Here is a 144179-nt window from a genome sequence, read left to right on the forward strand (position 1 = left end):
TAAACCAAGATTAGCATTTTTCATAAAGGGCCTCAACTGATAAAAAAAACTCCAACTATACTAAACCAGCCAATAAAATAAAGTTACAAACAACTTTAACAAAATCAAACAGAAAAATGATATCAGAAATATAAAAGGCACACTAATTTAAATGACTAAATACCTTACAAATGACAACAAACATCGCAAGACGAGGAAGCTCTGCCGGATACTCTCAACAAACCACTAAAGAAGAAATATGTACATCTCAACAACTACATAACCAAGTAAGTAAGATTTATTTAAACTAAAACATAACTGTTAGGAAACTTAAAAATGTAAAATAGGAAATAAATATTAACACACTCTCCAACTTTTATATGTTTTTACAGACTTTCTAAACGAAATAATCTACAACTTGAAAACCAATAAACTGCCAGAAAATAACAACTATCACAAACCAGAAAAAGGATATAAGAAAGTAAGCATACATAAATAAATAACAAATTATAAACTCTCCCAAATAGAGAATAAAAATAAACCTAACAACCTCAAACTCTACAAATGATCAACAAAGTACCATTTAGAAACTAAGGGGCTGATTACGATGTCAGTTGTGGGCACCTCCGCGGTGCCGGCGGAAAACATCGATTTAGTTACTCCGGAAGCGGTCATCGCGACCGCCATATAATAATGGGCAAAGATAGCCCATTTTCCGTCCGTCGCAGTGTTTCATTACGCAATGGTGCCGGAGGGAGCGAATGGAGAATGTCAGCCGTGCTGAAGGATATTACGACCGCCAACCAGATCACGATGTGTCAATCAGGCCAGGGGAACGCGGCGGTAAAACCAGTTCATCGGAGATGGGGGAAGCACAACTACAGAGTGAGAAGCTCGAGTCAGAGACACCTTTCCACATTCATGCATGTTATGGATCCTGCTCTACAATCCCTACCACTGCTCTACTTGATCCACTACCAGCAAATACGTCACAGTCGCGGACAACAGGAGAGGTAAGTCCAAAACAGCTCCCCGCATGCAACCCCTTGAAAACAACAACACACAGCAATGGCTCAACATCGGACACTCTGATGGACACAGGAGCATATACCACAGTTAAAGTACCCACTCCACACACAAAGGTACATTCTCACCTCGGCATCGGTGAAACCCACCTTGATAAAGATGATACCACCTACCATGGCCATGGCGGACACGTTACACCAGTGGTGAAGCGGCGGGCAAACTTGACCATATGGATGTAAAAGTTCAGCACATGGTCGCAGGCTACCAAGATCCTTACATCATCCTCCTGCCCACACCTAATCAAAATGAGCCTCCAATTAGCACAACATAGATGCTGCAAGGAGTGATGTGCAGGCACAATGTCTATAGTGACATCTCAGTAAGCACATTATAAAATGGATAGCAACAGGAGTGATGGATGAGGCAGGAGTCACCTGAAAGAGACAATGGTGATCATTGCAGTCAAATCAGGGTTAGACCAAATCCAAGGATGACTAGAGAAGGCAAGCGCAAACAGGATGTGTTTGGGGAGATCACAGTAGTACAATAAGGTGTTGGATGAGTCAGAGAGCAAAGGCTGATGACACATTAAGAGAGCTACCACTGCCACATAATAACAGTTCAGCCCACACCCTAAGCAGACATTGCCAGGCTCATCACATACAATGGCACACCATACCACGTAATGGCAGGACATACCATGCATCACTGTTTAACTTTTCTGACTTAAATTGTAAACTTTAAGTAAACACCAGTGTGCATTTGTTTCATTTGTGTACTGCTGCACTAAATTACCCCATGTGAGAATGTCCTATCCATCAATAACACTGAGTACCCTGCCACTCCACATCTTATGAAAACCATCACTCCACCACTCCAAATGTAGCACCAACTACAACATATTGAATGAATGCCAAAGTGTCATGAAGAGGCCATCTTGATATCAGTAAACCCTAACCTAAGACCCATGACAAACATCCTCTTCCTCACACCTGCCATCCACTCATGTGAATAAATGTGAGTAATTGAATAAATAAAGAGTCATTGTGCAGATTAGAAACCTTGGAACTGGTCAGTCTGCATGTCAACTCCTTGATTCAGCTCACAAACTTTGCCTCCGCCACAAACTATAAGTCAGCAACACTGTCTGAGAGCAAGTAAATGTTTCAAAAGTGGAGGGACCAGTGCAGGTAATGTATGGAGAGATGAGTGGTAACATATGTTCATGGAATGTAAGAGGTCCAACATGTGACACTACACTTAGGACATCAATTAATCCATGTGTGGCACAGAGCTTCTAATTGCATGAAAGATATCATCAGTGCACTGTCACTGTGATCCAGCAATGCAAGTAAGGGATTGGATCAGAGTAAGCTGACCTGTCATTAGGCATACAGTGACCAGCACTTCATTTATCTTAATTAATATGTTATGTGTATGCCACTGGCACAACACTCATGCCTCACGATAACCTTCCCTGACAGTCAAACTTAATAATACCCTTCACACTTATCACTCACCTCCCCATCTAGCACCTTCCCTTCTCTACTCCTGGGACAATCTCTGATAAAGGTGAAAATGTACTCCTATGAGTTCCCTGCTACACAATGCTACACCCCGGTGTGTACCTCCAAATCTCTGAACTCAGGTCAAGGATGTCTGATGTAATACAGAACTCAACACAATTGCTAAATACATGTATCACAGACCACACCAAAAGAAGTCCAACAAGCATGGCCATGAGTAGCAAACGAGTGGCTAGCCTAACATGCTCCCAGTCCTCCCTGGAACAGATATAATTACTCCTGTGGCCAACTGCACAGACTACATTATCCATCAAAAGCAAATTCTCCATAAACAAATGACACATATAACCACAAAGTGTGTGCATCAGACACATCTGCCAACACTGCCATAAACTCTCCACCGGTTACAAAGGGACCATGGTGTCAGTGTGCGGCCCAAGCACTGCCAGCCACAATCCTGACAAGTGACTGCTCAAAGATAGAGGGCCATAGCACAATTGGGCACACAAAACCAGCAAATAAACCAGACTCCACATTTCCTCATGTGACATGCACACTAGAAATGCACAGTAGCAAATACACACACATCTGAATTCATTTAAATACACACACTCCTCACACACAATGTCCAGCAAAAGCAACATAACACACAGATGCACTTGTCTGTAGAAAGAGCCAATACAGGCAAAAGACTTCATTCCTCCACAACAACTTCATAACATATGCACAACCTAATACATTCCACAGCAATCTAAGCTGGACATCAGGGGGCCTCACACTTGTCAAGCACAATGTGTCAGCCACTGACTGCAGTGCATACACACTAAGCAGTGTGTGAACACCACTACAACCAGGGACAGACATATCTGAATTCACCACCATGAACAAGAACATCACAAATCCTCACAGCACACAGATCACTTCCCACACAGGATGGGTGGTAGTGCCTCAGCAAACACCTACACACTTTTGCTATCACCTACTGCTCCACAACTCAGGCACACACATATGCATGGGACCAGACTAGAGGACTTTTCCATAAACTCATCTGTACAATACAGGATTACCTATGACTGCAATTAAGTAGACTCAAATAGCACATATCAAATTTTGAAACAGTGCTGAGGGGCACAATGGTTTTGGACACAAATCATTCTCCCACACTATAGTGTCACACTATGGAGTGGCGGGGAGGGTCAAACACTAGCATGGCATGGAGTGGAATATTGTTGAGTGAAGTGGTGTATACTGGAGTATTGTACAGGTGAGGAGTGTACAGAGCAAAAAGACAGAGTGGAGTATCTCACATTGTGTAGGCCTCAGATCTTCCTCTTGTGACTGAAGTGTCATGCAGTGGTCACAGGTACACTGTAACAGCACACAGTGGAGTTCCCGAGATTGGATTTGTGTACAGGACTGACGTGTATTGGAATACCACATAGTGAAGTAGATTGAGTGTAATGTGACATCAATGTATGCCAAAAGTCACATATTATGTATGTTTGCCATAGTCAGTCAGCACAGTGAGAACAAAGGTAAGCAAGAGCTATGTCTGATCCCAAAACTCCAACCTTAGACATTGGAGTGACACACTCTGCATACTCATAAATGATCTGGCCTACAAGTGTGTGTACCCTAGGACTGCGAGGTCACACTGACACAGTGCACAAGGTTCCGGCAACAACTTCAACATGTGTACACAACCTCCTGTTTGTGTCTGAGCATGTAAACAAACAGGCACTTATAAACTGGATCTTACATGTGTAAAAGGCTCATGGTTAAGGCCATATATATACACAATAATACATCAGCTTCTGACATGAAAATAACACTGCATGAGTAGTCAAGTTCATACATGTAAATGTACCCATGTGACTATGAAGCCATACCTATCCACGATAACGTCACACTGGTGAGTACGCATCAAGGTAGAACCCTCACATACGATGCACCCTGTCCACCCCTCAAGTCATAATGTAAATCTAAATAGCTGTTGATGTAGAGAATCCAAATAGGAGATGTGTACAAAAGTTGAGCCCTGACAAATTAGTGTAGAGGACAAGAGTAGACGATCACAGAGTAGCATCATGGCCCCATTAACCCTCTGACTCAATAAGCACATTAGTCGCTGCAACCTCTGGGAAAACCAAATCAAGACCATGCTACTGTGAATGTTGCATTCAGAGCATGGAACAGATGATCATATACACATACATTGTTCTGCATCAGTAGCAAGGACAGCAACAGAGCTCTGAACAAAAATATATCTTTAATACATAAACTCAGTATCTGGATGAAAAGTGCCAAACATAAAGGCCCATGGCAAGTCCAAAATGAAGTCCGCACTTGTGTGCATGAAAACTTGCACTACAAAACTGCAAAAAAGTCCACTGCCATGGAAATGAAAATCTCCCCAGAATGAAGGCATCAAATGGGCAGTTCAGGCACTGCTCAGGGAGGATTGGGGTGGGAAGGGGGAGTCTGTTTCAACATTGTGGAGGACTGGAACTGGGAGGGAGATGACTGTGTGGGGTAGTGGGAGGACTGGACCTGGGAGGGGGAGAACTGGCTGACGCAGTAGGATCACTGGATGTGGGACGCTGAGGGCTTGCTGGACCAGGTGAAGTCGTGGCATGGGGAGGTGGAGAAATGTTAGGGGGAGGCTCAGTGGGTAATTTTCATGTGGAGGGCTGGGTTTCACTTGTTTGGGTATCCGATATCCACTAAGCGTCTTGGGCCAAGGGAGAAGTGAGGTGGCCACAACAGCCTCCTTCTTCCCAGAAAATGATGCAGGTGGTGGTGCTTCTTTCCAGGGAGATTTCCCAGATCTGGTGGAACGCTCTGGTGTGGGTGGCCTTTTCCCCTGCCTCTCCTGTTGTGGATGTACTTTCGCCTCTTTGGTCTTGTGGCCATGCTTCTCAGGGGTGGGGGAGTGGAAGCTTTGGCAAACCCAGCCCACTTAATTTGGGGGGCAGTAGTGGCAGTCACCAGGTCCAGGGCAGCCAGGGTAAGTGTTTGGGAGGCTTTGGGATGAGGTATGGGGACAGGAGGGTTCTTGGATGGTGAGGAATCTGAGGTATGCAATGTGGATGCCTGGTTTTTTGCCTTTATGGCTCTGAGTGTCCTGTGATGGTCTTGTCGTTGTGCCGTCATGTGTGCTTTTTGTGTGCTTTGGGCATGGTGTGTAGCGTCTGTGTCGCTTTGAGTGGTGTTGTTCTGTGCAGCGTGTGGATGACTTGGTGCCTGAGTGCTCTGGTGGGCGTGTGTGCTCTGGTCAGGTGGTGCCACTGGGAGGGTGGTGGTGGAAGGGTCAGGAGCTGGACTGGGAGGTTGGTACTGCTCAAAGGCTGCCATCACTGTGGAAGTCAAAGACTGGATAGTTCTGTGCAGGCCACCCACGCCCGAATGCATGCCCTCCAGGAATGCCACAACCTGGGACAACTTGTTGCCATGATCCTAGAGGGCATTCAGGAGTGCAGTCTGACCCACTGACAGCTGCCGCAAGATGTCTATGGCCTCCACACTGAGGGCAGCAGGGAAGGCAGGGGCAGCAGTGCCAGGGGGGGAAGGAAATTCGTCCCTTCTTAGGGTTGCAGGCCCGGATACCAGTTGTGGGAACAGCAGGGAGGTGGACACTGGATGGGGTGTGGCGGACAAAGAAGCAGATGTTGAACTTCCTGTGTCGGCCAACTTTGTGGAGTCACTGCTGGAGTGCAAAGATGTAGAGTTAGGTGTTTCTGGCCCGGAATCCTCCGGGGCACTACTGTCCCCCTTCTAGGCGCTAGTCCCTTCAGTGTCACTGTACTCCCGAGGACCACTAATGCCAGCTGCTTCCCCAACGGTTTCAGGCTCCTCTCCTTCCCTGCCCTCGTTAGATGCTGTAAAAGACAGAGACAGACGTTCAGTAAAATGGCCTCCTCACAAAGATGATATGAAATACAAACAGAATTCATTTGACTTAAAAATTCACTTGTACGGGTACTATCTGCATAAGCCCAATCTTTTGCCTGATCACATAATGTATTGGCACATGTTTTTTGGACGTTCATGCTCCATAATGGCCCCCCACAAAGCTAAGGATGCCTGGCCTCCACCTTGGGGGTGCCCAGGAGTGGACACCTCACAGGGAAAGCCAGGATGGGTTCCACAGCGGTATTCGTGCAAGCGCCTTGAAACTCTTGCGGGTGAGTAGTGCGCTATACAAGTATCAATTTACATTTACATTTACATGACACTGCCAAATTGCTCTGCATGTGTCAACATTTCAGCATCACATCCTATTGTGCGTAGACACACTTACATGCCTTTCGTTAAGAGGGCTACACATCCAAATCTTTTGTGTTTCTCCCACTTGAAGTATGAGGTCACAAAACACTACAAATACTAACTGAAACATGACAATTGTTAAGTGACCTTCCGTCCTTCCATCCAAATATGTTGGTACTGCAGCATAACTACTGATGTACATTGTTAACTGATTTGTAGATGCATCAATGACATGGAAGTGCGCACCACAAATATCTCAATTCACCCTAACATGATGCTCACTGCTGTTCACTGCCAGGTGATGTATTTGAGACTTGCACCTCTGCGTATTTTACATGGACACATTTTTAGGCATAAACTGTTATGAAGCACCATGTATTAATGTGAACAAAAAGATAAGGAGCATGAGCATGACTAGAGTAATGTGACACAAGGGCCTTGCATGTTGTGACATGTCAACAATATTTCAATCTCAGGGCAAGCCGTCAATGATCCAAGGCATGAGAGTGCCTTTTGTAGCTGAGGCTTTGAGTGACCTCCATAAGGACGGGCACTGTGTGCCAAAAGGTAGTGTCTGGCATCTGACATCCCTACGTTGTGCTGACTGCTGACACACAGTACACATCAATGTCACAAGTGATTACTCACTGATGTAAACCAGTGGCTACAACCTGACCATGCACTGATGCATATGTACACCCCTCCTCAATGCACATATAGTAAGTTCTGCCACTTATAATTACATTGGCTTTTTGCATCTGAAGTTACAACACAACACTTCAAATACATCACAATTTGACATACACACTGATCAAATACAACATGTTAAGCCCTAGTGCAAACACAATCTCCCAATAGCCACGTTTAGCTCCATAGCTTCAACCTTCCACTGTCTAACTATCCCAAAGACATGTTGCCATGTGCACAATAAGCAAATACAGATCCTCCAATGCATCACTGCAATCATCACCATCTACACCCTCAGCGCCTGTGTGCAGTTGCTGTCATTGTGGCAGTGAATGACAATATGTGATGCCATGCTGCTGATATTTGTCTAAATGTGTCACTGTGGTGCTGTCATCTGTAACAATTTGCTGTACAGCACCCATGGGACAGGTGTAACCTCTGCTAACTCACTGCACCCTGACCACATTAGTCCATGGCTCAATCCAATTGCACATCATCACATGAGCCATAATAATACGGGAGCCACCCAGCACACACAAGGCTGACAAGTGTACTGTGCTAAACACTTCCTACAACTTCTTCTCCTGTGTAGGAATGGTTCACTTCAGACACCATTTTCCAGATAGGACATGCAAACATGTCAAGATGGTTTGCACTGACACAGTTTATGTAGTCCCTATATGAGAATCCAACTGTTGTACACATGTAGAACCTCATGCCATTGCCACTGAGGCAACTTTGAACCGATTGCATCACACTAGAGACATCTCAGAGGTTCCTAGGCTGCTCATGGCTGGGATTAAGGCAGTCAGTCATGCACTAAGTTACACTTAACCCAATACTCACCTCAACTTGCTGCTGTTGGGCCCTCAAGCATCCATCCAGCTCGGGCTGTGTCACTGCCAGGATGCAGGCCAATTGTGGGGTCATGGTCCAGCGGGCCAATCTTCCACTTCGAGGGACCAGCCCCAGCATCATTTCTGCAATGTTTTTGATGAGGCGGCAGATGTCATCCCACCTCTTGTGGCAGTGAGTATGACGCCGGTTGGAGACCCCCAGGGCCCGCACCTTGTGGGCGAATGCCCTCCATATTGCCTTACGATGATGGAACTTGAGCTGTAGGCATGTGAGACAAGATAAAAACTTTGTAAACAGTATGTTGTGAACCACTGTGTGTCAGTCCAGAAGCATTTATACAATACCCCACACATAGATCAATGGACCTCAGAGTCTATAGAACATGTCACATACTACACTCTGACCAAGCTTGATGAGTACAATGTTAACATCTATGATGATGGACGGACTACCTGGGCATCTCATACATATGCAGAGGGTGAGCACTTAAATCAAGGTGAAACAGGGCCTCATCTGTGATGAATGATGTATGTGAGCCTGACAGACTAAACACTTTGGTAATACTCACTGTGTCTAACACTACACACCTCTTAGTGTCCAGAACTCTTGCATAGCTACTTGTGTTATGGGTGTCACAATAAGGTACCTGACACTACATTCTCTAACCCATGTGACAAGGTGAAGGCCATTCTTGTGTACTCTTTATACCTCTATTTGCTGTTCCATAAATAGGAGGGAGCACTACTCGTAAGTATTGCCAACTCCTTTGTGTGATGTGACCTTGATACATTGTGCATTCACAGGATAGGCTTTAGGTGTTTTAACAGACACAAAATGTGGTCCATCACAAGATTCACATGCATGTAGAATGAGAATGATGACACAGTATCTACACATGTGAGTCTCTACACATAATGGCACAAAAACAAGGATGCCATGTCCACTGTACACGTAACAGATGTGTGAGAGGTGAGTTACCACTAATCTAGAGAGATACAGGCCCTGAAATCTTGTGCAGACTGGACTCCTCTCCATAGTGTCACTGTCAAATCATTTCACCCACTAATCTGTACCCTCTCCCCAATCGACAGGTACCATCTCCCTAATGATGAGAAGTAAACTTAGTGAAGTTTTTTTTGACATTTCACAGGGAATATGTGTACAAAGTGACAATTCCTCCACTCTTCAGTGTAACTGTACTACTGCTAAACTTTGTTATGTACAATTCATCATTGCAAACAGTCAGGGATCAGGGGGAATAAGGCTCTACACACCATTACCATGAAGTCATTCTGCTAGCCAGAGTCTGACATATTTAGTTTACCTATTCAGAGACCAATATGTATGATGTAAGTGTCCAAGAGAGCTGCACCAGTAAAAATGCTGCCATCATCCCCACATACTCCAGTGCAATAACTTGTACGTCATGTATGGAACATGTAGACGTCAAAATCTATTGGCATTACCATTGCCATTACCATTGGCTTGCACTCTGAGGCACATACTAGTGTCCAGTTACATAGGATGAGCATACTAATTTCTGAAAAGAAGTTACACATTTACTCACATGTACCTCTGGAGCACCATATAGCCACCCGTACTGGCCAAGGACCTCGTCCTCCCAGGACCGCCAGATTCTCTGTAGTGAAGGGACAGGCCCTGATGTTCTCAGTATGAGCCATGACTGGTTCCAAAAGATCAAGCACAGCATCAGTTGATGGGGAGGAATGGCAGGCAGCAGTGTCTGTAGGCAAGTGACAAGTATGGCCATTTCACACACATATATAGCTCCCTGGGGTTGTTTCAAGATTATTCAGCTAATGCAATTGGTCCGCCTCGGTTGCATTATTCAATCGTGGCCAATGCCTCTGCCTGCACTGGTGGAGCACGCCTACCGCGACGTTCAAAAAGTGGAAGGCACCACCGCGAAGGCAGTTCCCATTGGCTGCCATGTTATTCGCATAGGTAGTGTCACACCGCAGGGGTCAGAATGTCACTATCACTACTCTGCAATATTCAATTGGGGCCAAGGCCTATGCCCGCACTGGCGGAGCAAGCCTACCGCGACGTTCGAAAACTCAAAGGCACTACCGCGAAGGCAGATCCAATTGGCTGCCATGTTATTCGCATAGGCGATATCACACCGGGGGGTCAGAATGTCACTACTGCTACCCTGCATTATTCAATTGGAGTCAATGCCTGTGCCTGCTAAGGCTGACAGCTACTGTGTGTGAAAACACATTGTGTATTTGCGTTATTGAATTTAAAAGTGCATCACTGATCCCAACGCAATTTAAGAAAATGAAATGCACCTTGTAAAGGGATTGAAGAGTGTGACATTTTATTTTAGTCTTCCCACACATGTAATGGAAGTACACATTGGTTAAATGCTTTCGTCTGTCCATCATCACAGGTCATTTTAATCCATGTGGGCATCTATACACATTTCCTGTGGATTTGTGTTTCATTGTTAGGAATATGGAAATGTGTGTAATGGAAACTTCTCCCACAGTCAAGATGGTCTGCCCACGTAATGTGCATAATATTTCTGTACACAGTGCAGTATATTAATGAAGTCTTGTCCATCTTACACTCACTGCCAGCATTTTTGTATGATGTTGTGTTTTGTGGTACTCAAGGTGGATTTTGTGCAGCTACATACAAGTCTGCATTTATACTGTTTGCCACATGTGCTATGTCTTCTACCCACAGGGCTGGGTACACATGATTTAGCACGGTACCATATGCCTGACACATAAGCTATTTTTTATTTGACAGTTGTTAGTATGTACACCTTGGCTTCCTAATTTACTTCAGAGGATCAAGGTGTCTATACATGTCACTTGTGCAGTAAACGGATTCAACAATGATGCCAATGTTGTGGTTGTGTGAGTCATTCTGTACGCTGTTACCCACGTCTCATCTTTGACTCTTTTCACACATGTGTCCCCTGCCAGATTACGAAGGAGAAGACCACCTGTGTATCGGCCTATGCCAGACCTGTTGAAAATGGAGGATACAGACATCATAAAGAAATTCTGTCTCAATCGCCTTAACCTTCAAGAGCTATGTGCTCAGTTGGAGCCCCATTTGAGGCCTCACAGAACCTATCCAACAGCTTTGACAACAACAGTGAAGGGGATGGCAGCCCTGCCTTACTTTGCCACAGGTTTGTTTCAGTACACGGTGGCCATCGCAGTTGGGATGTCTCAACCCATGTTCAGCATGGTGTTGCGTGATGTCCTGTCTGCATTGTTAACATACAAGGACAGCTACATCCACTTTCCAAGAAGACATGAATTGGCAAATGTGAAGGGGGAATGTTATGACCTTGATCAGATCCCAAATGTTGTTGAGCCATTGACGGCACACATTGGCCTTGTTCGAACACAGGCACGGGAGCACATCTACCGTAACAGGAATCATTAACATTCAATAAATGTGCAAGTGGTATGCCTAGCTGATCTGATAATATCTCACTTGTGTGCCAAATTTCCAGGGTCTGCACATGACTCCTACATAATGCGGAACAGCATCATCCCACAATTGATGGCAAATCTTCTTCCATAGAGGGCCTGGCTTGTTGGTGAGTGAGCTGTGTCAATAATTGTGGTGTATGTGTAACATTCTGGCCTCCTTCTCCTCAAATAGTTCCATTACATTGTTGAGCTGTGTTTATCACAACTAGTTGACTCAGCATATCCCAACCGGCCTTGGTTGCTGAGTCCACTGAGGTATGCAAGGACACCAGGGGAGTCTGCTTCAATGATGCCCAATGGAGGACAGGCCATGTAGTGGAGCGAGCTTTTGGACTTCTGAAGGCAAGATTTAGGTGTCTGGACAAGAGTGGTTGTGCACTACTCTACTCTCCCCAGAAGGTATGTCAGAACATAGTCGCCTGCTGCGTGCTTCACAACCTGGCCTTGTGCAAAGAGATCCCCCTAATTTAGGATGATGATGAGCAGAAGGAGCCCCCACTGCAAATACAAGCATGCCCAATGACGATGATAGTGGCGAGGAGGAAGGTCTTGACCTGCGTCAACAGCTCATCAACAACTACTTCCCTTGAGTGTAAGTTTGCATTGATCAACTATGACTAGGTCAGTTTGCCTTGCTGTTAGGGCAGAAGCATTAATGATGTGTTGCGATGCCGGATGTTGTTGACACACTGCTGTGGGGGTACTTTGTGCATCACTGTGTTTGTATTTCCACTTACCTTATGTCTATGTTGTTGGTGTTGGTCAGTGTTATCAGATATGCATCTTGTACAGTGTTGACCAGTAGTGTATTCTTGCTGTTCTGCCATCATATGACAAATCAATGTTATCTTCTTGTTGTGTCGGTCAAGGTCCCTCCGCCATTTAAACCGTACATTTAAATTTGGGTTTACATTGTACTTACTCTGACAAACATACAACTGACACAAATGCATATGTGTTCATTGTTTTTATTTTCATGCATATGGTGTTTCTTTTAAAGTGAGTGAGATGTTAATTGTGCATACAGAGTGTTTCAGTTGTCAGTGATGATAACAGAGACAAATAGAGTAGTCACCACAATGGTGGAATTCGACAGTCCAGCAAACTCATGCCATAAACATGGCAATGTGGAACAGGATGGTTAACAAAGTCAATGTCCTGTGCAACAATGGTGACATCATGGCTGGCTCAGCGACCTGGCTTGGCTTGGTGCTTGGCCACGTGATCCTCCCGTGGCGTTTTGCGGATGTCCCCACCTGCGTTTGGTTGGGGGGGCTCTACTGCATGCCCAGAGGTGTCTGAGGAGTCATCGGCTTGCAATTCATCCCTCCCTGTGGCTGCAGCTGAGATGGTGGGAGTATCAGCAGGCTGGCCACTGGAGAGGGGGTGGCGTTACTTGAGCTGCATGTATGTCCCTCAGAACACGCACAAGCTGACCCATGAGATCTACCAGTTGTCCCATATGAGTGTCCATTGACTTCTGCAGCAGGAGGAGCTTAGCAGTTATTCTACAATCTGGCCCATCTGTCCCTGGTTCTGCTGGTACACCCCAAGGACTCTTGCAACAGTGGCCAGGGCTTCAGTCTCAGTGTCCTCCTGTGATTGGCCCCCAGTTGCCCTCCCACCTGCCCTGCACACACTGACCTGTGGCCTTGGCTGGGCACACACCCACACACTGTTTCCAGCTTCCTCAGTGTGGGTGGTGGGCTTGGTAACCTCTGAGACAGGGACATTGTTGCATGCAGTGGTGGTGATGGAGGTGGTTGCCACACAGGTAGTTGGTGCAGGGGTCACCATTGTTGTTGTTGCTGTTGTGTTGGGAGTTGTGGTGGTGGTGGGGCCAATGAGGCCCTGAGACTGAGTATGCCCTGGGAGGCCTGAAGGGCCAGCTTGGTACTTCTCATCCGAGAATTTGAGAGAATCAGCTTCTGAGAGTTCATGCTCTGGGGGGGAGACTGGTTCTGCTGGGTGGTGGTGGTCTTGCCAGCTGTTGATTGTGATTCACCTGTGGAAAAGAGGTTACATTGTCAGCATGTTAGGTACACTCCCCAACATTGGTGACACTGTTTCTGATGTTTTGGTGGAGAAGACCAAACTTTTAACATTGAAAATACTATTCATTTATAACAATTTATCTGCAGTATGACATGATGTTGAGGTGCATCCATTACTTGTTAGCGCGGTGACATGGCAATACCAAACATTTAACATGTTCAGTAAGTGTGTCATGTCATCATCTACCAACTTGATGCTCATCCACTTTAGCTTAGGCAGGGATATTGTATACTATGTAAATAATATGTTTCACCTATGCAGACATTTCCTATTTCCCGTAGGTCATTTTGCATTCACATCATGTGGCTTGTGCCCTTTGAATGAGTGTCCATGCAGGTATTGTTTGCATATGAGCCTTCGTGCTTTGCTAAACTGGTACTTACACATTGCATTTTGCGCATATCGTGATTGGGCTCTGCTTTTCTTAACATGGGACTTTGTGATTGAAAGTGTGATTTATGTGACATATGTGTGAGCTTAGCTGTGTGTTGAGTGGATGTGACATATTGAGCTTTGAAGAGTTGGATAGCTGGTGAGGGATGTGGTGGTGAAATTGCTCTATGCTGTTGAGGGTTGAAGGAAGAGAGCATGAACTGGCTACCCACCTGTATGGAGGTACTGTGGAGGGAGATAGCTGACACATGGCTCTGGGTTGGGGAGGGGGTTCCATACTGTTTGGGAGTGAGGCCAGAGAGCATGAGCTGGCTACCTACCTGTATGGTGAAGCAGAGGAGGGAGATGGCTGCCACATGGCTCTGGGGTGGGGAGGGTGCACCATGCTGTTTGGGAGTGAGTACAGAGGGCCTTGTGGAAGTTGTATTGTTGTTTTCAGGTCCCAACAACCCCCTACCTAGTGAGTTGACTACCTACCTGTACGGAGGTACAGTGGAGGGAGATGGCTGCCACATGGCTCTGGGGTGGGGAGGGTGCTCCATGCTGTTTGGAAGTAAGGCCAGAGAGAATGGGCTGGCTACCTACCTGCAAGGTGAAGCAGAGGAAGGAGATGGCTGCCAGATGGCTCTGGGGTGGGGAGGGTGCTCCATGCTGTTTGGGAGTGAGGCCCGAGGGCATGAGCTGGCTACCTACCTGGAAGGTGAAGCAGAGGAGGGAGATGGCTGCCACATGGCTCTGGGGTGGGGAGGGTATTCCATGCTGTTTGGGCGTTAGGCCAGAGAGCATGAGCTGGCTACCTACCTGTAAGGTGAAGCAGAGGAAGGAAATGCCAGCCATGTGAGACATGTTTTGGAAAGAGTGCGTTGTACATAAGTTAATTTTTGACTGGCAATTGTAGCTCAATGGTTGTTCACAACAGTACATGACAATGTGATTTGATAAATTTGTTGGTACCTACCAGTCTCTAATCCGCCAGCTATTCCTCTGAGACTCTTCTGGATGCAGGATGGCAAGCACCTTCTCCTCCCATTCAGTGAATGTTAGTGGTGGAATGGGAGGGCCTCCACCAGTTCTCTGAGCTGCCTCATGATTCCTGTTGGCACGGTATTTCACCCTGATCATGAGATCATGACACCTCTTCTTGATGTCATGCAGTGTGCGCAGGGTTGTACCTACTGCATTGACTTTGTTGACAATCCTTTTCCACATTTGATTTTTTTCTAATAAGTGGGGTCTGTTGGACCATGCCTCTATACAAATGTGTTTCTACTCTAATATTCTTATCTACCATCACTGACAACTCAATATCTGTGAATTTGGGCATTTTTATTCTGTGACATGGTGTATACTGTATAAATATTAGACAAGAACAGAGAGGAAGGTGGTGGTGGAGGTGTGTAAGGTGTGTCAGGTGTGTGGGTGAGAAGTCTTGGTGTGTGGAGATAGGTGGGTGTGATGGTGTGCTGTGTGATAAATGGCCTCTCATTAGAGCTGTGGTGTCTGGCCCTCCAATGCTGTAATTTTGCAAAGGATGATAGTCAGGGAAGGTGTTGGTTTTATACTCTGCTATGTCGGTGTGTCCACCTGATGAATGACCATCAGGTGTGTTTTTCCGTTATGACCGCAGTGGTTGTAATGCAATGCTTGTTACAACAGCACCGCCAAATCATCATAAGTAGCTGTGCGGTCATACAGCTGGTGAACCAGCCTTTTTGATTCAGGAAACAGCTTGTCCATCCACCGCGGTCAGATTTTCTGGATTCCCAACCGTGCCGGACGGTGTTTTGTCAAATCCCACCACTGCGGTCGGATTTTACTACCATTGCATCGTATTGTGACAGCAGGAATTGCCGTGGAACATGCGGGTGTTTTTTTCTGGATGCACGGCGGTCGGAGGGCTTTTCCATCCGCCATCGTAATGACCCCCTAAGTTATGTTTTTTGTTTCATTCAACAGAAAATAAACCATCTGCTCCACATTAGAACAACCCCAATGGAAAAGCTGCAAAACTGTGCGAAACATTTCAACAGAGCATTCAAGTCAGTATATAAAACAGAAGTGATTGCATTTTTTAACATGTTAATAACAAACGTGCAAAGGTTAAAATATAAGATATATATATCTATATATATATATATATATCTATATATATATATATATATATATATATATATATATATATATATATATATATATATATATATATATATATATATATATATATATAGATATATATAGATATATATATATATATATATATATATATATAGTATATGGAGACACCTCCAAAAATCTGCATTACAAGTTTGGAGGTCCAACTGCCCAACATTGCGGCCGCCAGGAGACCGCAGCATCAATGGTCTATAGACCGCCATATTATGAGTTTACCGCGGTGCCCACAGTGTGGCTGCAGACATTTTGCAGTGGTGGTGATTATTTTTCCATATGTATCGATGCCTGTGTGAGCATTTCGACTGCAAATGTGTTGAATGCACACATATGCATGATACATTTGTAAAAATACCATTTCCCATTGCCGGAGTTTGGCCCATATGTGGCCAGTCCAGGCACTGGGTGTATGGTACAAAAAGGACTCACCTGTAGAATGCCACAAATAGGGTGGTTATCCTCAGGGTGAACAAGCTGCTCTGAAGGGGGGACCTGAAAAAAGGGATCTATGTCGAACTCTGACCGGAAGAACGAGAAAGGGGTGAGTACGCACCCCAAATCCTTTGTTTCTGCAGACAGGTGGCTGGCGTTCTCACCGCCGTGGTCAGCTCATGGAAAAGATAACTCTTAATACGAATGGCAGTGAAACTCTCCTGTACTGCACTATGTCAGCTGGTTTTCCCCCACTGCGACCCTGGCGGTCTGCAGTGTGCTAGCAGTGTCGGCAGTTCAGCCGTAGTCTTCCCAAATGCAATCTATACAACTCGTAATATGGCAGTCAGACCCCCAAGCTCGTAATAAGGCCCTGAGTGTAGAATATTCTGCAAACAGCCAATTTGCCTTTGAAATATAATAAAATGATAGCAGTAGCCTATGTCCCTGTCAAAGAGGTAGGCAACCACTCCAATTTACTAATAGAAAGCTGTGGTAGTCTGCCTTGCATGGACCTTCTGGTTGACATGTTGATTGCTCAAGGGTTTATGCGTTGAAGGTTCTGTAGATTGTTGAGGTTTAAAGCCAGCATGGCAGTTTGGGTCCTGCTGCAGAGCGGAACTGTGAACTCCTGTCTGTGGAGTGATTACAAGAAATTAAACACAAAATAAACTTAACTGAGAAACCTCTTCCCTCAATTTCCCGGAACATTACACAAAAAATGTGGTGACAAAATATGGCGATTACAAAAGCACTTTCTACCAAAAAAATGAAGACAAACTTAGTCTCCCCTAATGGACTATTCCGAAGACACTTGGGTTAGCAGACTACATCGCTCGAGACACAGACGTCAACCCAAATTCCAAATACTACATTGGGCTGTCTATCGCAAAGGAGTTCAAAACAAAAAACGCAGTGAAAGGATGGCACAATGTATAGCAATCCACACTAGGCAGAGCTCAAACGACTCCGTACAAATCCAAACGATTTCACATAACAAGCACAGAAATTTGACATAAACAAAATACTATTATATTTCCCACCCAAAATAAATGAAACAAATAAAATGTACTGTTCTGTAGCTGCAGATCTTTCTCTGTCTCCATGTCTCCATGAAATAATTAATTAGTCATCCACCAAAAATTAAATAGAACAAAAGTGCAAAAATATAACGAACCCAATCGAAAATCCCTCAAAGCAATCCAAAGTATCTAGGTTCCACAAAAAACCTCAAAAAGTGTTTTAAAAAAAGAACCGCTCCAGGAAACCCGAAAAAAAGTAAATCGAAGTAAAAACCATTGGTTTAATATAAACCAAAACTGGTTTCCTCTAATAAAAAACCCCGTAAACTCCAAATGCCCATAGAAAACATTTGTAGACAAAAACAGTAAAGTAAATTAAAAACCCACCCACAAAACACATTACATTCTCAAATATACATATACACAACAGTTAATCATCAAAATACAACTACCATCACACAGTTTAACATAGCATAGTGATATATTACTAAAACAGAGTACAAAAACGCAAAGCAACAAACTATTGAATAACACTAACAGCAATATACCTAAATATGCAAACAAAAAAACAGAAACAATACTATAAATAACTTTTGAACGTCCCTCCTAAATTCCAGTCACCCTCAAAACACTTAAAAAAGGACTTTTCTGTTGGGACGAACAGCACCTTACTACAAACCTGATTCTGGGTAACTAGACTAAAAGTAACACAAATACATTACAAATTAAAAGGTAGCAGTAAAAATACAAAATGGTCACTAAATGAAACTAAAATTAAAAAAAGACTATCTCCCCATAAAAATTAATAGGAAATATTGTAAAAATGTTGCATAAATGTACATATCAAACAATTTTATAACAAATTATGAAAAAATTGTAGCATAAATCAAATGATAGTATAAAATATGTGCAATTATTTATTACACAGTAATAAAACATATGTTAAAATAATATTGAAAATATACATGTAAAAAAGTTAGGAAATGTTCAAAAGTTGTTAACAATGAAAAGTTGAAAATCTACAACAAACAAATGTATATGCATATAATTTGCCTGATTTTGTATTAATAAAAAATGATGAAAATTTTTTAATTACATAACTTTGTATATATGGTTTTTACTTGAAGTATATATCAATCAAAATGTAATTTTATAGAACAATTAAAAATTGGAAAATAGAAAATGTGTGACATGTCTTTATTATACAAAATTTAGGGAAGGTGTTGGACACTGCATGGGTGGCATTTACTATTCCCACTCCAATTTAACCATATTGGAGGAAGGAGTTGGACAGTAAAGAGTTGAAATGTAATATATCCATTTAAAAATAAAACATTTTACATAATATATTACAAGATAAAAATATTAATTACATAATCAATACTCCATATTCTCACATATTTTTTATGTAAAATTAAAAAAATGTATCTGACCACATATTCAATAACATTTACACATGACATTACATACATTTTCTATATCAATTATTTTTAAACAATATTAAAAAACAACACTAAAAGCAATATTTTTACCTTCAATATTCCTGTCCACGATATTTTTTGTCCTGATATTCGTGATACAATATTGTTGTATCACGGTATAATTTTGTATATTGAACTGAGAGCGACCCCTCATATAATAAAGGGAAAGGGGTACCAATCATAGATGTCCAGAGACAATCCCTATACTACTACACAATGGTACAATACTATTCCACAATACCACACAAATATGATTGAATTCCAACGTTTGTCACATTTATTAAAAATTTTTTTTACATGTATCACAGTTAAAATCAATTATCCATTGTTACAAAACATATTAAAACCACATCATTTAAACATTTATCAATTGTAATACAAATTACAGCCTGTTATGAGCCCGCATAACAGAAAACATGAACAGACAGTGGACTTTGTCATAGGTAACACATCCTGTATGACCATCAATTTGTATCCGTAGTTTGTGATATGTCAGACCCAATTATATCTCCAATTCACTACGTCGGTCCCTTGGATTGTGTGTATAACTTGCGTCGACGCGTTTCGATGGTTTTATATTATAGAGCCATCTTTATCAAGACAATTCATAGGCTTTATTCTTATCGGCTCGATTTGAACCTTTGTTCGTCTCTACTTGGGCTTTAACCAAGCTCCGTATGTTTCTCATTCGTTTTGATTCTTAAGGGCTCAATGTTTCATTTGAGTTGACTGGAGTTCAAAACGCTCGTTGCGTTCGCTTTGACACGCTCGTATAGCTGTAGCCGAAATACGCGTGTCACTCAATTAATATTGTCACCGGCAGCGGGGGTCCTTTAACATCACCCTTGTATGACGCCACCTTACGGCTCGTTGTTTGTTACGCCGGTCTTTGGGTGCTCCTGCTTCGTCTATCACGGTATAATTTTGCCAATATTTTGTCTAAACACCAAATACACTACCTGACACTATCTGACCTACACTACCTATCACTAAAACTACCCTAAAATAACTTATTTAACACTTACCGTGTCTTAACAATAATTACTATAAAACAAGATAAATATTAACCCCCACCCCAATACACATAATTCTATATAGTACAAACAGGAACAATATCCTAAAAATATATTAGCTACACATTTAAACCTACTCAAATATATATATTTTTTAAATATTTTTCCCCAAACATTTTTTGCACAAAACATTCACCCCACCCACTATAACATTTCAAACTTAATACTCTAAAATATACCTTTACATTTCCTACAAATCTATTTCTAAAATACACTATCCCTAAAACTACACTATACCCCAAATAACTATTAACACACCTAAAATACATTAAAACAATTACATGTGGATATGGATGGTTGAAGGAAGAGTACAGGTCCAGATTTGGTGGAATATGCTAATTAAAGACTCCTGGCACTGAAGCAATATCTTTATGTGTTTGTTTTGCACTTTTGAGAGTTTAACTAGTCGCTTAGCCATTCACTGCCTATATTTAAGTATTTCCTGTATGAGGCGGTACAGTGAGAGTCCTTTGTTTTTGCTGTTTTGTTGCCTAACACTCTGTCCAGAGGATGGTCCTGTGGTGGTGTTTGTGATCATCAGGCCAAGAAAGTCCCATGAGTGTCCCATGAGGGGTAGTTGTCGCAGTTTTAGTGGCGTTTTGCTGGAACACATTATTGACAGCTCATGTACCTGCTTCCTTTTCGCAATCATAAATCCTCTTCATTTTGCAAAGTTTATGGTCAATATCCTTGCTTCTGGAATACCTTTCCCTTCTGCCTGCAAAGGGCTTGGTTACATCAGCAGACATGTGACCTGGAGAGGAAAATATACATCATAATAGCCATATTTTTGTATGGACATCTCTTATTTACCTTATTTCCACACATTGTTACAAATCAAACATGCCAGTCCATACATAATCTTTTGATACATACATAGCCAATGTTCCTTCATAACAATTTGATTAGCAATTGCAATATATAAATCTTATAAGATGAAGGTCAGAGTAGGGTGACATACATCTTGTAATTCACAATCTCATACCCACACTTTTAACCCATAACAGCGATCCACACTCATACAGATATATGAATGTATACAAACACACAGTTTGTATATGCATGTTCAGCATCAAGAAAAAAATAACATATATGTGAAAATGTATGTGTCAGGAACCAAATATCCATGTTTCACTGCTGGACATTACTCATACACATCCATGTATTATCTTCATACAATAAAAATACATACATGATTACAGATTTATATCATATATCTAACCTTTACTGTAATATGTGCTACGCATCTTTTTACCAGTCACCTTTGTGACAACATGGTATTGCTCATACTTGGGATTAAGCATGCCATTTGGATATATGAAGTTGATAATCAATGAAAATATTGTTCACATGCCCTATGTTGCCTAACTATATCCTCCTATTATCTCTATGTACTGGTGTACTAGTGTAGTTTGATGAAGGCTACAGGCTTACGTAATTCTCTATATTGATTTTTGTAGCCATTTTCATAACTATAAGTGTACTACTGATATATTACGCACATATATATATTTACATATACATGTTAATTATACATATATATATATTCACTGAAAAAACCATAGGTTTCACACATGTTATAGTTAGCGGAAATTTTACTTTACTTTTACTTTACGCAGCTAGTGCCGTGCACGCACAGTGGGCACAAGGTGCGCTACGCGCACCGCGTGCCCACGTTACGCTAGATGGGCCATGTACGCACGATGCGCTTCGCACACCGTGCGCACATGGAGGACATATGATGCACTTCGTTTTGAAAGGTCATATTTTAATTTTTCATATATTTTATAAGGCATGCACAAATGGTGCCCTTCGGGCACCATTTGCACACGGGGTGGAGAGAATGTGGATAATTTTTTTTTTTATTATTTTTTTTAAAAATATTTTAGTTTATCTCAACTCTAATAAGCCATGCACAATTGGTGCCCTACGGGCACCAATTGCACAAGGGGTGGAGAAGGTGTGGATATTTTTTTTTTTTTTTTAATTTTTTACCGTACGCGTACGGTAAGCCTAATCGGCGAAATTACCGAAAAAATAAAAATTCCGTTTTTGGCCTTGGGGGATCTTTGGGGACTCCCTCAACATGGCTATGTGTGTGGGAGCTGTCTAAACAGCCCCTTTACATGTTTTTGGGCTTTATATTTTAGAAATCACTTTCAGTGCGAGAGAGAAAATGGCGGCCGCCGCTTCCTGGTTTTGGCCGATTCGAATGTTTACTAAGATCTAAGAGCCAATCAGAATCGCGCTCGCGCACGCCACCGTACGCGTACGGTAAGCGTACCGTAAGCGCACCGTAAGCTGGCTCAGATATATATATTGATTTAAAGGCTATTTTCTCAGAATCTACTGAACAGATTTACACCAAACCTACAAAAGGCACTTCCTTGACCTGAGGACTACCTCTCTGCCAAATTTCTAGTAATTCTGTTCAGCCGTTCGGGCTGTAGCCCTGTCTAAAGGTCCTATGGAAAAATGCATGGGAAAAACGCGTTTTGGGACCCCCTTTTATCTCAGCCCCCGCTTGACGAATCCCCCCGAGACTTTCAGGGTAGGAGCGGAGCGTAGCGCCCCACCTATTTTGAAAAATTCGCGAGGATTCGTCGACCAGCGCCAAAGTTATTCAAAATAGAATGTTGCGGATTTCCTATGGAAACGTGGTCCTAACTATAACTACCTACTGGCGACCGCCAGTAGGTAATATGTATGTACATAGATAGATAGATAGATAGATATTCACTGAAAAAGCAAAGGTTACAGGGATGTTATAATTCGGCTCAGATTTCACTCATGCAAAACCAGTGAAATTCAGCAGTTATACTTACCTGAGTAACTATAACTTACGCCCGAGCAATGCACTGCTTATGACCACCCATATTACACCATTCATAACATGGCCAGTGACATCACTGATGACATCAATGATGATATCACTGATGGCTTCACTGATGACATCACCCAGTGATTGTGAATGTTTTCTAAATGTTTATGAGTGTTAATCATATATACTAAGGTACTAGGAAAGTAAAAAAAAAAGTATACTTTGTGTACTACTAATCAGTGATACTATTGCTAACATATATTATCTGAGTGGCTGTGTGACTGGGTGAGTGAGTGGGTGTATGAGTAGTGGTATGGTGAATGAGTGGCTCAGTGAGAGATTGTGTGAGTGAGTGGGTGTTTTAGTGGCTGTATAGTGAGTGAGTGGCTGCTTGAGTGGTTGTATTAGTGAGTGAGTATGTGAGGCTACAGTTGTATGGGTGAGTGACAGGGTGTGTGAGTGACTGTTTGGGTGAGTGAGTGGTGTTTGAGTGGCTGTACAGGTGAGTGAATAGACATTCAAGAGGGTGTATGGATGTGTGAATGGATGAATGGGTATGTAAGTAGTTATGTAGATATGAGTGTGTTTCATTAGCGTTTCTGAGACTTAAAGATATATACTAAGCTACTGCAAAGTTAAATTACTATTCTTTCAGTATTAAATGATACTATTTGTAATATATGTAATCTGAGTGGTTTTGGGACTGTTTATATCTGTGTGTGAGTGGGTGTGTGAGTGGTTGTATGGGTGTGTGGGTGGGTGTGTGAGAGGCTGTATGGTTGAATAAGTTGGTGTGTGAGTAGTTGTATGGGTGAATAAGTGGGTGTGAGTAGCTGTGTGGTTGAGTGGCTGTGGCTGTATTGGTGGGTGAGTGGGTGTGTGAGTGGCTCTAAGGGGTGAGTGAGTAGCTCTGTGAGTGGCTACATAGGTGAGTGATGAGGTGTGTAAGTACCTGTATGGGTCAGTGAGTGGTTGTTTGAGTGGATGTTTGGTTAACAGAGTGGGGGTGAGAATAACTGTTTTGGAGAGTGAGTGTCTGTGTGAGTGGTTTTATGGGTAAGTTAGTGTTTGTGTGAGTGTTTCTATGGATTTGTGAATGGGTATATAAGGGGTTGTGTGGGTGTGTGAGTGGGTACATGAGTGGTTGTATGGGTGAGTGGACGTGTTAGTAGCTGTATGGGTGCGTGAGTAACTGTGTGAGTAGTTCTATTAGTGAGTAAGTGGATGCATGAGTGGCTGTATGGGTTAGTAGGTTTATAAATAAGATGAGTGGCTGTGTGAGTGGTGGTATCTGTGAGTGAGAAGGTATGTGAATGACTGTATGGGTGAGTGAGTGGTTGTTAGGGAGTGTGAATGGGTATATGAGAGATTGTGTGGGTGTGTTACTAGATGTGTGAGTGTTTCTGTGAATGATGTCATCAGTGATATCATTTGAGATGTCATCAGTAATGCCATCAGTGATGTCACTGAGTGATGTAATGTGTGAGGTCATAAGCAGGTCATTGCGAGGGTGTAAGTTATAGTTCGCGCAGGTAACTATAACTGCTGAATTTTTACTGGTTTTGTACAAGTGAAATCGGAGCCGAACTATAACCTCCCTATAACATTTCTTTTTTAAGTGAATTTCAAAGGTTTTTTAAATTTATTTCCCAACAGTAACCTGAAACCTTTGAGAGTGGGTGCATGAGTGGCTGTATAGGTCAGTGAGTGGGTATGTGAGTGGCTGAATGGGTCTGTAAGTGGGTGTGTGAGTGGCTGTATGGGTCAGTGACTGGGTGTATGATTGCTGTAGGGATCTGTGGGTGGGTGTGTGAGTGTCTGTATGGGTGTATGAGTGGATGTGTGAGTAGTTTAGAGTGTGTGAGTAGATTTGTGAGTCGGTGAGTAGCTGCATGGGTCTGTGAAAGGGTTTGTGATTAGCTGTGTGGGTGCATGAGTAGGTTTGTGAGCGGCTGTATGGGTCTGTGACTGGGTCCGTGAGTGGTTTTGTGGGTGTGTGAGTGGCTGTATGGGTCTGTGAGTTACATACTACTATGGTGGACTGGGCAGGGCCAAACAGGCAATGCCTCTAGGGGATTTTGCACAGTTGAATACTCGTAGTCATTTAAAGGGAGAACCATGGACTCTGCTCTCACCAGGAGAGACCAAGAAAGAACTTATTTGTTCCATTCACTACAATGCGTTCACCTTCACAAAGGATTTCAGATCATTTTTCAATGTGGAACTGCCAAAAAAAGCACTTGTTTTACCTCTGTAAAGCCTACAAAGATCATTTGTAGAGCTTCAACTCGGGCTCCTGCAATTTTTATGTTTGTTAGTGCTTCCCATTGAGGTTTAATTTCTGTGAAATGAGTATCAGGGCCAGAACGGAAGCTCACCTGCCCGTTTATCCAACAAGAGTCTGCAGTTTTGAACAGAATGTCTACCAAAGTGGAGCGGGGGCCTTTTGGTAAGCTGTCCAGCATCCTGGTAAAAGGCAGGAAGACCATTGCATACTACTGAGGAGGATTGGGCGGGGCCAAATGGACTAGGCTTCCAGGTGATTTTGTACATCTGCATACTCATAGTAATTTGAAGAGAGAACCATGGACTCTGCTCTCAGCTGCTATTGTAATGACTACAACTGATGATGGGTTTCCCAAGGCTGCTGTAGAGGTAGACTGTCCTGCTGCGCCTGCTTTCTCTTGCATCACCCGAATATAGACCCTTTCATGAATTGTTTTTAGGTGCTTCCACCTAGAACTTGTCCCATGTGAATTGTTCTTTCCAGTACCTCTGGATAACTGTGTGCTGCAATTATTGCACTGCACATATTTTGCTGTTAACTTCTTTTCCCCAGAAGGTATAGTAAAGTGCTTCCACACTTTCTTTTTTCTGATGTGGTTTGGCTTCCTCCTCATCCTCAACAAGTTGTGAATGCTCATCTTGAAAGGTTGATGCAGTTTCAGCCTTTGGTTAAAAGCAGAGCACCACTGGTTCTCAATTCTTTTTCTAGAGACTTCACTGGAGAAGTAACTGCTATGGGGTGTGGTTTTCCATGTGCATGGGTGGGGTCTTAATATATCCAATAAGAAGGGCAAGGTTTGGGTGTGGCTGCGGATTCGCGAAACTTGTAAAATGGGTAACTTTGTTGAAAAACAGATTTACGGTGGTTTATGTACTTTTTCAAATATGTTCACACTGATGTCATTAATGTCAATAGAGGGGTGTAAATATTTGAAATAATTTTTTGTAGTACTTTTCCAACCGCGGCGAGATCCGGGGTTCCCTTGCAGATTTACATGAGGGTCGCGCTGGGCCCCGCGACAGGTCAGCGGATCTTGTGCATGGTGAAAAAAAAGATTTCTGGCATTTTACTGCCCATTAGACATGCTTTCCCTCATTTATAACAACCACAAGAGGTCAGGAACGCTCTCACCTGACCCCTTCATTCAGTATACAAGCAACTTTTCAGCCCGGGGACCATTTCCCGATATATAAAATGGCAGCCGCAACTTTTTTATGAAGGTGTGGCCAGTCAATAAGGACCTTAATTTGGCACACGGATTCGCGGTGTCCCAGCAGGTGGGTCCATCGAGAGTCTATGTCACTAGATATACAAATTTGGTTTGCGGTTAATATCTCTAAAACTACTGAATGGACTTACACCAAATCATAAAAGACACGCTTTCTGGATCAGGAGCTAGTTTTCTGCCATATTTGGTGTAATTCCGTCCAATGGTTCTGACTGTCATCGTGTTCAAAATCCCTATCGAAAATAACCCTGGGAAAACGCATTTTGGGACTTCTGTTTTTCTTGGGCCCACTTCACAGATCACTCCAGAACTTTTCACACAGCAGCTGAAGTGACTAGTTTTTAAAATTTCATAAAGATTCATCAAACAGTACCAAAGTTATTGGCAAAACAAAAAACGCTTTTCCCATGGAAACTAGTTCCTGACTATAATGACCTGTCAGTAGAATATATATATATATATATATATATATATATATATATATATATATATATATATATATATATATATATATATATATATATATATATATATATATATATATATTATTTATTTATATATATATATTTTTATTTTTTATTTTTTTTTTTACAACAAATGACACTCGCACTCAGGAACCTTGCAAGTGTTTTATTCTTCACAGAGTACCCTTCTGTTACACCGACGCGTTTCAGCCATGTCGGCCTTGTTCACGGTAGGTGACACCATATCCTGTTGCAATTTAAAGCATTTCCTATGCAACGTAATACGCCCCATAGACTTCTGGGAGCTGTAGTTTACACATTTTATAAGTTTTTTTAAGTTTTTCTAACATGAATAAAGTTTTATGATGAACACCTTGTAACAGTAAAAATCAATCAATTCAATTTCCCAAATCAACAATAAAGCATTTGGACATTAGTTAATTTCTACAATAGTTGTTTGAAAAAGAGTAGATTGCCCAATGTCAATTGAAGTAAACGATACAACTTAAGGAATGGTATTTACAATGTATACTATCTGGATGTTCCTGTTCTATAGTAGCCAAATTCTAGAACATGTAAAAATGGCAACAGTTTAACAATTTAGCCACCGAAATTACAAATGAACCGGCATTAGTGGCCAGTTACCATTCCCTGAGTGTGACTGAGACTTTTAAGTTATTCAGAAATCTACTCATGTGTGGATATTTTCACAAAAATTGAGGAAGGGAATTAGCAAAGATTGGTACGTAAGCAGTAAACCAAAGTGGTTAGAGGTGTACATAAAGTTCCTCGTCCAAGTTCATCCCTCTCGGGTGTTTAGTCCGGAGTCGAATAATGTATTTTGATTCGAGTTGTCTCAATTTTTTCTGACGGTCGCCCAATCTCTCATTTGTTACAATGGAATCAATTGCAACAAGCATTTGCAATGCAATAGGTCTCGCATTTGAAAAAGTGTAAGCTATTGGCATTGTTCATGACAATGCCTTTATCTATTTTATAAAACAAACACATAAATAAATGCCATTATCATTTACAATGCCAATAGCTAGTGTTGCATTATTATTAGCAATACCAACTGCTCACACTTTGTTATAATGCGAGACCTATTGCATTGCAAATGCTTGTTTTTATTTGCACTTTTTTTAGTCTAGCCTCCAGTCTCGTGGTTTCTTTGCCCTGGGTGTTGAGAGAGATCAAAGATGCCAAACTTGCCTGCCAGCACTCTTGCTCTGAATTAAAGGATAATAAAGGAAAAGTCCAGATCCCCATAAATGAGTGGCGTTTTCCATCAGTAGCAACGATGGCACAAAATAAGCTTTACTGAAAGTTAGAAAGCATATTTGCACAGCCATATATGTGTCCTCTCCTACCAGCGCAACCCAGTAATCAAACAGGCTTTGATTCCTGAGAGTGGCATTTATGGGTGCAGTGTTACTTTAAATCATAGTGACCTCTTCTTGTCTGGTGTGATTGGAATTTCCCATGTATTTGGATCGCCACTAATCTATCTGCTTCCGTTTTGTTTTGAGACACTTATCACTCTGCCGATATCAGCAGGATGCAAGGGGAGTGATTTGGGAACTGCCTGTGATTTGATGACGTCACCGTTCCGTTGGCAACTCCCATAACTTGGAATTTAGATCTCCTGAGCCAGGAGCCTAAAACTCTTTTGCATTACAAGGTTGGCGACTTTTTCAAGGCATCATTATATTGCATCCTTTTTACGTCCCAAATGGCCTAGTGGCACAACTATTACTCTTTTGTATTAGCAGAACATCACTTGTGTAAACTGGACCATGACATGCCACCGAACAAGTTTGCCTTGTGCTGTAGATACATGGATACGTTTTGTTTCAAGTTCTGTCAGATCTGCAACTTTCCATCAAACTAAATTGCACATCAATCAAAATTTAGGAGGAAAGAAATTATATATTGATTTTTAACTAAATGAACTATGACTCAAATATCACAGGAATATGTTTTTCTAAGTAGGGTGTCCTCCTAGCATCACACTGCGGTATAAGTATTTATTACCATTGGGACAAGTACATACACTCATCCACACATTCATAAGTTCTTATGTCCCCCTCCAGTGAAATGGGGAAGGTTAGGTGATGTGTGTGCTGTTCATTTGGCCTGGGTTCCTAAGGTGCATATGCAGAGCGGTGGCATAGGCAGATAATGCTTCGGCACCGCTGCATTATTGGGCCATTGGCTTTATGTCCAGGACGGAGCTGCTCCCTTCCAGCCTATTAACACATCTGGCTGGATGTAGGTGGGATAATGGAGCCATTTTGCTTCGTGCTCTTCAGCACCTCCGTAGGAGACCGATTCACTGCGGCGTGTGATCCTCTTGCTGGGAGCTTATTGAGTTGGGGACTTTTGGCTGAAGCTCCTTCGACTCCCTGCACAGCACTCTCGGCAAACGGAAGTACAAGTTCTCTTCTGATTGAGCTGCGCAGAGCAGACCCCCCCCCTGCCTTCTCCCACCTGCCACAGTGCCACTGCAGCTTCTGGTATTAAAAGGCAGAGCTCAGTGGGACCCGGGGAGTCGGAAAGGTTGTCTGAGTTCTAGCAGTAAAGGAGAGCGGCGATAAAGACCCCGATTATGGCTTCTTGTTCTATTTATGAAATGCGGATTCACAAAGCGTTTTCCAGGCGTAAAGTATCCTGATATCTGTATAAACAAGCATTGGCCGCGCGGCCGTAACAGAAACACCGCGCGGCCGCGAAATGAAACAAATAAAAAACAAGCATTGACCGCGCGAGCGGTCGCGAGATGTGATGGGGGGGGCGCGGGGGGAGGGGGGGGGGAAGCGGGAGTTCTGTGCAACTGCGACAGCGAGACAGCGATGGGAAGGGGGGCGGGGGGGGGGAAGCGGGAGTTCTGTGCAACTAATGTGAAATATCAGCAGGGAAGGGGGCGGAGAGGAGGCTATGAGGGAGAGCTACGTAAAGCCATATGGCTGCTTTGTGCGCGTGCATGCCTCGTGCACTGTAGCTCTATGCCAGCGGTAGCACTTTGAAAAATCCATTATAAAATGTCTCTCCGAGCCAGCGCAAGCGCTGGGCCCAGCGAGACCTAAAAAATGACATATTCCTCCAGTTACCCTGCTGGCATGCTAGCATGTGTTTTGCGGTAGCATAAGAAAGGTCTTTGTTTTTGACCGCTCTGACATGTTCCAAGATGCGTTTTTTGAGCATGCATATAGTGCTCCCTATGTAGAGAATACCACAATCGCATTGAATTGCATAGATGACAAATTTGGTAGTGCAAGTTATCTTGTGTTTGATGTAAATTATTTTGCCTTCTGGGTCTGTCAGTGTCTTCATATTTTTCCCAATTTTGCAGGCTTTGCAACTGTTACATTTTCTAAACCCTACTTGTTGCTGCGTGAGCCAGTTGGATTGCATGGGTTTGATATCTAGAAAATGACTCTTGGTAGTAAGGTCTCGAATCGATTGGACCTTTTTGTATGCAATTGAAGGTTGTGTTCCAATGATTGGCATCAAATCTTGATCCTGTTGTAAGACCGACCAGTACTTTTGAATAATTTGTCGAATTTTGTATGATTCTTTACTGTATGTGAGAATCAACCGAGGAGCAGATTGATGTTCAGTGATTGGTTGATCCGATACTGGTTGTTTCTTGACCAGAATGTCTGTTCTACTTTTGGTTTGAACTCGTTTCATACATTGATCCAAGTCTCTTCTCCTGTAACCACGCTTTAAAAGTCTATTGGTGCATTCAAGAATTTTATCCTTCGCGTCTGCAACTTTTGAACAATTTCTTTTCATGCGGATAAACTCACCATACAGAATGCTTCTGAGTAAAGCTTTAGGATGAAAGCTGTCCGCATGTAGAATACTGTTAGTGGCAGTTTTCTTCCTGAATAAAGTTGTCTCAATTTGATCATTTTCAATGTAAACAGATATATCAAGGAAATCTATTCTATGGCGGCTGGTATTGCACGTGAAGGAGAGACCAATGTTGTTGTTGTTAAGACTATTGAAATATGTCATGAAGTCTTTTTTATCTCCGTTCCAAATTAAAAACAGATCGTCAATATATCTTGTCCATAAAATAATCTTTTCAAGTGCTGTGTTGTTTAGTGGGCCCCATGCGATTTCCTTCTCCCACCATCCCATTGTGAGGTTAGCGTAATTGGGCGAGAAGGAATTGCCCATAGCACAGCCACATAGTTGGTGGTACAATTGATGATTAAACAAGAATATATTGTTTTTCAGACATATTTCAATCATGGATAATAGCATGGCTGAATGTTCTAGTTCATGTATGCTTTTTTGGCGTAAAAAGTAGGCACAGGCATTCAGGCCAATCGAATGCTCTATAGAAGTGTACAGTGATACCACGTCTATTGTCACCAAAAGATAGTTGGGGTTCCATGAAGTATTGGCCAAAATCCGTAAAAAATCACTGGTGTCTTGGATGTATGAAGACAAATTTGTTACTAGGGGTGCAAGATATCGATCACTGTACATAGAAATGTTCTCATATATTGAATCACAAGAGGATACGATTGGTCTCCCTGGTGGTTTGATAAGTGTCTTGTGAATTTTCGGCAGAAAATATATCGTTGGAATCGTTGGATTTGCTTTAAAAAGGAATTTCTTTTCCTCAAGATTAAGTAAGTTCTGTTCATGCCACTCATTTAAGTTCTTCTCGATTTCCTGGAGCATTTTGAACATAGGATTGTTAGTGAGTTTGGCGTATTTTTCAGAGTCGTTTAGTTGGCGATAGGCCTCTTCTACGTAATCCACTGTGTTGAGTATTACGATGTTGCCGCCTTTATCAGCCGGTTTGATAATTATGTTCGAATTGTTTGCCAGGTTTTGAATGGCTTGACTTTCTTTTTTTGATATATTTTCCCTGATTTTATTGTTCCTTGTTTTTTTGAGTTTATCAATTTCACCCATGATTATTTCGGAGAAAGAATCAATTTTGTTGCCAGGTGACAACTGTGGGCTGTATCTCGATTTTTGTTTCAACCCACTCGGTTCATGTTGTTGGGTGTCAATCTCAAGTAGTTTGAGTGTCTCCAAATTGGTAGTTTGTTGACTATCCATATCATTTGCTAGATCATATAGACTCAATAAATGTGGTATTTCCTCAATTGTGAGACGATGTTCTTCGATCGATTCCGTACTTCCATCCCCTAAATGTACAACGTTAGGTTTTCTGGATGCGTGTATTTTGGCTAGTTTTAACTTACGTACATATTTGTATATGTCGATTTTAGTGGTCGTGTAGTCGAAGTGTTTTTCAGGACAGAAAGACAGGCCTTTGTTAAGGATTTTTTCTTCAGTTTCCGTTAGCACATGGTCTGATAGGTTCACTATTAAATTTTCAATAGCTAGTTCTTCTTGGTGCGATTTCTGAGACCATACCTTTTTTCGTTTGGATCTCCGGGTTTTCCTAAGGCTTCGGAAGACTTTGAATTGCCTCTTCCATACCCTCTGCCTCGTCCTCTGCCCCTGCCTCTTCCCCTTGTCCGGAACAAGTTCTGGTCCAGGTTGACGAGGCGCATTTCCTCTAAAAAAGTGGTGTTGGTAAGTTGAGTTGTACTAGAGGTTTTTTCGCTTTCACTACCACTGATGTCTGATTCAGTGTCAACATCACTTGGCGGTTTGGAGAGAAGTGTTGTACGATTCAGCTTCATTGTATCGAATCTCTTGGCAAATGTTAGAATCCTGCCATGTTTGTAATCGGCCTCGTCGCGAGCAAACTTTCTCTTTTTTCTTTGTTCAATTTCGTCTTCATACTTCTCTAGACGTTCCTCCATTTCTTTTCTCAGTTTGTCAGTGTCCTCTGTGTTGTTCAGACCGATTTTGGCTTCCAGTTCTTGGATTTGGATATGTATTTCCTCAAGATCTTTTTCAGCATATTTTATGAGGATGCGCATCATGTTTTGACTGCATGCAGTGTTATTCGCCCCCCATTCTTCAAGCATGTCAGTTCTTGTATCCGGGTGAGTAGGCATTGTAAAAATTCTTAGTCCGCGTGGGATCCGATTGATTTCAAGATATTTTTGAAGCGCGAGTGCTTCCCAACTTTTGCTAATCTCGCGCTTATACTGTTTTTCGACTGATGCAAACATTTGTTTAAGTGTTGGATTGGCATCATTACGTGTCGTGTTGACCCCGTCAGTTGGGGCATCATCGTTCCCTGCGGGTTGAAGAAAGGTTGCTACTTTGATAGCGCGTTTGGCTTTGCGTTCCTCCATATTGAATAACTTTAGTAGTTATAATCCACTATGGCTGTATCCCTTTAACCGTTGTCCACTTTGCCTATTTGGATTTTAAAAGTTATATACGTTGGTTTTGTGCGGGTTGTCTCAAAAGATGGTAGTTTTATCAAGGTTCCTACTTAGTGTAAGTTAGTTCCGACGTGCGCTCTCGTTCAACGCGCAGATGCCGGATTAAGCACTTAAACACTATCAAGTCGCTTCGACGGAAATTGTACCACAGGTTGCTGTTCACTTACCCGATACGAAAGCTCCCGTAGAGGCGGCGCTCTCTGCCCCGCCCTGCGGCGTTTCAACGGGTTTCTGGTGACTCGTGCTGCATGTACCTCCTGGGAGTGCTTCTCAATCGGAGGGCAACTCTTTCTTCTCATATTCGACGGCCAGCCCAGGTCGTGAGAGGCACCACAGCATGATGCGGCTCCGCTGCTGTTGGAAACGATTGCGGCATATGGAGTAGGAGGAGGGGGAAGGCTCCATGTGTGGAAACCGTGTTTTTAAGAACTGTGGAACCACGAGTCACCAGCAGCCCACATGGGTTACATGTAAGGACTTCCAGTCCCATAATGCTTGGTTTTACTCACCTGAGTTCAAGTATGCTAATGGAAATAAAGGAGGGAAATACTGGAACTCGAGTGTTTGGTGATTCGTGCACAACATACCTTTGAGTAAGGGCGTAGCCCGAAACGCGTCAGGTGATGCGGTGACCACAAGATCTTCCCTGTGCTGCATGTACCTCCTGGGAGTGCTTCTCAATCGGAGGGCAACTCTTTCTTCTCATATTCGACGGCCAGCCCAGGTTGTGAGAGGCACCGCCGCGTGATGCGGCTCCGCTGCTGTTGGAAACGATTGCGGCATATGGAGCAGGAGGAGGGGGAAGGCTCCATGTGTGGAAACCGTGTTTTTAAGAACTGTGGAACCACGAGTCACCAGCAGCCCACATGGGTTACATGTAAGGACTTCCAGTCCCATAATGCTTGGTTTTACTCACCTGAGTTCAAGTATGCTAATGGAAATAAGGGAGGGAAAATACTGGAACTCGAGTGTTTGGTGATTCGTGCACAACATACCTTTGAGGAAGGGCCTAGCCCGAAACGCGTCAGGTGATGCGGTGACCACAAGATCTTCCCTGTGCTGCATGTACCTCCTGGTAGTGCTTCTCAATTGGAGGGCAACTCTTTCTTCTCATATTCGACGGCCAGCCCAGGTCGAGAGAGGCACCGCCGCGTGATGCGGCTCCGCTGCTGTTGGAAACGATTGCGGCATATGGAGCAGGAGGAGGGGGAAGGCTCCATGTGTGGAAACCGTGTTTTTAAGAACTGTGGAACCACGAGTCACCAGCAACCCACATGGGTTACATGTAAGGACTTCCAGTCCATAATGCTTGGTTTTACTCACCTGAGTTCAAGTATGCTAATGGAAATAAAGGAGGGAAAATACTGGAACTCGAGTGTTTGGTGATTCGTGCACAACATACCTTTGAGGAAGGGCGTAGCCCGAAACGCTTCAGGTGATGCGGTGACCACAAGATCTTCCCTGTGCTGCATGTACCTCCTGGGAGTGCTTCTCAATCGGAGGGCAACTCTTTCTTCTCATATTCGACGGCCAGCCCAGGTCGTGAGAGACATCGACGGCCAGCCCAGGTCGTGAGAGACACCGCCGCGTGATGCGGCTCCGCTGCTGTTGGAAACGATTGCGGCATATGGAGCAGGAGGAGGGGGAAGGCTCCATGTGTGGAAACCGTGTTTTTAAGAACTGTGGAACCACGAGTCACCAGCAGCCCACATGGGTTACATGTAAGGACTTCCAGTCCCATAATGCTTGGTTTTACTCACCTTAGTTCAAGTATGCTAATGGAAATAAAGGAGGGAAAATACTTGAACTCGAGTGTTTGGTGATTCGTGCACAACATACCTTTGAGGAAGGGCGTAGCCCGAAACGCGTCAGGTGATGCGGTGACCACAAGATCTTCCCTGTGCTGCATGTACCTCCTGAGAGTGCTTCTCAATCGGAGGGCAACTCTTTCTTCTCATATTCGACGGCCAGCCCAGGTCGTGAGAGACACCGCCGCGTGATGCGGCTCCGCTGCTGTTGGAAACGATTGCGGCATATGGAGCAGGAGGAGGGGGAAGGCTCCATGTGTGGAAACCGTGTTTTTAAGAACTGTGGAACCACGAGTCAACAGCAGCCCACTTGGGTTACATGTAAGGACTTCCAGTCCCATAATGCTTGGTTTTACTCACCTTAGTTCAAGTATGCTAATGGAAATAAAGGAGGGAAAATACTTGAACTCGAGTATTTGGTGATTCGTGCACAACATACCTTTGAGGAAGGGCGTAGCCCCAAATGCGTCAGGTGATGCGGTGACCACAAGATCTTCCCTGTGCTGCATGTACCTCCTGGGAGTGCTTCTCAATCGGAGGGCAACTCTTTCTTCTCATATTCGACGGCCAGCCCAGGTCGTGAGAGGCACCGCCGCGTGATGTGGCTCCGCTGGTGTTGGAAACGATTGCGGCATATGGAGCAGGAGGAGGGGGAAGGCTCCATGTGTGGAAACCGTGTTTTTAAGAACTGTGGAACCACGAGTCACCAGCAGCCCACATGGGTTACATGTAAGGACTTCCAGTCCCATAATGCTTGGTTTTACTCACCTGAGTTCAAGTATGCTAATGGAAATAAAGGAGGGAAAATACTGGAACTCGAGTGTTTGGTGATTCGGGCACAACATACCTTTGAGGAAGGGCGTAGCCCGAAACGCGTCAAGTGATGCGGTGACCACAAGATCTTCCCTGTGCTGCATGTACCTCCTGGGAGTGCTTCTCAATCGGAGGGCAACTCTTTCTTCTCATATATATATATATATATATATATATATATATATATATATATATATATATATATATATATATATATATATATATATATATATATACATATATATATACATATATATATACATATATATATATATCACCCAAAGATTGCCCTGCATATGAGCCCGCACTCCACAACAGGTAAAATTGGAACACCAATATTTATTCAAAAGCAAAGCAGGCTTTTCAGTTTGAGGCTTTTTCCAGTTCACTGCTAGTCTCTTGCCTGACGCGTTTCAGAGAACATTTCTCCGTTTTCAAAGGCATGTGAAGTTTCAGCATTCAAAGCACCACAGTTACCTTCCTGTTTTTATTCAATTAATGAGCCTCTGGTGTGCTGCTGCCTCCGGTGTGCTTTTTTTCTAAGGCATTTTGGTCTCTGTAGTGCTTGCAAAATCGTTTTGTGAATTTTAAACAGGGAAACACAGACTGAAAGTCCTGCTTTCACTTTACTTTTAAATTACCTGCTCGTCGTTTTCTCCTGGCATAATTCCAAGACAAGATCCCTCTCTCTTTTCAGGGAGGTGCGTCGGCCCCACGGCTGGACCTGCCGTGTATAAATCACCCAAAGATTGCCCTGCATATGAGCCCGCACTTCCGGTAACTGTGGTGCTTTGAATGCTGAAACTTCACATGCCTTTGAAAACGGAGAAATGTTCTCTGAAACGCGTCAGGCAAGAGACTAGCAGTGAACTGGAAAAAGCCTCAAACTGAAAAGCCTGCTTTGCTTTTGAATAAATATTGGTGTTCCAATTTTACCTGTTGTGGAGTGCGGGCTCATATGCAGGGCAATCTTTGGGTGATTTATACACGGCAGGTCCAGCCGTGGGGCCGACGCACCTCCCTGAAAAGAGAGAGGGATCTTGTCTTGGAATTATGCCAGGAGAAAACGACGAGCAGGTAATTTAAAAGTAAAGTGAAAGCAGGACTTTCAGTCTGTGTTTCCCTGTTTAAAATTCACAAAACGATTTTGCAAGCACTACAGAGACCAAAATGCCTTAGAAAAAAAGCACACCGGAGGCAGCAGCACACCAGAGGCTCATTAATTGAATAAAAGCAGGAAGGTAACTGTGGTGCTTTGAATGCTGAAACTTCACATGCCTTTGAAAACGGAGAAATGTTCTCTGAAACGCGTCAGGCAAGAGACTAGCAGTGAACTGGAAAAAGCCTCAAACTGAAAAGCCTGCTTTGCTTTTGAATAAATATTGGTGTTCCAATTTTACCTGTTGTGGAGTGCGGGCTCATATGCAGGGCAATCTTTGGGTGATTTATACACGGCAGGTCCAGCCGTGGGGCCGACGCACCTCCCTGAAAAGAGAGAGGGATCTTGTCTTGGAATTATGCCAGGAGAAAACGACGAGCAGGTAATTTAAAAGTAAAGTGAAAGCAGGACTTTCAGTCTGTGTTTCCCTGTTTAAAATTCACAAAACGATTTTGCAAGCACTACAGAGACCAAAATGCCTTAGAAAAAAGCACACCGGAGGCAGCAGCACACCAGAGGCTCATTAATTGAATAAAAGCAGGAAGGTAACTGTGGTGCTTTGAATGCTGAAACTTCACATGCCTTTGAAAACGGAGAAATGTTCTCTGAAACGCGTCAGGCAAGAGACTAGCAGTGAACTGGAAAAAGCCTCAAACTGAAAAGCCTGCTTTGCTTTTGAATAAATATTGGTGTTCCAATTTTACCTGTTGTGGAGTGCGGGCTCATATGCAGGGCAATCTTTGGGTGATATATATATATATATATATATGTGTAAAGAAAGAGTTTGCCGCTCCGGATGGTTGCACTCGCCGGAGGTCAGGCCACAGGCAGGGCTGCTCCTACCAGACATCTCCCCATTAACGCGCCGCCTACGCGTTTTGGAAAACCTCCCTTCCTCTGGACGGCTTTCACGCTAAATGAAGAACGCCAGCAGTTTAAAAAGGAAACTCCCATCTTTATTTTCGAGGTAGCACTGATAAAAATCAGGTGAGTAGTAAATCAAAACATGATGGGATTAGAAGTCCTTTGAAATTTGAATATCCATGTGGACGCCGGCATTTCAAAAATGGTTTCGACCGATTCGAATGTTTACTGACATCTATCAACCAATCAGAATTTCGCTCGCGCACGGCACCGTGCGCGCACTGTGCGCGCACGGTGCGCGCGTATAGATATTTATATGCTTTTAAATGCTATTTTCTCAGGAAATACTGAACAGATTTACACCAGACCTGCAAAAGGCACTTCCCTGACCTGAGGACTACCTCTCTGCCAAATTTCAAGTAATTCTGTTCAGCCGTTCGGGCTGTACCTTCGACTAAAGGTCCCATGGAAAAATGCATGGGGAAAACGCGTTTTGGGACCCCCCTTTTTTCTCGACCCCCCCTTGACGAATCACGCCAAGACTTTCAGGGTAGGAGCTGAGCGGAGTGCCCCATTGGTTTTGAAAATTTCACGAGGATTCGTCAACCGGCGCCAAAGTTATTCAAAATAGAATTTTGAGATTTCCTATGGAAACACGATCCTAACTATAACTATCTACTGGCGACCGCCAGTAGATAATATATATATTACCCGGCTTACCCAGTCGTGGAAGAGCACCGCTGCTGAGATGCGGACCCGAAGCGACGCCAACCGGCGTGGGCAGGTATCGGGCTGGTGCTGGAATGGGGGCGTCGCGGTGCAGGAGCGAACAATGAACACGACACAGAAACCCACGGTGGTGGTATTGAAACTTTATTTTGTGAATTTGGGCAACAGGCTCACCTGAGTAACACGCAAGTAGTACTACGAAGTCCAGGATGCTTTGCAGCCACGCCCACTGGGGACGGATTTCCTATTTAACGAGTACACTCACTGTTGCCATGTTCACTATCCACAAGACAGCCTTTGAAGAAGTGCGAGGCACGAAACGCGTCAGGCTTTGAAAATTTGATTTGCTGTGAAGTGTTTCCTTTTCGTTGCCTGCAGCCTCCATTAAAATTCCTTTAGCAAAACTTACCAGTGTGAAGGCTCTTCCGTAGGGGAACTCTTTACGGCTGGATGTTTACGGATTACCCAGCCGTGGAAGAGCACCGCTGCTGAGATGCGGAGCCGAAGCGGCGCCAACCGGCGTGGGCAGGTATTGGGCAGGTGCTGGAATGGGGCCGTCGAGGTGCAGGAGTGAACAATGAACACGACACAGAAACCCACGGTGGTGGTATTGGAACTTTATTTTGTGAATTTGCGCAACAGGCTCACCTGAGTAACACGCAAGTAGTACTACGAAGTCCAGGATGCTTTGCAGCCACGCCCACTGGGGACGGATTTCCTATTTAATGAGTACACTCACTGTTGCCATGTTCACTATCCACAAGACAGCCTTTGAAGAAGTGCAAGGCACGAAACGCGTCAGGCTTTGAAAATTTGATTTGCTGTGAAGTGTTTCCTTTTCGTTGCCTGCAGCCTCCATTAAAATTCCTTTAGCAAAACTTACCAGTGTGAAGGCTCTTCCATAGGGGAACTCTTTGCGGCTTGATGTTTACGGCTTACCCAGCCGTGGAAGAGCACCGCTGCTGAGATGCGGACCCGAAGCGACGCCAACCGGCGTGGGCAGGTATCGGGCTGGTGCTGGAATGGGGGCGTCGAGGTGCAGGAGTGAACAATGAACACGACACAGAAACCCACGGTGGTGGTATTGGAACTTTATTTTGTGAATTTGCGCAACAGGCTCACCTGAGTAACACGCAAGAAGTACTACGAAGTCCAGAATGCTTTGTAGCCACGCCCACTGGGGACGGATTTCCTATTTAATGAGTACACTCACTGTTGCCATGTTCACTATCCACAAGACAGCCTTTGAAGAAGTGCGAGGCACGAAACGCGTCAGGCTTTGAAAATTTGATTTGCTGTGAAGTGTTTCCTTTTCGTTGCCTGCAGCCTCCATTTAAATTCCTTCAGCAAAACTTACCAGTGTGAAGGCTCTTCCGTAGGGGAACTCTTTGCGGCTTGATGTTTACGGCTTACCCAGCCGTGGAAGAGCACCGCTGCTGAGATGCGGACCCGAAGCGACGCCAACCGGCGTGGGCAGGTATCGGGCTGGTGCTGGAATGGGGGCGTCGCGGTGCAGGAGTGAACAATGAACACGACACAGAAACCCACGGTGGTGGTATTGGAACTTTATTTTGTGAATTTGCGCAACAGGCTCACCTGAGTAACACGCAAGTAGTACTACGAAGTCCAGGAAGCTTTGCAGCCATGTCCACTGGGGACGGATTTCCTATTTAACGAGTACACTCACTGTTGCCATGTTCACTATCCACAAGACAGCCTTTGAAGAAGTGCAAGGCACGAAACGCGTCAGGCTTTGAAAATTTGATTTGCTGTCAAGTGTTTCCTTTTCATTGCCTGCAGCGTCCATTAAAATTTCTTTAGCAAGACTTACCAATGTGAAGGCTCTTCCGTAGGGGAACTCTTTGCGGCTTGATGTTTACGGCTTACCCAGCCATGGAAGAGCACCGCTGCTGAGATGTGGACCCGAAGCGACGCCAACCGGCGTGGGCAGGTATCGGGCTGGTGCTGGAATGGGGGCGTCGACGTGCAGGAGTGAACAATGAACACGACACAGAAACCCACGGTGGTGGTATTGGAACTTTATTTTGTGAATTTGCGCAACAGACTCACCTGAGTAACACGCAAGTAGTACTACGAAGTCCAGGATGCTTTGCAGCCACGCCCACTGGGGACGGATTTCCTATTTAATGAGTACACTCACTGTTGCCATGTTCACTATCCACAAGACAGCCTTTGAAGAAGTGCAAGGCACAAAACGCGTCAGGCTTTGAAAATGTGTTTTGCTGTGAAGTGTTTCCTTTTCGTTGCCTGCAGCCTCCATTAAAATTCCTTTAGCAAAACTTACCAGTGTGAAGGCTCTTCCGTAGGGGAACTCTTTGCGGCTTGATGTTTACGGCTTACCCAGCCGTGGAAGAGCACCGCTGCTGAGATGCGGACCCGAAGCGACGCCAACCGGCGTGGGCAGGTATCGGGCCGGTGCTGGAATGGGGGCGGCGAGGTGCAGGAGTGAACAATGAACACGACACAGAAACCCACGGTGGTGGTATTGGAACTTTATTTTGTGAATTTGCGCAACAGGCTCACCTGAGTAACACGCAAGTAGTACTACGAAGTCCAGGATGCTTTGCAGCCACGCCCACTGGGGACGGATTTCCTATTTCGGGAGTACACTCACTGTTCCATGTTCACTATCCACAAGACAGCCTTTGAAGAAGTGCGAGGCACGAAACGCGTCAGGCTTTGAAAATTTGATTTGCTGTGAAGTGTTTCCTTTTCGTTGCCTGCAGCCTCCATTAAAATTCCTTTAGCAAAACTTACCAGTGTGAAGGCTCTTCCGTAGGGGAACTCTTTGCGGCTTGATGTTTACGGCTTACCCAGCCGTGGAAGAGCACCGCTGCTGAGATGCGGACCCGAAGCGACGCCAACCGGCGTGGGCAGGTATCGGGCTGGTGCTGGAATGGGGGCGTCGCGGTGCAGGAGTGAACAATGAACACGACACAGAAACCCACGGTGGTGGTATTGGAACTTTATTTTGTGAATTTGCGCAACAGGCTCACCTGAGTAACACGCAAGTAGTACTACGAAGTCCAGGATGCTTTGCAGCCTCGCCCACTGGGGACGGATTTCCTATTTAATGAGTACACTCACTGTTGCCATGTTCACTATCCACAAGACAGCCTTTGAAGAAGTGCAAGGCACGAAACGCGTCAGGCTTAGAAAATTTGATTTGCTGTGAAGTGTTTCCTTTTCGTTGCCTGCAGCCTCCATTAAAATTCCTTTAGCAAAACTTACTAGTGTGAAGGCTCTTCCGTAGGGGAACTCTTTGCGGCTTGATGTTTACGGCTTACCCAGCCGTGGAAGAGCACCGCTGCTGAGATGCGGACCCGAAGCGACGCCAACCGGCGTGGGCAGGTATCGGACCGGTGCTGGAATGGGGGCGTCGAGGTGCAGGAGTGAACAATGAACACGACACAGAAACCCACAGTGGTGGTATTGGAACTTTATTTTGTGAATTTGCGCAACAGGCTCACATGAGTAACACGCAAGTAGTACTTCGAAGTCCAGGATGCTTTGCAGCCACGCCCACTGGGGACGGATTTCCTATTTAACGAGTACACTCACTGTTGCCAAGTTCACTATCCACAAGACAGCCTTTGAAGAAGTGCGAGGCACGAAACGCATCAGGCTTTGAAAATTTGATTTGCTGTGAAGTGTTTCCTTTTCGTTGCCTGCAGCCTCCATTAAAATTCCTTTAGCAAAACTTACCAGTGTGAAGGTTCTTCCGTAGGGGAACTCTTTGCGGATTGATATATATATATATATATATATATATATATATATATATATATATAGATAGATATAGATATAGATATATATAATATTCACTTAAAAAACCATAGGTTTCACACATGTTATAGTTAGCTGTACATTTCACTCGTAAAAAACCAATGAAATTCCACGTTATAGTTAGATCAGGTAACTATAACTCACGCGACCGCAATCCGCTGCTGATGATGTCAGATATTACATCACTCATGACATGGTCAGTGACATCACTCATGACATCAATGATGACATCTGAAATTACACATTGTGGATTGCGGTCGCGCAAGTTATAGTTACCTGATCTAACTATAACGTGGAATTTCATTGGTTTTTTACGAGTGAAATGTACAGCTAACTATAACATGTGTGAAACCTAAGGTATTTTAAGTGAATTTGCAATGTTTTGTAAATGATAATTCCTAACTATAACGTGTGTGAAACCTATGGTTTTTTCAGTGAATTTGTACGGTTTTTTAAATGCTAAGTTATGTATTTATTTTTTATTTTTTTTTCTGGTTTTTCACTGTGCGCACACCCTGCGCGCACGGTGCGCGTCACACACCGTGCGCGCGCTGTGGGCACTCGGTGCGCTGCGCGCACCGAGCACCCACGTTGCGCAGTCCATGCCGTGCGCGCCTCGCCTTTTTTTACACAGTAACATTTGTTTTTTTCTCCCTTGTGGGTCCTTGAATTTATTTAATAAATGTGATTGTTACTTCTTTATTTTTTTTTTTATTTTTTTTTCCCGTGCGCGTACGGTAAGCTTACCGTACGCGCACTCCGCGATTTTTTTTTAAAATTATTTAATGTATTTTTCGTACTTTTGGGTCCTTCTTGGACCCCCTGACAAACACTAGGGGGTCTGCAACTCTCTTCGTTGCCCCCTTTTCACGTTCCCCACCTTTGTTTCTCAGTGCGAGAGACAGAAAATGGCGGCCGACACTTCCTGATTTCGACCGATTCGATTGTTTACAGTCATGTAACCACCAATCAGAATTGAGCTCGCGCACAGCACCGTACGCGTACGGTAAGCTTACGGTAAGCGCACGGAGCGCGCTTACAGATATATATATTGATTTAAATGCTATTTTCTCAGGAACTCCTGAACAGATTTACACCAGACCTACAAAAGGCACATCCTTGACCTGCGGACTACCTCTCTGCCAAATTACAAGTAATTCTGTTCAGCCGTTCGGGCTGTAGCTGTGTCTAAAGGTCCTATGGAAAAATGCATGGGGAAAAAACGTTTTGGGACCCCCCTTTTTTCTCAGCCCCCGCTTGACGAATCACCCCGAGACTTTCAGGGTAGGAGCGGAGCGTAGCGCCCCATTAGTTTTGAAAATTTCGCGAGGATTCGTCAACCGGTGCCAAAGTTATTCAAAATAGAATTTTGAGATTTCCTATGGAAACACGGTCCTAACTATAACTATCTACTGGCGACCGCCAGTAGATAATATGTATATATATATATATATATACATATCAAAGCTCCAGCTTGTGTCCCACATTTGAGAGGCACTTGAAAAAACAACACGGAGCTCCAAGCTTAAACTCCTTTATTAGGTACAGAGTACGCCGGCCAGCCGATTTCTTTCGCAGCCAATTCACCGCTGCCTGACGCGTTTTGAATGTCCATTTCTTCCTCAGAGGCTGACAGTGAAGAGGGTAGATCACAGTACGGTCCCCGCCTCTTAAATACATGTGATTGCGCGACCTCAGATGGGCTGTTCATGATGATGCTTCGCAAGTACTTATGGGAGTTGGAGTCCCGTTGGGAAATATGTTCCCTTCAAAGTGCTTCCAATGTACTGCTGACATATTTCAATCCCGCGGATGGCTCTCAGTGGGCGGGCTCTCCTAAATCCTTTGTTGTTGCTCTACAAGTAAGGGATAGTGAATGCAGTCCCCTGTGGCCTCCTTTGTTTCTGGGGTGGTGCTCTCTCGGTGGCTGGACTGCCACCAAAAATCAAAGCTCCAGCTTGTGTCCCGCATTTGAGAAGCACTCGAAAATACAACACGGAGCTCCAAGCTTAAACTCCTTTATTAGGTACTGAGGACGCCGGCCAGCCGATTTCTTTCACAGCCAATTCGTCGCTGCCTGATGCGTTTCGAATGTCCAGTTCTTCCTCAGAGGCTAACGGTGAAGAGGAGAGAACACAGTCTGGTCCCCGCCTCTTAAATACATGTGATTTCGCGCCCTCAGATGGGCTGTTCATGATGATGCTGCACAAGTACTTATGGGAGTTGGAGTCCCGGTGGGAAATATGTTCCCTTCAAAGTGCGTCCAATGTACTGCTAACATATTTCAAACCCGCGGATGGGTCTCAGCGGGCGGGCTCCTCCTAAATACTGTGTTGTTGCTCCACAAGTAAGGGATAGTGAATACAGTCCCCCGTGGCCCCCTTTGTTTCTGGGGTGGTACTCTCTCGGTGGCTGGACTGCCACCAAAAATCAAAGCTCCAGCTTGTGTCCCACATTTGAGAGGCAATCGGAAAAAACAACACTGAGCTCCAAGCTTAAACTCCTTTATTAGGTACGGAGCTTAAGCTCCAAGCTTAAACTCCTTCATTAGGTACGGAGGACGCCGGCCAGCCGATTTCTTTCGCAGCCAATTCACCGCTGCTACACCGCTAGAACACAGTCCGGTCCCAGCCTCTCAAATACATGTGATTGCGTGCCCTCAGATGGGCTGTTCTTGATGATGCTGTGCAAGTACTTATGGGAGTTGGAGTCCCGGTGGGAAATATGTTCCCTTCAAAGTGCTTCCAATGTACTGCTGACATATTTCAAACCCGCAGATGGGTCTCAGCGGGCTCATTCAAGTCGCCCATTGGAGGGCTCATATTTTTAACTGGGGGGTGTGGCCTCTATGCCAAAATGACTGTCGCACCTCTGATGAGTGCAATGATCACGAAACGTGTCAGGCGTGAATCGACAGGCATGCTGTAAATGGATCCGCCCGCCGATCAGGCTTTTACCTCATGAAGGTTGCTGCAGTGGATGTCAGAGTGCGTCTCCACAGGTGGGAACCTTGGAGCTTTGATTTTTACGCGGCCTCCCAGCCACGGGAGATGCACCACCCGGACATTTGGGGCCACGGAGCTCCGAATCACGGAGTCTCAATGTGGAGGCATCCATGGAGGATTGACAAGCCGGATGTGCGAGTGGAGGACCATTGGTGGAATTGAAACGTCTCAGACAGCGGCACACAACTGAGGCACACACTACAAGACCCGCAAACCAACGTGGACTCATTCGAGTCGCCCATTGGAGGGCTCATATTTTTAAGTGGGAGGTGTGGCCTCTATGCCAAAATGACTGTCGCACCACTGAAGAGTGCAATGAGCATGAAACGCATCAGGCGCGAATCGACAGGCATGCTGTAAACTGGATCCGCCTGCTGATCCGGCTTTTACCTCATGAAGGTTGCTGCAGTGGATGTCAGAGTGCGTCTACACAGGTGGGAACCTTGGATCTTTGATTTTTACGCGGCGTCCCAGCCGCGGGAGATGCACCACCCGGAAATTTGGGGCCACGGTGCTCCGAATCACGAAGTCTCAATGTGGAGGCATCCATGGAGGATTGACAAGCCGGATGTGCGAGTGGAGGCCCATTGGTGGGCTTGAAACATCTCAGACAGCGGCACACAACTGAGGCACACACTACAAGACCCACAAACTAACGTGGACTAATTCGAGTCGCCCTTTGGAGAGCTCATATTTTTAAGTGGGAGGTGTGGCCTCTATGCCAAAATGACTGTCGTGCCTCTGAAGAATGCAATGAGCACAAAACGCGTCAGGCATGAATCGACAGGCATGCTGTAAACTGGATCTGCCCGCCGGTCTGGTTTTTACCTCATGAAGGTTGCTGCAGTGGATGTCAGAGTGCGTTTCCACAGGTAAGCTAATAACATGGGACCAATATGTCCTTTCACACACCATAACCTCATGGCAGCTACTTCCCCCCACATTGCACTTCTACAGCAGTACAGCTGATGCTAGTATAAGTGCTCCAACCCACTACAACAGCATGCCAACCATTCCATTACCAGGTACTCCAGTGCACCTCAACATCATAACAGCCATTTCTACCTTACGTGCTTCAGTCCATATCGCATTGGCTCGCTCCATGAAGCTAAGGTAAATAAATGTGATTTGTAACTAGTAGCTTATCTGCACTGACACTCCAGTTTGGGGCATCCAATTATTTTTACTTCCTTTGCTGTTGCATTCACTCCAGCCCTGCTTCAGAGGAGATGAGAGTCTAGAGAAAAACAGCAGAGGAGGTGGGCTATCTAAGGTGTTTGTGGCATAATAAGGGTCCTCTGGACCCTAATACAAGCAAGAAAAATATCCCCACTATTCAGCCAAGTACTAAACAATAAAGAAAGGGGCACCCTTTGATCGCTAGAACAAGGGTAATACAGTCATGCAAACAAGTGTTCTACCGTGAGGAAAAATTTGAAATAAAATTATTTTAAAAAGGCCTGTATATTCTATAGACCTGTAGTATAAGTCAATTGTTTGTTTGTAGGAAAAGGATAACATATAACCACATTGCAGGTATTTTCATTTTGCATTGTGAATCATACATGCGAAAGACTGTTCCCCTCGTAGTGTATAAGCAAATCCAGAAGGTGCTCCAAAGTGACTGCGCAGTGAATACGTGATTATCAGTGAGCAATGACAGCAAAAAGTGACACAGAAGAATCAATATTTACAGAATGTACAAAATATATATCAATCGCCCAAACCCCTTGCAATATTTGATTGAGCAATTGAAACCAAAATTTATATCCAACAATGAATGCCAGAGGTGGGTGTAAATCAAGTCGATGTTTCAACCCCTAATTAGATAATCCTCTGGGGACTTCATCAGGACAAAACAAAAGGTATACACCAGGCCTGAAATAATGAGGGGCAAGTTTCCATGAAAGGAATCCCACTCACATTACTTTCTGTTCCAAACCACAATTAGGCCACATCATACTATTCCATGCCAGCAGCACTTCTCGTCCGTGTCAAAAGTGAAGAACCAAGCAGAAAACAAGAGTAGTGAACAACAGCAATAAATGGGATGTGGTGAGGTCTTCACACCCTAAGACATGTAGACATAGGGAGCCTGGCAGGACTAGGCTAATCAATATTTTGTTTGTCCACACTAACCTGTAGTATTGTCATGAAGATCATTCATAAGGACCTACCATAGTCTGGAAAGTGCGCAAGTCAAAAGACTGGTGTCTTATATACTCCACCTCTTAACACTGGAATTTGCACTTTCTCAATGTTAATGTCAAACCGTTTCTTCCCAGCACACTCAAAACATGAAGCAGATTCTTGTCATGATCCTGATAATCTTTTCCAAATACGAATATATCACCCTGAAGAGCCGATGTGTCGTGATAACCTTTTTCCAAAGACTAATATATTATCCTAGCGCCAATGTGTCGTGATAACATTTTCCAAAGACTAATATATCATCCTGGAGAGCCAATGTGTCGTGATAACCTTTTTCCAAAGACTAATATATCATCCTAGAGCCAATGTGTCGTGATAACATTTTCCAAAGACTAATATATCATCCTGGAGAGCCGATGTGTCGTGTTAACCTTTTTCCAAAGACTAATATATCATCCTGGAGAGCCAATGTGTCGTGATAACCTTTTTCCAAAGACTAATATATCATCCTAGAGCCAATGTGTCGTGATAACATTTTCCAAAGACTAATATATCGTTCGGAAAAGCCACCTTGCCAGCATGGGAAACTGATGTGGTGCTAACTAGGCACAAAGGCATTCTGGGAAACTGAAACATCCCCTTTGGTGTCACAAAAGCAGTTAAATGTTTAGATTCCTTTTTGATTTTGATTTGATGCACACTTGCTAGATCAATGGTAGAGAACACAGCAAGCGTCAATACCATCTTATGGAGATTTAGAAGAGGACGACTGTCTACCCAAAGTTTTTTATCAAGGCTGTGCGGATCAATGTACAACTTCAGTTTGCTTGAGATCATCACCAACAAAACCCAGGGGACTATGAGCTTAATTATAATGTTCATGCACAAATCCTGCAGCACACATTTGAGCTACTCTCTATATGTTAATGGTGCCTTTAGGTCTATTCTCACCAGCAGCCAAACCGCTGCGTATGGCCAAAGGCCTTTTGCAACAGGGATGGCTACATCATGGGGGTTTGATTGCAGGGGCTGCATGTAAGCCCTGCACATGCAACCTGCTGCAGGTTGTATGTCCCTGCTGCTTGGGGCCATCCCCGCTGCATATGGCCTTTGGCCAAAGGTTCTGCACAGCGGGGTTGCCTGCCCTGTGCCATTGCAACTGCTGCACCATTCAAATATACCCCTTTCAATGGCAAGGTAACCGCAATTGTGACTGCCTGTTTAATAAAAAAAATATAGCAATATTAGGTCTCTAGAGGAGTTCTGACAATTTTTTGGCCCGCTGTCACTGCTCCTGCTGCAGCATTCAAGTCACGACCATAGTGCCTACAAGATAACTGCACTTGTGGCTGCCAAGTTAGTTGTAAAATACAGCAATAATTTGTGTTTAGTGAAGTGCCTAGAGCTTTTGGTCCTGGTGTCACTGCACCTGCTGCACCGTTGAAACTATAACCGTATTGCCTGCCAGATAACTGCACTTGTGATGGCCATGGTAAGTAGTCAAATTTAGAAATAATCTGTGTTTAGTGGGGTACCTAGAGCGTTCGGCCCTAGTGCCACTCACCTGCTGCACCATTCAAATGATGCCCCTTTTAACTGAAAGGTAACTACAATTGTGACTGCCTGTTCAGTGGCAAAATATAGCAATTTTAGGTATTTAGAGGAGTTCTGGCAACTTTTGGGCCTGGTACCACTGCACCTGCTGCACCATTCAAATCATGATCCTAGTGACTGAAAGATAACTGCACTTGTGACTACCTATTTAGTTGTAAAATATAGCGATAATCGGTGTTTAGTGGAGTTCCTAGAGCTTTTGGTCCAAGTGCCACTGCACTTGCTGCACTATTGAAATTGTAGCCATAATGTCTGCTAAATAACTGTACTTATGTTTAGTAGTAAAATATATATATTTAGTGTTTACTGGAGTTGCGACAACTTTCGGCCTTGGTGCCCCTGCACCTGATGCACCATTTAAATCAAGCCCCTTTTAAGTGCAATTGTGACTGCCTGTACAGTAGTAAAATTGATCCGATAATGCCTACAAAGTTCAAAGAAAGGTCCTGATGCATGAATAGAAAATGCCACAAATGTTCTAAGGCTAAAGCATCGGCTTTACACAAAAAAGTAATAAAAAAGCAAGCATTCCTGCATACCGTTAGAAGATGTCTGCCTTATTCCTGGGAAGAGATCTTATCTTATAGTTTAACAGTCCCTGAAGTCTGAGTAGTGAATGGGGCTTAACCCCTTCGCCGCGGCAGGAATTCGGCCGCGGCGCTGGGGGGGTTTGGGGGCAGGTGCGGTGGCGTTGTGCTTGTGACGGAACCACTCCGTCACGAGCCACGGTTGAGCTGTGCTCATGACGGAGTGGTTCCGTCACGTCTCCGCCCACTGCGCTAATCGCCCGCACAGGCGGGGAATTAGCACCGCGTGGGCAGAGCGGCCGCCAACGGCCACAGCATGACGGAACCACTCCGTCATGAGCACAGCGCAACCGTGGCTCATGGCGGAGTGGTTCCGTCATGAGCGGGGAAGGGGTTAAACAGTGTGAATAGCTTTAATAGAAGATAAGTATCGTAAATGTGTGCAGCCAGGAGAAGATCTGTAAACAGTACATGCTGTGCAGCCTTAATGCAAGAAAAAAGTTCCACCCACAAAAGCATATTTGGATGAGTACTTTGGCCTTGGGTACTGATAAGAGAAGCCCATTTTAAGATATAGTTAAAACAATGGATTTTACAAGCACAGTGAAACCTAAAAATGAAGCAACCTGTTTTTCCACTATTTTGCACTGATTTCAGAAATTCCATCTTTCACATATAGGTCAAATTACATCCTGCGCCCTGTAAACCGTGAGCTCATGAAGAGTGCCAGGAAAGCCATGCTAATCAGAGCGTGTTGTGTCCTACTGAGGGCATCAGGGTATGAAGTGATACATACAAGTGCAACACACAGTGCAATGGGTATTATGTCAATGTAACACAAATATTGTGGAAAGAGAAAGATCATTTACTCCCTGGTGCAAAATTGTACTTGAGCCCAAAAAAAATCTCTTTTCCCCATTCCACTTCGACAAAGCAGCAAAAATGGTGCAAAATGAATTTGCTCTTTTCTTTCCAAAGGTGTAAAACTGTACATGTCATAGCCCTGCATATTTGGAACTGGACAAATACACAAATGCCTCTCACTTCATTGGGACCCTTGCCCTCCTCCTCAGGTTAATCATTACAAATCTCCCTTCTCACCCACCGGTTCATGCTTTCTGTGGCCATTACACTGGAGGTCAGTTGTTGCCAACCTCACAGACAGCCTCTACCTGCGCCCCCCACAGCCATGCGTCGCCGGCCACACCTGATGCACAACATGTTCTGCGTGTGGTGAGTAGGGGCAAACCTTGAGCAGGTGGCATGAGGCACAAAGTTTTGGCAGACTCGTGTAACTTAAGTTTGAAAATAATGCATTTTACACCAGTACATTCCATTGTGAATTTCTGAGTATAATTTGCATTTACGGCACTGGCACATTGGCACATTTCCTCGTAATGCCGATTTTTCACCCCGTTGGAAATCTATACTGGCACCTTCTGCCCACTAGGATTACAAATAGGAATCAAGACCGTTGAAGAACAACAGGAGGGGGTCAGGGGTTCTTTGTGAATTCCATAAAATTAAAAAACGTATTCCAAACACTGGAGGAGACCCACAGAGGTAAATGTCTGTGTTTTAATGCTGCACTGTGTGAACTGGGCCAAAGCTGGATTGGAAGAAGGCAGGTTACATCACCCTGTCTGTTTTTAATGCTATAATATTTGTTGTGATTGTCCATTGGGGAATGCATATTTTCTACATACATTAACTGAAAGGTTTTGTCCATATGTCATAAGTTGTTTGTGAGGGCCATTTTCAAACTTGCCAGTGACACCTCGCCAAGGAACCTAAAAACAAAGCAAAGTGTGCGTACATTAGTTTGCAGTTATTACGAGGGGCCTGTTTTGGCTGACATGTTTCTGGTATTTCACTAGAAAAGTGCATGTTTCCCTGAGAAAAGATGCAGACTAACATCTTCTCTCTGCATTGTTTTGGAGGCGTGATTAGACCCTGTAGGGCTACAACAAGAGCGAGTGTAATAAATACTGTATTACATGGGAACTTCTATTTTGCCATCCTACAGCTTACAATGAGAACAACACTTTCAGAATGATGGAGTGAGTAGATATTCCATTTATAAGTTATCAAAAGTTTAAGAATTTGCAGAACTCAGAAAAAAGTACTCTAGGCAGGAGGGAAATCTCTATCTATTCGATTCCTGGTGGATTGTACCAAAGGGAAATGTTCCCTTAATCAGACAAAAGCCATCACCCCCCAATAAAGTGGTATATTTCATCATAGAGCTCCTCCTATCATTGGTCAAGGTGAGTACCAATGGGATGCTACCCCTACTGCAGTACATCCCCTTCTGAGTTTTTCAAAGGTGATACACCTACATTTTCACTGGTTTGCCTAAGGCAGCAACTTTTTATAACATGGTATTGAATTTATATTACAATTGGGTTATAACAACAGCATCACCAGCAAACTAATATTATATACCAAACAAAAGCAAAAACATATTGCCAACAATGAGAATCAACAGATTCAGTTATTTTTACAAGGTGGATCAGAGTCCGGATAGTCCAGTTAGGGACGTTTTGAGCAGAAACATGTCACCTCAAACCATGATCAAGTTATTCCCCTGTAATTTTCAGTTCTGAGCCCGGGAGACAACTACCTGTATTTGCTTTTAGTCTCCTTCCTTTTCCCCTCTGTTGCCAGTTAAAGGACACCTCCATGACAGCACACACAAAGCGACACTGAGAGCTACCCTACTAAGACGGTAGCAGCACACCATGACCAATGTGAAGAGGAGGGATGTTGGAATATGGTTTATTAGTAGGGGAAAGTACGTACCTACCGCTATTAATAAGGCCACAATCACGATCGCGTTAGCGGTGCCATGTGGTTTAAATAAGGAGCAGAGAGAGCAGCTAGACCACTGACTTCTGCAACCCAGGCCGAAACAGGGAGTGAAGACTCACTCATTCTTTCACACTCTCTCCACTCAAACGGGAATCCCTGCAGTGGAACGAAGAGCAGGCGAGACACAGAACAACCGAAAAGGTAGCAGTAACAATTTGTTTAATTATAGAGCGAAAAGAGGCAAAGTGGTAAAGTGGCAATGTACAAATAAACTCAGAAGCTATTTGTTGAGAGAGGCACCTCATCATGCCGGGTTTTATGTTGACGACAGCGACTTGGTTTAGCACAAGGCCTCGGGCAAATCTGGGAAGGCTTGACCACCGGAGCTTTCAGTGGGACGAACCTGAAATCCAGGCCGGGTTGTGGTTCGACGTGGGCGGCTTGATTCTCAACAACGGATCAGTCCACTGATGGAGATTTTTACCAAAAATTCTCCAAACCTCTGGAACTTCTTCCAGAAGAGGTCCTTTGGGGTTCCAAAGTGACCACAACACCAATCCAAGGTTCCAGAAGCTCCGAGTTGCTCCTTGGGATGTTGGGGCCCAGTTGGCTGGGGGAATGGTTACGTCCTAGATACCCTTATTCTGACTTGGGCATGATGACGAATAATTGATATTAGCTAATATGAAACCTTTGGTAATATTTCTAGCTGTTTTTTGGATCGAAAGGTACTTAATTGAATTTAATTTAGTTTCACGGCTGTGAAAACTGATATATGAAGAGAAAATCGCATATATGAAATGATATCTGAAACTGTCTTGCAGCGATAAAGTATTGCAATGAAATTGGTAAAATGAATTTAAATAGCATTTAGAATTGTCATTATGTCGATATTGAAGTGTAAACTCGTTTGGCTGAGGTATAAAGAAAGGGCATGGCCGATCCACGGCGGAATTGAAGTAATTGCATAAAGGCTGAGATAAAGAGAAAACTTTATTAGTGTATGTGCTATGGCCGATCCACGGTGAAATGTAACGTTTAGCACCATGTTTGACAAAGGTAACAAACATAAGTAATGTATGTGTATAGATGCGTTTATATAAACAGACATCTTTTAACACTGCTTGTTGTGCAAGAGAGCATAGTAATATACACATTACAAGATGGCGCTCATCCTAGTGCAATTAGATGAGTCCTTTCTCTAACCTGAGAGTACGAGTTAAAAACATGGCGTTTTCGATGTGCCAGTGACATCGAGAAAGGCATTTTGCCGAAACGCGTCTGTCGCTAGTCTGTTGCTGGTCATTTGGCTATTCTGAATAAAGTGTGTTGAAAACGCCCCGTGAGTGCAACATTCCTTTTGAGAAAGAAGAGGAAATGAGCGTGAGATTGTTTGAGGACTCCACACCCGTCTGCACCTGCCTGCGAGTGCCCCGCTTTGAGTGTGGGACCTGGAGCTGATATATATATATATATATATATATATATATATATATATATATATATATATATATATATATATATATATATATATATATTCACTTAAAAAACCATAGGTTTCACACATGTTATAGTTAGCTGGACATTTCACTTGTGAAAAACCATTGAAATTCCCCCGTTATAGTTAGTGCAGGCAACTATAACCCACGCGACCGCAATCCTCTGCTGATGACGTCAGATATTACATCACTGTATTTAGACACTTATTTACCCATGTCTTCTTCCATTAATTTTTAGCTATACATATATTACAAATATTTATTTTTCAGAAAGACACATATGTCATCAGTGATGTAATATCTGACGTCATCAGCAGAGGATTGCGGTCGCGTGAGTTATAGTTGCCTGCACTAACTATAACGGGGGAATTTCAATGGTTTTTCACGAGTGAAATGTCCAGCTAACTATAACCGGTGTGAAACCTAGGGTTTTTTTGTGAATTTGCAAGGTTTTTTAAATGCTAATTCCTAACTATAACATGTGTGAAACCTATGGTTTTTTCAGTGAATTTGTACGGTTTTTTAAATGCTAAGTTATGTATTTTTTTTTTTTAAAAGGTTTTTCATCGTGCGCGTACGGTACGCGCATGGTGCGCTTCACGCGCGGTGCGCGCTATAGGCGCGCGGTGCGCTTCGAGCACCGCGCGCCCACGTTACGCAGTTCGCGGAATTTTTCCGTTTCTACCGTACGCGCACGCTACGCGTACTCCGTGATTTTTCGCAAAAAAATTAAAGGAAATGTTGGCCCTTGGGGGTCCTTCTGGGACCCCCTGACAAAGGCTAGGGGGTCAGGAACTGTCCACCCTGCCCCCTTTTCACGTTCTCCACCTTTGTTTTTCACCCCCTCAGACTGCGAGAGACAAAATGGCGGCCGACACTTCCTGGTTTCGACCGATTCGAATGTTTACTAAGATCTAACAATCAATCAGAATTGCGCTCGCGCACGGCAGCGTGCGCGTACGGTAAGATTTACCGTACGCGCACAGTGCGCGCTTCTAGATATATATATGCTTTTAAATGATATTTTCTCAGGAAATACTGAACAGATTTACACCAGACCTGCAAAAGGCACATCCCTGACCTGAGGACTACCTCTCTGCCAAATTTCAAGTAATTCTGTTCAGCCGTTCGGGCTGTAGCTTGGACTAAAGGTCCTATGGAAAAATGCATGGGAAAAACGCGTTTTGGGATCCCCCCTTTTTCTCAGCCCCGGCTCGACGAATCCCCCCGAGACTTTCAGGGAAGGAGCGGAGTGGAGCGCACCACCTATTTTGAAAATTTTGCGAGGATTCGTCAATCGGCGCCAAAGTTATTCCAAATAGAATGTTGCGGATTTCCTATGGAAACACAATCCTAACTATAACTATCTACTGGCGACCGCCAGTAGATAATATATATATATATATATATATATAGACGTATATATATGTATATATATATATATATATATATATATAAATTCACTGAAAAAACCATAGGTTTCATGCAAGTTATAGTTAGGAATTGGCATTTAAAAAACCGTAGAAATTCACTAAACAAATCATAGGTTTCAGGGGCGTTATAGTTAGCTGGACATTTCCCTCGTACAAAACCCTAGAAATTCCCCCGTTATAGTTAGTTCAGCTAATTATAACTCACGCCCCCGCAATGCACTGCTGATGACGTCACATATTACATAACTCATGACATGATCAGTGCTATCACTGATGACATCACTGATGACATCTCAAATGACATCACTGATGACGTCATCCAGTGAGTCTGTGTTTCTGTAAAGTTTAAATATGTTTAATATATATAGGGAAAGGCCTATGGAAGAATGAGTGGGTGTATAAGTGTGTGTATGGATGATTTTGTAGGTGCGTGACTGACTCTATAAGTGAGTCATTAAATGTATCTTACTGCAGACTAGTGACTAAACTGTGTGAATGTCTGTATCTGTCTGTTTGTTTGTGTATAAGTGGCTGCATGGTTTTGTGAATAGCTATATGAGTGTCTATATGGGTTATTGATTGGTTGTCGGAGTATCTGTATGGGTGCCTGAGTGTTTGTGTGAGTGGGGTGTGTGTGATTCTGTGCATAGATGTGTGAGTGGGTGATTCTATGGGTGCATGGTTTTAAGAGTGCATCTGTAATGACTGTATGGCTGGGTGAGTGTATGTATGGGGGTGTTAGTGATTGAATGTATATCTCAGTGGTACATGTGTGAATAACTACATATGTGAAAGGCAGTATATATGTGTGTAAGAGTATGTAACTATAATGTGAGAGTGTGTGATTGTGAGAGTGGCTGTATGAATGAGAGTGTGCTTGTATCAGTAATTGTATAAGAGCGTAAGAATGTGGTACTATTTTTATGAGTAAGTGAACTTGTGTGTGTATAATTGTATAGGTGGGTAAATGGGAGTGTGGTTAATTATTTGCATGACTGACTACGTGTGTGAGTACCTCTATGGATGATTAGCGGTGTGTGAGTGTTTATATAGGTGTATAAATGCATATGATAGTCCTGTACTAAGTGACTGTAAGTATGAGTGACTGTACAGGTGAGTGAGTGGATGTGTGTGTATACCTAAGAATCAATGAGTGGGTATGTAGTTATTGGTATTGGAGTAGCTATGGTTTTGAGAATGGGCGTCTGAAATTTTGAGTCGGTGTATCAAAGGTTATATTAGGGTGTTAAAAGATGCACTAATTTATCACATGGATGACGTCATCAGTGATGTCATCAGTGATGTCATCAGTGATGTCACTGACCATGTCATGAGTGATGTAATATGTTGTGACGTCATCAGCAGTGCATTGCGGGGGCGCGAGTTATGGTTAGCGGAACTAACTATAACGGGGGTATTTCTAGGGTTTTGTACGAGGGAAATGTCCAGCTAACTATAACGCCCCTAAAACCTATGTTTTTTTAGTGAATTTCTACGGTTTTTTAAATGCCAATTCCTAACTATAACTTGCATGAAACCTATGGTTTTTTCAGTGACTTTCAAAGGGTTTTTAAATGCCCATTCCTAACTATAACTTGCATGAAACCTATGGTTTTTTCAGTGAATTTCAAAGGTTTTTTAAATACTAATTCCTATCTATAACTTATCTCTAAAGCTATGATGTTTAATGATTTTCATTGGATTTCTAAATTTTTCTATTTCAGTGTGTCAATTCCTTTAATTATGTTTTTTTAAAATATTTTATTATCACCATTTTTTAACTTATTTTTTCAATTAATTCTTTTAAAAATTAAAAAATATTATTTGTTTTTATTGTTTTTAAAAAAAAATGTTTAAAAAAAGTAAAATATTTTTAAATATTTTTTAAACTATATTATCAAAACATTATTTTTTATTTTATTTTTTCCATTTTTTGGGGTATTCGCGCACCCTATGCGCACCGTTCTCGATCCCTGCGCGAAAGCATCCGCGTACGGTATGCGTTGGGTACGTGTTTGGTGCGCGATTGCAATGCGACCGGTACGCGACTCCAAGCCTATATGCGACACGTACGATGCATGTTACGCGACGCTTGCGCACTTCCGCGATACGTCATATGCGTGTATGACGCGGTGGGTTCGCGAATCCCGCTAAATATTTTACATTAAAAAAACATATATATATGTATTTCATGTGAATATTAATTGAAGACAAGATGTGCGCTGGGTGCATGCTGCGTAAGCGCACGGTGCGCGGATCCCATGTGACCTGAAAAAAAGAGATTTGATTGGTTCACTACACTTCCTATTCTAACTATTTTAAGACCCCACCCATTTCAATCATTCTTCTTTGACCTTCTTTGGAGGAGCATCTCTCTGCAGAGAAGAACTTTTTTGGGAGATTTCCACAGCTACCATTCTTTTTAGTCGAAAGAAAATGGCTTCTGGACGGCAAACACCATCTGATTCAGAACATTCTTCAAATGATGGGTTTCTTCCAGAAGCTCCTCACCCTCAACGATATAGTTCAGTGGTATGGAAATGTTTTACCTTTCCTGATGGAGAAACAAAGACAAATGCAACGAAGGTGACATGCAAAATTTGCCAGAGAGTCCTATCAAGGGGAGATCCAACAAAAAAATACTCTTGCGGGACCGCAAGCATGATGAAACACCTCAGGACTCTCCACCCCATTAACCTGGCAAGGGAAGAATGCAGAAGAATGCGTCACAACCCTCCGCCAGCAGTGGCAAGTACATCTACAGCACCGCCAACTATTGTTCACCCGGACATACGTCCCGAATTTGGACAACTTAAAAGTAGTTGCATTAAATGCAACAAACTGCTGTGATACGGTGAGCAGTCCGTTGAGCTTATCTGCAGGGCGCAGAGAAACCATCACTGTTAATTTTTATTTTTTTCCTAAAGTTCACTTTTTTGTTCTTCATGTTCCCTTTTTTTGTTTAAAAAAAATCACAAAATCGTTGGAAAAACCAAAAAAAAAAATATAAAAGAAAAAAGAAGAAAAAAAAAAGTTCTTCTAAGAACTAACTTTCCTGGTTTAAAAAAAGAACTATATTTGTTTGTTAGTGTGTGAAAGTTTAGATGAATGTATGTGTAGTATGTAATTGACTGAATGAATGCATTAGTAGCGTATGGTGAATGTATAAGTGCAGAACTATGAGGACGTGCTACAGCATCACACAGTAACCTCTTTAACTGCAGCGTGCTGTAGTACTTCCGAAGCATAGGGATGCAACATATGTACATAAATATGTTGCAAATCTATGCTTCTCTCTGCATGGCTGCTTAAATTGCAGCCATGTGGTGACACAGGCACCCTTGCACCATAGTGCAAGGATATCTGTGTCATGTGCTGTTTGTTTTTGTGCAGGAAGACACACCTTCCTGCACAAAAACAATCAGAAAACACATTTTTCTCCTTCAATGTATGCTGAACATTTTAGCATGCATTGAAGATTTAAAAATGAGGAGAAATGAAAACAATTCTCCTTTTTGTGCTTTCGTACACCAATTGGAGAATGGTGCGGCATTCACACACATATCGAGATTTATGATTTATGATAAATCTAGAGATGTGTCTTGTACTATGAGTATTCAGTGCAATCATGCACAACAACACTTATAGAATACCCTTTCAATGCAAAGTGGTGTGTACGATGAGGTTGTATTTACATGGAGTAGAAAAAGTACACAGAGTGCCTTTTCCTCTCTTTGTAAATATGGAAGAGTGTCTTGTGCAATAACTATGTTACAAAAAGTGACATATTTCTGTTTTTGAAATTGCTTGCGAATGATAGAAGTTAAGCACAGAGTTTTGTCTGCAAAGATGCTCAAAGAAGAATGATTGAAATGATTGCGGTCTTTCAATAGGTACAATGGGAAATATTATGAACCACTCAAATCTGTTTTTTTGGAGGTCACATGATATCCGATAACAGAGAGATTTCAAAACTACATAGGTATAAACAGAGTGTTTTTAAAAATGTGTTCAGACTTTGTAGCTTCTTGCAGATCTGCCCATTCTGCATATTAATAATAATTTAAACTTACCTTCACAGTAATAGAAATTAAAAATGGTATACATTTTTTTCAGATTTTTTTTGCAATGTAAATTGATGTAAATTGCTTATTGTAGAATTAGGATCTGTGAAAGAAAAGAAAAAATAGTTATAACATGTCATAATAAATTTTTTACAACACAGCATAATCTCAACAAAGCAATTTGTTTGCCTTTTTTGCTGTACTCAGAATATATTGAATTTCACTAGAAATAGTGATTTCAATCGTACTCATCACTTAACAGCGGGCAAAAAAAAATAATCAAATAGATTGTTTAAAAAATCCCAACATGCTATTCTCAGTAAAATACCAGAAAATACAAATCACACATATATGAAATGCTTATGGCTAACAAAATGTTATTACTTTAACTTATAAAAACTATAAATGTTGTTGCTTTAAAATATTCACCGAGTCAATGAGCACAAAAAAGTCCATAATTCAAACATATACCTTTCCTTGAGGCCAAATGGTATTTTTGCACTCCTTTTTATGTAAATTGTCCAATGGTAGTCCTATTAAATTACAATAATAAATTCCTGAGAGAGTGAATTATCTTCCTAAAATTTTGACTTTAAAAATATTAGGTAGGAATTTGGTAATTCCCCAGGCAAACGTTGTTTGAAAACCAGCTGGGAATCATTACATAGTGTCCAACCTTTGTCACATTTTAGATAGGCAGTGTAATGTCCAGATGTTGTGGAAGGACCATCATGGAAAATTATTGCAATTGCTACAAAGGTCCTTCCTGATATTGATAGTTGTGTTGCTACAAATTGCTTTATTAAAGTATCTAATTTTCTTCCACCAGCTGTACAACGTTGCACCATTAAAATATGTATTGTCCATATTTTGTTAAAAATAATGTGGATAACATTTCTGATTTACATTGGCTACACTCCATGTTTTGATTTGCACCTGTACCTAATTTATTGAAAGACACTGATTTACAGTCTAGTAATGTTAAACACAGAAATCTTTCAGTATCTACATTAGTGGTACATGTATACATGCAATTTTCACAATGATGTTCCCATTTGTAAGAAAGGCCAAAAATATTTTGTATTTCTACACCTTCAAAAATGGTAAGCATATACATTAAAAATTCCTGAGCATCTTGTTGGATATTTTGTGTAAATTGTGTAGAACCAGAACACACATCCAAAAGAGTACGAACATCTGAAACAGATTGTATTTTACTTGTATCTGTTGTCAATTTTTCATAAACAGAATGCAACAGAGAACAATTTTTTTTTGCCGATTTTGCATAATTTTTGCAACATTGACCACTATATTAGCATAGCAGTTGACACCTGAACTATTTTCAGACTGATAACCAACAATCTCTTCAACAGTGTCAGATTTCTTTTTACTTGCAATCACAACATTATCTTGTTCTTTTCCCTTCTCGACACCTTCAGAACAGATATTCTCAAACCTTCTTTTTCGACCAACCACACGCTTTTCTAATACAGGATTTTGACCTAAATTTGGAGCATACACCCTTCTTAATCTATTATACTCTTTTACACAGCTTGCATCTGCAGTAACCTTTGTCTCATCAAAATCAATCAAAAACAAACCAGATAATGTTCTGACTCGCGACAAAGCAACATATGCCATACCCTCTTTAAATACGGTAGATCCAATGTTCACCAATGCACTGTCTACACCTAATCCTTGTTTATGAATAGTCACTACATATGCCAGAGAAAATGGAAATTGTTTCCTTCGGACATATAAATCTTTAACAAGCATAAAACGAACTGAACAACGACCAATTTCTTTAACTTCTTTAATCTGATCGAATTTAATTTTTAAAAATTCAATTCCTTCTTTTTTCTGATAATTAACAAAATCCACCACTTTACCCATTGCGCCATTAACTAAACCTTTTTCTACATCCAAATTACGCCTTGAAATTACCAGTTTACACACGCATATAGGTGCCGATTCCGATCCGTTAAAAAAATTTACCATCCGACTCGTATCCGTATTTTTTACGTACGAATTGTACAAGTCCCGTACGAACGGCGAAATATGATTCGTACGTGAAAAATACATACAAATGACCTCAGGAAAAGTCTACGAGACGTCCCCAGACAGTTTTACGTACGAGTCATAAAACTGAAGTCCGAGCGCACAAGTCCGATCCGTACCGGCGTCCCGAATACACAAGCGTATGGAAAACGTCCCGTACGGAGCGAACTTTGCACAACCCCTACCCCGGGTACACTTGGGCCCGGGGTACGAGTCGTACGGCCCCCCCACCACACCCGCACATGTCCGCGCCGTACCCCCCACCCCAGCACCCGCGTATGTACGTGCCGTACCCCCCACCCCAGCACCCGTGCATGTTCGTGCCGTACCCCCACCCCAGCACCCGCGTATGTACGCACCGTACCCCAGCACCTGTGTATGTACGTGCCGTACCCCCACCCCAGCACCCGCGTATGTACGCGCCGTACCCCAGCACCCGCGTATGTACGCGCCGTACCCCCCAGCCCAGCACCCGCGTATGTATGCGCCGTACTCCCCACCCCAGCACTCGCGTATGTACGCCTCGTACCCCCCACCCCAGCCCCGTACTCGGACGCACCGTACCCCAACACCGTACCCCAGCATCGCGTATGTACGAATCGTACAACACCATTGCATATGTGATCACTGTACAACAACATAGCGTCTGCACGCACATTACATACGCGAAAACGACTCGTACTGAACCAGGACACTGTAAAACAGCACAAGGACCGCCAATTTGACTCGCACAACACCACAAAACACGTCTACAGGACAAAAAATATCTAAAAGACTGACCTGGCACATCCAAACAGGCAAACAGAGGCCCAAACTCACAACCACCTCTTATAACACACCCACCAAAAGTTCAAACCCAGCCACACCCACAAATGGACCAATAAAAAGGGCCCACACTCACAAACCATGAGCCTTTGCAACAGGCCCACTGCTGACAGACATCACACACAAACAACTGCACCCATACACCTTAACTTACACACCTTCACACAACCTCCTTCACACATACCCCCTCTACACATACACACACACCTACACATTCACACCCACACACCCACAACCATCCACACCCACACCCCAAACCATGCCCACAGACAAGAATCCAAAGTTCACAAGGGAGGAGCTGGACATCCTTGTCAACGAAGTCATCAAAGTCGAGCCACAGCTCTTTGGAACATTGGTCAGACAGACCAGCATAACCGAAAAATACGCCTGTGGCAGAGGATCGTCGATCGGGTGAATGCTGTTGCGCCCATCAGAAGGACCAGGAATGAATGCCAAGCCAGGTGGGACGATCTGCGCAGGGCAGTCAAGCGCAAAATGAACGAGGACTACGCCCAGAGTAACATCACAGGAGGTGGGCTGCCCCGCAGACCGGTACATTACCATCCCTGGGAGGAGAAGGTGATGGCCCTGCTTCCGCCGGTGGGAGTACACGGAGTCGAAGGAGTTCGAGAGCCTGGTGAGTACACAAACAACTTACGTAACATGGGAGGAATGGCATCCACACCCCAACTACAACAAATGCACTCACCTACCCCCAAGCCCTCGCCGGACACAACCACACTCAAAAACAACGCTCATGCCACTAACATGAGTATGCCCCATTCACAAAGCAAGGCCATGCCATGTCCCAGCCTACACAAACTCAATTGTACAGCTCAGAAACAGACACCATTGCCCTCAGCCCATATGGCCCAGGTACATACCCATGCACCATGCGCAATGCACAGGGACTGGCAAAGTACTGACAAGGTAGCTGACACTTGGCCCTGCTGTAGGCAGCACAAGGCCCTCCTGTGACAACTGCAAACTCGAACACAAACACAACAAGCTCAGATATCTAGGACAGGAACTCACACTCACTGACATGGCAGCATGCGCCATGGGGGGACAGATACATCACCTGGGAGACCCACTGCCAAATCACACCACACCCACCAGCAGGCACCGTCAAACAATCAACAATCGATCAGGGCACTTGTAAGGCATGCTACTTACCTGTCAGTGTCTCAAGGTGCTGAGGGGGGGGGGGGGTTCCACCACTGCTCAAAGAGCCAGGTCTTGAGGAGTCTACTGAAGGCAAGTAGGTCTTGGGTCAGTCGTAGGTGGGTTGGGAGGGTGTTCCAAGTCTTTGCGGCGAGGTAGGAGAAGGATCTGCTGCAGGCGGGCGTACGTTGGATGCGGGGGACAGCTGCGAGGGCGAGGATGCCGGAGCGGAGCTGGCAGGTGGGGGTGTAGAAGCTGAGTCTGATGTGCAGGTAGGCTTGTCCGGCGGTGTGGAGTGCCTTGTGTGCGTGGGTGAGGTGATCCTCTTGTCGATATGGAGCCAGTGCAGGTCACTCAGGAGGGGGGTGATGTGGCTGTGGCGGGGGTCATTGACGATCAGTTGTGCGGAGGCCTTTCGGAAGCGTTGTAGCCACCGTTGGTGTTTGGATGGGAGTCCTGCGTAGAGTGCATTGGCGTAGTCCAGTCAGCTGCTGATGAGTGCCTGTGTCACTGTTCTACTTGTTTAGGTCGGGATCCACCAGTAGATCCGGCGGAGCGTGCGTAGGGTGTCGTAGCAGGAGGAGGAGATGGCGTTGACCTGCTTGAACATGGAGAGGGAGGATGCGAGGATCAATCCTAGGTTGCGTGCGTGTTTGGTGGGTGTCGGTGATGTCCCCGGAGTGACCGGCCACCAGGAGTCGTCCCAGGCTGAGGGTGTGGGTCCAGGATGAGGACCTCCGTCTTGTCCGAGTTCTGTTTCAGATGGCCGCTCCGCATCCAGTCGGCGATGGCCCTCAGACCCTCGTGGATGTTGGTTTTGGCGGTGTGAGGGTCCTTGGTGAGGGAGAGAATGAGCTGGGTGTCATTGGCGTAGGAGATGTTTTAGAGGTTGTGGTGGCGGGCCACTTGTGTGAGGGGGGCCATGTGGATGTTGAACAGCGTCGGGCTGAGGGATGATCACTCACCCCTTACACAAGCACACACCCCTGGGGCAGCCAATGGAGTCACCCACTCTCACAATGGACATGTGACACAACAAGATCAAGCAACAGCAAATAAAGCATCCAAGCCCAAATTCGACATGTCAAACACCCTGGAGACCATTTCAATCAGTCCCCTGCAACCTACCCATCCACAAGTGAACATTGATGTGAATGCTAGGCACATACAACTACCTGGAGGAACTGTGGCAAATAGAATATGTATGAAACATGGATGTCGCATTAAACAGCATTAACATTGTCTCTCTCTCACACACAGGGCAACGTCACGGATCGCCCCCCAACAATGGGGGGGAAGTACCACAGTCCCAGGCTCGGGAGGAACCTGATCCCACCAGCAGCGACACCTCACAACACTCCGCGGATGACCCCAACCCACCTGGCCCCTCTGGTGTCCAAGCCCCTGCAGCACCTGCTTCAGGTACATCTGTGCCAACCACCACCCCCATTACTGACACATCCCAGGAGACACCCAGGAGCCCTGCCCACACTGAACAACTGAGCCAGTCTGACCTGGAGGGACAAGGTTCGCCGGGCACCCAGGAGGAGGCAGACAACACCGACACAGCCATCCCTCAGGGGTCCCGTAGACCCGATGTGCCCACAACGGCAGGCCAGGCTCGTGTGGGCAGGGGTGGTGGGAGTGGAGGCAGGCGGAGGTGAGAACCTGACCAGCCAGCTGAAGGGACCGGTATGTCACACGTACGCAACATCATGGAGGCATACACGCGTGACACCAGGGCCATCAGTCAGGTAGTGGTGACCCTCACAGACATTAAGAATCAGCAGGCCGAGCAGCACGCCAGTCAACAACAACACCAAGGACGGATGGAGGCAAGACTGGCTGAGCTCCTGGCGGTGCAAAGGGACATGAGCCATTCACTCCGTCGGATCGCCGACAACATAGGCAACCCTCCCTGTGACACCAGGCGCAGACCAGCACCAGCCACAGGGAGGGAGGAGGAGGAGGATTCGTCTGACGGAGCGTCCCAAACATCGTCAAGGCCTGCATCTGAGGGTCCCCGGAGGAAGGTGGGTCGTCCACGGAAAAGACCGTGAGAGTCAGCGGACCATCCACATCTCCCAGGTCACCTGGCCTGGCACCTGGCCTTCATGCGCAACAGCAGCACATCATTCACTGACATTCTCTGCCACATGGACTTGCTGGTCACAGTCTGACCAATGATGACCAACATGGTGGTCTGGACTCTGATGACTTCAAATGCCAAGGATCCCATCTCCCCCTGTGAACTTTGGATTCTATGCACCCATTAGAGCACCTTATTTTTGCTACAAAAACACGCACCCCATCGACAATAAAACTATTTATTTGTCATGAGATGTTGATGTCATTCTGCATTAGTCCACAACATACGTGTGTGTAAATGTCAAACTATGCCTGAGTGTTGAACTAACTCCAGCCATCCATACCCTGGGATCTGAGTCCGGTACAGGATACACATGGGTCACAATGTATCATCCGATACAGCCTGGGATCCCAATACTCACCCGTGATGGCCTCAAGCTGCTGAGGGGGTGCTTGAAATACTGTGCGGACACACCAATCAGGAAGAGGATGATGAAGGCCTAGAGGTCATGGCTCATGTGTAGGTTCCCGGGGAGGGAGTCCCAGGTATGTTTGTCCAGGCGTGAGAAACATCTCCTTCATGCTGGAGTGTTGTGGATGTAAAGAATGGTGGCCAGGCCAAGTTCGGATGCATAGAGTTGGGCCAACGGGGTCTTGGATGACAGACGTACAAGGTTGATTTGGGGATATGGGGCTGTTGACTGCCTCCTGAGTGTGTGTGAGGAGTGTGAAGGTCATCCTGCAGCACACAGTGATCTCTTGCAGCTATCTCAGGTGGACGGTGATGTTGATGGGGTGCGGGATGTTGAAGCTGAGTTGTGCAGATGCACCCTGGATGTGGACAAGTTTCCCGTGAGTTTGGATGTACTTGCTCCGTAGAGGGCGGGGCAGTAGTTGACACGGCTGGTGTCGTGGACCTGGGGGATGGTCTGTCTTTACTTGGAGTGGATCTATCTGAGGATCATGTGCATCATGCAGAGGGTGTTGCAGCATGAGGTACAGATGCTGGTGATTTGCATGGCAAATGTGAGTGACAAATCCATGATGCACACCATCTTGTGTGCGTGCCCACTGGGTGCTTGTGTAGGGCCCCTGCGGGTGGGACACAAGGAGTTGAGCCAGCTGTAAGGGGACAATCCTCACATGATTACCTCAGTTCTGTACAAGTCCAGCCTCAGGTGGCTGATGTTCAGCCATTCATCAACGGACCTCATGCCATCTTTGAATGTTGGAACTGGCAATGTCTGCGTCTTTGGTGAGGCTGAGGAGCACCTGGGTGTCAATGGCATACGACATGATGTGGAGGTTGTGTGCGCATGTGACGGTGGAGAGGGGGGTCCTAGACACATTGAAGATTGACACGCTGAGAGATGATCCCTGGGGCATGTGCCAGATGACACCACTATACCACATGCTGAATGCTTGAGTCCCACTCCCATGGCCTTGCTGGTGGAGGGAGCCTGTGTGGAGCAGGAGGGACATGATCTGGTTGGTGTGACAGGGCCTGGAAGGCGGGGCAGCGCTGTGTTGCCAGTTGGAGTTGCACACTCAGCATGCAAAGGTGTTGTGTGTGCGGTTAGGGTATGCCTGAGAGCAGGCGGTAGAGTTTTGGATAGACATTGCTTGGAGGGTGGCTACAACATCAGACTGTAGTGTGATGTGGGTCATGCAAGGACATGAGGGTCGTGCAATGTGCAAGTTGCATGTGTTGACGGTCCAGCCTTAGACACCGCGTGGCCACAACAGTGGCACAGACAAGATGATGACAGCAAAATGAATGGGTTGAGGGAGGCAGGGAGGAGCACCTTTGAGGTGTGTGTGTTGCCGACTCCCGCTACTTTGTGGGCCCTTGCTGCAGGGGCTGCAGCAGCAGGCGCCATGCCCTGGAAAGTATGCCAAGAGTTGCACACAAAGACAAGGATGTCAGAAAGGACAACTGCAACAGGTGTATGTAAAGGAAGGAGTGTCCGGTCACCCATGGCACACCCCGAGAGTATGGATGCACAATCACCAAAGATGACTGACACAGGATCAGGAAACAGAAGGCCGAGCTGCGCACAGGAAACACACCCTCAGCAGGTGTTGACGCCCCGATGTGGGGACCAACATGCCCAAATACATACACAACCATGGACTTCATGCACAATACAGATTTGAATCCATGAAGAACTGCATGCATGTTGCTAAACTACACATAGACTCATATGCACTATCTTTGACAACTATGCCAGAGTTGCTGCATGCAAAGTGGCAAGAGACCTGCATTGACAGAGATGAGGCACCTTGGAGTGTGAGGAACACCTTTATTACTCAGGCTCACACTAAGGGAACTGCATCAATATGAACAGACTCACAGGTCATTTGGGTGAACATGTGGGACCTACACTGGCCACCCCCTTCACAACACAGATGTTGTAAATCCAAAAGAACTGGCACACAAGTGAAGGAGGTGGGCAAAACACCCCCTGCTGCACACGGAGAGGCTGCAATTCCCCAGTGAGCCTCCTATGGGGATGTCCCACACTATGTCCACCCGTAGCATCCTGTATGTGTCTGAGTGAAGTTTTACACACATTGATGCCTTCCTCAGAATCCACAAACCATTACAGATGACTGTCACGAAGGGTGACTATCAATTCATGGGAGTCATGCTGCATGTCATGTGCCCCATGGTGAGTCGACATGTATGCATGGTAACACAACATGCACAGGAGCAGTCCCCACACATTCAAAACACGTAACACCCCCAAAATGCCTTGCTGCAATCCTTACCCAAAATGTCTTTTCAACATGTCTGTGCATGGAACGCTGATTCAGCACACGTTGCAATACTCATGAGGAATATCAGGAGGCCAACGATGACACGAGCAGACAACATACGCAAGACCCTGGGGAAGACAGACACACAAGGAGACAGCGAAAATATTGTTATCCGCATGCATGGTCATTTACTCTACATGAATAATGTTGTCATGATGCTAATTTATAATTTAGTGTCTCTGCTAAAATGTGTGGAATTACATCATCACTCGAGTGACACTTCAGAACACACCTCTAAGTCACTTAGCATACAGTCAGCTGGACACACACATTGCAACACCTGCCACACAAGGCTCCAAGCGTGCACACTGAGACCCAGTGACTCACCATCATGAGAAGAAGTTGCGTATGAGCTGACTCCGGATGTCCTCCTCCTCCTCCTCCTCACTTGCCTCGTGACCAAGCCCTTCATCCTCCATGGGTGGATGTTCCAGCTCATCCGGATCCAGGATGAGTGGCACTGCCTTCTCCACTGCCATGTTGTGCAGCATGCATCACACGAGGAGGATGTTGCAGACCTTCACCGGTGCATATGGGAGGGACCCGCCTGTCTTGTGAAGGCACCGGAATCGGCTCTTCAGGAGGCCAAACGTCCTCTCAATCACTCGCCTGGTCTGCCCGTGTGCATTATTATAATGGTGATCTGCAGCTGATCTTGGGTTGCGGAGAGGCGTCATCAGCCATGGCATGTTGGGATATCCAGAGTCCTCTACATGGAAACATCATGTGAAGAAGTGGGTCCGGAGATGCCGTAAGATACAAAGATACCGCAACACACAGGACAAACAGAGTATACCCACCAACAAGACATGGTCGTTCGTTGTGCAGCCGCAGCATCATTTCTGGCACCCTGCTACACCTCGTGATGTAGGCATTGTGTGCTGACCCTGGAAAACGTGCACAGACATGGGAAGTCAGCATGTTAGCAAGACACACCACAAGGGCATTAATAGAGTGGTAATGTTTACAGTTGTGATAGGCTACCTCCTGTGCCTGTGGTGGTACCAAAGCCACATGTGTCCCATCAATGGACCCAATTACATGGGGCATCCCTCCCAGGGCATAGAAATCACCCTTGACACCTGTCAACTGCTCAGGAGTCGAAAAATGGATGAATTCATCCAGGTGCTCCAACATGGCTTCTAAAACATCATGCAGGACACGACTGAACATCGTCTGAGACATGCCACCTACATCAGCTATGGTGAATTGAAACGTACCGGTGGCAAAAAAATGTAGGGCTGCCATCACCTTCATCTTGGGGGTCAGTGCTGTAGGATACCTGTGTCGCGGTTGGAGGTGTGGTGCCAGCCTGGCGGTCAAGTCCTCAATCAACTCTTGAGAGAATCGGTAATGTCTTATACAGTCACGTTCCCTCATGGCAGCCAAGTCTGGCATTGGTCGGGGGAGAGGCGGTGCCCTGCAGAAAATTGGAATGAATAACGAAGAGTGAGAACATAACAACATCAATGACAATGAAGTGAGCACATGCTTAACTGCTACTACACATCTGCTTAATACAGAGTCTGGTCTGTGCAATACATCCAGGACAAGTATGCCAGCCAGGTGATACTCCTACGAAAAGCAAGATACAACCGTTGATTGGCAAGTCTACATCACATGCCCTGAAACGAGCTGTGGGCCAGTGTAAGTGAACAGCCACAGACATCACAGGAGTGACATACATCCACATATCTGCATTAAAGGATGTCATCTCATACAGACAGCTGACGGCAAGCTGGACGCACAGGTCACATGGAAGGTCAAATGTACAGATCACACACATTGCGATGAAGGGGTACACGGGAAAACTGAAAACACAGACATTGAGACAACGCAGATATGTCCTCATGTCAAAATCCCATGTTCAATGCATACAGACACACGTTACGTGGGATTCCACATGTGCCATCGTGTGTGTAGATGTGTGCCATGCCCATCTACACACCATCACATGTTGGATGCAGCAACAGCAGATGCAGTTGACGGGACACCAACTGCCAGCTCATGGGAACACATGACACACACATGACATAGTCACATCGTGGCACGCTGGTCGTTCAATGTCAGTTCTTAGTGTCCCTGTCCCTGGCATCAGGCGACAGTTGCGGGTGTTGGTGACTGTGCCATACCAGTGATGCTGTGCTTGACATGTTTGGACTACATGCACACATGTGCAAAGTGTGAAGGGGAAGTGTGCCACATCACACATGGCATGTGTACACAGGTCATCACATATCTATTGTGCTCAAACATGAGGAGACATGTGCAATATCACTGCCTGACACACCTAGGCCCTTCACATGAAGGACATTAATGACAAGGACTTGATGTATAGCCTTGTGCGAGTCTGAGACCTCCATGGCTTTCGTGTGCGCCCCCTATCACCAGTGTAAGCATGTGAAACGCACCGTACACACGCTATGAGGACGTGTGTACGGTCCGTATCACTATAGTCGTGTTGCTGTAGGAGCACGCGTGTTACGGGACGGACACACGTGCGTGTACTGCCTTAGTACACGTACGTTTAGTCACTAGTTGTACATGTACGTGTACTGAGGTAGTACACGTACGTGTACTCCCGGTGCCTACGCGTACGTGTACTGAGGCAGTACACGTACGTGTACTACCAATGCCTACAACAGTACGTGTACACGTACGTGTACGCACTAGTTGTACACGTACGTGAACTGAGGTAGTACACGTACGTGTACTCCCAGTGCCTACGCGTAAGTGTACTGAGGTAGTACACATACGTGTGCTTTGAAAAACAAGAAGAGGGGCTCAATAGAGTCCAAAGGGACAGAGCACCAAAATATACTGTAAAGTATGAAGAGTTCCCTTTGTACTAGTAGCAACTTATATTTAGACCACTATTGAAATATCCTATCTTGGAGGATATCGTGCAATAAAATGTCACCCAAGGCTATAAACAATATGATATGAGGTGTGAGAAACCAACAAGAAGCAATGTATAAAAAAGAGAAAATCATATCACAAATATGATCCAATTCACAGCAATCACATTAAGAAATAAAATAAAAATAAAAAACATAAGATAATCAGGTATGAAATTTTATTAAAATATGTATGTATTAATACAAAAAGATATAAAGTTAAAACAGTTCATTAAATTCAAGATTTCAAAAAAGACAATAAGAAATAATAATCAACACAATCACATGGAAGGAAAAAATGTACAACAAAGCACCACAATCGTGCCTTAGCAATGTTGGTTTGTAATACCTATGGACCAATAGTAACCGGGAACAATCTACCCTGGTTTTTAGTGATCTTGGTCCCAGGACAAATGCAACCAAACAACAAGCGTCGACGCGTTTCGGTGGGGTAAAGAGATAAAGCCACCTTCTTCAGGACGGGTAATAATATTCCTTCCTTCAGTGAATATCACACACAAATTCCTAGCAGCAAAAATATAACACACAATCAGTTACTGTTTTTTTTAGAAAAAACAAGGCTCGTAGGTTGATCACAAAACATTAAAAAAAACATTTTTCCAAAGCCATTTTTTCTGAAAAATTAAGCAAACACTCTTGCATTTCCTCAATTTTTAAACATTTATTACCAAGAACATGTAATTAATTGCTGTGAAAGGATCAAAATGATAATGAACACAATTAAAAGAAACTTATTTACCGGTCTAAAATAGAAAATATTAACACATACTAAAATGTGTAAATTTCAACACATCCCCCTACATATGTTTTATATTAGAACATCTATTTCCAACTGATATGTGATTCACATCGTCTGGTATTCATATGGTGCCAGAAACTACTAGTATTTTATAAATCAGTTACCAATCATGATAATACTATAAATGGTGTATATACCGACCATGATTAAGATATATCACCATCTAACTGTTTTGTTTATCAGCAATGGACATATTTTCCCCGGTGAGTGAATAAAGCACATAATTAATTTAATACCTCAACTCAAGTCGTTGATTTAGTAGGTCACGGTGTGTCGCTGACTTTACGGCTGACAAAGATATTAAAAAAGGAAATGTATATCAATAATTTGTAAACTGTCCATATATTAAAAGGATACTGAGCTAATAATAAATGCTCACCTTGAACCATTGACATAAGGTTCACTTTGCGTTCATTTTTGTATGTTTTTTTGTTTCGCACGCTCTCTTATCAATCACGATCTAAAAATGGAGATAAATCCATCATTACCCTCATTTTAAGTGGTTGTGACTTTATTGTTCTCAATACATATAGAGAAGACATCAACTTACCAATCGTTAAAAAAGTTTTTTTTTCCCCTCCTTATCGAACGGCTAGGAGTGATAGTCAATGCTCATCCACTTCCACTTGTTGGCATATATAAGTATATCCCATTAGAAATCAGGTAGGCTATAAAGGAAACAATAGCTCATTTAAACCGGAAGAGATTTTCCTGATCTCCTAAACACTAGACGATACAATCGCCGATGCAAAACAAATGCTCTCTTAGATCCTGAGAAATTATTTTTTTTTTAAAACTATATAAACACATTGCACTCGTTGTCAGATTGGGGCTGATATTCCGTTGCTCCTACCATCCTCACTATGAGGTTATAACACATATAATATCGAGTATATAGACCGTTAAGTCTCTTTTTATCAATATATCGACATTTAAATATGGCGCCAGTCGGATTCATGGTCGCAGTACCTGGTTCCGATGGGGCGTCCCCCAGATATATGACGTAATACGTCAGCGGCTACGTGTATTTTAGGCGCATACACAAATGTGAGTGTGTTTGCCCGCACATCATCGTGACGGATTGATCGGCATTTGAAATTTTAAACGAATAGAGCTATACAGGCAAGTTCGGGGCCCCTAGTTTACTAACGACGGGAGGTTATTAACATCTTTAACTTTAGAACCTTGAATTGTGGCAATGGTTTTGACATAGATAGAAACGACTATTGCTTTAAGATTACAAAGTATAGTTAAAGACTTGTACCCCAAAGAAGTGTTGCGTATGATGAGGCCACACACATAAGAAAGATTTGGGGGCGAATGTACGAGTCACTATCCACTATGAGTCGGTTTGGATGGAACCGCTTATGGACTATCAAATCCTTAGCGACTGACTATTGGGTATTTTACCATGGTTGTTGTCTCTTGCATTAGTCACCAGATTGAGGCCACTTTCTGTTGATTTTGTTTCTCAGGATCTAAGAGAGCATTTGTTTTGCGTTGGCGATTGTATTGTCTAGTGTTTAGGAGATCAGGAAAATCTCTGTTCCGGTTTAAATGAGCTATTGTTTCCTTTATAGCCTACCTGATTTCTAATGGGATATGCTTATATATGCCAACAAGTGGAAGTGGATGAGCATTGACTATCACTCCTAGCCGTTCGATAAGGAGGGGAAAAAAACCTTTTTTAACGATTGGTAAGTTGATATCTTCTCTATATGTATTGAGAACAATAAAGTCACAACCACTTAAAATGAGGGTAATGATGGATTTATCTCCATTTTTAGATCGTGATTGATAAGAGACCGTGCAAAACAAAAAACAAAAAAAATGAACGCAAAGTGAACCTTATGTCAATGGTTCAAGGTGAGCATTTATTATTAGCTCAGTATCCTTTTAATATATGGACAGTTTACAAATTACTGATATACATTTCCTTTTTTAATATCTTTGTCAGCCGTAAAGTCAGCGACACACCGTGACCTACTAAATCAACGACTTGAGTTGAGGTATTAAATTAATTATGTGCTTTATTCACTCACCGGGGAAAATATGTCCATTGCTGATAAACAAAACAGTTAGATGGTGATATATCTTAATCATGGTCGGTATATACACCATTTATAGTATTATCATGATTGGTAACTGATTTATAAAATACTAGTCGTTTCTGGCACCATATGAATACCAGACGATGTGAATCACATATCAGTTGGAAATAGATGTTCTAATATAAAACATATGTAGGGGGATGTGTTGAAATTTACACATTTTAGTATGTGCTAAATATTTTCTATTTTAGACCTGTAAATAAGTTTCTTTTAATTGTGTTCATTATCATTTTGATCCTTTCACAGCAATTAATTACATGTTCTTGGTAATAAATGTTTAAAAATTGAGGAAATGCAAGAGTGTTTACTTAATTTTTCAGAAAAAATGGCTTTGGAAAATTCTTTTTTTTAATGTTTTGTGATCAACCTACAAGCCTTGTTTTTTTAAAAAAAAAACAGTAACTGATTGTGTGTTATATTTTGCTGCTAGGAATTTGCATGTGATATTCACTGAAGGAAGGAATATTATTACCCGTCCTGAAGAAGGTGGCTTTATCTCTTTACCCCACCGAAACGCGTCGACGCTTGTTGTTTGGTTGCATTTGTCCAAGGACCAAGATCACTAAAAACCAGGGTAGATTGTTCCCGGTTACTATTGGTCCATAGGTATTACAAACCAACATTGCTAAGGCACGATTGTGGTGCTTTGTTGTACATTTTTTCCTTCCATGTGATTGTGTTGATTATTATTTCTTATTGTCTTTTTTGAAATCATGAATTTAATGAACTATTTTAACTTTATATCTTTTTGTATTAATACATACATGTTTTAATAAAATTTCATACCTGATTATCGTATGTTTTTTATTTTTATTTTATTTCTTATTTTGATTGCTGTGAATTGGATCATATTTGTGATATGATTTTCTCTTTTTTATATATTGCTTCTTGTTGGTTTCTCACACCTCATATCATATTGTTTATAGCCTTGGGTGACATTTTATTGCACGATATCCTCCAAGATAGGATATTTCAATAGTGGTCTAAATATAAGCTGCTACTAGTACAAAGGGAACTCTTCATACTTTACAGCACATACGTGTACTACCAGTGCCTACAACAGTACGTGTACACGTACTGTTGTGGGCACTGGTAGTAGACGTACGTGTACTACCTCAGTACACGTACGCGTAGGCACTGGGAGTACACATACGTGTATGCACTAGTTGGACACGTACCTGTACTGAGGTAGTACACGTACGTATACTCCCATTGCCTACGCGTACATGTGAAACGCACCGCACCTGTGTGGGGATATGAAATTTACATAGGGCACACATAAAGGACAAGTTTTAGGCCATAAATGCATGCTGGTTGTCATGGATACCGAGTTTTCTGTTCAAAGTTTTCCATCAGGTGGCCTTGAAAAGTCAGTTGGCCACAAAATTACATTGTTGCAAAGTGGTTGTTGACTTGACATGATGCTGCTAATTTGAACCATGCAAATGCTGTCACTGGTGTATGTTTAAAGGGATTGGAGGAAACGTAGGATGCAAATGAGTCTGACCAATCACTCTGTACTCCTGTAAATGAAAGGACCCAGCAAGGCAGATATAAGTCAGGCAGAACCCATGAGAGGGCACTTGCCTGCACAACCTTTCAGTCGACACCACTGCTGCTGCCTGTGCTTCCTCTGGCACCATGTCAAGGTCTGTGGAGAGGGCCCAGCCTTTCACACAGGAGGAGAATGAGGCTTTGCTTGATGTCATCCTCCCACAGTACCCCAGCCTGTATGGGAGACCAGGGGAGCAGGTGAGTGCTGACTCCACTAGCTTTGACTGTGCACCTTTTTTGTGACTGTCACTTCTGGCATTGTGTCCAGGTGTAACAGACATGCAATGTTGTTTAGAGTGGGTCCCGGGGGGGGGGAATGGCTCATGTCTCCCATGCAGAGCATGATGTAGTTCATGTGTGCACTCCTCACTTGCATTGAGCTTACTGTGACATTCACTGCATAGTGCATGACACATTCAGCCTGGCTAATCCTTTGTGGCATATTTTGTCTATTGCCCTGAGGTGATTCAGTGGTCCCCCTGGTGTGACAGGTGACTGTTCCCACAGATGTGTCTGAGTTGAATGGAGCTGTGGTGAGAGTGTCCAAGTGATGTGTACGCCCCCTGGACATTGATGTGTGTGAATGTTCCTTGTCATGTTGGTGAGTGTCTATGTGAAGTGTTGCACCACAGCTGCATGGAGGAGGCAACAGCTCTACCCATCTGATGTGAGAAGTAAGCCATGCTGTGTGTCTGACTTGCTGAGCTAGCCCCACACCTGTCACCCCCCACAGGCAAGTGGCACATGTGCAGAGTGAGGTTTGTATCCGCTGTTGCCAATGGCATGTGATTGATCTGTGCCTGTGTGTGTCTGTGTACTCTGCTGAGGTTGCGTCAGTGGCCTGGGGCATGTAACTGCTTTGAGGTGCTGTCCATCAGCCTGGTGTCTCTTGTGATGCACAGTGTGTGCCATGTTCATGGAGTGTGTTGCACCCCTCATGCCACCTGTGTACTTTACATGCCATGTAGTGCATTGGGGCTTCCACAGAGGCCAATGTCCATATGACTAAGATGCAATTCCTTGGCAGCATCCTATGCCCTGTTCAACATTTCAAAGATGTTCAAATGTGTGTCTCTCTGACATGGAGCAGGTGTAGTGATGTTGTCTCACTTTGTCATCCTCACAGGTAACTGCCTACGCCAAGGGGGAGATCTGGAAGCAGGCCGTCAGGGCCGTGAGATCGGTGGAGGGTCGCAGTCGGCGCCTAGCACAAGTGAGAAAACGGTGGCAGGACATCCGGTGCTGGACCCGGAGGATCGCCCGGGTCCTGCTAAAGTACTCACCACCACGCCGCCACGGCGGGCGCTGACGCCTGACCCACCAGATGAAGCGTGTCCTGGCGGTGGTCTTCCCTGAGATGGATAGGCGGTTACAGGAGATGCAGCAGCAGGAAGGGGGTAGGTACATGTGTGTTTGTTGTATGTCACCAGCTTTTAGAAGTGCTCAGTCGCCTAGATACACTGCCAGGGTTTATATGTGCAGTGCATATCCTTTTCCCCCAAGTCAACTGGTGCTGTTCTTCCTCCCTTCCCCTCCTTGACATGTGTTCCCTGGTCTGTGTGTAAACACTATTGCACATGGTAATCTAGGCTGCCAGTTAATCCACATGCACATTGCTTTCTGCATCATGTGTGGGGGTGGTCTGTGACATGTGTTGGTACCTTGCCTGTGCCCTGTCCTGTTCAGTCATTTGGGGGTCCATATTTGTTGGCACTGATGCTGAGTCTCAACATAGGAGTGTGAGGATTCAAATTAACAGACTTGCAGCATGCATGACCGATGTTGTGCCCTCAGACATGATGTGCATGAGTGGGAGATATGCATAGTACCGGGACGGTTGGTCATGTTTCAGTCAGATCATTCCAGGACCATGGAGCAATGTGCCCTCTACAGTCCCCTGAGACACCCTTGACTCGGAATCATGTGTGTCATCCAACACTGTGCCCATTCTCTGTGTGTTCAGCATAGGTTGGCCTCTGTGGCATTGTTCCCTGGCCTCATTTGTATTCATGTACAGTGTGCTACATGTGTCCACTGTACAGGGTAAACCCATTTGGCCTGTGCATCCTCACACTGGGCAGGGCCTGTGTGTCTATGTACAACTATCTGTTGATGGTTGTTTGTCACAAATATGTGTTGGCAGCCTCACAAGGTGATGTGGAGTACGTTTAGGAGATCTTGATGCACATTCTAGTGAACCCAGATTAAGAGATGTCACTTCTTGATCTGTCTCAATAACATTTTGTCAGGTATGGGGGTTTTGTGCGGGCAAGGCCTACATGTGCAAACCTTATGTCTCCTTGCCAGGTCTGACCTGTGTGTGATAATTGTCTGGATAGACACTCAACATGCAGTGACCCAGTCATGTTGTGCAGGGTTTAATGTTTGTGCTTTGCAGCATGTGTCAAAAGTTAAAATACATGGTTCCTGCTCATACATTTTTGGCACCAGTGTGTGGTCCAGAATCAAGGGTGGGCGTAGTGGGCGTAGTGGGGCTACGTGAAGCAGCACGTAGTGTGCCCAAATCTACGCACACTACGCGCTTCGCGTAGCCCCACTACGTGCCACCCACCTCCCGCCCGCCCTTCTTTTAAATAATATAAGCAATGAAAAATAAATTAAAGTAAGTCGACTTACCCGTAAGCGCGGCGTCTCCGGGGCTCCCTCTTTCTGTTTCTGATTTCTTCTGGCAAATGCGCATGCGCGGACGCCCGCGCATGCGCATTTCTCGCGAGAAATGCGCATGCGCGGGTGTCCGCGCATGCGCATTTGCCAGAAGAAATCAGAAACAGAAAGAGGGAGCCCCGGAGACGCCGCGCTTACGGGTAAGTCGACTTACTTTAATTTATTTTTCAATGCTTATATTATTAAAAGGAGGGCAGGCGGGAGGTGGGTGGCGGGTGGCAAGCAGCTACGCTTCGCCCTCGGCGTGTGCGTAGCGCTGCCCTGCTTCGCCTACTTCGGAAAGTGCGAAGCAGGCAGCGCTACGTACACTACGTGGGCGAAGCGTAGTGCTACGCCACTCCAGATGCCACGTAGTTTGGTCTTTGTGTGCCGACATCTGTGTGGACATTCTTGCTTGCCGTGAGGGTGTCTCCTCAGTGCAGGTGCTCCTTATTCCGACACAATTGCAGGCCCATTAGCTTATGCATTGTCCTGTGTTTGGACATGTGTGCCACTCCACATGACAGCCAGTGGGTCAGTTTTGTTGCCAACTGTGTCATCATGGTACGGATGGCCATGTGACAGGTGGCATGATTCAAGTTGTTAGTCAAGAAGTCTTGTACCTTGGCACTCACTACACTTGTCAATATGTCTCGATTTTGTCTATGCTTGACTTTGATGTCTTGTTGTGAAGGACAATAATGTGCCTGCATGACAGATGTCTCCCAAGGAAGTGCACAAGGAACCACCTTTACACTTTCCGGGGACACGCTGGCACATTTTAAAGGAAGGCACAGTTCAAATAACACTTGTTTTCAGATTATACATGTACATGTTCCCACAGTGTGGTTGCATTTGGGTAAGTCCTTGGTTCTTGCTGATACCAACTTACGAGTGTCAAGTCATCCAGACCGCCGTGGTGCCATGTATATGTACTTACTGAAACCCCATTTCTTCCTAACAGTGGCTTATATGAATAAGACTGGCAGCTCATACAATGACTGTGTGAATGTAGGTTTTGTGTGCACCTCATTGTGTGACTTATTTTATACAGGCACATGTGTGTTCTGTTCACAAAGTAGCACATTCACACATTCTAAACATGGAGATTGTGTAAAGTGTTGTTATTCCCAAGGGATCACAATGTATTTCGTTTGGGTTTCAAAAGTACTCACAGGTCTCTGAGTGTGGGGACACCTTCAGCATTGAGGTCTGTTATTTAGCCTTGGCTGTCCCAATACTGTTTCGTTCACAGTGAACATGAGGTGGCATGCCTTCATAGTCTTGCTGTGCTCAACTGTTCCCAGACACTAGCTTCTCAGTTTAATTCGATATCAAGTTATTTGCTGTTGTGTCCTAATTTTCATTGTTTCCAAGTGGCATGGTGGGTTAACCAACTGGGGAGTGCAGGGCTTACATATGTGCGGAGTATTCTAGATGTTACTCATGATGCATTTCCTGATATGCACTGTGACATATTTTGTTGGGACTCAGGTGTCAGATGTATACAGGTGACCGATTATTTTCGGTCTCTTCACCTTGCCGACAACATCATCGGAGGACACCGAGGAAGACACCTGCACGGACCTGGAGGAGGGATCCAGCACCGGTGACACCACTGCTGCCGAGTCTGCGGAAGCAAGTGGCACGGAGGGCGAGGGGAGTCAGGCGGAGGACCTGTCTGGTGGCGACACCGACTACGACGCTGACGGGTCCGAGGCTGAACTCCTCGAGGGGGCGGAGGCTGCTACAACACCTGGCAGCAGCACAACATCTGTCACCGCCCCCTCCATTCCCATCACCACCCTCCCAGTTGCTCCGGTCCCTTCTGTCCGTGCAGGGCACCACCGTGTCTCCTTCGTGCCAGGCACCGCACTCCCTGCCCCTGTCCCCCCTGCTGCCCTCACTGCAGAGTCTATGGAAATTCAGCGGCAGTTGCAGGTTGGCCAGACATCGATGCTGAATGTCCTCCATGGCTACACCAGACTGCTGATACAGATGGTGCCGTTCATGGAGGGCATGTCAGCAGCGATGTCTGACGAACGGATGTTGCTGAGGTCCATGGACTCTTCACTGACTGCAGCAGTGAGTCTCCTGCAGCGCTTCGTCCCCCCCTACCCCTGCACCATCCACACTTCCCACTCCCATGCCTGTCCCATGCACACCCAGACATTCCAAAGCACGCACCCCACCAGACACAGGCAGCACACAAACACGTAAGGGCAGGCGCACACCTCCTGGCACGCACACTCAGGGGGATAAAGGCACACCCACTGGGTCTGGGGCACACAGGCATACACGCAGCCACAGTCTGAGTCCGCATGCCTCACTACCCAGTCCCTCCAAAGGCACTCCCCTCGACTCCCCTGCCTCACAGTCTGACAAAGAGAGCTACTTGGCTGTGCTGGGCCTCAGCCCCACTGGCTCACCAGCCCGCAAACGGGCAAGGCACTCCATGGGTAGGGGAGTTGAGTCCCCCCCTGTCCACCACCTCCACCAGTAGCGCTGCACCCCATCCCTCCGACCCCCCCCCCTCCTTTGTGCCTGTGGTTTCTTCGGGTGCAGGGGATACTCTGGACGCCCTGGCAGAAGTGTGCAGCGCCGAGCTCACCTCCATCTTTGGCGCTGCCCCACCCCCTGTGGTGGAGGCGTCCAGCCCTGCACCCACCACACCTACCCTTCCCCCTCCTGTCCCTGCGGTGCTTGGTCCTTCCCAACATGATGCCCCCCCCCCCCAGTCGACAAACCTGAGGGTTCTGATGTGCAGGCAAGCTAGGGAAGACGCGTGGCCATGTGTCCCCCCCAAGGACTTATGATCTGGACTGGCCATTGACCTTTGTAAATAGTGTCCTTTAATTTTTTATCGTTGAATACTGAATAAAGCATTTTCTTTTTACTTTGAACACTATTGCATTTCAGGTATTGATGTTGGTGCTGATGCTCCAGGAGTTGGGGTTGTGGTAATGTGTTATGTTTCAGGGAAATGTTGTAGTCTGATGCTCATGGGGTGGACCATGGTATCTGCGTGCCATCACAAGGTCTCTGCAAAGAATCTTTGGTCGTGAGTGCTATTTGTGTTTGGTGACATTGTCCCAAGGAGTGTCCCTTCCTCCGTGGCACCTGACATCTTCCCTGCAGAGAGTTGCACAATTGTTGTGCTGACCTGTGTCTACATTTCTTTTGTTGGTGACGGATCCCTTCAACTATGGCCATGCCTGCTCAGCAATGTCTCCGGCTGCATCGTCTGTGCCATCCTTGCTAGTCACTGTACTTGTGGATTGAGTATGTTGCCATGCCTTCATGGAGAAATTGTCCCTTTTCCGCACTATGCATGTATGTAATCCCAGCCTAGCACACATATGGTACTTGTTCTGCAGGGTATTTGGGCACCTGACTGACAATTGTGGGCATTGTATCTGTGGGAACTCCACCCTATTCCTTCCATGAGAGACAACATCTTGTTGGCTGTCCCAGCACCTGTACATTCCTATCAGTCCTGGGATGTGCGTGACAGTGTGTGTTCCCTTTGGCTCTCTTGGTTTAGTAGGCATTGACATGACTATACAGTCTTGTGGCATGATCTCTGTGTGTGTATTGTGCTGCATCCACCAGGCGTGGGTATGCATTTGTCATTTGTCCTCACACCCACATGTGGTGTGTCATGCAGTGGAGGAAACACATCCATCCTAATGGGAGTGGGACACTGCTGTCAGTGTTGTGTTGTTATAGCACTATCAACATAGTTGAAAATTAGGGATGCGTACATACACCCATGGAGTTGTGGTCATCTGCTAATGATGTACACACCCCCATGTCTCTGTCCACTGCTGGGAGTTCTCTGCACACACCCCTCACATGTCTCTGTCCACTGCTGGGAGTCCTCCGCACCCACCCCCATGTCTCTGTCCACTGCTGGTATTCCTCTGCATCCACCCCTCACATGTCTCTGTCCACTGCTGGGAGTCCTCTGTACCCACCCCTCACATGTCTCTGTCCACTGCTGGGAGTGATAGGCACCCACACCCATGTCTCTGTCCACTGCTGGTATTCCTCTGCACCCACCCCTCACATGTCTCTGTCCACTGCTGGGAGTCCTCTGTACCCACCCCTCACATGTCTCTGTCCACTGCTGGGAGTGATAGGCACCCACCCCCATGTCTCTGTCCACTGCTGGTATTCCTCTGCACCCACCCCTCACATGTCTCTGTCCACTGCTGGGAGTCCTCTGCACCCACCACCATGTCTCTGTCCACTGCTGGTATTCCTCTGCACCCACCCCCATGTCTCTGTCCACTGCTGGTATTCCTCTGCACCCACCCCTCACATGTCACTGTCCACTGCTGGTATTCCTCTGCACCCACCCCCATGTCTCTGTCCACTGCTGGTATTCCTCTGCACCCACCCCTCACATGTCTCTGTCCACTTCTGGGAGTCCTCTGCACCCACCCCCATGTCTCTGTCCACTGCTGGGAGTCCTCTGCACCCATCCCTCACATGTCTCTGTCCACTGCTGGGAGTCCTCTGCACCCACCCCTCACATGTCTCTGTCCACTGCTGGTATTCCTCTGCACCCACGCCTCACATGTCTTTGTCCACTGCTGGGAATCCTAGGCAGACAGACACCCACCCACCCGCACCTTGCTGCAGTACACTGTTGTCCTGGCCGTGAACACACCCCAAAATACTGGTTATATGCTGCACGAGGCCCTAAGCCAACATTTGTGGCGTGTGTACGCCTTGTATCACAAATGTACTGGTGCCCTAGGGGTACGGGTGATGCGGTCCGTACCCCCGCATTCATAGGTTGGGTACGGTCCGTACCACGCGTACCCCTACCTCATCACTACAATGGTGGTACGTGCCGTACCCACGCCCTCAGAGCGTGTGTACGGCCCGTACCCTGCGTACCCCTACATCACCACTACAATGGTGGTACGTGCCGTACCCACGCCCTCAGAGCGTGGGTACCGCCCTTACCACGCGTACCCCTACATCACCATTACAATGGTGGTACGGGCCGTACCCATGCCCTGAGGGCGTGGGTACGGCGCGTACCCCTACATCACCACTACAATGGTGGTACGGGCCGTACCCACACACTCAGAGCATGGGTACGGCCCGTACCACCATTGTATTGGTGATGTAGGGGTACGCGTGGTACGGGTCATACCCACGCTCTGAGGGCGTGGGTACGGCGCGTACCACCATTGTAGTGGTGATGTAGGGGTACGCGCCGTACCCATGCCCTGAGTGCATGGGTACGGCCCGTACCACCATTGTAGTGGTGATGTAAGGGTACCCGCCATACCCACGCCCTCAGAGCGTGGGTACGGCCCGTACCACGCATACCCCTAAATCACCAATACAATGGTGGTACGGGCCGTACCCACGCTCTGAGTGCGTGGGTATGGCCCATACCACCATTGTAGTGATGATGTAGGGGTACGTGCCGTACCCACGCCCTGAGTGCGTGGGTGCGGTCCGTACCACCATTGTAGTGGTGATGTAGGGGTACGCACCGTACCCACGCCCTCAGAGTGTGGGTACGGCCCATACCATGCGTACCCCTACATCACCAATACAATGGTGGTACGAGCTGTACCCACGCTCTGACCCACGCTCTGAGTGCGTGGGTACGGCCCGTACCACCATTGTAATGGTGATGTAGAGGTACGCGTGATACGGGCCGTACCCACGCTCTTAGGGCGTGGGTACAGCCCGTACCACCATTGTAGTGGTGATGTAGGGGTACGCGCCGTACCACGCGTACCACTACATCACCATTACAATGGTGGTACGGGCCGTACCCATGCCCTAAGGGCGTGGGTACGGCACGTGCCCTTACATCACCACTACAATGGTGGTACGGGCGGTACCCACGCACTCAGAGCGTGGGTACGGCCCGTACCACCATTGTATTGGTGATGTAGGGGTACGCGTGGTACGGGCCGTACCCACGCTCTGAGGGCGTGGGTACGGCCCGTACCACCATTGTAGTGGTGATGTAGGGGTACGGGCCGTACCAACGCTCTGAGGACGTGGGTACGGCACGTACCACCATTGTAGTGGTGACGGGTACGCGTACACGCCCACTGCCGTTGTAGCGGGATGCAGGGATTGGTGGACACGCCCCCCGAAGTGACCCGACCCTGGAGGTAATGTATGTACAGAATATGATATTTTTTTAATTAGGTTGAAGTTATGTTTCCTGCCCCTCGCCCCCCCTTGCCCCTGGGTGTTGTTCTGACCTTCTGCGGCGTGCGCCACGGTTTCGGTGCACCAGGTCGTAGGCTAGGAGGGCCGGGATGACACGTAGGATGGGGTCCATGGCTGTCCGTCGCGTACCGGTGCTCCTTCTTCGCGTCGTCCTCAATTTCCCGGGAGTTTTTGGCTGCCGTAAAAAATTAGCCGTGCGGAGTGACGTAGGCACGAATCGTGCTTGCTGGTCCGTAAAACGCTGCCTGACTCCGCCCGGACGTCACGTACGCGATGTCCCGGATCAGAATTGTGGGTATTTTTTAGCCGCACGTAGATTTTTACGATTCGTACGGAAATGGTATTTCTGTACGAATCGTACTTGCTGGTTTGTAAGGGGGATTTCCCGGGTACGAGTCGACCGGAGAATACGCTCCGTACGACCATTCGTACCCGGGTTTTACAGGATCGGAATCGGCACCATAGTGTCTTTTCTAAACCAGCTGTTTTAGATTTTTTTTCTCTAAAGAATCCAGTTTTGTTTTCAACTTTCCCGTCAAAATAATAGTGATTCCTTCATGCTCTATTTTATCGATGGCTTCCATTTTTATAATTTCTTCATTTTCCAGTTTCAATAGTTCTTTGTTGAATATGGAACACTCGCGCAGTGTTGGCATTAAGCAGATCACTGATTTATTTTTTGCAATTTTCATGTACACTTTTGCAGGAACTACATTTTCATTTGGAAACACATTGCAAAGTAATCGACTCTCCAAAGCTTGTTTGCCATGTTCTGTAAGAATTCCAATTCTTATATCTTGAAGAATACTTCCATATTCAGCATCATTTGCCTGTCGCATATTTGTTGTCAGTTCTTTGTATTCAAAATAAGTCCAAATGTTCACATTCCCAACACTACCAAGAGACTTTCTGGTATCTTCATGTGCAAGTGTTTTAAATACCTGTTGTCCTTTTACCGGAGTCAGTTGCAGTAGATCTCCAAAAACTATGACGTGTTTTCCTCCAAATAACACATCATACTCTGTTTTAAGAATTTGCTGCATTCTTAAATGCACAAAGACAAGCATCAAGTTTGAGACCATGCTCACCTCATCAATAATGAGAAGTTTCATTTTCTTCAGGACTCTTGAAACTTCACAACAAGCTTCTCCAGATAGCTTGTGGTATTCCAATTTGTTCTCATGCTCTACTGGTAGCATTAGTAAACGATGTAAAGTAATTCCTTTAATGTTATGTGCTGCCAACCCAGTTGGAGCAGTGACAACACAAGACAAATGCGACTCAGTTGTTTTCTGCAGATAACTTGTAATTACTTTAATTAAGAAACTTTCTCCTGTTCCAGCTTGACCACTCACATACATTTGGATAGGTTGAAATGATGTACATGAGCACCCTTTCTTTTCATGAAGTAATCCATGGTCAATCTGCTCTTTCACTTGTTGATATATTTGTTTCTGTTCAACATTTAGTTGTTCTTCCAAGTTTCCTAACTGTATTACATCTTCTTGAGCTTGATACATTGCTGTTTCCACCTCATTCATGGCAGTTGCTGCTTCATTTTCAACAATTGGTTGTCCAAGTGGATCTTGACTCAGTGCAGCAGAACTTTGACTGTCTTGAGAACTGTCTCTAGCAATCTCAGCTGCAATTGTAGCTTCTTGATCAATTTCATCATTCAACATTTTTCACATAATTTGCAAAAGCACTGCATTGTATGCTATCTTTACAAGCATTAAATGAATCTTCATAGCTCTAAAAATCTCCAAGTAATTCCAGTTCTGAACGCCACGGTTTGAACATTTGCAAAAGGGCTAAATAGTTAAATTCCCTTTTGTCAGCAGTGTCGGAACTCAGTTTCCTGTGATTAATTAAATGTCCTTTCCTTTGTTTCACCAGACATCCTTCGGAACCAAACACTGCATATTTTCCATCATTGATGTTCTCGGTAGTTTTCCGTTTAAAAGTGTAGTTTTGCAGCACTTCATAGAGACACATGTTCTCAAGATGATGACTTCTGTTTGGGTAATATGTGTCCAACATATTCGTTTTCAAAATATCTGTACTTTCTGGTTCTTTTTCTGCTAAATATTCAATTTCTTGAACAGATTTAAGAACCCGATTTCGCATTCCTGCAAGACCTAGACTCACCCAAATGATTCTTCTACTTTTGGAATATAGACTTGCAGATGATAACCGATCTGAACATTCATATGCTCCAATTTCACGATGCGATAACATCTTCAAACTGAAACTGTATAATGTCTTACTTAGAGTCTTCTCGTGAGAAATGTCGTCCCACATTTCTTTCAATTCTGCCTTTTCTGATTTAGTAATGTAGGACGTTACATATCGAGCAACAGCAATGGAATTGTCCGCAACATTCTGAATATCCATGTTAGCGTTCCACATGGATAAAATAACTGGATTGTAGTCATTTATGTATTTTGATTCTTCGCTTCTTCTTTATTTGTAGGTATTTTTTGGAGACTTTCTTGTGATGGTATGTCGCATAGCTGACATAAAACTGTTCACTCTTCCTTTGGATAATACAGGACGTGGAAATCCAAAACGACATTTGGAATAGAACTTATCCTTTGACTTGTACTTTCGTCGACAGTATTTTCCACACCTATGGCTTTGGAATCGTAAGACTTGTTGTTTTAAGTTTTTATCTTCTCTGCTATTGGGTACAGCACATGTGGCATAATCTTCAATGAAAGACAAAACAGTTTCATCTGAATCTGTTCCAAATTTGGGGGCGTCCTTGATCCATAACAACATATGTATATAAGGAGCACCTCTTGCTTGATACTCCTTTCTCCAAAAGAAATGTACAACTTCTTCAAGAGGAGGATTCTTTTTATTGCAGATGAAAGACATCATAGCTTTACATCTATGATTGAAATATCTGCATACATTAACAGGATCCAAAGAGCACAATTCTCCAAGTGTTTTGTATTCAATATTTTTTATATTGGAATTTGCCTCTCGAAGAAATTCAAGTAAATCATTCCAAGCATACTCAGCACAGCTTAGTGTAACAAACCATGTAGGAGTTCCCAAGTTCCGTAGCATACATTTCAGTTCTCCATGACGACGGTACCAATATTCATTAGTCCCACGCTGACATGCCATCAGATTAATCAACTGAGATTCTAAGTGATCATCTCTCTGATGCACTTTATCCATAAAATCCTTTGCAGTTACATTTTACAGATGCATTCCAGTTTTTAAAATGTGATTTACTGCATATGAAAGTCCAGACAAGTCACTTTCAAACAGAAGATGAAACATATAAGGGATACATTGTCGAAATCTTGGATCTTCTGCACATAATCTTGTTGTCCGATATTCAGATGCAGCAATCTGCACAGGACGTTCATCATATCGTCCACCTTTTCCTGTTGGAAACAAGTGCAGGAAACAACGAGCTTCCAAACTCTCTTCCCATACACTCATGGGACTTCCTCTTGCTTTTTTCATTTGGAACAACTCAATCGTATTCCCCATCACCTCTGTGGAATGAAGTGGATGTACACTGTAATGTTCATAGATTTCTTCACATCTGGACATGTCCACTTTTTCAATTTGTCCACTTAATGTTTCAGTATCTTCTGCTAAATCTATTTCTTCTTCTCCTACAAACACATTTCTATAGTACTCATTACTTTTTATCAGATACAATGATGCCTTTTGCACATTTCTAACATGCACTAACTCTTGCCAGATTTTCTTATTCTTAGTAGGAACACCATTAACTAGAATGACTAGTGGTTCATTTTCTGCATGGTCTACACCAATCGTTTCAATATTTTTCTTTAAATCTAACGGTAAATACACAACTCTTCCTTTCAATCCTCTTTGTAACTCTGATGGAGGTAATTTACCTGTTTTAGGCTCCATACGAACAATAGCCTGAAACGGGTGCACACATTGAATGAGAATAGACTCATACGTATTTAAATCTATCAGCTCTGGAGGAATAGCAACCAACTCTAGATTATTATGAACAGCTCTAGCAGGCATTTGATTCTCATCTAATTTGTTATAACAATATTTGCAAATACGCTGCTCAGATCCCAAATCAGAACAATCCTCTACCAACAAATAAGTTGCAAATTCCTTCCACTTATCATTATCTTCTATTTCACTTTTTAAGTACAGATTGACACCCCTTGTCTGATTTTTATAGTGACTTCGCCGACAACAAATACAAGAAACATTTGGTCTTTCACCTGAAATTACCTTAAACTTTGTGATTTCATCCTCAAAATGTTTTGCAATTACGGTTTGTACATTGTCTTCAACATTTTGTTCTACTAATATGTCAGTTTCTACACTCTCTTGCTGAGGACCAAAGTAACAAAACTCAATATCATCACAAACCTTCTTCACATCTGATACTGACCCATGCAAAAGAGCACTGTTCAACTCATTTAACTTTAGTGCTGGACTTTTTGCATAATACAATCTTCTCACTAACTTCCGCATTTGAGTATGATGTGCTGCCAGCATCCTGAAATGGTGAAAAACACTTTGACAAACTTTCCTAGAAAGACAAGCCAGAGAATGACCTTGCAAACTAGTATTTTTTCTCACTCTGCAAGGGTCTAGTCCTTGCAACACCTTAATCTTTTGTTTAACACTTTTTTTACTATACGCTCTTAAAAAACTACATAATTTATCAATAGATTCTTGTCATACACTACAAATACTACTGCAATCCCAAGTGTACCTAGGGTGTTTAGGACGTCTCCCTAGAACTTCATCAGCTATCACTTCTTCTGCATTTCTTTCAACCATTTTCTCTTTCTCAATTGAACAACCATCTCTAACCTCATAACCTCTACCACTGGTGTCAACTGCATACAATAATTTTTTGCTCTGTAAATAACTCTCTTCATTAAAGAAAGGCTCTGAACTGGAACTGTGTTTCTATTCGCCCAAAAAAACTTTAAAACATTTTTTTCTATTAATTACTCTTTTCCTCCAACTTTTGACTTTCATTAAATGGATTGGTTTATCTAGTGATCAAATTCTGTTTAATACTAAAATGAATAGTTTCCTTTTTACTTCAAAAGCCTTTTCAACAATGTTTTCAATATGCTTCTTCTTTTTATAAAATAGAGCTCTCGTGTTATATTTCTTCACATCTTTCAGAAAATGATGTACTACTCTCTTGTAAAATATTTTTTTGCGTAATTCCTTATACTGATTTTGCCTTCTTTTACCATACTTTGTCTCCTTTGACTGTCCATTTACTTTTTTGCTTTTCCTCTTATTTTGAATTTTTTTTTCGAGTTGAAGCATTCTCAGAGGTTTCAGCATTCTGTACATTCTGTTTGGTCCTACAAACATTCTTAATAAATTGCTTTGTGATCTTACCAGAAGATTTTTTCTTTTTAGCCACATTATCTTGTTCATTCAATACTTGTGGTTGATGTTTCTTCAAGTAATTCCCCTGTCTCTGTTCTTTTCTTTTTCTTTCTGGCATGATTTCTCTATTTTAACATTGAAAAACAGTATCCGTAAAAAAGAATCACAAATAAATGTATATTAATAACTTTCAATTTTATACTATTCTATTACTGTTGAAACACATTTTATATAAATACTGACTAAGAAACTATAACCCTGAAGCACAAGTGTGACGATGGTTAAAACACTGCATGCATACTGCATACTACTTTGAAGCAGTTCATGCCCTAAAGCCTACCTCACAAAAAGACTACATGCTAACTGACTGAATGATTACAGTACTATAAGGAGACACGCTGGGTGAGTGACAGGGTGTTTGCTAGAAGTGTATGAATACTGACATGGATATTGATGGTGTGAAAGACAAGTGTGTAGGTGATTAGAGTCCTACATGCATAGTGGATACGTGTTTGAAGCCATCCATATGTTAAGGCCTGTGTCAGTCCAATAGTACTTGGATACTGACTGAATGTTTTGAGTATTGCAAGGAGAGTGCCAGGATGAATTTATAAGTATTTGTATTTTGGTGCAGTAAATACATTAGTACATGGTGCTGAATAAGTCACTGGAGAAGTATAAGGGGAGTGACAGAGTGTTTGCGGGAACTGTATGAATATTGTCTGGAATATTGAAGGTGTGAAAGACAAGTGTGTAGGTGGCTAGAGGCCTACATGCATAGTGGATAGACGTTTGAAACAGTCCATAGAGTAACACTTGGATCACTGCAAAACTAGCTGAGTACTGACTGAATCATTAGAGTACTACAAACAGAGTGACTGGCTGAATCTTTTTACGTTTTTGGATTCTAGTGCAGTGAATAGATTAGTACTTAGTGCCAAATGAGTCAGTGGAGGTGTACAATTAAAGTGACAGAGTGTTTATTGGAGTTTATAGATACTGACAGAGAAATTGAAGGTCTGAAAGACAATTGTGTTGGTAGTTAGAGGCCTCCATGTATAGTGGAAACACGTTTGAATCAATCCATGTGCTAAGGCCTACCTCACTCCATTAGCACTTAGGTACTGACTGAATAATTAGACTATTGCAAGAAGAGTGCCTGGGAGAATTTATAAGTGTTTCTGTTTTGGCGCAGTGAATGCATTACTATATGGTGCTGAATAAGTCACTGGAAGAGTGCTAGAAGAGTGACAGGATGTTTGCTGGAAGTACATGCATACTGACTGGAGAATTCAAGCTGTTAAAGACAAGTGTATAGTAGGTTAAAAGCCTGCATGCATACTGGATAGACCTTTGAAGAAGTTCATGTGGTAATGCACAGTTCACTGCATGAGTACCTACGTACTGACTGAATCATTAAACTACTGCTAGGAGACTGCCAGGATGAAACTTTTAAGTATTTCGGTTTTGGCGCAGTGAATAGATTAGTACATGGTACTGGATCAGTCACTGGAGGTGTGCAAGATGAGTGACAGAGTGTTTATTGAAGTATATAGATACAGACTAGTTAATTAAAGAAGTCAAAGACAAATGTGTAGGTGACTAGAGGCCTGCATGCAAAGTGGATAGATGTTTAAACAGTCCATGAGCTAAGACCTCAGACACTGCATGATTACCTGGGTACTGACTGAATCATTACACTACTGCAAGGAGAGTGCCTGGGTTAATATTTTTAAGTTTTTGTGTTTTGGTGCAGTGAATAGATTATTACATAGTGCCAGATGAGTCCGTAGAGGTGTGGAAGTGGACTGAAAGAGTGTTTACTGGAGCTTCTAGATACTGACTAGTTAATTGAAAAAGCGAAAGACAAATGTGTAGGTGACTAGAGGCCTGCATGCATACTGGACAGACATGTGAAGCAGTCCATGTGCTAAGGCATTGGTCACTGCATGAGTACCTGGGCTTTTAGGTTTTGGCGCAGTGTATAGATTAGTACATGCTGCTGAATGAGTCACTGGAGGTGTGCAAGGGGAGTGACAGGGTGTTTATTGGAGTATATAGATACTGACTGGGTAAATGAAGGTGTGAAAGATAATTCTATAGGTGGTTAGAGGCCTGCATGCATAATGGATAGTCATTTGAAGTAGTCCATGTGCTAAAACCGGGTTCACTACATAAGTACCTGGGTACTGACTGAATCATTAGAGAAGTACAAGGAGAGTGCCTCAGCGAATTTATAAGTGTTTGGGTTTTGGCGCAGTGAAAGGATTAGTACATGGTACTGAATGGGTCACTGGAGAAGTGTAAGGGGAGTAACAGGGTGTTTGCGGAAACCGTATAAATACTGACTGGGATATTGAAGGTGTGAAAGACAAGTGTGTAGGTGGATAGAGACCTGCGCGCATACAAGACAGACATTTGAAGCAGCCCACTATCTAAGGCTTGGGTAATTGCATGAGTACCAGAGTACTAACTGAATCATTAGAGTACTGGAAGGAGAGTGCCTGCATGAATCTTTTAAGTTTCTGGATTTTGGCACAGTGAATAGATTAGTACATGGTGCTGGATGAAACACTGGAGGTGTACAAGGGGAGTGACAGCATGTTTATTAGAGTATATAAATATTGACTAGGCAATTGAAGATGTGAAAGACAATTGTATAGGTGATTTGATGCAAGCATGCATAGTGGATAGACGTTTCAAGTACTCCATGTGCTAAGTCCGGGTTCACTACATAAGTACCTGGGTACTAACTGAATCATTAGAGTACTACAAGGAGAGTGCCTCGGTGAATTTATAAGTGTTTGGGTTTTGGCGCAGTGAATGGATTAGTACATGGTGCTGAATGGGTCACTAGAGGAGTACAAGGGGAGTGACAGGGTACTTGCTGGAAGTGTATGGATACTGACTATGGAATTAAAGGTGTGAAAGAGAACTGTGTAGATGGTTAGAGGACTGCATGCATAGTGGATAAGCATTTGAATCAATGCATGTGCTAAGGCCTGCCTCACTCCGTTACTACTTGGATATTAACTGAATGTTTACAGTATTGCAAGGACACTTCCTGGGTGAATACATAAGCAATGACTGCCTTCTAATTCTACCAAAACTTGAGAACAGGAAAGGTTTTTAGGCAGTTATGCATATGCAAAGATGTCAAGTACTCAAATGCTTCTCTCACAGTGGTTCCCAAATGCACACAGACTCACAGTGTGATTCTAGACAAGCAACACTATCCTAGGCGTTTACCAAAACTCATTCACTAGTCTGGAAGGGGTAAGGGTACTGCACACAATTTACATATCTCAGTACTGCACTTTAGTGTCAAAGCCTGACTCAATTTATCAATGCATAAGCAAAGACTGGCTTGTAATGCTAGTAAAACGTGACAACATGACAGGTTTTCAAACAGTTATCTGTCAGCAAATACACAATGTTACCAAATGCTTCTCTCACAATGATCACCCAAATGCACACAGACTCACAGTGTGATTCTAGACAAGCAACATTATCCTTAGGAGTTCATCAAAACTCATTGACTACTGTGGAAGAGGTAAGAGGACTGCACACAATCTATATATTTCAGTACTGCACTTTAGTGTCAAACCCTGACTCATTTTATCAATGCATAAGGAAAGACTGGCTTCTAATGCTACTAAAACTTGACAACATGACCGGTTTTCAAACAGTTATCTGTCAGCAAATACACGATGTTACCAAATGCTTCTCTCACAATCCTTACCCAAATACACACAGACTCACAGTGTGATTTTAGACAAGCAACACTATCCTAGGAGTTTACCAAAACTCATTCACTACTCTGAAAAGGGTAACGATACTGCAGATAATCTACATATTTCAGTACTGCACTTTAGTGTCAAAGCCTGACTCATTTTATCAATGCATAAGCAAAGACTGGCTTCTAATGCTACTAAAACGTGACAACATGACCGGTTTTAAAACAGTTATCTGTCAGCAAATACACGATGTTACCAAATACTTCTCTCACAATCCTTACCCAAATGCAGACAGACTCACAGTGTGATTTTAGACAATCAACACTATCCTAGGAGTTTACCAAAACTCATTCACTACTCTGGAAGGGATAAGGAGACTGCACACAATCTACATATTTCAGTACCGTACTTTACTGTCAATGCCTGACTCATTTTATCAATGCATAAGCAAAGACTGGCTTCTAATTCTACTAAAACTTGACAACATGACGGGGTTTAAAACAGTTATCTGCAAGCAAATACATGATGTTACCAAATGCTTCTCTCACAATGGTTACCCAAATACACACAGACTCACAGTGTGATTGTGGACAGCCAACTATCCCTTGTACAAAATACATTTACTAGTCTACAAGATCTAAGGTGACTGCACACATTACAGAAAATTTTCTACTACACATTAGTACCAAAATGCTTCTCTTAAAATGATTCCTAAATGCACACAGACTCACTGTGTGATTCTAAAGAAACAGCACTATCCCTTGCACTATACCAAAACACATTTCTTAATCTACGAATATTACATTTTAGTGTAGAAACATGACTCATTTTGCAAATTCATAAACAATGACTGCTTTCTAATTGTACCAAAATATAAAAACAGCACAGTTATCTGTCTGCAAACACATGAAAAACACAAATGCTTATCACAGAATGGTTTCTACATGCACACACACTGACAATAAGATTGTAGACAAAAAAAAAGTACTCCCTGCACTTTAGCAGGAGAAACACATTAGTTGGATTAAAATCAAAATAGATCACATACATCCCCTCACAATTAAATAACTCACCTTTCAAGTTGTTTTGTAGATTAAGAAGTATATCAGTCACACACCAGATTTCCTTATACAGAATCTCTGCACTGTGCACCTGTCAGCAAAACCAAAGAATGGCAAAGTTTCCCTCTCATTTTCCACACATATACATGTAAACATCAAATCACATTCCTTCCCACATTAATTCAAAAGCTAACACACATTTCTATTGGTTAAACAATCCAACCCTTTCCAAATGACATAAATTCGAACCCTACCCCCAATCTGCCTTCTGCCTGTTACCATAGAAACAGTTCATGGAACACTAAACTGAGCACACAGGTCACAAGTTCAGCACACAATGTTGCTAATCAAAACAGCAAGTGTGCTTGACTTTTCAACATATCAGCTTATCATATATAATGTTCCTTTCAATTAGTTTTTGTTAACCAATAAGAATCATGCGTTTAAAAAACAAAAACATGCACCCTAGTTATCAGTGTAGAAGGTTGTCAAACAACCAATCATTTCTTTTCTTTTTTCAAAACTGCATCTTATCCACCATTTTAGAAAAATCTTACTTTTCAAACTGCCATTTCATTTACAGAGACCATCTGAGTGCATCCAGACCTCCCTTCAAGATGCTTAGAGTGTGGATTGTGGGACACAGCTATATTTTCTGGAGCCAAAGGTATGCAGAAAACAAAGGCATTCACAAAGACCTAGGTTTGCCAAATGTAGACATTACATGGATTGGACAGAGAGGGTTAAAGTGGCACCAATTGATGCCATTGGTAAAATCCTTTATGCATATCCAACACCCTGACCTCATAATAGTGCACTGTGGTGGCAATGACCTAGGCACTTTGACTGGGGTAGGTCTGGAAATGCTTATGAAGGACACCTTTGCAGAATTGATTTCACTTTTTCCCAAAACTGCCTTTGTGTATTTTAACATATGCCAAAGGCAGATATGGAACTGGTCCAATCATTTTTGTCCACAAATTGAGAAAGCTAGGAAACATGTGAATAAATCTGTTTCTGCTTTTCTCCGAGACTATAGAATGGGGTCCATTTACAATAACAATCTGCGCTTTCATATGCAAGAGATGTATAGGAGAGATGGAGTACACTTTACTGATGAAGGAAACAGAGTCTTCCTCAACAACTTTAGACTCTGTATAGGTACTTACTTATAAGTACCAAAAACTCTCAATGAACACAACGGCTCTTTTTAGAGCCACTCAAGAACAAAACACTTAAGCTTGATGTTTATCTCCCCAAAAATTTCAGTTTTTTTGCCTTGGATCTGCGCACCCAACGCGTTAGGAACCGCGCACCAAACACTAGAGAAACCGTGCACCCAACGCGTTAGGATGCGTGACTCCTAATTTTACCGTAAAAAAAAAAATAGCCCCTATCACTAATTTTTATTATTCCCGGGGACCCCATCCCCCGGGGCTTATAAAAAAATGTTGGGGACCGTGGGGGGAGCCCCAACGCCCCCATGGTCCCAGCCGGCTCCCCGCGTCCTTCGGGAGCCGGCATTGCTTTTCCACATGGGGAGCTGCTGACATGCAGCTCCCCGTGTGGAAAAGCTATATCGTTTGGATTTTGAAAGAGAGAGCAGGTTTCCCTGCTCTCTCTTTCAAAATCCTAACGAAGTTTGCTATGGGAGGGTGGGAGACTCCCGCCCTCTCATAGCAAACAACAGTGTCCGGGGGGTGGGCACCCCAGGACACTGTAGGAGCCGGCCCTGGGGAGTATTTCTACCCTGCCCCCTTTACATCTTCCACACACTTATTTCCCTTGCTTAATCAGCCTCGCTTCTACCGAGGCACAAAATGGCTGCCAACAGTTCCTGGGTTTGAATGTAGACAGACACTTGACAGCCAATTAGCATTCAGTGCATGATCGGGAGGGTGCGCGCTCGGTTCGCAGAGGGTGCGCTTAGGGTGCGGGGAGGGTGCGCGGATCCTCCGATGCCATAGATATATCTATCTTTTTTAGTCGAATTTTCTCAGGACCTACTGAACGGATTTACACCATTTATGCAAAAGGCACAAGTCTGAACTGAGGACTACTTCTTTGCCAAATTTGGTGTAATTCCGTTCAGCAGTTCGGGCTGTAGCTGCGTCAACAGGTCCTAAGGGAAATTGCATGGGGAAAACGCGTTTTGGGATCCCCCTTGTTTTCGGCCCCCGCTTGACGAATCAGCATGAAACTTTCAGGATAGGAGCGGACCAGAGCTTACCAAAAGTTTGGAATATTTCGCGAAGATTCGTCAACCGGCACCAGACTTATTGGGAATAGAATGTTGCGGATTTCCTATGGAAAATAGGTCCTAACTATAACTACCTACTGGCAACCGCCAGTACATAATATATATATATATATATTGAAAAAGGAAGCAAGCCCATGGGCTAAAGGAAAGAATATCATGGAAGTCCAGCCCTGATGGGTTTACAAAATATAGCTTGAATCTCCTCCCAAATTTAGTACCGCCCTCCAGAGCTCATAGTGTGTTGACGTTTGGGTCCCCTTATTAGTGATTCATGGAGATAATTGTCAGGAGTTGATGGAGGTCCATCAGTTCAGGGGTAATCAAAAGATTAGAACATTGCTAAAGCCATTTAGCATTGCACTGCCATCTGCTGTTCATTTTCGCCACCAGAGTGTTCACATAAACCATTTTTTCTCCAGTCAAATTCTTAATAACAAACTGCCGGCCACATTTTCCTGTCCTCAATCAGAGAGTCGGAAAGTCCTCTGGTATCACTTGGCTATCATAAGCAGAAATTGGCCAAACACATCCATCATGGGCCATCATTGACTTAGGCAGGGAAGGGTATTACAAGTTTGTGGATTCTGAGCTGGAGGTCCAGGGAAAGGAGGGGGTTTTATAACATGACCATCTGATGCACCAGCTCCTGCTGAAGATGCCACCAAAAACAAACAAGAACTTGCCTGTGGAACGAGATAGCAGACACAATCAAAACTGTATTAAAATATCCACTTAAAATTAAAGACCATTTAAAACAAGTTCCAAATCTTAAAATACTAGGTACTTAAGCAAGTTGCTAAGCACAAGCACTATCTCAAGCCTTGAGAAGAAAACATTATGACCATTCTCAACACGTCTGGAGTGAAAGACATAAAATAAGGTACGGGGATCGGAGGAATCCAATGTAAGAGACATGCAAGTTGTCAAGGAAGTAATGGTTGTTAAAAAGTTAACATTGCCGAGAATCATCATCAATGCGAAGAGTAACCTATGTAATTTACGCCCATAGGGGCTAACATTTCTCATGGCATGCTGACCAGGGTTGGGCGTAACTGGTGTAATTATATCTATTGTAATTTTTCATAATTCCTGCAAAATTACTCAACATTATACATAATTCTGTGAGAAACATAATAAGCATTAGGTGCTATTGTTTTAGTGAAGAGTGTACCCTTGGAAGGGCTAGACCGCTAGAAGATGCATTTTGCAACACGAAAACAGCACTAAATGCTACAGGACATGAATAGCAGTGCCCAGCACCTACTCGCTCTCCCTTAGTTTATTTTTGCTGCTGTAGTATTTTTGTCCCAAATTACTCTTAACTACTCAAGCTGGATTAATCACATAATTTCGGTAATTTTGCATATGAAGAGTAATGCATAATTACTGAAATACCCCAATTACTCCAGCGTAGTTAAAATTTCTCCCAGACTTATTGCTTTCATGTATTGATAACAGTCATAATTGGGAAACAACGTTTACCACAAATCTTTTTCCCCTCAGGGAATCACAACAAGGTTGTTACAATGACCGCGTTGTGAATTCGCATACCATTACTCCGCAAGTCGGAACAACGACTTGCGGAGTGGGGGGGGTGTTGGATTTAAAATCCAACACCTTCCCTATTGTCCGCACAGACTGGAGTTGGAATAGTAAATTATACTATTCCAACATCCAGCGCCCCCCCTCCGCAAGTCGTTGTTCCGACTTGCGGAGTAATGGTATGCGGAATCACAACGCGGTCGATGTAACGACTGTGTTGTGATTCCCTGCGGGGAAAAAGAATGCGTCATAAGAACATACATTCGTCATAATTTATTATAATCTTTTTTTGGGGGGGACTTTTTTATTAAAGTCAACGCACACTATCATTAATACAGTACATTTGTGGGGTATATTACTTAAGCAGCACAGTATTTGAAGTTGAACATATCACACATTAAGGTATTATGGATTTTCAATCCTGGGCCGTCTCATCACCATATCTTCTGTAGGAGAAGTACATATTTCCCCCCTAAAGGCGTTCCACCCTCCCCACTTTTTATCCCACTTCTCAGGGCAGCCCCTACATATGTAAACCTCATTTTCTGCGATCATGCATTTGTCCATTTCAGCTACCCACCCTATCGTAAGTGGCAGTCTGCTGGAACCCCATGACATTGCTACGGCGCCTTTAACCAGTAAGTATCCCAACGCCACCCATTGCTGCTCAACTTCCGTTAGATCAGTAGGCTCCCATATATTTAGGAGCCCCATTTTTGGCGACGGTTGATTGTATTTGCCCAAAGCATCTTTCATCTTTGTGGTGGCTCTGACCCAAAACGGACGTATGTGGGGACACTCCCAGAGAATATGATAAAAGGAGCCGTCTTGTCTGCATCCCCTCAGGCATCCACTCCTGTTACCAATTTTCACCAGGAGGATGCCAGAGAAGTATGTTCTATTGAGTATTTTTAATTGTATGAGATGGAAGCGGTGGTTCATAGCTGTTTCTCTGGGAGACATTAGGGCAATCTGCCAGTCTTCATCGTCCAATTCCCCTAGGTCCGCTTGCCAGAGGTTTATCAGAGCTGGAAAAGTGTCAGGTAGGTTGTTGCAGAGTTTGCGATAGGTGCAAGAAATGGCTTTCGTCAGAAGTGGTTCTGTAAGTAAGCGGTCCTCTAAAGGGGAGGCATCTGGTAGGGAAGAAAGGTCAGGAATGTTGGTGAGAATTGCGTGTCGGATTTGTAAGTATCGGAAGATCTCTCCTTGTGTGAGTGAGTATTTGGTTTGCAGTTCTTTGAACGTGAGGATTTTCCCTTTGGCAACTAGGTCCCCCAAATTAGTGATTCTGATAGTAACCCATCTATCAAATCCTTTACGAAAGCAGAGCAACCCTAATTTATTATAATCTTGATGGTGGTCCGTTGATGTGTCTGGTTAGTGCCTTGAGGGTGATGTCTTTCCAAAGTAAGACTGATGTTGCTTCTCCACAGGATCATAGCATTGTGATTAGATCTAGAGCACCTTACAACTCAGTATGCACAGATCCACATCACACAGCCTTTGCACATAAATAGTGTGCTTTATTTTACATTTTCAACACACTGGTCCCTGTTTACATGAGGCCACTAGGTGTACATAGGAGCAGTTAAGTAACCCTTAGATGTCTGAAAATCCTGAATTCTGCTGTAGCATTGAAGTTTGCTTTGTTGGCATTATCTCTGTGCATGTTCCAGTGGAGCTACTTACGTTGCTCACTCACTCTCTGCAAAGCATCTCTCACTCAGTAGACTATTTAGGTAAAGGTTGACTGAGAAATGCCACGCACCAATCGTACGGCCTGTTGTGTGGTGCTTGTTGCAAAGAATTTGAGTGCTGCTCGCATTTGTAGGAAAGAGCTCCATGGTATCCATAATGATGAAATAGGTTTTGTATGGAGCCCATATTGAATGATAATATTCTCTGGATCTCAAGCTGACTCATGTTTCTGTGTTCCAGCTCAAACCTTGCTGCACTATTTAAGGTCATTGTGTTACGGCCTGGTTGCCACCATTAAGCTGCATGGTTCATTGTGGCAGGACATGAGTCTCGCATAGCATAATATAGTGGCCCAGTGGTGCTGCATACATGGTGGTGTACCTGGGAATGGAAGTGTGAACTACAGCATTCAACCCGTGTGGACTTCAGCTGTCAAGGGCTGTCTATGTAGGTCTGGCCCTGTAAGTAGAGGTGTGTGTGTGACTGTATGTTTTTTTAGCTCAAACAGTGCACGTACTATTTATTGTATTGTTTTAGAGCTTTTCTTAAATAACTTACACTTTCGAAAAATTTAACCAACTGTTTTTGGCTGGAGGTATTTGCCACTGGTTTTCAATGACTTTTCATACTTGCAATTAGACATTATTTACCACGTGCAGCATGTTGTGCATGTGGGAAATATCACATGTGGCACATAGCTCAAGCGTTAAATCCGGATGGATGGATGGATGGGGTGATGGCCCTTAAGATGAGTGAAATGATGATGAAGTAAACGAATGGATGGAATATCAAACTGATATAATTCTATGTTCAGAGTACTCAAATGCGCCCTTATAATGTTTCTGTTTCAGGGTTGTACTGTGCCTGCTGCCAAGGCCCAGCGAGGCAATGAACATAATGCCACAGACTAATATTGGCAAGATCTCATATGTACTCAACAAAACGTGCCTCGAGAGCCAATCCTGCAACCAGACGTGGTACCTAAGTGTGGCGCACGGCTACCGGATCAAACTCCACTTCACTTACTTTGATATTGGTGGAAATGAAGACACTTGCTACGACTTTGTGAAGGTGATTTTAGAAAGACTACCTCCTCATCTTCAATTGGTGAATCCATTTCATTCCCCCTATCTATACCATACTTCAAGATGGTTCCCTTGCAAATCCTATCCCTGCCAAGGTGACCTCTTACTAGAACATTCTGCCTATCCCTAGAATTAGAGTTCTCCTAAGCTGAGGGATTCTGCTCATTACCTCCATCCTTACAGAACGTTCTCTTTGTCTCTCTCATTTGAAGAACCATCGCCTTATCTCCAGTGTTAGATTGATTTGGTATTTGAATATTGTCCACCTCCTGTCCCTCTTCACTTCTGTTTCCAGCTTAATGATGCGGCCTTCAGGAGATCTAAGATCAGACGTAGCAAGGGCACCGACGTGTGTAGCAAAGCCCTATCCAGGTGCATCTATTGCTGTGCCTGTCTAGTCAGAGCTGATATTTTTGCCCACATACGTATCCTGATTCCTTTCCTCAAAGTGATCTCCATTGATGAACCAATCATATTTGTCCTTTTAATCCTCATATAGAACTTCCTCCAATCCCTTCCATTAGAAAGTTTCAAACAATAACCATCTCCCATTCAACTCTGAATTTGTGTAGTGGAGAGAGGTTTTTATGAGGCCAGTGATGTTAAAATAGAAATCACTTATACAGGGACAAACACAATATAATTGTGGGGAGATCTTTTTTATCAGAAAGTTTTACCACTGCTGTAATGACATCTATAAGTAGAGACATAATGGAGACAAGGATTAATGTCTGCATCAGATATGTGTTCTAATAGCATGGCCATCACCATCTTTCTCTCTTCGTACAGGTGATGGATGTATGGAACCCGTCAATCATCCTCTGCGGCAAGCAAAATGTGTCCTCTGGTCAGGGCAGCCAGGCTCCTATGGTCTTCGTCTCTTCTTCCAATACAATGACAGTAGCTGTCCATTCAAGCAATCAACAGCGAGAACACATGGGAGGTTTCTCTGCTCACTACACAGCAGTCGGTACAACTCCTACTTTGAGATTGCTATACAAGGCACTGAGTGGAGCTTCTTTGATATGACATGCTAAGAACAATATCTCACCTCAAAATCAGTTGTGCTGCCTGACTCCTGTGTTATCCTTCATTATCTTTGACAATTTGTATGTTATATTTTTTCTTTTCTGTCATCAGACTTTAACTTCAAACATTCCTCTTCCAACAGCTTTGCCATTCCACACCGAGTACATGTAAGGGTTCCAATAAGGCCGGCCAGATCTCTCAGTGAATTAGTGCATCTGCTGTTAGAGACTTTGTAACCTGGGCGCCACTGGTTTGACTTCGAGAGTGTGGTCTCAGCCTTTCAAACTTCTGAGGTCAACATAAGTAGTACCATTGAGCTGGATAATAATTAACAGATGCGGTGGTCACTGCTGTCATGACAGTTGTTGTTGCTGCTGCTGTCCATGCTGTGGTAGTAGATGTGTTATTGATGTGCTCCGTGCTGTTATAGGAGTGGGTGCTGCTGTGATCTTTGCTATGTGGAAAGCTGTTGTTGCTGCTTTGTTTTCCATCTGAGGTTAAAGTTGTGGTGCAAAATATTGTCACTGATTCTGCCCATACTGTGCTTGTGGCTATGGTTGCAGCTGCTGCTGCTTCTGTGGATGTTGCTGTGGGCAAGTCTGTTATTGGTGATCTCTGAAGTGCTAGAAACAATGAGGTGCCGATTCCGATCCGGGTCGGAAAGCACTCCGACCGAGCCGGATCCGGAGTGTATTTCGATGAGCCAGAGTCCTGCAGTCCGACCGAGCGTGTACGATGCGGCCGTATGCTGCCGGTTCAGTCGGACTCCCATAGAAGTCAATGGGTGCCGGTCGTACAACGCGTACATGGGCTCCCATTGACTGAATGGGTACGTCTCGCGCAAGGGTGCCCCCTACAGTGGGTACGCATCGGTGCCATCCGCACCGTACATGCCTGTGTTGGGGGGACCCTTGAGTCTCCCCCTGCATCCGAGTCGTAGGGCTGTGGGTGACAGAGGGTCCAATGCGGACCCCCAAAGCCAACCACCCGAACGTTTTGCGAGCCGGACACTCCGGTTCGCACAGGCTGTCCGACGCATGCATCGTACTGGCTCGGTCGTAAATCGCATCCATTGCACGCCACGGTTAGCTTCCGACCAAGACGTACGGAGTGGTTCGGACCCGGAAACGACTCAGTCGGTGAATTTCACGTAGCTTGCATTGTACTTGCTCGCTCGTACAGCTGTACGAGTCGGGCGGAAAACACGCGTACAGCTCGTAGTTTTTCCGTCCGGATCGCATTCGGTGCCCTTCCGACCTGGATCGGAATCGGCCCCTGAATGTGCAATTGTTGCTGATGTGGTGGCAACTCTGGTTGATGCTGTGGTCTCTACTGTGTTTACACCTGTGGTCACAGCTCTGATCCATGTCCTGGTGGTGTCTGTGGCCCCTGATGTGCTCCCTGCTGTCACCACAGCAGTGGTCACGGATGCCTTCTGTGCTTAAAGCTGTTGTTGCTGCTGTGTTGGTGGCTTTTGTGTCAGCTGCTGTGGCTTCTGTGGATCTTGTTGTGGTGACAGGTGTTGTTATTGCTGAGGTTCCTGCAGTTGTGTCAGCTAGTTGTTTTTGCTGTTGATCCTGTTGTGGCTACAGCTGTGGCTACTGTGATTGTCCTGTCTTACTGTCAGCTGCTTTTGGGAGTGCTGTCCCTTGCACAAAGGCAGCTGTGGTCACAGCTGTGGTCCCTGCTGTTTCAGCAGCTGTGCCTTTTCTTTAATTATAATGTTGTTGCTGCTGTTGCAGTAGATATAGTTGTTGCTATAGACTTTACTGGGGTTATAGTTGAGGTTGCTCTTGTGGTCCCTGCTGTTGTGATAGCTCTCATCCATGCCTTAGTGGCAGCTTTCATCTTTGCTGCGGTTACAACTGTTGTTGCAGCTGTTGTCTCAGTTGTGGTAGTAGCTGTGGCCACTACTGTTGTCTCTGCTGTATTTACAGCTGGGTTTGAACCTGCGGTCCCCTCTGTGCTTGCAACAAACTTTGCCCAGTGTGTGGTAATTGTGGTAGCAGAGGTGATTGCAGCTGTTGCAGGTATTGTTTTGTTGCGGCTCCCCTTATTACTACTGTGGCCTCTCCTCTGGTCAGATCTATGGCAGCTGTTTTTGTTTCTGCTGTTGTGATAACTGTGCTCATTGCTGTGGTCCCTGCTGTACTTACAGATGTTGCTGCTGTGGCAGCTCCTGTGGCGATGGCTGTTGTGGCAGATGTTGTGGCTGCTTTGGTGGCTGCCATTGCAGCTGTTGTTTCTGCTTGTGTTATCTGTGGTTGCTGTTTTTTTCCTTTCTATCACTGTACTGGGGTGAATGTATGACATTGTTCTGCATTCTGTCCATCAATTGTTGTTTTTGCATTTGTCACCCCGAGTGGGACGGGTATGCTCAGACGTGAGTCCCGTGCTCTCCATGCCACTGGAATCAAGCTATCCTGGCTGAAGAGGGGTGAAACCCCGAAACCGGTCCTAGGATGCTTGGTTCCAGTCCAGGGAGGACCTGGCTTGGCAGTTCGGGCAGGACTGTTCCCATGAGGCACAGGGTCAGACTGATTTGCATATGGCCATGTCTGAACTGGGGTGGCAGAGTGGGCTGAAGAACGGTGATGGATCAAACCCAGATCTATTGACTGGGTGTGAGTGTTTGATTGGTTCTGATGCTCCGTCCAACACCACCCCCTTTTGTACCGCTTTGTTCTCCATAAGTTGGCAGGGTATGCTCAGACGTGAGTCCCTTGCTCACTTTGCCACTGGATTCAAGCAAGCCTGGCTGAAGACGGCTGAAATGCCAGAAACCAGTCCTAGGAAGCTTGTTTCCGGTCCAGGGAAGGCATGGCTTGGCAGTTCGGGCTGGACTGTTCCCATGAGGCACAGGGTCAAGACTGATTTGCATATGGCTGGGTTCAAACTGGAATGGCATGGTGAGCAAAAAAACGATGGATTTAGGCCCAGATCACTGTACTGGGGTGAATGTATGACATTGTTCTGCATTCTGTCCATCAATTGCTGTTTTTGCATTTGTCACCCCGAGTGGGACGGGTATGCTCAGACGTGAGTCCCGTGCTCTCCATGCCACTGGAATCAAGCTATCCTGGCTGAAGAGGGGTGAAACCCCGAAACCGGTCCTAGGATGCTTGGTTCCAGTCCAGGGAGAACCTGGCTTGGCAGTTCGGGCTGGACTGTTCCCATGAGGCACAGGGTCAGACTGATTTGCATATGGCCATGTCTGAACTGGGGTGGCAGAGTGGGCTGAAAAACGGTGTTGGATCAAACCCAGATCTGTTGACTGGTTGTGAGTGTTTGATTGGTTCTGATGCTCCGTCCATCACCACCCCCTTGTGTACCGCTTTGTTCTCCATAAGTTGGCAGGGTATGCTCAGACGTTGAGTCCCTTGCTCACTTTGCAACTGGATTCAAGCAAGCCTGGCTGAAGACGGCTGAAATGCCAGAAACCAGTCCTAGGAAGCTTGTTTCCGGTCCAGGGAAGGCATGGCTTGGCAGTTCGGGCTGGACTGTTCCCATGAGGCACAGGGTCAGACTGATTTGCATATGGCCATGTCTGAACTGGGGTGGCAGAGAGGGCTGAAGAACGGTGATGGATCAAACCCAGATCTGTTGACTGGGTGTGAGTGTTTGATTGGTTCTGATGCTCCATCCATCACCACCCCCTTTTGTACCGCTTTGTTCTCCATAAGTTGGCAGGGTATGCTCAGACGTGAGTCCCTTGCTCACTTTGCCACTGGATTCAAGCAAGCCTTGCTGAAGACGGCTGAAATGCCAGAAACCGGTCCTAGGAAGCTTGTTTCCGGTCCAGGGAAGGCATGGCTTGGCAGTTCGGGCTGGACTGTTCCCATGAGGCACAGGGTCAAGACTGATTTGCATATGGCTGGGTTCAAACTGGAATGGCATGGTGAGCAAAAAAACAATGGATTTAGGCCCAGATCACTGTACTGGGGTGAATGTATGACATTGTTCTGCATTCTGTCCATCAATTGCTGTTTTTGCATTTGTCACCCCGAGTGGGACGGGTATGCTCAGACGTGAGTCCCGTGCTCTCCATGCCACTGGAATCAAGCTATCCTGGCTGAAGAGGGGTGAAACCCCGAAACCGGTCCTAGGATGCTTGGTTCCAGTCCAGGGAGAACCTGGCTTGACAGTTCGGGCTGGACTGTTCCCATGAGGCACAGGGTCAGACTGATTTGCATATGGCCATGTCTGAACTGGGGTGGCAGAGTGGGCTGAAGAACGGTGATGGATCAAACCCACATCTGTTGACTGGGTGTGAGTGTTTGATTGGTTCTGATGCTCCGTCCATCACCACCCCCTTTTGTACCGCTTTGTTCTCTATAAGTTGGCAGGGTATGCTCAGACGTGAGTCCCTTGCTCACTTTGCCACTGGATTCAAGCAAGCCTGTCTGAAGACGGCTGAAATGCCAGAAACCGGTCCTAGGAAGCTTGTTTCCGGTCCAGGGAAGGCATGGCTTGGCAGTTCGGGCTGGACTGTTCCCATGAGGCACAGGGTCAGACTGATTTGCATATGGCCAGGTCTGAACTGGGGTGGCAGAGTGGGCTGAAGAACAGTGATGGATCAAACCCAGATCTGTTGACTGGGTGTGAGTGTTTGATTGGTTCTGATGCTCCGTCCATCACCACCCCCTTTTGTACCGGACTGTTCCCATGAGGCACAGGGTCAAGACTGATTTGCATATGGCTGGGTCCAAACTGGAATGGCATGGTGAGCAAAAAAACGATGGATTTAGGCCCAGATCGCTGTACTGGGGTGAATGTATGACATTGTTCTGCATTCTGTCCATCAATTGTTGTTTTTGCATTTGTCACCCCGAGTGGGACGGGTATGCTCAGACGTGAGTCCCGTGCTCTCCATGCCACTGGAATCAAGCTATCCTGGCTGAACAGGGGTGAAACCCCGAAACCGGTCCTAGGATGCTTGTTTCCAGTCCAGGGAGGACCTGGCTTGGCAGTTCGGGCTGGACTGTTCCCATGAGGCACAGGGTCAAGACTGATTTGCATATGGCTGGGTTCAAACTGGAATGGCATGGTGAGCAAAAAAACGATGGATTTAGGCCCAGATCTCTGTACTGGGGTGAATGTATGACATTGTTCTGCATTCTGTCCATCAATTGTTGTTTGCTGCTGTTGGCCCCACCATGGGGCAGGTGCGATTGCTGCTGTTGTCCCTGCTGTGCTAGCAGATGCTGGTATTGTGGTCCTGGTGGCTGTTGTGGTCACTTCTGTTAACCTGGCTGTTGTGGTAGATGTGGTTGTTGCTGCAGTTTCTGTAGTGGATTTATTCTGTCAACACGGAGTGTCGTGAGGAGAATTAAAAGTGTGATCGCAGAGTTGGACTACTTTGTAACTAATTCAAAAATAACACGCAAGCGTTAAAATTATACGAATCAACATGGGAAGCCCCTCCCTGCATGCTCTATATTTTAATGTTGTGTAGTGTTATCGCATGAGTTTTGGCAAACCACCCAAGCTGTCTGGTGCCAGACCTAAAATTGAAACACTTTCATTGGCGTGTATCCACCAGTAGCTCTCGGCACTTCTGAAATTAATCCTCTCCTAAGAATAAGAGCTCTAAATACGCATGTCTTTGTGCATCACGTTTTAAAATATCAATTAAATAAAGTATGAACCGATAGACTGAATGAATAGAGTCGTGAAGAGGGTATGTTTGACATATGTTAAGAAATCACTCATTAAATATTTAAAACTGCAAGATTTTGTCACCGACTCAGAAACACCTTTCAGCAGGTTTCTGATATGTATGACCAAAACTATTAATATTGAACTCAGGATTGTTAAACGCTGTGAATTGTGCGGCATGATTTCCATTGGACCATCATGTTTGGTCTGCCATTCAAAAGGTTAGCACTCTAGATATGCATTCGAACTCTGTGGTTGACATACTGGCCTGACTCTGATGTCACATGCTTCTTTCTGAGATGTCACACTCTTGTCTCTATGACGCCACAGTACCACCTGTCATGCCGTACTGAGCTCTTTGAGCTTCCCCTGTGACATCACACTACCCCTAACCTGTCAGCTGCTAATTTCCTGACGCCTCCCTCCTAACACCTGCCGTTTATTGGTTTTCCACGCCCTACAGATATTGACGAATGCGCCTTGAGGAATGGCCGGTGCAGTCGATTCTGCCACAATTATCCCGGTGGCTTCTCATGCTCCTGCGACCTTGGATATTTTCTGAAGGAAGACACCAGGACTTGTTATGAGCTAGGTAGGTACTTCCCTACTCCCTTTAGGCAACATGTGTGACTCAATTGTTTAAAAACAGATGTAATTTCTTTTAAAGTCGACTTTGCTGAATTTACCTCAGGAAATGCATCACCCATATTGTTTGGGCTCCCAGAGCCCATTGTAGAATTATGGACCATTTTACAGGTTCCGTTAAAGGCGCATTCTTGATTAGTCTAATGAAAAGGGTACATTTTAATATTTAGATGTTCGTGTGTGCTGTCCACTTTCTAATAACTGCCCCATAGGGATCTTGATTGTCATTTAACGATCTCTTGAGTTGAGAAGTGAATTCTTTCATACTCAGCGGAGCATTGTCTGCACAAGGAGGCAACCCCAGCCCACTGTTACAGCTAGGACAGCCAGAGGCTTGAAATAAACTTAAGTACGAAAAGATTGGAGGACAAACATAAACTCAATGGACACCATAGCAAGACATTTTAAGTTGCTTCACTTCAAGGCTGAACTTTTCAGCCTCTCGTGGGAACTTCAGACCACATGCCTTTGCTTTCTGGCACTTTCAGTGTCTCTTTTCCTAGTCTCTGTGTATGCCCCAAGCACTAAAATGCAAAGTAAAGAGAGCTAAAAGGTCCTGACTAGCCGCACCTTACACCATTGAGAACTCTACCATTATAGAGGCAGCTTACACAGTAAAAAAGGGATTCACGTAACTGCTTTACTTACCCATTGCCCAGGCCCTAGCAACCCGGCCAACTAACCTGGACTGGTCCTCCGACCCTTCTATGGCCCTTTTGGACCTGGCATTGCGCCTCAAGGCCCTGCCTCGCTCTTCCTGCAGCCTCCTCTCTCTGCACTCTCCTCCTCTGCCTCGCTCTCATGCTCCCTTGCTCTCTGTACCCGGCGCTTTCACCCTCTAGTTCTTCTGTGCCTCTGTTTTCTCTTACTTTTTTGCATTTTTCTCTCTCACACTTTTTGAGCCTTTTCCTCACTCTTTTTCTTATAGTTTTTGTGTCGCTTTTCCCATACTTTTGTCTAACTTCTGTGCTTTTTTCATACTCTTTGTCATACTTTTGTGACTTTTACTATATTTCCCCTACAGCCCCACCTCTCCTCACACGCTTTTCCTTCTCCCTCCTCCCGCCTCCCCCATTCCTTATCTGCATTCCTGCATCTTCTGCTTCTTCCCGCCTTTCCGTTGCCCTTCCCACCACGCCGATCGCTCTTCTCCCCTCCCCAATCCTACTGAATAGCAGCCACTGCACGAATGCGCAGTAGGTGCAGCGCTGGCATGCCAAAGGCACACCTAAGGCAAGCCCGTCTGTGCCATGCCACGCCTGGACTGTGTCTAGAGCCACAACACCAGGTCAGATCCACTTCCGCCGCTGCTCTGCAGTGACCCACCACTCACTCGACCCAGGACGCTCATCCATCCAACAGCAAACCTGAACAGATCTATAATAACTTCGAAAAACAACTGGACCCTGAGGACATCATCAGAAAGCTGCCTACCTCCCACTCGGATAGACGCCTAACCAGCCGGAGAACACTCACTGTTGAAAGCCCCTCTCCAATCATGAAAACCGTAATTCCGGGGCCCCAATAAACCCATGTCAACATCAAATCTACAACCCAGGAGGATCTGTGATCAGCAAATTCCTTTCTCACATCATCAACTCTGCAACCTTCTGTGAGGAATGCAAGCATGCTGCAGTCATGGCCCTCCTCAAAAAACGCTGTCAGACCCCAACAAATTGAGCAACCTCTGCCCTGTGGCCGTTCTACAACACCCAGCGAAGGTGATAGAGAAGGCAATCAACCAATAACTCACTAAGGTGGTAAAATTTTCCCTCCAACAGGGTACGTCATATACTAATTCTGAGCAGGTAAAGGTTGGGAAAAAGATTCTTGAAAAAAGCACAAGGTGCAGGATGGTTTTAATTTGCAGCAAGGAATGTTTGTGGAAAAGACTTCTGTACAAAAACACAAGGAGCAGGGTGGTTTTAATTTGGAGCAAGGAATGTTTGTGCAAAAGACCCCTGTACAAAAACACAAGGTGCAGGGTGGTTTTAATTTGCAGCAAGGAATGTTTGTGGAAAAGACTTCTGTACAAAAACACAAGGTGCAGGATAGTTTTCAACTTGTTCAAAATAATTCTCACCCTGTAGGGAGGAGTGTACATCAACACAGAATTCTGGTCAGGTATAGATGAATGTTAAATAAACCTGGTTGAGATATATTTTCAATCATTCTTTTATTGATCTGTAGAGGTTATGTTCTATCTCCTGTGATGTTATCTTCTCTTAGACCCTCTGTGGCAAAAACCAATATAAGTATTGATGAGCTTTAGGACACTGACAAGATGCTATACTCTCATGGCGGAGAGCTTTGTTAATCTGTAAATGTTGATTGGGTTCTACAAAATTTGGGGGGAGGTTGAATATCCTTGATTCTAATTTATTTTACTGTTTTTATGTAAAGATTTTGGTGCATAAGAAAATAACCTATCTAGTATTCCTGACTCCACACCAGCTCGTGACACCATGAGTGGAATGCTGTTGTGGAGTCAACATTCTGGTCGCAGTTGAAGCAGGTGACTGTCCGAGGCTGGCACGGCTTGTGTGCCCAACAACTTGGGATAGTTTCTTTCGACAATAAAAGTTATAGCAATGAATGTGCCTATGTGAGTGTTCATTGCCACACATATGTATGAGGGGGAGAGAAGGAGGGTAAGAAATATGGATAGAAAAAAGTGAGAAGAAAGGGAGCAAGAGGAAGATGGACAGTTAATAGAAAGAAAGAATGAGAAGAAGAATAGATAGAAAAAAATAGCATATAAAGCACAAAAGGGTAAAAGAGAACTGTCAAGAAGAAGGATCTGTAGAGTGTTGCTGTCTAAAATTGCATTCATCACAGTGACTCATCCATGGCCAGATGATGGGTGGTACGTGAGTCGAAATGAGCTGGAGACAAGTTTGTAAAGAACAGAAAGCGAAGAGAGAGGGGGAAAGGAACTCCCCATGAGAGCAAAGATATAGAGGAACTTGGGAGGAGAGGAGAAGGGAAGTGAAAAGCATCTGATAATAAGAAAAGTGTAATATGTTTGTGCTTGTTCCACAGAATGTGGGAAACCAGACCAACCTGTGACCATGATCGGGAGAATCATTGGCGGGGACAAAGCTAAGGCGGGGAATTTCCCGTGGCAGGTGTATGTGAGGACACGTGGAACTGCAGGTGGTGTCCTGATCAGTGACCGCTGGGTTCTGACTGTCGCTCACGTGATACGCCTCAAGCAGGAAGGAGAGGAAATGGAGGCAGACGTCAGTGCAGCAGATCTGGAGGTCTACATGGGAGACATTAATCTGAGCATGCAGTTCCAGCTGGGTCCACACCCAGTGGAGAGCATCTTTGTTCACCCTCAATTCTCCACAGACTGGCACAACTTTGATCACAACATTGCCCTGATCAAGCTGAAGCAAAGCGTGACCATGACTGCCGACATCAGGCCCATCTGCTTGCCTTGGAGAAACAGCAAGACCTTCTATGAAGAAGGGCGGATGGGCTTCGTGAGCGGGTTTGGAGTCACTGAGCAGAACAAGTTATCTACCCATCTGAGATATGTCACACTGCCCGTGGCAAGCAGAGACACCTGCACGGACTACCTTCGGAATAAGGAAATATGGGGCAGACGTCCGGTGTTCTCTGAAAACATGTTCTGCGCTGGCTTCCCCGGTGGGCTGAAGAAGAGGAAAGACGCGTGCCAAGGAGATAACGGAGGACCCTTTGCCCTATATGACGAGGAGCGTGAACGCTGGGTTGTCACTGGGCTCGTGTCCTGGGGCTTCGGCTGTGCCAGTGGCTATGGGTTCTACACCAAGGTGGACAACTACTTGGCTTGGATAGACGAGGTTATGAATGAGTGAGCGATGGGCAGATCACGCCATGACAACACATCTCTGCAGACCTTGCTGCAATGACATGCAGGACCAGCTGAAGATAGGAAAGATCCCTTTTCAAATTGCTAAACCAAATTGCGTTCCATGGGGTGCAGTTTTCAATCACGGAGTAACTCCTCTTCATTTTATTTTTACTGTTCTTACATATGTATTACCCTATGCTCCTCCCTATCACGCTTCTTCTCCTTATAACTTTCTCTCCTTCACTCTCTTCACCTATCATTATTTCCACACTGTCTCCCTCTCTTTCTCTCTCTCTCTCTCTTCTCACACTTTCTGTTCATTTTAATACTCTTTTCCGTTCTCTTTCCCTCAGTCTCACCCACTTTCACACTTTCAGGCAACCTTTTTTTAAAAAAAAATAGTATTTAACCAACATCTGTATGCAAGGGGTTACATTTGTGCAGTAAGGTAAAGTCACATTGAAGTGTCCTCCTGACTCTAAGGTGAGTCGTTTCCCCGTGTAATTGTTACATGCAATCTGCAGGGCAGTAAACCGTGTCAGTTTTGCTGTACTCTGGTAATAAACTCAAATTTAAACTTTGCACTGTAGGGCTAAATGTGTGAATGTGTATTTCTTAGTACAGTTGCTCTAAATAATGTATTATTGGGCCACATTTATTTTCATTGTCGCGGTATGTTATAATATTAAATCCCCACTCTTTGGCTTGGCCATGATACAGAGAAGTACTCCCTGCTTTTCAGTGACGCGCTTCTTACGGAGATTTCACATAGTCCTTTGTTAAGTATACAGTCCTGTTTTTTGCTTATCATTCTGGTACTTGAGTGTGAAAATACCAAACCACAATCACCAGAATGTGAAGGCAAAGCCAACACCTGACCTGATTGCTTTGTAATACTTTGAATGAATAAAAATTGAACTTGTAAAGCAGCTGTCAAGGTAGGTATGCATAGATAAGAGTAGGCTTCCAATAATTCACTCTATATATATTTGCTGTCATGACTTGTTCTCATTTTAATGACACATAAGGGGTAGAGGCACACCATGGCTCGATTCATTAGCCTACGACAGTGTTAGGTCATAGATATACACAAGTCAGCCATTGGCATTCCTCACTGAGAGTGACAACACTTGCCTTTGCACATGTAAAAGTAGTTTACTTCGGTGCCAGGACTTTTGGGACAATGTTTGTTGTCTATTTTTGCCAATTCTTTTCAGTGGCGGCTGCCACCGAGAAGTACGGGAGGGATTGGGGATTGAAAAATAAATTACAATGTGACTTACCTTGCTGCCGGACTGCCGGACTGCCGCCTCACCTAGCATCGCTCTCTGAAGCAGGAAGCACATGCTCCCTTGAGCCAATCACAATGCTGAATGGTCTGAGGGCCGTGGTTTGGCGCTCAGACGGGACAGGGAGCCTGTGCATGTTCCTCACCAGGCTGTGTAATGCAGCCTGGTGGGGGGCCGGCCAAACCGTCATGCTCACTTAAGTGCCCATCATTCCTCCCCTTGCTGGTTCTGATGAAAGCCAAGCACCACCCTTCCCCGTAAAGCTCACTGCCAGTATTTTTATTTTTATTGCCAAAGAGCCAGCAGTTCCAATCATTCACTGCTCCTGGGCTTCTGACTTCTCTCACTGCCATTTTTAGTGTGCACGTGTCACACAGGCACTGCTTGAATGGGCAGCCACCTTTGGTTTAGTTATACTTTGCCATTGATTTCCCATTCTAAGATGGCTGGAGTGTTTTTTCTAAACATATCGGCCATTTTGTAATGGTAAACCAACCATAAAGGATGCCTATCTTTTTTAAGTTTTAAATGGGTTTGTTATTTCACTTGTGAGGTTTCTATTATGAGATAACAGCAGAAGGGAAAGTTTGCTGCTATGTACCAAAAGCCCAGCTCGCTGGCCTGTACTAACAGCCCAGCCCATAGCTTTCCTGAAGATGATTCGCAGTGAAAACCGCAGTTCGGACAGATGACCAGTACAAACAAAGGGCCCAATTCACAAAGGTTAACTTACACTTTTGTGTAAGTTTACTACTTTTCGTTACTTACAAAGGTAAACTTAGATCAAAAGTCACCATTACCAATACCCCCACAGCCACTACTGGAAACCAAATAAAGAGCACGGGCTGCTTTGACACTGAATATTAACTGAGTAGACCAGAAAGTATGGTCCTGTGCTTTTACTATTTAAAATTTCAGCAGCCCACCGGTGCTACTATTTAATATCTCAGCAGCCCATCAGTGCTACTATTTAATATCTCAGCAATCCACCGGTTTTACTATTTAATATCTCAGCAATCCACCGGTGTTACTATTTAATATCTCAGCAGCCCACCTGTGTTGTACTAACACATGTACATTATGGGGTCGATTCCGATCCTGTAAAAACGCCCTACAAATAGTCGTATGGAGCGTTTTCTCCGTACGACTCGTACCAGGTAAACTCATTTCACAACCTAGGAAGTACGATTCGTACAGAAAGCCTTTTTCTGTACGAATCGTACAAAAGACCGTACAGCAAAAAAATACCCACGATTCCGATCCGGAAATGCTTGTACGCGATGTCCGTACGTATTTCACCAGCGTTTTCCGGCCCAGCAAGTACGATTCGACCGACGTCACTCCGTACGGCTCTTTGTTTACGGGAGCCAAACACAGCCGGAAAAGCAGAGTCCGACGCAAACCGCTATGCCGCGGAGCCCCGGTACGCGACGTACAACCATGAACCCCATCGTACGTGTCATCCCGGTCCTCTTGGCCTACGACCTGGTGCACCGCACCCGACACACATGCCGCAGAAGGTGAGAACAACATGCGTGGGTACGGTGCGTACCACACGTACCCCTACGGCGCCATGACAACAGTGGTACAGACCGTACTCACGCATTAATACGTGGGTATGGTGCGTACCCCTACGGCCCCATGAGTACTCAGTTACGGACCGTACCCACGCATGAATGCGTGGGTACGGTGCGTACCATACGTACCCCTACGGCACCATGACAACAGTGGTACGGACCGTACCCACGCATTAATACGTGGGTACGGTGCGTACCCCTACGGCCCCATGACTACTCAGGTACGGACCGTACCCACGCATACATGCGTGGGTACGGTCCGTACAACACATACCCCGTTACGGCAGCAGGAAAATTTGGATACAAGGCGTACACACGCCAGGAATGTGGGCATAGAGGACTGTCCCAGCATGTTACCTCCAAATTGTTGTGTTTGTAGGTCCTGGCCAGCAGTGGACAGCTCCAAGGGGGTGCGTGGGTGAGTGCAGAGGCCTCCCAGCAGTGTCCAGACATATGAGGGGTGGGTGCAGAGGACTCCCAGCAGTGGACAGACATATGAGGAGTGGGTGCATATCACTACCAGCAGTGGACAGACACATGAGGGGTGGGTGCAGAGGACTCCCAGCAATGCCCAGACATATGAGTGGTGGGTGCATCTCACTACCAGCAGTGGACAGACATATGAGGGGTGGGTGTACATCACTCCCAGCAGTGTCCAGACATATGAGGGGTGGGTGCAGAAGACTCCCAGCAGTGTCCAGACACATGAGGGGTGGGTGCCTATCACTCCCAGCAGTGGACAGACATATGAGGGGTGGGTGCATATCACTACCAGCAGTGCCCAGACATATGAGGGGTGGGTGCATATCACTACCAGCAGTGTCCAGACAAATGAGGGGTGGGTGCATATCACTACAAGCAGTGGACAGACATATGAGGGGTGGGTGCAGAGGACTCCCAGCAGTGCCCAGACATATGAGGGGTGGGTGCATATCACTACCAGAAGTGTCCAGACATATGAGGGGTGGGTGCATATCACTACCAGCAGTGTCCAGACATATGAGGGGTGGGTGCAGAGGACTCCCAGCAGTGGACAGACATATGAGGGGTGGGTGCATATCACTACCAGCAGTGGACAGACATATGAGGGGTGGGTGCATATCACTACCAGCAGTGGACAGACACATGAGGGGTGGGTGCAGAGGACTCCCAGCAGTGCCCAGACATATGAGGGGTGGGTGCATATCACTACCAGCAGTGGACAGATATATGAGGGGTGGGTGCATCTCACTACCAGCAGTGTCCAGACATATGAGGGGTGGGTGCAGAGGACTCCCAGCAGTGTCCAGACACATGAGGGGTGGGTGCATATCACTACCAGCAGTGGACAGACATATGAGGGATGGGTGTATATCACTACCAGCAGTGGACAGACATATGAGGGGTGGGTGCATATCCCTACCAGCAGTGGACAGACACATGAGGGGTCGGTGCAGAGGACTCCCAGCAATGCCCAGACATATGAGTGGTGGGTGCATCTCACTACCAGCAGTGGACAGACATATGAGGGGTGGGTGTATATCACTACCAGCAGTGTCCAGACATATGAGGGGTGGGTGCAGAGGACTCCCAGCAGTGCCCAGACATATGAGGGGTGGGTGCATATCACTACCAGCAGTGGACAGACATATGAGGGGTGGGTGCATATCACTACCAGCACTGGACAGACATATGAGGGGTGGGTGCATATCACTACCAGCAGTGGACAGACATATGAGGGGTGGGTGTATATCACTACCAGCAGTGTCCAGACATATGAGGGGTGGGTGCATATCACTACCAGCAGTGGACAGACACATGAGGGGTGGGCGCAGAGGACTCCCAGCAGTGCCCAGACATATGAGGGGTGGGTGCATATCACTACCAGCAGTGGACAGACATATGAGGGGTGGGTGCATATCACTACCAGCAGTGGACAGACATATGAGGGGTGGGTGCTTATCACTACCAGCAGTGGACAGACACATGAGGGGTGGGTGCAGAGGACTCCCAGCAGTGCCCAGACATATGAGGGGTGGGTGCCTGTCACTCCCAGCAGTGGACAGACACATGAGGGGTGGGCGCAGAGGACTCCCAGCAGTGCCCAGACATATGAGGGGTGGGTGCATATCACTACCAGCAGTGGACAGACATATGAGGGGTGGGTGCATATCACTACCAGCAGTGGACAGACATATGAGGGGTGGGTGCATATCACTACCAGCAGTGGACAGAGATATGGGGGTGGGTGCTGAGGACTCACAGCAGTGCCCAGATATATGAGGGATGGGTGTATATCACTGCCAGCAGTGTCCAGACATATGAGGGGGGGGTGCAGAGGACTCCCAGCAGTGCCCCACTCCCAGGAGGATGGATGTCATTCACACACTGCATGACACACCACATGTGGGTGTGAGGACATACAACACATGCATACCCACCGATGGCGGATGCCCCACAATACACACCCTGATTTCATGCCAACAGACTGTATTGTCATGGAAATGCATACTAAAATAAGTTAGCCAAGGGGAACACACATTGTCACGCACATCACAGGAGTGATAGGAATGTCCAGGTGCTGTTCCAGCCACCCAGATGTTGTCTCTCATGTAAGGAATGGGGTTCACTGCGACTAGATACAATGCCCACAATTGTGAATCAGGTGCCCAAATACCCTGCATTACACGTGCCATTTGTGTGTTAGGCCGTGATTACACACATGCATAGTGCTGAAAAGGGGCAATTGGTCCCTGATGCCATTCCTACATACACAAAACACAAGTACAGTGACTGGCAAGGATGGCACAGACGATTCAGCAGGAGACATCAGTGAGCAGGTGTTAGACCTGGCACCTTGGCGTGAGTCTCCCTTCCACTTTTTGCTGATGTGCCTCATGTGTTTTGTTGGTGTTAGCTGCTCAGGGCACTGTGCCACTGCCAATCAGTGCTACAGTGCAAGTGCTCCCTATGAAAAGTGTATACATTGATTGATTTCCATGGTTGGCTTATTTGGTTTACTATCAGCCCCTAGTAAAGTGCACCAGGAGTGCCAGGGCTTGTAAATACAAATGCTGCTGGTGGGCTTGCAGCACTGGTTGTGCCACCCGCAGAAGCGGCCTAGTAAATGTGTCTAAGGTCTGCCATTGCAGAACCTGCGTGCAGTCTGGTACTGTCATGCTGACTGCGCAAGTGCACCTACTTGCCAGTCCCTAAACCTTCCCTTAACTACATATTAGTCACTCCTATGGTAGGCCCAAGGGCAGGGTGCATTGTAGGCATAAGGTAGGACATGCCCTGATGTGTGTGGCATGTCCTAATAGTGAATTACAGCCATTTTCGTTTTTCACTATTGAAAGGCTACCTGCTCTCCATAGGCCAGAATGGGCTGCTGGAATTATTACACTCTATAATCCCAGCGGACTCAGAGAGCATGGTAGAAAGTCAAGTTTAGTATGCCTGAACTCAGAATAATAAAATACTTCTTTTAGTAAAGTTTATTTTAATATCCTGTGTTTGTAAATACTACTTTTAGAAAGTTAGTATTTACTTGCCTAGCCATTTCAGTCCGCCTCTGCTGTGTGTGTGTGCTGCCTAGTTTCACTGAGGGGCAGGGCTGGGGAATTCCAGGAGACAGGCTGGCTGCCAGGTGGTGGGTAGAGAGATTGCACCAGGATGGGTGGGAGGAGTACACCTTGACTCTGAATAGACCTGTGCTCTGCCACCACAATGCTGGCTCTGCCCCCTGTGGAGCGGCTGATGTCTCTGCCCTGTGCACTGAAAGGAAAGAGCATAGTCACCACAACAAAGTGCCCCAAAACCGGAGTGAGCCAGGCACAGGCCCCCTGGCCACAAAGAACAAAAGAAACTGTCTATAAAAGAAGGAACCCTGCTCCTATGAAATCAGATCCTGTTGACGCCAAGAAGAAACTCTGCCTGAAGAGAAGGACCTGGGAAAGCTACATGGAGGACTACTGTCTCTAGACTAAGAGACTGGCCTGTGGTGGGTGCCTTGCTGCAAGGAGAGGAAAAGACTGAGAAAGACTTTATTTTCAACTTGTGCTTTTGTGAACAATCTCCAAGGGCTTGCTTGTGAACTTGCCCCCTGAACTGCGCCCCAGGCACAGTGGGCGCTACCCCTCCCTTGAAGAAAGGAGGCTGCTGCTGGTGTATTGCCCCCTTCAGCGCTGACTCCAGAGACCTGAGTGCGACTGGGAACCTGTCCCGCACTCTGGGAACCTGCGTGCCCTCATCCCGCCGAGCAACGTGACCCCTGGACGACTGTGCCGCAGTGAGCACCGTAACGGCCTGCCCCGCCTGGCCTGAGCATCGCAAACTGCTGCCCCCTCGAGCCGGAGCTCGCACCTCAAGGAAGGACCGTCCGGTCCAAGCAACGAGCCTCTGTGGCCCCCGAGCCGTAGAGCCCACCGCAAAGACCGCCTGCACCTAAGTTCGCCGCTTCTGGATGACGCCCTGCTGGCAGCGCCTCGCCGCTGGTCTCACCTCGAGCCGCCGCCCCCTCCCTCTTCAAACATCGCGACGAGCATCGGAGTCAAGAGGCGCCCCACAACGCATCGCTGCCCCTCTGAAAAACGGGACTGCACCGTGACGTGGGACGCCCCCTCTACGAACTGCTGAAGCTGCCTCGAACTCCCCATAAAGAAATAAGGTACGGTGCACTGTTAGAAACCCCAGCGTACAGCTGGAGCGTAGTCAACTGGTGCGCGTCTGAAAATCCAAGCGTACCTGCAGTGTACGGCTGCAGTATCGAGAACTGTGTGCTATCGGACCCCCAACGTACGGCTGCCTCACAAAAGAGCTGTACGCGTCAAGCGCAGGCCACCCGTACGGCCCGTACTGCCTGAAGATCGCCGACCCCGTACGCTTGCTCACACGAGAAGCGTGAGACGTAGTAGGGATCGTCCCGAACAGCGGTACGACGCGTACCAATAGCGGTACGCCGCGTACCAACTTGAGGAATTTATATAAAGAGTTATATTTTTACAAATCCCGTCTCGTGCCTCTGTGTGGTGGGTTGGTGATTATTGTGGGACGTTGCAAGTGCTTAACCATATGTGCTCTAGAAATTAGCCTGACTGCTCGCGCCACACTACCTAGAGGGTGAGCAGGGGTTGTCTGCTGAGAGCAATCCCTTGCCCTGACTTGGAGGAGAGGGTCCCTGCTTGTCACAAGTGCATACCTGCGCCAACCAGAGACCCCCGATTCTAACAGCATGCATGGCCATTGTTGAAGGGATCCTTCACCAACAAAGGATATGTTGACACAGGTCAGCACAACAATTGTGCAACTGTTTGCAGGGAACATGTCAGGTGCCACAGAGGAAGGAACACTCCTTGGGACAATGTCTCACAATCCAAAGGAACACACACTACCAATTAATATTTTCACAGACATTGTGATGGCACACAGATACCATGGTCCACCTCATGACCATCATACTAAAACATTTCTCAGAACCCTAACACATTACCAGAACACCAACTTCATGGGCCTCATCACCAACATCAAGTACCTGAAATGCAATAGTGTGGAAACTAAATGAAAAGGCTTTATTCAGCACACAAAAAACGAAATTGTTATAATACACTATTTACAAAGGCCAATGGCCAGTCCATAGTTTGAGTCCAAGGGTGGACGTATGCGACTGTGTCCACCCCTACCTTGCCTGCACAAAGTCACCTCAAGGTTTGTCGACCGGGGGGGGCATCATCAGTGGGAGTACCAGGCACCGCAGGGAGAGGAGTGGGTTGGGTAGGTGTGGTGGGTGCAGGGCTGGACGTATCCACCACAGGGGGTGGTGCAGCACCAAAGGTGGTGGTGAGCAGCTCACTGCACACTGCTGCCAGGGCATCCAGAGGAACCCCTGCACCGGAAGGAACACCAGGGCCAACAGAGAGGGGCTGTCCGAGGGATGGGGTGCAGCGCTCTCGGGGGAGGTGGTGGACATGGGGGGGGACTCAACTCCCCTGGCCGGAGACTTCCTCAACCGCTTGCGGGGTGGTGTCACAGTGGGGCTGAGGAACAGACTAGCCATGTAGATCTCTTTGGGTGACATCTTGGCAGGGGAGCTAAGGGGAGTGGATTCGGAGGAGGTGGGTCATGAGGACTGCGGACTCTGACTATGGCTGCGTGTCTGCCGTTTGCCCCCAGACCCTGTGGATGTGACTACTTCCCCCTGAGTGTGCGTGCCAGGAGGTGTGCGCTGTGCCTTAGTTGGGGGTGTGCTGGATGTGTCTGTTGTGGTGTGTGCCTGTGACTGTCTGTGTGTGCTTTGGACAGGCATGGGAGAGGGCAGTGTGGATGGGTCCGGGGTAGGGGGGGGACGGAGCGCCGCAGGAGAGACACTGCCTCCGTCAGTGAAGAGTCCATGGACCGCAGAAACCTGCGTTGCTCAGTCATGGTTGATGACATGCCCTCCACGAACGACACCAACTGTGTGAGCAGCCTAGTGTGTTCATGGAGGACATGCAGCATCGATGCCTGACCAACCTGCAACTGGTGCAGTGTGTCCACAGACTCTTCACTGAGGGCAGCAGGGGTGACAGGGGCAGGGGCTGTGGTGCCTGGTCCGAAGGAGACACGGTGGGACCGTGCACGGACAGAAGGGACGGGAGCAACTGGGAGGGCGGAGATGGCAATGGAGGAGGCGGGTAGAGATGGTGGGATGCTGCCAGATGTTGTTGCATCCTACGCCTCCTCAAGGATGTCAGCCTGGGACCCGTCGGTGTCGTACATGCTCTCGCCTCCGGACAGGTCCTCCGACTGACTCCCCTCGCCCTCCGTGCCACTGTCTCCTGCTGACTCCACAGCACTGGTGGCATTGTCGCTGGGTCCCTCCTCAAGGTCCATGCCGGTGTCTCCCTCGCGTGTGGATGATGATGCTGTGGGCAAGGAGAAGAAACCAGAAAGCATCAGTCACCTGTATACATCTGACACATGAGCACAAGAACAATTGGTCACAGTGTATATCAGGCAATGGATCATGAGTAACAGCTGGATTACTCCGCACATATGTAAGCACTGTACTGCCCAGTTGGTAGACCCACCATGCCACTTTGACACCAGGAAACTCAATACACAAAAGGCCACAACTTGAATGAGCAATACACTGAGAAGCTAGTGTCTGTGAACCGGTGAGCACAGCAATACAATGAAGTCATGACACCTCTTGTTTACCCTGAAAGAAACAGGAGTGGTGCACTCAAGGTTAACTAACACACCTCAATACTCAAGGTGTCACCACACTGAGAGACCTGTAAGTCCCTTGGAACACAAAACGAACAAATGTTGGTACCTTGGGACTCACAAATCTTTAACCAATCTACATGTTTGGGATGTGCCAATTGGCCATTTTGCGAAAAGAACACTGATGTGCCTGCATGCAAAATGTTGCACAAGGCAGTGCACACAAAAGTACATTGACACTGTCATTGAAGAAGCTGGCACCTTTTCGGAGGAGCCACTGTTAGAAATAGATGGTGTTTGAGAAAGTACATATACATGGGCCCACGGAGGTCTGGACGACTTGACACTCTTTAGTTTGTATCACGACAACTAATGAGTCTCACAAAATCAAGACCACCGTGGGAACATGTATATGGAGAATCTGCAACAACATTTATTTATAACAGTGGCTTCATTGAAAAGGTGCCAGCTTATTCCATGACAGTGTCAATGTACTTTTGTGTGCACTACCTTGTGCGACATATTGCATGCAGGCACATTAGTGTTCTTAACACAAATCAACAAATTTCCACATGTGAAACATGAACAACTGTTGACAAGTGCTGTGAGTGCCAAGGTACAATTCATGAAGAGTAACAACTTGAATCATATCAGTTGTCACCAGGCCATCCGTCACCTGATTACACAGTTGGCTACACATATGACCTACTGCCTGTCATCTGGAGTGGCACACATGTCCAAACCCAGGACAATGCATAAGCTAATAGGGCCTGCAATTGGGTGGTAAAAAAGACCAGCTGTACTGTGGGAACACCCTCATGGCAAGCCTGAATGTACACACAGATGTCAGCACACAAAGTCCAAACTGCGTTGCATCTGAACCACACACGTGCCAAAAATGTATGAGCAGGATTATTGTTGCTAAAAAACTGCCATAGGCTGCAAAGCACGTACATTAAGCACTGGCCAGCATCACAGGGGTACTGCCCAGTGTATATTAGTCCAGGCAGTTCTCACACACAAGTCAGACCTGGCACTGAAAAATCAGAGTTGCACATGTATGCCTCTCCCGCACCCCCCTCCCCCAATACCTGGGTCAATGTGATTTATACAGATCAAGAAGTGACACCTCTTATTCAGGGTTACAACAACTGTGCTTGCAAAATTGCTTCATTGACACCACATCACCTTGTGGGGCTGACAACACATATTTGTGACAAACAACCATCAACAGATTGTTATGAATAGCCACACAGGCACTGCCCAGTGTGAGTATGCACAAGCAAAATGTTGTATCCCTGTCCAGTGGACACATGTAGCACACATTAACCAAATCAAACTAGGCCAGGGAACAATGCCACAGAGGCAGACCTATGCAGCACACACAGAGAATGTGCACAGTGTTGGATGACACACATGATTAGGAGGCCATGGTGTCTCAGGGGACTGTAGTGAGCACACTGCTCCGTGGTCCTGGAATGAGCTGACTGTACCATGTACAACCGTCATGGCACTATGCATATCTCACACTCATGCGCATCATGTCTGAGGCCACCACATTGCTCATGCATGCTGCAAGGGTGTCCAGTTGAAAGCTCACACTCCTATGTTGAGGAGAGGAAGGGATGAAAAAGATCCCCAGGTGACATTTGGGAACAGAAAATGCACTGCACATATGAACTCTGAGAGTGTATACATGCAAAATAGCACTTCCTAAAGCTGGCGACACATAACACAACAAAAAGCCATGTACCTACCCCCTCCTTGCTGCAGTCTCTCCTCTAACTGCCTATCGAGGTCAGGGAAGACCACCGCCAGGACACGTTTCCTGTGGTGGGTCAGGTGTTGGTGCCCGCCGTGGCGGCGAGGTGGAGAGAGCTTGAGCTGGACCCGGGCGATCCGCCGGGTCCAGCACCGGATGTCCTGCCACCTCTTGCGGACCTGGATCAGCTGCCGATCACGCCCCCCGCAGTGCTTACGGCCCTGACGACGTTGGTCCAGATGACCCCCTTCTCGTAGGCAGTTACCTGTCAGGATGACAAAGTGACACAACATTAATACACCTGCTCCATGTCCCAGAGACACACATTAGAACATCTTTGAAATGTTGAACAGGGCATAGGATGCTGACAGGAATAGCCTCATTCACAACATGCAATTGGCCTGTGTGCAAGTGCCAATGCAGTACATGGCATTGAAAGTCTACAGGTGGCATGAGAGGTGCAAAACACTCAATGAACATGCCACACACTGTGCAGCACATGCAACAGCAGGCTGATGGGCAGCACGTGCCATGCAGTCACATGTCCCACTCCACTGAAGCACCCTCAGCAAACTAGACAGACACACCCAGCCACTGATCACTGACCTGTCATTGACTACAGCGGATACAACCCTCACTCTGCACATGTGCCATTTGCCAGGGGGGAGTCACAGGTGTCGTGCTAGCTCTGCAAATCAGACACAAAGCACGGCTCACTTGTCACATCAGATGGTTAGATCAGTAGCCTTCAACATGCAGCTGTGGTGCAACACTTCACATAGACACTCACCCACATGACAAGGAACATTCACACACGTCAATGTCCATGAGTTCGTACACGTCATTTGGACACTCTCACCACAGGTCCACCCAACTCATACACATCTGTGGGTACAGTCACCTGTCACACCGGGGGGACCACTGAATCACCTCAGGACAACATGATTAAAAGCCCCCAAGGATTATCCGGGCTGAATGTCTCATGCACTATGCAGTGAAAGTCACTGTAAGCACCATGCAAGTGAGGAGTGCACACAGGAACTACATGATGCACTGCATGAGAGACATAGGCATGCCCCCCCCGGGACACACTCTGAACAACATTGCATGTCAGTCCCACCTGGACACAATATTGACAGTCACACAACAGGTGCATAGGGAAAGGTAGTGGACCCTGCTCCCCTGGTCTCCCATACAGGCTGGTGTACTGTGGGAGGAGGACGTCCAGCAGGGCCTGATTCTCCTCCAGGGTGAATGGCTGGGCCCTCTCCACAGCACGAGACATGGTCCAGGGAAGCAGAGACAGCAGCAATGTTGTCGACAGGAAAGTTGTGCAGGCAAGTGCCCTCTCATGGCTTCTGGCTGCCTTATATCTGTCTTGCTGAGGGCCATTCATTTTGAGGAGTACATAGTGATTGGTCAGAATCATTTGCATCTTACGTTTACTCCAATCCCTTTAAACATACACCAGTGACAGCATTTGCATCGTTCAAATTTAGAGCATCATGTCAAGTCAACAACCACTTTTCAACATTGTATTTTGTGGACAACTGACTTTTCCAGGACACCTGATGGAAAAATTTGAAGAGAAAACTCCAGCATGCATTTAGGGCCTAATACTTGTCCCTTATGTGTCCCCTATGTAATTTTGAAAGCCACACACAGGTACGGTGCATTTCACACATACCCCTACGGCACCAGTTGCACAGTGCGTTTGACAAGTACGTGTAGGCACTGGTAGTACACGTACGTGTACAACTAGTGCGTAGACATACGTGTACAGGTACGTGTACGCACTGGTAGTACACGTATGTGTACTACCAGTGCCTACACGCACGTGTAGGCACTGGTAGTACAGGTACGTGTACTACCAGGGCGTACACGTACGTGTACACGTATGTGTACGCACTAGTTGTACACGTATGTGTACTACCAGTGCCTACACGTACGTGTACACGTAGTACACGTACGTGTACAGGTACGTGTACACCCTGGTAGTACACGTACGTGTAGGCACTGGTAGTACACGTACGTGTACAACTAGTGCGTACACGTACGTGTACAGGTACGTGTACGCCCTGGTAGTACACGTACAGGTAGGCACTGGTAGTACACGTACGTGTACAACTAGTGAGTACACGTACGTGTACAGGTACGTGTACGCACTTGTAGTACATGTACGTGTACTACCAGTGCCTACATGTACTTGTACACGTACGTGTACGCACTAGTTGTACTCGTACGTGTAGGCACTGGTAGTACACATACGTGTACTACCAGTGCGTACACGTACCTGTACACGTACGTGTACAGTGCGTACACGTACGTGTACAGGTACGTGTACGCATTAGTAGTACACGTATGTGTAGGCACTGGTAGTACACGTACGTGTACAACTAGTGCGTACACGTACGTGTACAGGTACGTGTACGCCCTGGTAGTACACGTACGTGTAGGCACTGGTAATACACGTATGTGTACAACTAGTGCATACACGTACGTGTACAGGTACGTGTACGCACTGGTAGCACACGTACGTGTACTACCAGTGCCTACACGTACGTGTACTACCAGGGCGTACATGTACTTGTACACGTACGCGTACGCACTAGTTGTACTCGTACGTGTACGCACTGGTAGTACACGTACGTGTAGGCACTGGTAGTACACGTACGTGTACAACTAGTGCGTTCACGTACGTGTACAGGTACATGTATGCACTGGTAGTACACATACGTGTAGCACCAGTGCCTACACGTACGTGTACTACCAGGGCATACACATACGTGTACAGGTACATGTATGCACTAGTTGTACTCATACGTGTAGGCACTGGTAGTACACGTACGTGTACTACCAGTGCCTACACGTACTTGTACACGTACGTGTACGCACTGGTAGTACACGTACGTGTACTACCAGTGCCTACACGTACGGGTACGCATTTCACACGCTTACAATGGTGATACAGCCGTACACATGCCGGGAATGGAGGGCTACGAGTCGCACATGGATGTCCATCAAGTACTTGTCATTGCATACTTTCATGTGCAGGCCCTAGGTGTGTTAGCCAGTGATATTGCACAGGTCCTCTCATCTAGTTGCACAATTAATGTGTTCTGACCTGTGGACACATGTCATGTGTGATGGGGCACGATGTGGCACACATCACCTTGACACTTGCCAAATGTGTGTCTGTAGTTCAACTGTGTCATGCATAGCAGCAGTGGGTGGCACAGTCATAAACACCCGCACCTGTCTCCTGATGCCAGGGACAGGGACACTTTATCAACTGACCTGTCACGATCAGCGTGCCCCTTTGGGACTATGTCGGCTGTGTGTAATGTGTTCACATGAGCTTCATGTCAGTGTCCCGTCAACGGCATCTGCTGTTGGTGCATCCAACAGGGGTCTGTGTGGAGATGGGCATGTAACACATCTACGCACACCATGCCACATGTGGATTCCCAAGGCTGTAGGGTCTGTGTGCATAGGACATCATATATTTTCAGTCATACATGTGTTTGTTGTCTCAATGGCTGTGTCTTTGTGTTGTCACGTGTACCCCTTCATCGCACTGTGTTTGATATGTACATTTGACATTCCATGTGACCTGTGCGTGTGCCTTGCAGTGAGCTGTCTGGATGAGATGACATCCTTCAAATGCAGCTATGTGGTTGTGTGTCACTCCGGTGATATCTGTGGCTCTTCACTCAGACTGGCCCCCAAATCATTTCAGGGCATGTCATGTTGACTTGACAATTAACAGGTGTATCAGGCTTTTTGTAGGAGTGCCAGCAATCTGCCATCTGTGTCCTGGATGTATTGCACACACCCGACTCCATAGTTACCTGATGTGTATTAGCAGTGTAGCATGTGCTATGTTCATTGACATTGATGTTTGCCGACTCTCAATCTTCATTCTTCGAAACTATGTTTTGCAGGGCACCACCTGTCCCAAGACTAATGCCAGACTTGGGTGCCATGAGGGAACGTGCCTGCATCCGCCGTTACAGATTCACTCAACAGTTGATTGAGGACCTGACAAACAAGCTGGCACCACACCTCCAACCGCAACAAAGGTATCCTACTGCGCTGACCCCCAAGATGAAGGTGATGGCATCCTTACATCTTTTTGCCACAGGTAAGTTTCAATTGACCATAGCTGATGTGGGTGGGATGTCCCAGACTATGTTCAGCCGTGTCCTGCGTGATGTTTTAGCAGCCATGTTGGAGCACTTTGATGAATTCATCAGATTTCTGACTCCAGAGGGGTTGAGGGATGTCAAGGGGGATTTCTATGCCCTGGGTGGGATGCCCCATGTAATTGGGTCCATTGATGGTACACATGTGGCTTTTGTATGTCTGTGCACGTTTTCCAGGATCAGCACACGATGCCTACATCATGAGGCGTAGCAGGGTGCCACAAATGATGCCGCGGCTGCACAACGAACGAGCATGTCTTGTTGATGGGTATAGTCTTTTTGTCCTATGTGTTGCGGTATCTTTGTCTCTTACGGCATCTCGTGACCCACTTATTTACATGATGTTTCCATGTAGGTGACTCTGGCTATCCCAACATGCCATGGCTGCTGACACCTCTCCGCAACCCAAGAACAGCTGCAGATCACCGGTACAACGATGCACACGGCCAGACCAGGCGAGTGATTGAGAGGATGTTTGGACTCCTGAAGAGCCGATTCCGGTGCCTGGATAAGACAGGCGGGTCCCTCCCTTATGCCCCGGAGAAGGTCTGCAAAATCTTCATTGTGTGCTGCATGCTGCACAACATGGCAGTTGAGAAGGCAGTGCCACTCCTCCTGGATCCAGATGAGCAGGAGCATCCACCCGTGGAGGATCAAGGGCTTGGTCACGAGGCTAGTGATGATGAGGAGGAGGGGGATGATATCCGAAATCAGCTCATACGCAACTTCTTCTCATAATGGTGAGTCACTAGCTATGAGTGTGCAAGCTTGTAGCGTTGAGTGGCATGTGTTGCAATGTGTGTGTCCAGCTGACTGAATGCAAAGTGACTTGGATGTGTGTTCTGATGTGTCACTCGAGTGATGATGTCATGCAACACAGTTTTGCCGAGAGACTTGATTGGCAATTTACATGTGTCCAACATTGTTCTTGTTTTGTACACTTCCCTGTGTGCGTTGAGAATTTTTTTAGGTGACTTCTCGTGTGTCTGTCATTCCCAGGTATTTTGCACCTGTTGTCTGGTGGTGTCATCGTTGTCCTCCTGCTTTACCTCGTGTGGATTGCAATGTGTGCTGAATCAGCGTTCCATGCACGGACATGTGGAAATGTCAGTTTGGGTAAGTATTGCAGCAAGGATTTTTGGTGGTGGTACAGGTTGTGAATGTATGGTGACTGCTTCTGTGAATGTTGTGGTACCATGCCTACATGTCTTCTCACCTTGGAGCATATGACATGTAGCATCACTCCCATGACATGATAGTCAAACTTCTTGACAGTCATCTGTAGTGGAATATGGCGTCTGAAGAAGGCATCAATGTGTGTGTACCTTGGCTCTGAAACATTGCAGATGCTACGGGTGGACATAGTGGGGGACATCACAACAACATGCTCTATGGGGAATTACAGCCTCTCCGTGTGCAGTAGGATGTCTTTTGCTCATCCCCTTACCTTGTGTGCCAGTTCATTGGGATTAACATCATCCGTGTTGTGAAGGGGGGGTCCAGCGTATGTCCCACATGTTCTGTCAACTGACCTGTGAGTCTGTTAATATGGAGGCATATCCCTTTGTGTGTGTATGTGGAATAAAGGTGTTCAGCACAATCCAAAGTGCCTCATCTCGGTCACTGCAGATCTCTTACCAGTTTGCATGCGTCATCTATGGCAGAATTTACAAAGATTGAGCATATGAGTGTATGTGTACTTTGGCAACATGCATGCAGTGCTTCATGGCTAATGATCTCTATTGTGCATGAAGTACCTGGTTGTGTATGTATTTGTGCAGGTTGCTGCCCACAACGGGACGTGAATGCCTGCTGATGGTGTGTCTCCTTTGCGCATCTCCGCATTTTGTTGCCTGACACAGTGGCTGTCATTTATGGTGATTGATCATACACTTTCTGGGAGTGACCCATGAGTGAGCTGACACTCCTTCCTTGACATACACCTGTTGCACTGTGCCTTGCAGACCTCCTTGTCTTTGTGTGTTGATTTTTGCATGATTTCTAACCCCTTCCACCTGCTGCTGCCTCACCTGCGGCCCGGCCACTCCAAGTGCCCTGATTCTGCAACCCCCACGCCTCAGAAATGCTCAGCCCTTCCCCCTCCACCCATTTGTAATGCTGCCAGCAGCTTTTCTGTGCCACTGTAGCCCCAGCGCCGTGCCAAAGACCGGACCGTCTGCACCTGCAACATGCACAGTGCACGACCCTCTAGTCTTTGCATGACCCACGTCACACAACAGGATCATGCTGCAGCCACTCTCCAAGCAATGTCCTCGTGACAATCATCCTCCTGCCATCAGGCAACCCCTAAGCACACACACAACACCTTCGCATGCTGAGTGTGCTACTCCAACTGCCTACACAGCGCTGCCCAGCCTACCAGACCCTGTCAGTACACCCTCCTACTCCACACCCGCTCCATCCACCAGCACGCCATTGGACTTTGTTACCTCCTCAACACTACAGCCCCACACATCACCTTCATGACAGTAACCTGGACAAAAGCATCCTCAGCACATGACGTCTTCATTGCCATCTCAGATGGATCCAAGATCACCCGCAGGGATGCCAACACCAATCCCGGGGGCTGAATTGCTAATTATTCACAAGTACACCCTCAGAGTCACAAGTCCAGGTTCGCAGCAACTCCCTAGCAACCCTCGGAGTAACACTCATCTACAGATCTGCAGGCCTACATCCACAATTCCGCTTAGCCATCAACACTTACATCTGCACGCAGGCCCTCACCTCCACAGGCTACATGTGGCTTCAGGGCCAGTAACTTCTTGCTGGAGGGGACACACACCACCATCCATCATTGGTCCATCAACATTTGAATCCACGTCTCCAACAAGTAACACAGTGCCACTCACCCCGCTACCGATCCCTCAAAGATGCCTGATGTAAGTCGCCACAGACAAGCTGTGTGGGACATTCAAAACAACACCACCGCCACACCCTGCAAACTCACACACTGGATCAGCAACTGATCCATCAATCTTGCCACATTGACGGACTTTCCTGTGAAGCACAACAACAGTTAAGGCACCTGGGACAAGGCAGACCTACTGGACTCCTACAGACATAGCCGGACTCTTGTGCAAACCTTGCAACACAAAGAGACATCATTTTCCTTACAGCCCTGGAAAACACCACACACAGCCATCACCATATCATCAGCAAGGACAAGTGGAGATCCTTCAGGTAGTGCAGAGACACCCAAACACACGACATCAAGGAGCTTATTAGCATTGTGAGTGAACTGGCAGCAGATCTCCATCCAAGACACCCCACCCTTGCAAGGCAGATCCCATCCCTTGCTACTTTGTACCAGTGCAAGCTCATGGCCATACTCAACAGCCTTGGCACACAGAGGCAGACAGCACTATTATCCGCTGGACAAACCCCCCTCAGGTCATGGACTCCCATCAGCAGCAAGTACACAACCGGGATCATGTGCACCATCCACTCTGGCTCGCCATCAGGCCCCTTCCCACACAACATCTAAACCACATCATTCCACATCCTTGAAGCCCACGTCCAGCGCGTCATGAATGTCTCCTTTGAGTTAGCCACATTCCATGGCTGCAGGAGGCATGCAGAGCCCCAGGCCCTTCTTAAACAACGGACGGCAGTACCGCAGGATCTCCTGGTACATCACCCTACTTCCCTACCCAGCAAATGTCACCAGGAAGACACTCAACAAGCAACTGACCAATTTCCTACATGCAACCAGCTCCAGCCAACTGGCACCAGACCGTTTTACACAGTAATCACACCACTGCAACCGTCATCATTGCCACCACCAACGACTACTTTCCCCTGCTCAACAATGGTGAGGCCACCAGCCTTGACCTCTCGACGGCATTCTACACCATGTGCTACCACACTGTCTGCTCACACATCTCCAACACTGGTATCCAGAGGAGGGCCCAGGATTCAATCGGGAAGTAGCTCACCAGCAAGGCACAGGGAGTCTGCCTCCACCCTGCAACATATAGTACACTGGGGTCATTTGGCCCATGCCACAGGGCTCTTCTCTCAGCGTGCCGATCTTCAATCTCTCCATGACCCCCCTCTCCACCATCACATGCACACACAACCTCATCATCATCTGGTATGCCATTGACACCCAGCTGCTCCTCAAACTCACCAAAGAGCCAGCCATTGCCAGATCCAAACTTCAAGAAGGCATGAGATCCGTTGATGAATGGCTGAACATCAGCCATCTGAGGCAGGACTTGGACAGGACAGAGGTCATCATCTGAGGATTGTCCCCTTACGGCTGGGTCAACTCCTTGCGTCCCACTGGTCTGTCCACCGCACCAGCACCCAGTGGCCGCGCAGGCAAGCTGGTGTTCATCATGGACCCATCGCTCACAATTAACATGCAACTCACCAACATCTGTACCTCATGCTGCAACACCCTCCACATGCTGCTGATGGCCCCCAGATAGATCCACTCCAAGGCAAGACAGACCGTCCCCCTGTTCCAGGACACCAGCCGGCTCAAATACAGCACCGGCCTCTACAGAGGACAACAGCAAACATGCAGGAGAACTTATCCACATCCAGGGTGCATCCGCACACCTCATCTGCAACATCCCCCGCCCCAGCCACATCACCGTCCACCTGAGAGAGGTACAATGGCTCACTGTGTGCTGCAGGATCACCTTCAGACTCCTCAACCACACTCAGGAGGCAGTCCACAACACCAGACCCAAACCGACCTTGGACGTGTGTCATCCAACACCCCGTTGGCCCTACTCCATGCAGCCCACCTTGCCCTGGCCACCATTCATCACATCCACATAACCTCTGCATGCAGGAGATAGTTCTCCCACCTCGCAAAACAGACCTGGTACTCCCTCCCCAGACACATCAAAATGACCCATGACCTCTACACCTTCATGTAACTCTTCCAAATTGGACTGTCAGAGCAATATAGCAAGCCCCCCCTCAGCAGCTTGAGGCCATCACGGGTGAGTGTTGGGCTCCATGTCTGTATTTTGTGATACATTGTGAGCCATGTGTGTCCTCGACCAGACTCAGATCCAAGTGTATGGATGGCTGGAGTTAGTTCCACACTCAGGCATACTTTGACATATCCCCACACGTAGGTTGTGGACTCATGCTAAATGACTGCAACAGGAAATTTCAATTATTATTTTTTTTATTTCGAGCTCTGGGGCGTGATTTGTGCACAGAAAATGGGGAAATGCAGGGACCATAGAATCCAAAGTTCACAGGGGAAGATGGGATCCTTGGCATTTGAAGTCATCAGAGTCCAGCCCACAGTGTTTGGCATCATTGGTCAGACTGTGACCAGCAAGTCCATGTGGTAGATGATGTCAGTCAATGAGGTGATGCTGTCGCACATGAAGGCCAGGTGCCTGGCCAGGTGACCTGGGAGATGTGGATGGCCCGCTGCCTCTCACGGTCTTGTCCGTGGACGACCAACTTTCCTCCGGGGACCCTCATATGCAGGCCTTGACGATGTTTGGGACGCTCCGTCAGACGAATCCTCCTCCTCCTCCCTCCCTGTGGCTGGTCTGCGCCTGGTGGCACAGGGAGGGTTGCCCATGTTGTCGGCGATCCGACAGAGTGAATGGCTTATGTCCCTTTGCACCACCAGGAGCTCAGCCAGTCTTGCCTCCATCCGTCCTTGGTGTTGTTGTTGACTGGCGTGTTGCTCGGCCTGATGGTTTTTGATCTCTGTGAGGGTCACCACTACCTGGCTGATCTCCCTGGTGTCACGCCGGTATGCCTCCATGATGTTGCAGATGTGTGACATACCGGTCCCTTCAGCTGGCTGGTCAGGTTCTCGCCTCCGCCTGCCTCCAATCCCGCCACCCCTGCCCACACGAGCCGGGCCTGCCGTTGTGGGCACATCGGGTCGACGGGACCCCTGAGGGATGGCAGTGGCGGTGTTGTCTGCCTCCTCCTGGGTGCCCGCTGCACCTTGTCCCTCCTGGTCAGACTGGCTCTGTTCACTGCGGGCAGGGCTCCTGGGTGTCTCCTGTGATGTGGCAGGAATGGGGGTGGTGGTTGGCACAGATGTTCCTGAACCAGGTGCTGCAGGGGCTTGGACACCAGAGCGTCCAGGTCGGTCGGGGTCATCCGCGGAGTGTTGAGAGGCGTCGCTGCTGGTGGGATCCGGTTCCTCCCGAGCCTGTGACTGTGATTCTTCCCCCCCATTGTTGGGGGAATGTTCATCATATTGCCCTGTGTGTGAGAGAGAGACAATGTTAAAGCTGTTTAATGCAACATGCATGTTTCATACACATTCAAGTTGGCACAGTTCCTCCAGGTAGTTGTATGTGCCTAGCATTCTCCTCAATGTTCACTTGTGTATGGGTATGTTGCGGGGGACAGATTGATATGTTCTCCTGAGTCTTTGACATGTCCATTTGTGGCTTGGGTGATTCTTCGGCCATGTACTGGTGGTGTCTGCTTGTGTAAGGGGTGTGTGTGACAGGGCCTGCTGGTGGGTGTAGTGTGATTTGGCACTGGGGCTCCCAGGTGATGTAGCTGTCCCCCCATGGAGCATGCTGCCATGACAGTGAGTGTGAGTTCCTGTACTAGATATCTGACCTTGTTGTGTTGGTGTTTGTGTTTGCACTGGTCACAGGAGGGCCTTGTGCTGCCTACACCAGGGCCAAGTGTGAGCTATCTTGTCAGTACTTTCCCAATCCCTGGGCATTGCGCATGGTGCATGGCTATGTAGCTTGGCCATATGGGATGAGGGCAATTGTGTCTGATTTGGAATTCAAACATGTGTTTTGGTGCACCCACCCTCCCAGCATGCCGGACATCCATTCTTGGGTTGGTTCTTCGTGTAGCAAGGGACATAGCATGGCATTGCTTTCTCAGTGGAGCATACACATGTTATTGGCATTCGCGTTGTTTGTGACTGTGGTTCTGGCGGGTGAGGGCTTGGGATAGTTGCATGCATTAGGTGTAGTTGGGGTGTGGATGCCATTACCCCCATGTTACGTAAGTTGTTTGTGTACTCACCAGGCTCTGGAGGTCCTTGGAGTCCATGTACTCCCACCGGCAGAAGCATGGCCATCACCTTCTCCTCCCAGGGATGGTAATGTACTGGTCTGCGGGGCGCACCACCTCCAGTAATGTTGGTCTGGGGGTGCTCTTCATTCATTTTTCTCTTGACCGCCCTCCGCAGATCGTACCACCTGGCTTGGCATTCATTCCTGGTCCTTCTGATGGGTGCGACAGCATTCACCCTCTCGACAATCCTCTGCCACAGGCGTGATTTTTCAGCTATGCTGGTCTGTCTGACCAATGTTCCAAACAGCTGTGGCTCGACTCTGATGACTTCGTTGACAAGGATCTCCAGCTCCTCCCTTGTGAACTTTGGATTCTTGTCGGTGGGCATGGCGTGGGGTGAGGGTGTGGATGGTTGTGGGTGTGTGGGTCTGAATGTGACGGTGTGTGTGTGAATGTGGAGAGGGGGTATGTGTGAAGGGGTGTGTGTGAAGGTGTATATGTTTAGGTGGATGGGTGCAGTGGTTTGTGTGTGCTCTGTAGCAGTGGTGAGTCTGTTGCAAAGGCTCATGGTTTGTGTGTGTGGTCCCTTTTTATTGGTCCATTTGTGGGTGGGGCTCAGTTTGAATTTTTGGTGGGTGTGTTATAAGGGGTGGTTGTGAGGTTGCCCCTCTGTTTGCCTGTTTGGATGTGTCCAGGTCAGTCCTTTTCATTTTGTGTGCAGTGTAGACGTGTTTTGTGGTGTTGTGCGAGTCGAATAGGCCCTCCTTGTGCTGTTTTACAGTGTCCGTGGTTCAGTACGGTACAGGGGTACGAGTCGTACAGCCACACACACCCATGGTAGTGGATGTGAGGTGCGTACACGGACATTGCTATGTACGGTGCGTACACCCCATTGCTTCTTTACGGTGCGGGTGCGTAGACTGCCATCGCGTAGGTACGGTGCGTACCCGCAACATCACGTACCCGCAACATCCGCCGTACATACGCAATGTTGGGGGTACGCACCGTACATTCGCAATGGGGGTACGGTGCGTACATACGCGCTAGGGGTACGGTGCGTGCCTACGTGGGGGGTATGGTGTGTACCTACGCTCTGGGGTACGCACCATACATTCGCACGGGGGGTACGGTGCGTAGCTACATGCTGGGGGTACGGTGCATACCTACGCACTGGGGCTACGCACCGTAAATTCGCACTGGGGGTACGGTGCGTACCTATGCGCTGGGGGTACGGTGCATACCTACATGCTGGGGGTACGCACCATACATTCGCGCTGGGGGTACGGTGCGTACAAACTTCGATTCATGGCGGGCAAGGTCATTCCCCGTGTACGGGACGTTTTCCGTACGAATCGTAAATTGTAACGCCGGTCCAGATCGTACTAGTACGGTCAGACTTCATTTTTACGATTTGTACGGAGAAGTGTCTGGGTCCGTCTCGTACTAATTTTCCCGCTACGATTCGTATGGATCAGGCCGATCCGTATGTACTTTTTCCCGTATGGATCGTACTTCACGGGTCGGACGTGACTTGTACGATTCGTATGGAAAAAAATACGGATACGAGTCGTACGGGAAAAAAAATACAGGATCGGAATCGACCCCATAATGTAAAAATAAATTAAACATATACATATAAAATATTATATATATACTTACTAAATAATATTCATCAATAATTATTTTAATAACTTATAAATTGTTAAAAATATTTTATTAATTAGAACTACAGACATACACACTTACAAAAATAATATTATTTAAGAAATATATATATATTTAACAAATTAGAAAAATTACAATATTTTTAATTTTTGTAAAATAAATTATACACAACATTAAGTAAAACAATACAGAAATATATTTGATAGCGGAGTGAAAAGAATTACTATTCCCACTCCAGAGAGGGCAACAGTAGGGAAAGTGCTGGATAGCGAACGGATTAAAATTACTATTCCCACTCCAGTGAGTGCAACAGTAGGGGAAGTGTTGGATAGCGTAAGGGTAAAAATTACTATTCCCACTCCAGTGAGTGCAACAGTAGGGAAAGTGTTGGCTAGCGTAGGGTTAAAGTTACTATTCCCACTCCAGAGAGTGCAACAGTAGGGAAAGTGTTGGATAGCAAAAGGGTTAAAATTACTATTCCCACTCCAGTAAGTGCAACCGTAGGGAAAGTGTTGGATAGCGTAGGGGTAAAAATTACTATTCCCACTCCAGCGAGTGCAACAGTAGGGAAAGTGTTGGATAGCATAGAGGTAAAAATTACTATTCACATTCCAGAGAGTGCAATAGTAGGGAAAGTGTTGGATAGTTTAGGGGTTATAATTGCTATTCTAACTCCGGAAAGGTCAACAGTAGAGAAAGTGTTGGATAGAGTAGGGGTATAAAATAATATTCCAACTCCAAAGAGTGCAACAGTAGGGAAAATGTTGGATAGCTTAGGAGTAAAAATTGCTATTCCCTCTCCAGAGACTGCAACAGTAGGGAAAGTGTTGGATAGCGTAAGGTTAAAAATTACTATTCCCACTCCAGAGAGTGCAACAGTAGGGAAAGTGTTGGATAGCATAGGGGTAAAAATTACTATTCCCACTCCAGAGAGTGCAACAGTAGGGAAAGTGTTGGATAGCGTAGGGGTTAAAAATAACATACTTATCAATTAAATAATTGTTTTAATTAAATAATGATTTATTAATAAATGAACAATAAATTAATTATAAATACCCCAATAAATAAAAATTAATAATTACATTATTAACATTAAATTACTTCCCACCCTAATCTCCAATAACCACAAAACCCACTCCACATAAAATGTAACACATATTTTAATTATCAATTATTAACAATTAATTAACAATTAATAATTAATTAACAATAAAATATGTATCAATGCCAATAAATAATAATTAATAAAAATGTATTACCAATTAATAATTCATTAACAATAAATCATCAATACCAATACATAATAATAAATAATTACTTAATTAAAATAAATTACTTCCCACCCTATTCCCCTATAAACACACAACCCACTCCTAAACTAAATTAACACAATTAATATATTTATCAACTAATTAATTAATTAAAATTAATTACCACTTAATAATCAATTATCAATAAATTAAATATTAATAACAATAAATAAAAATGAATAATTACCTAATTACAATTAAATTACTTCCCACCCTATTCCCCTATAAACCCACAACCCGCCACAGAACTAAAATGCAAAATTTAATTAAAAATAATTGAGACTTTCTACAAATTATGAATTAAATTACTATAATTAAATTACTTCCCACCCTATTCCCCTATAAACCCACAACCCGCTACAGTACTAAAACGCAAAATGTACTTTAAAAAAAATTACTAACTTCTAAACAATTAATACATATATTTAAAAAAATAATACAAAACATAACAAAACATGTGGAACACTTCCATATAAAATACATACTAAAATACATAACACTAACATAAACATCGATATTAATAACTTTGATAGTAAGAAAAACAATATTTATTACCTTCAGGTCGATATTCTAGTTACCGATATTATTGATGTCGATATTCTGTCCCTACGATATTTCAAACTCGAAATTAATGTAGGTCAATATTTAAAAGTCGATATTTCGACTGTGCACCAAAGAATGCCTTTGTTCACGATCCCGCAGCCCGGACCTGGTTGGCATATAAAGACCGCAGGGATGTAGGTGTGGCTGAGTGGAAGTTCCCCCCGGAGGATTAACTGCTGATCTGTAATGTATAACTTTATTCTAAGACATTGCGGGGGGGGGATGTGCCCAGGACGTTTCTGCAGATGTGAGGGCCGCCCTCTCGGGGTGTGTGGGGGGTGCCTCGGGTTGGGGGGGCTGGGAACCTCCTTGCCTGCTTGAAATGGGTGTCGTGCACCACTTACAGATGACATTGACTACCTCACTCAAAGGAGGGGCGGGGCAGTACAGCGGGGGACCGTGGGACCGTCGTGGTGACAAGCTCGTATGGACTGGATAACACCTGGAACATTAATGGAGGGGGGGCGCCCACCGGCTGGAGTTGGTGCTAGCGCACGCCTCACCGATAAGTTTGTAGAGGGGAGGGACTATCTCTCCTTCTTGTTCAGGGCGAAAGGCACTCTGCTAGTTGGGGGATGTACAGTAGTTGTAAGCCTACACAGCAGGGTAGCAGGGAGGGGTGGGAGGCAGGGGGGAGGCAGTTTTGGAGGGCTGTTAGCAATGTTATTAGGGGGGTGGGAGTTTTCATTGGTCACGTTGAAGTAATCTAGTACTTATCCCAAGGGCCACACTTACCAGTGGCCCGCAATCCAAGTTAAATAAGGAACAGTTGGCAACGTAGAAGGTTCAAGCGTTTATTGGCCACAACAGAACTCTACATAGAGGAGCCTCGCCGATCCTCACCCATCAGGTGCGCCGAGGAAGACTGCTGGCTCCTTGACAGAATCACACTTTTATACATAACAGTTCAGCACACAAAGCCTTACAAGTGGAAAAGTACCAGTTAGCCCTGGCGCTCCTAATGAGCTCATACCATATCTAGTTTCGGTTACGCTCACAAAAGGGGTTACTATCTTTATAGAGAAGGTCGGCGGGGTGACTCCCTTCTCGTCCCAGGTCTAGAGGAATTTGCTTGATACTCCTCTCAGCAGATGTGACCTTGGGCCTTAGCCGTAAATACAATACACCCTGTCTCTTAACTGGTGTAAGCTAAATCAGGCAGATGGCGAGCAGAGGAATCACATGGTCTTACTTAGCAAAGCAGTTCGTAATCCAAGATGGCCGCGGTCTTGCTTTCGGCCCTTTCTATCGTATGCTGCAAACATATGAGAATAGACCAGTCATTTAACCCTGTCTTGTACATTCGGAATGGGGAGGCAGACATTAGCTACATTATGCTAACCATATGAATTGACTCGAATCCCTCAGAACGGCCCTTTTAGCATAAGGTAGCTAATAACTGAGTTACTCCTCGAAAATACCCTCATCTATCTGCATCATATCATGGACTTCCTTCTGCATCAGCTGAGCGTCCACCCTGGTCTGATTGGGTCTGGGTTCAGGTATAGCCAGACGAATCCGAGAGGCACAGTAGGAGCAACAGGCAGGGCCATATTGAATGCAGACACAACAAGTGAAAAGGAAACCCGCCATCCCTAGGAGGATCATAAATAACTTCCATCCCCATGTAGTAAGGAGATCCCAGAACCATCCTGATATAGACCAGGTACCTGTGTCGGTATGAATCTCGGATGCCAGTCGATGCAGTTTCTGAATAGCTAGGTGAACTGAGGGGGCGGAGTCAGGTATATATACACAGCAGGAGCTGCCGATCACCCTGCAGGCCCCCCCCCGATCAGCTAAGATAACATCTAAAACAAGACGATTTTGAAGGGTCACAAGTCTGGTCGCTTGGAGCTCAACTGTAATGTTAGTCAGTATTCCAGCAGTCGTATTTACTACCCCTTCCACTACCCTGGATAATCTCCTAATTTCTTTACTGGTCAAGATGGGCCCCCATATGGGTAAGACCCCTTTCATAATATCGACAAAGTGTTGGGAAGGAGTGTCAGTCTGGTCCGTAGCATCACTATCAGGGGTTCCTGATTTCAAGCTTCGCCGATTTAGTGAGTGAGATCTATGATAATCCGAAGGGGCTATGTAAACAGGGGGGTAAAGAAAAGACAAATAACATCTACCTGACCATCCTCTTGGGAGCCAGGTGTAAGCATTTTCCCCGCACACAAAATATACATTTAGAGGGGTGAGTATAGGTGGACTATTGAATGTCTGCAGTCTATAAGTATAATTACATTTACTAAACCCAACAAATAAATGACCGGTACCCTGTACACAAAAGGAAGACGACGTATTCAACACAGGGACCTGAATAATTCTGTCTTCTGAGACGTTTCGCTCTTGAAGTATCTAAAATACTCAGTAAAGTTAAAGGACACAAAATCTAACACTTCGTCCCTCAACCAGGTGTCATTCTCATGTTCCATGTACACATTCATGCAAGCAGTCGGATCCAATGTGCCATCTGTTCCATCTGCATTCGGAGTGAAACCCTGGTGTCTTTCTATGTAGGCTAGAATTAGATTGTAGTCCTTCTCTGAGAATCGGTGTTCATCAATGGCATACTGTTCATGTATCATTGACAGCAGTCTAAACCAGGCCTCACAGCTACCTAGATAGGACAGAGGCATCGAAATGAATAAATCATGCTTGTGCATCACTGAAGGGAGAAGACCGCATACCCAGCAATTCGTAGTATTCGTGGAACTATGAGTCTGGTGTAACATTTCAATAAAAGCATTATTTACATAGGTCTGGCGATGCCTTTCTTTATGCGGGGCAAAAGTCTGAAAGCGATGCTCCTCAGGAGCAGGGGTAGAGGCTATCGGGGTGTGCACAGGATGACTGAATTCTAAGTAAATGAACAGCCCTAAACATAATATAAATGCAACAGCTATTATCACAATAAAAACAATTTTAACACGTAAACTCCAGGAGGAAAACATGGGCAAATATGGATACACAGGGCGAGGTACCATGGGGCGTTCCCCTTCAGGGACAAAACGAGCAAAGGGGTACATTCTCACTAAAAGTCCAAATATAAACTCGGGAACTAGATCTACAAGCAGTCCAACCTGCCGGAGGGTGCTTCTTTCCTGTGTCCGTTTAGAGCCTCACAGGCAGACTCCTATTGTTCCAAACAACAAAAACAAAAACTTCTCGCGTTGGAGTTGCACTTGACACAACTGCAGCTGAAAAGGAAAATGCTCCTGGGCCCCAGTCACTACTCAATGTCTCTAACTTCTTTCTGAACAGGGCCTTTTTGCAGAGTTCCGAGCCCTCACCTGGTTCAGTCCAGTGTTCTTACGATCCCCAGGCTCTCTTACTCTTCTTTCTTTTGCCTTCTCTAAGCAGAGCCTGGGATCTTTGTTCTTTGTCGGGGCCGCAGGTTGTATCGAGCATGACCCGGTATCTCGGGACTGATAAACAGAACAGGCACTGTGGGATCAGGCAAAGAGTTGGGTACGTGACCCCCTTTGTTAGCTATTTCAGGTCCAGGTGTCAGGTCACCCGGAGCAGACGTTTCCGAATTCACAGCACCCTCCCCTCGCCCGGCAACCTTTCCGTGGGCTTCAAGGGAACGTGACTCTTCAGTACGTCGCTCACCTTCGTGTTCCAATATCTCCTCCCGGCTTCGTTGGTCATCCGGCAAAGGAAGAGGAACTCTTTTGAGGTGGGATATATGGATCCAGTGCCGTTTTCCTTCAACCTTTACAGCCGTCCTGGTAGCCAGAACCACTTGGTAGGGCCTGGTCCAGCGCGGGTCCAGGCTCGATTTCCGTTGGTAGTTCCGAACCAGAACCCACTGTCCAGGTTCCACGCCGTGTCCAGGACCCTCCGGCAGGGGCTGCAGTGCCGCTGATATCTGTTGATGAATGGAACGAAGATCTTTAGTCAGCGCATAAAGATAGTCTGCCAGAATAGGATACTCAAGATCTCTAAAGGATTTGGGTCGTGGCACTCCCCATACATTAGCAGGCCTACCAAAGACCACTTCATAGGGTGAGATCCCACTTCGTGAGTGGGGAGTGGTTCTTACAGACAACAGGGCTAGGGGCAGTAGGTCGGGCCATTTGAGAACTGTAGTATCCTGCAACTTCGCTAACTTCAGCTTCAGAATCCCATTATATTTTTCTACCAATCCCGCTGACTGGGGATGTCGGGCAGCATGGAATTTCTGTCGTATAGACAGTCCCTTACACACATGCTTAACCAGATCTGCATTGAAATGCTTTCCATTGTCACTCCAGATCACCCGTGGTAACCCATATCGGGGAAAGAACTCCTTTATCAGGGCCTTTGCAGTCGCTAGTGCAGTATTTTCTTTGGCGGGGTATGCCTCCACCCACTTACTAAAAGTACAAACTACTACCAGGACATACTTAAGGTTGTTAATCCGTTCAAGCTCAATAAAATCCTTCTGAAGTACCTCAAAAGGTAGAGTGGGCGGGGCAAAACTACCTGTCAGGACAGGGATACTGCCCCCTGGATTATGTTGTAGGCAAATCATACAATTTTGAACTAAATGTTTGGCGGTCTT

The 144179-nt window shown here is 45.5% G+C and overlaps 1 protein-coding gene across 1 annotated transcript; it reads left to right on the forward strand.

Annotated features, from left to right (window-relative positions):
* Positions 1-51180: 51180 nt before the first annotated feature.
* Positions 51181-113606, forward strand: LOC146812778 (complement C1r subcomponent-like). The gene is made up of 5 exons (XM_085619885.1): positions 51181-51294; positions 101611-101830; positions 102634-102814; positions 108995-109123; positions 112219-113606. The coding sequence occupies exons 1-5, from the start codon at positions 51251-51253 to the stop codon at positions 113019-113021; spliced, it is 1377 nt and encodes a 458-aa protein (XP_085476011.1). The 5' UTR covers positions 51181-51250; the 3' UTR covers positions 113022-113606.
* The last annotated feature ends 30573 nt before the right edge of the window (positions 113607-144179 follow it).

Source organism: Triturus cristatus, chromosome 7 (assembly GCF_964204655.1).
Source record: "Triturus cristatus chromosome 7, aTriCri1.1, whole genome shotgun sequence".
Classification (NCBI taxonomy): domain Eukaryota; kingdom Metazoa; phylum Chordata; class Amphibia; order Caudata; family Salamandridae; genus Triturus; species Triturus cristatus.

Coding starts and splice junctions, on each gene's coding strand:
- LOC146812778 (XM_085619885.1), top strand. CDS start 51,251: ATGCGTCGCCGGCCACACCTGATGCACAACATGTTCTGCGTGTG. Junction 101,831..102,633: donor CTTGCTACGACTTTGTGAAG/GTGATTTTAGAA, acceptor CTCTTCGTACAG/GTGATGGATGTATGGAACCC. Junction 102,815..108,994: donor TGCTCACTACACAGCAGTCG/GTACAACTCCTA, acceptor CACGCCCTACAG/ATATTGACGAATGCGCCTTG.